Source organism: Nilaparvata lugens, chromosome 6 (genome assembly GCF_014356525.2).
Source record: "Nilaparvata lugens isolate BPH chromosome 6, ASM1435652v1, whole genome shotgun sequence".
In the NCBI taxonomy this organism is placed as follows: domain Eukaryota; kingdom Metazoa; phylum Arthropoda; class Insecta; order Hemiptera; family Delphacidae; genus Nilaparvata; species Nilaparvata lugens.
In genome coordinates, this window is record NC_052509.1 from 20,188,532 (window position 1) to 20,319,407 (window position 130,876).

General features: G+C 34.5%; 7 protein-coding genes across 9 annotated transcripts; 4 read left to right on the top strand and 3 right to left on the bottom strand.

Annotated features, from left to right (window-relative positions):
* Positions 1 to 20,009: 20,009 nt before the first annotated feature.
* LOC111061060 (forkhead box protein F2-like) lies at positions 20,010 to 37,721 on the top strand. The gene is made up of 4 exons (XM_039430362.1): positions 20,010 to 20,810; positions 25,992 to 26,333; positions 29,986 to 30,157; positions 37,146 to 37,721. The coding sequence occupies exons 1-4, from the start codon at positions 20,343 to 20,345 to the stop codon at positions 37,295 to 37,297; spliced, it is 1,134 nt and encodes a 377-aa protein (XP_039286296.1). The 5' UTR covers positions 20,010 to 20,342; the 3' UTR covers positions 37,298 to 37,721.
* Positions 37,722 to 47,064: 9,343 nt separating this feature from the next.
* LOC111062330 (E3 ubiquitin-protein ligase CCNB1IP1) lies at positions 47,065 to 53,669 on the bottom strand. 2 transcript variants are annotated; one of them, XM_039430363.1, is made up of 5 exons: positions 53,208 to 53,660; positions 51,049 to 51,259; positions 50,401 to 50,492; positions 49,064 to 49,334; positions 47,065 to 47,994 (listed from the first exon to the last, which is right to left on the bottom strand). In XM_039430363.1, exons 1-5 carry the CDS (start codon positions 53,415 to 53,417, stop codon positions 47,891 to 47,893), a joined length of 888 nt encoding a protein of 295 aa, XP_039286297.1. In that variant the 5' UTR covers positions 53,418 to 53,660; the 3' UTR covers positions 47,065 to 47,890. The 2 variants fall into 2 exon arrangements, with proteins under 2 accessions (XP_039286297.1, XP_022205717.2); XM_022350025.2 differs by having other exon boundaries at positions 47,067 to 47,994; positions 53,203 to 53,669.
* An 805-nt stretch (positions 53,670 to 54,474) lies between these two features.
* On the top strand, positions 54,475 to 69,260 carry LOC111062332 (armadillo repeat-containing protein 1-like). The gene is made up of 5 exons (XM_039430364.1): positions 54,475 to 54,783; positions 56,302 to 56,468; positions 57,055 to 57,223; positions 64,786 to 64,977; positions 66,158 to 69,260. The coding sequence occupies exons 1-5, from the start codon at positions 54,691 to 54,693 to the stop codon at positions 66,338 to 66,340; spliced, it is 804 nt and encodes a 267-aa protein (XP_039286298.1). The 5' UTR covers positions 54,475 to 54,690; the 3' UTR covers positions 66,341 to 69,260.
* A 1,091-nt stretch (positions 69,261 to 70,351) lies between these two features.
* LOC111059361 (ubiquitin-conjugating enzyme E2 G2) lies at positions 70,352 to 81,093 on the bottom strand. The gene is made up of 5 exons (XM_022347012.2): positions 80,755 to 81,093; positions 79,703 to 79,784; positions 72,545 to 72,663; positions 71,507 to 71,647; positions 70,352 to 70,607 (listed from the first exon to the last, which is right to left on the bottom strand). Exons 1-5 carry the CDS (start codon positions 80,795 to 80,797, stop codon positions 70,489 to 70,491), a joined length of 504 nt encoding a protein of 167 aa, XP_022202704.1. The 5' UTR covers positions 80,798 to 81,093; the 3' UTR covers positions 70,352 to 70,488.
* A 5,987-nt stretch (positions 81,094 to 87,080) lies between these two features.
* LOC120351830 (piggyBac transposable element-derived protein 3-like) lies at positions 87,081 to 89,586 on the bottom strand. 2 transcript variants are annotated; one of them, XM_039430366.1, is made up of 2 exons: positions 89,487 to 89,586; positions 87,081 to 89,008 (listed from the first exon to the last, which is right to left on the bottom strand). In XM_039430366.1, the coding sequence occupies exon 2, from the start codon at positions 88,362 to 88,364 to the stop codon at positions 87,213 to 87,215; it is 1,152 nt and encodes a 383-aa protein (XP_039286300.1). In that variant the 5' UTR covers positions 88,365 to 89,008; positions 89,487 to 89,586; the 3' UTR covers positions 87,081 to 87,212. The 2 variants fall into 2 exon arrangements, with proteins under 2 accessions (XP_039286300.1, XP_039286301.1); XM_039430367.1 differs by having other exon boundaries at positions 89,487 to 89,580.
* Positions 89,587 to 98,475: 8,889 nt separating this feature from the next.
* Positions 98,476 to 114,113, top strand: LOC111059362. The gene is made up of 6 exons (XM_039430368.1): positions 98,476 to 98,703; positions 101,569 to 101,734; positions 103,457 to 103,656; positions 104,157 to 104,191; positions 109,224 to 109,793; positions 112,964 to 114,113. The coding sequence occupies exons 2-6, from the start codon at positions 101,601 to 101,603 to the stop codon at positions 113,207 to 113,209; spliced, it is 1,185 nt and encodes a 394-aa protein (XP_039286302.1). The 5' UTR covers positions 98,476 to 98,703; positions 101,569 to 101,600; the 3' UTR covers positions 113,210 to 114,113.
* Positions 114,114 to 125,002: 10,889 nt separating this feature from the next.
* Positions 125,003 to 125,644, top strand: LOC120351994. Its single transcript, XM_039431384.1, has one exon. It carries the CDS (start codon positions 125,003 to 125,005, stop codon positions 125,642 to 125,644), a length of 642 nt encoding a protein of 213 aa, XP_039287318.1.
* Positions 125,645 to 130,876: the final 5,232 nt, after the last annotated feature.

Below are 130,876 nucleotides of genomic sequence, written 5' to 3' on the forward strand. Positions count from 1 at the left end.
TTTCTATTTTCAAAGTTCGGTGACTAGTCAGCCTCAAGAATCTATCGTTAGCAAGTAGCATGTTTCAATCAAAAAGCAGCTCTTGGTCGTAAAATCAGTGCCAGTTGAAGTAAACAAAGCGTTTGAGTTGATCCAGATTGCCTTCTTCGGCTAAATTTGGACGATTGCTTATAATCATTCCATGCCTAAAGGCTGTTTATGGATTCCAGTTGAACCCCATTCTGGGGAAATTCACAAAACCTATATTGCCATTTATTATGAGAAATATTTGAACAATAAATGGATACTTTTATTGAGAGTTTAAATATAAATGTTAGATAGCATTAAAATCCGATAAGTTAAGAAGGACTTCTATTTGATAAGGATTTGAATCTTCACATAATATTTGGACCCAAGATTAATACCGTAAACCGGGGTGAAGTCGGACACTTTTTCAGGTTTTTTAAATATTTAAGTGGTTTATATTAAAATGATCATTTTCATACTTGGAATATAAAATCTACTGTTCTTCCCGGTGCTTTCTATCCCATTTTCATATTTGTACACCAACCCGTTTTTTTTTTTTTAAATCCCAAATTGTGTCCGGATTCACCCCATGGGTTGGGGTGAAGTCGGACACAGGTTGTTTTGCATTTATTTCCGAATTCTGATGACACTAGGGGCTATTTCGGACACATATTTTCGTTTTAAAAAAAAACAGAAAACCCTTTAAAAATAATTAGAAGCATTTATCCATAAAATTCACTATTGAAATTTACTATAATGCAAAATCAATAATGCAAAAAATCAAAAATACAATCAGATAATATGAAGGAATGAATTGAACACAATCAGATAATATTAGTATACATTCTTAATATTTACAAAGTCTTCTAGTCCAGGGAACATGAACTTTTCTCTACGCAGTTTTTTGGGTTTCAGTTTTGTTATGATTGATCCCAGTGACACAGTTTCAATGTCTGGGATATCAGGAAAACTGAAAGTAATCTCCTTTTTTCCATCCTTCTTTCTTAAAAATCGAATTTCATATTCGGTGTTCTCTGTATCAAGGATGTTTTCGATTCTTCCAACATAAACTTTGTCCCGGTTATCTTCTTGTGTCACGAATTTAACAAGGACGAAGTCACCTTCAGCCTTGTGCTCATCAGGGATGTCGACCAGCTCTTCATGGGAGGTGCCAGCATCACTTTCTTCAGACTCAGATGCAAAGATTCCTTCCTCTTCAGCCATAACAGTTTGCAGGACGTTATTGTCGGTGTCATTATTCAAACATGTTGTTGTGATGCTCTGCCCTGGATGGACAGTCACGCGTTTCCCACGACTTTTAGGAGTGTCACCTTTTCGTGTCTCCTCCAACTTTTCTCTTAGAGCATCGCACCAATTTGGTGAAGTATCATCTGCTTGCTTAGGTAGCTTCTTGAGCACCTCCTCTTTGTCTAATGGGATTAGACCAGTAGCCCTAAATCCAGCAATGATGTTCGCTCGAAGTTTGTCCCCCATGGATTCTATAGCTTCACGCAAAAGTCTGGGGAACACAGATTTTTGCACAGCACCTCTGTTCCTCTTCTTCCACTCTCCTAATGTGCTACGCCAGGCAGCTTTCATGCTTCTGAAAACTGCAACATCCAACGGCTGGAATAAGTGGGTAGAATTTGGCGGAAAGAAAACAAAATCAATGCCATTCAGCTTACACAGTCTTATAACCTCAGCTGAGAAGTGACTGGCTAGGTTGTCACCAATCAACAACTTTCTCCCCACTTTGTCACGAAAATAGACGAGGGCCACCGTGATGAACCATTCCTCGAACAGGCGCATGTCAAACCACCCACTCTTGCTACATCCATATCTCATTCCTGGGAGACCACCCTCTATCCAGGTGGGGTACAAAAATTGAGATTTGTACACAGTGAATGGTGGCAGTAGATCACCCCTCCCATTTACTGCCATCATAACACTAGTGGAGCTTTTAGAGTGGTCCATTATTCTTTCTGGACGGCGGCAGCCTCGACGCACAATTACTTTTTTGGATCCGGGGTCATCGGAAAAATTTGTTTCATCGAAGTTCACCCAATTTTCAGGTGGAATTGCAGCACTTCCTTCAGGCTCAAGAGTTTTGTCTAAGTGTTCAAAATAGCTTTTTACTGCCTCAGCATCAACTGCTGCTCTGCACCTCTTGATGTTCTCCGCGAACCTATTGGTCAGTTGGGGGTGTCTTTTTAAAAAATTCCAAGTCCAATCCTCTCCAGGCCTATTGTCTTTGAAACGCTTCACTACCCTACCCTCCCGGTTCAGAAAAGACTGCACAACATCTTTCACGTCTGCAGCGTGTAGTGGGTAACCCCACTCTGCACATACAAGGAGTCCATCCATCAAACATTGTTCATCATTGTTTGACAAAACAGGTTGTCCCCCCGGTTTACGATGCATTTGTCCTGAACGGCTTCTTTTCAGATAATCTGATAGCGTAGACCTTGGGACCCCATGTTTCTCTGCAGCTTTACGTATCGTTAGTAATCCAGTCTTCACCTCTCTTACAGCTTTTAGAAGTGATTCTTCACTATATTTCTTGTGGCCAGTTGGCCCAAGGACTGGCTTATATTTCCTTGTCATGTTGAAAACCCTTAAAAAAAAAGAATTTTGTCAATGCCTGAACTACACAATATTGACATGTTGTACTCCACAAAAAATATTTTTGCCCCCCCCCCATTTTAAAAAAGTAGGTCACGGTACGCCTCCGTACTACTAAGCTAATAATAATGAAACATTACACTGTAACTCATTTTATCTAAACATAAAATAATGAAAAAGTTCACAATATTGGCATGTTGTACCCCCTTCAAGAAAAAGTTATTCTACTCCCCCCCTCCCAACAATAAAAGTTGATCACAGTACACCTCTGTACCGACATGCATAGAATAGGTAATAAAAATGTAGGTACACAATAATGCATTAGCTAAACATAAAATAATGAAAAACTACACAATATTGGCATGTTGTACACCCCTTCACTCATAAAACATTTTGCCCCCCCCCCAAAAAAAGTTTGTCACGATACCGTATCTGTACGGTACCGCAATGCATAGAATAATGAAAAATTACGTTTGTTTTGACATTTAAACTTTAAACACCATTTTACAACCATTTTTGGCATGTCCGAATTCGCCCCTGAAAAGTGTGCCTTTCAGTATTTATTATATAAAAAATACTAAAAAGTCGAAAACATAGAATGTGAAAGTTTGGTTATGTAGCTGAGAATATGTATTATCGAAGAAAAATAAGTGCAAGCTTCAACTTACTTTGATATCGATGATTTGTGGAGGTTTTGATCAATATAAATGTAAATCAATATTTTTGGCACTTCAAATTTCTATTTATTCACTCGAAATATCACGTGTGTTGGTTCTTGAAACATGTAAACAACATTCAACAGCTTACTGCCTTCTCGAGTCACCACTTTTTGAGGTTATATCGAGTGTCTAATGCCTCCAAATTCAAAATCAGTAGACGCGGGTAGCTCTGTCCGACTTCGCCACAGTAGTCCGAATTCACCCCGGTTTACGGTATATACCGTATCACTTCATGAAGTATAATATATGACATATATTTTTCAATGTTGGTATTTGGTGGAAGATTGAAAAAACTATTTCATGCATTGTTTCTGCTATACCAACACTGAGCACTAAAATATTGAAGAATTGATTGGAGGAATCAATAAATCTGGTTGGTTTGAATTGGTAGAATCCTTATTTCTTATACCGGGTGTCTATAAATGAATATCGGGGTTTTAACGCTTTATAAGATTTATTACATTATACTTACAGTTATAAATGATATGTCAAATGAAAGAGCAACTCAAACAGTTTTTGTTCGTTGGTGAGCAAGATGGTGCGCCACCTCACTGGCATAACGAAGTACGCGATTGGTTGAACGTAACTGTACCCGACTGCTGGATTGGCCGCAAGGGGCCCAATGACAGAGCTTGCTATGCGTGGCCTACACGGCCACCCGACCTAACGCCATGCGATTTTCACCTTTGGGGTTTCATCAAGGATCGTGTGTATGTGTCTCCGTTACCAGCTGACCTCCTTGAATTACGAAAGAGGATTGAAGCAGCTGTTGCAACAATTAGAAGACAGAAGACACACTACTCAACGTTTGGGAAGAACTCGGCTATAGAATTGATGTGTGCCGTGTGTCAAATGGTCCTCACATAGAACACTTGTAAGCTTGTATATAAAACTGATTGAGTTGCTCTTTCATTTGACATATCATTAATAACTGTAAATATAATGTAATAAATCTTATAAAGCGTTAAAACCCCTATATTCATTTATAGACACCCAGTATTATAGAGAAAGATTTATAAACTTCGAAATATGTTAATTTATTCAATGTTGGCTAATATTATTATACTATTATGAAAAGGCACAACAAAATAGTCCCTTTTCATATCTTAATGTTCAGGGTTTTATAAAAGTTTTCTTCAAACATAGAAATAAATGTGAAGATAATGTATTGTTGGTTGAACAAACAGTATTTTTGGTGATATCTTTGGGTACGCGACTAGGTGCCACCTCGACTACTTGTACCCTTTTAAAACCGGTTTTTAGGGGACAAGTAGACGTGAGCCATACCCGTCTAGTTGTATCCTTTCTGAGGAGGTGACAACTAGTCGGGGGGACACCCTTTCGTGAGGGTGCGAGGTATCAAGTTGTTTACGGTCGGGACTAGTTGACACCTCCGGTCCAGTAGGTGTCAAGTAGTCGGGGGACAACTTGACGGCAATGGCATATTCTACGGTCACGACAACCTATCCCCTCGACTCCACTCCACAAGAAATCACCATTCCGGCTGGTTCTTCATTTGGAAGTTGGAAAATGCAACTATCAAGTTCTATATGAAAAGGCATTGAGATTCCTAATTTTGTATTTTCAACATCATGTCTTTGTGAGTGAGCCTTTTCAACCATGGTTCAATCAAGAATAATTATAGAAACAAACTGGATGTTGAAAGAGCCTCAAAATATTTCTTTCTTAATTCCAGAAATAATTTTTTTCTTTCAATATTTGCAGTGATAGATATGGCAACAAGCTACTCTTCTTAATAATCATACTCATAAAATTTGTTTGAACAGTGTCTGTGAGTGTAGAAGACACAGATACAACTTGAAAATTCTCATTGGCATTCTTATGGTCTGATTGCAATCTGAGCGCAAGTGTGTATAAATAATTATTTATCCTCATATTAATTACCAGACTTCATGTAATACCTCAGTTGATAACCAGACTGATAGCTTCATCTGCCATATCATTGATGAATGAAAATTTGACTGTCCTAGCATTAGGCTCAATTTACTCGTAAAAGGTGCGTCTGACGGGAAAATATAACTGAACAAAATGTGTTTAGAATTGTGTTCTACATCTGGTTCAGTTATCAAAAGGGCTTATTATTCATTTTTTTCTGTTTTCAATCAACTCGAAAAAAATTGTTCTAAAAATAGCAAAGACGGCGAATATCTCCCGAACCTTGCGTTTGACGGGAAAATGTTACTAAACCAAAAGTGCTAAGAATTCAATTCTACATCATAACCAGTGATAAAAATTACTTGATCCCTCCTCCCTACGCCGCGGGGTTGTAAGTCGTGCCAACTGGTGCTCTGTAGGTGACAAGTAGTCGGGGTGACAACTTGACGCCAGCGTGCAAGGTGTCATGTAGACGTGAACCATCCCCGTCTACTTGTCTCCTTTCTAAGGAGGTGTCAACTAGTCGAGGGGACACCCTGACGCGAAGGTGCGAGGTGTCAAGTTGTCGGTTACGGTCATGACTAGTTGGCACCTTTGGTCCAGTAGGTGTCAAGTAGTCGGGGTGACAACTAGACGGCTACCCATATCTTTCAATAATAATTGATCTTGCTCATTGCAACCCTGCATTTAAATTCAGACTTTTACAACCAATTTGAAATGTCATGAGAGGCACTTCTTCTTACCATTTGGTTCTTGCACGGAAATAGTCCGATGGAAATTAGACCGGGTGAGTACCTCCTTACACCCCCCCCCCTCCCGCCTACAACCATTGGGGGGTGGTGAGGAGGTACTCAGCCGTTCCAATTTCCATCGGACTATTTTCTGTGCGGTTGTCTTTCTTATAGTGGGTGAGAATCGGTTTCTTTCGATTACCTTGCATTTGAATTCTAAATTATTGGGGAAATTTGCTAGGAGGGAAAAGGGAAAAATCTCAAGTCAAGAAAGATTGGTGACTTCCTGCCAGTTGGATGTTGGGAAATTATTGGAAATTGTAAAATATCATTAATTGAATGAAAAAGACTAAGAAATTGTCAAAAAACCACTGATTTAATAATAATTAGAAAGACCGGTTTCGGTTATTACACCATTGTCAATGACCGAAACCGGTCTTTCTAATTATTATTAAATCAGTGGTTTTTTGACAATTTCTTAGTCTTTTTCATTCAATATGAATAATTACCACAATATCAACTTCTCAACTACACAAAAAGTGAAAATATCATTAATTGTTTCAAAGAGTCTAGCCAGAAGTTTGACAACTTTAAAAAAAAATGTTTTGTCCACTATCAGTAATCGTGGCGTACATATTTATATGGTAGCCTACAGATCTTCGGCTGTTTATATGTGATTTTTAAAGCACAATAAAATTCCAATATCAACGTATTATTCTTTCAATTAAATTCACAATTAGTAAGTTTACAATATTTTCAATCAGATACTGCTTTTTAGATTCTCATTTCTTGTTTTTTATGGAAAAGGTAACATTAGCTATCCATGATGCATTACAATACTAGTTTGTTAGTAACTTCAATCTGAAATTCTAATGAATGATGAGGTTTTGATGAAAGTCAAATATTATTACTAGAAGTTCTGTGAACAGTCACTACCTCCGTAAACAAAGCCATAGTGCATTCGTGTGACGTCAGCACAGGTAGGGCTCCTACACCAATAAAAACACTAGCTGATATAGATCAGCTGGAATCAACGAGTTTTTATTGGTGTGGGAGCCCTGCCTGTGCTGACGTCACACGAATGCACTACGGCTTTGTTTACGGAGGTAGTGAAACAGTAGACCTCACGCAGTTTCCTCATCCACAAGTATGTCACCGGCTTCTCCAGACAACTGCTTGTGTAATGCATGCAATAAATAATCCACTTGACAGCTGATTGATTATGAATAATTCCATAGTCTGATTAATCCTATCTTCAGAGTAGATGATCATATAGTGATATCAGAGTATGGAGAAAATTCCTTCTCCTTTCATATTATCCTTAAAATGCAAAATTTTAAAAAACATTGTGTATATATCGACGCGCAGTTAAAAAAGGAATATTACTGCCAAATCTCATAGAATTCTATCAACGTGTTTGGCCGTAAATGCGTTACATACAGACAGACAGAAGAAAATCAGAGTTAAAACATAGACCTCACTGCGTTCGGTCATTTATTCATTGTACAATTGCTTATCAGGAAATATTAATCCTTTCTTCTTCTTCCTGTAGAGCGCTATCCGTTTCGGACGTTGGCAACCAACAGGGTAAGTCTGACTCTGTTGACAGCAATTCGGAAAAGTTCAACAGGCCCATTCCCTGAGGTTGTGTAACCAGGATATCCTTGGTCTTTCTGGTCCTCTCCTTCCATCTATCTTCCCCTGCATGATGAGCCGCAGCTGAGAGTATTTGGACTCATTTCTCATTAAGTATCCTAAGTATTGAAGCTCACGGATCTTGATATCTTGATGGTGTTCAGAATTTCTTCATCCGTCTTAGAACTTCTTCATTTGTGACATGCTCTGTCCATGATATTTTTTAAATTGTAATTTGCTATGTTTTTGTGGAAAGGAATAATTTCATTCCATTTTGAGCATTCTCCGGTACAACCATAATTCAAAAGCTTCAATTTTCTTGATTATTTTATTGTTCAATGTCCATACAGGGCGGAGAATAGAGAAGATGTAACACCTCAGAAGTCTAATTTTTGTTGCTATGGTAACATCATAGCTCTTGAAAACTTTGTTCATTTTATTGAAGGCAGCTGTTGCTCTGGATATGCATGACTTAATCTCTTGTGTCATGTCCCACTTTTCATTTATTGTTGTTCCCAAGTAAATTGTATGTTCCACTCGCTCCAATTCCTCCTGATTGATGAATATCTGGGAGTTATTTTTTCTGTGTTTGGAGATCAACATGAATTTTGTCTTTTTACTGTTGATATCAAGACCATACTTCATACTTACTGCTACTATTTTATTAACTAGACGCTGCAGACCTTCTTCACTATCAGCAAGACTTCTTCAGTATAAGCTATGGTGTCATCTGCATACCTTATATTGTTAAGTCTCTGACCTTGTATTGGTATGCCATCCTCGTCCTCACCATGCAATGCCTCTCTAAAGATCTGTTCAGAATAACAGTTGAACAACACCGGTGACAATACACATCCCTGTCGGACTCCTCTTCTTACCTTTATCTCTTTTGTTGTTTCTCCATCTACCCTCATTGTTGAAGATTGACCCCAGTACAGGTTTATGATTATCCTTAAGTCATTTCAATCAATGCATTTTTTCTCATTATTTCAACCATTTTCTCATGTTTTATCCGGTCAAAAGCCTTCTGGAATTCAATTAGGCAGCAAAAAACATCACAATTCACATCCCTGGACTAAAATGGTGTGGTAATCCTCACATCTCTTTGCCACCGGCTTATTAGGAAGAGCAATAATTATTATGAGACCAATCAGTCATGCGGTATATTGTCAGATGAGTATATCTTATTGAAAAGATTTGTACTCCATCAACTGGAATGAGTCTCTTCCCTGGGAGACAAGCAGGAGTTCCACACAATCCTTTAAAATATGAACATGCTCCCGCATGGTGGGGCATAGGCAACCCGCAACACAAAGCTCGTTATAATATACCGGTACCAAAATAATGATATTATATTATGAGATAATGATGTTGAATGCATTCAACAATTTTTATTAATCACTGCTGTTTCAAAACGCATGATTCAGCAAAGAAATATGTGAGAGTACCATATCATTTTTTTTTTTTGCTGAGGGTGATGCCCACATGAGCTCTGGGAGTCTTGTGCGTGGGTAATGAGGCGGATGATAATGATTTATGAATGGATCTACAATTTTAGGTGGGTTCCAAACAACCCGGAAGCGATTTTACAACTCATGAATCATATTCAGAGGAGTTTTCTCAAGCGGTCACCCGTCCAACGGAGTACCAGGCGCATTTTTTTCAACTTATCTAAGCGATAGCTTATCAGCGCGACCACCGAGTCAAAAAGCTTCTTTATTATTCTCTTATTATTTTATTATTATGAATCGCTTCTTTATCATTATTATTCTTAACTATGAGGAGCAGAAAACTTCTTAATGAAAGCACGAGATGAAATACAAATATCATAGAACATATAGAACGGAAAATCTAGGGAGACAAAACTGGCGATAATGAATTCACCCTTATAATTGAAGGCTAAGTTCCGGGGGTGGACAGATATAATATTTGTTACTTATCCTCTATAATTTTTAATACTTGAAAATTGATTGTTGACGAAACATGTGTCTTAAAAAAATTAAAAGGTTACAAGTTCATCAATTAAACATCTATTGAGTAGCCCTGAAAAAAAAAACATGAAACAACTATACAATTTTATTATCATTATTAGCGTCTAGATTCCATAATGGAAGTCGCTAAGTACGTCTGTAAACCACATTTCTGGGTACTCTCCGTTTTTTCTCCTCCCAGTATGCCTTTATTCTCTCTGAGAATGTCTTCTTTCCAATCCATCTAGTCCCACTCCTTCTACAAGCTTCCACTGGCCTGACATCCCAGTTTTCAACGCATTTCCGATATATTGTCAGTAATACTTTCCTCATAATTCTGTTATATATCACAATATTTTTTTAGTTTGTATTTAGAACCTTGGAAGTGGAGCAAGATAATATTAAAAAAAACAAGCTAAAAGCCATAAGAGAGCAGCAATTCATTGTCATGATAACTGCCAAGGGGGACTCAAACTATAATCACAAGCCAACTAAAGAGAGATTTGTCATGACTTGACTTCAATAAAATAAATTCAACCAATCACAAGCTATAAGAAATCATGTCCGGTTTCACCAAGGTCACTCAAGACATACGAATATGGTCAAGCCGTGTACGCTACACAAGTTTGCACTCGAATTATCAATAGTAACTACCGACACAGAAATCATATTATGTTCCAGTGCACTCATTGTAAACCGTACCTGATTTAGCCATGTTCAAATGTCTTAACCAAGCTTGGTGAAACCAGCAATCATCATGAAGGCAATGTTATTTCAGCAGGAGAAGTTCAACGAATCACAAGCCAACCAGTGAGAGAGAAATAATAATCACATTGTCTTGTCACCAGCCAATGAGATTTCATTAAAAGAAAATGTGTAACCGCAAGCAATCACTTGTAATCAGAGTAACGATTTCGTTGTCATGGCGATAGCCAATGGGAGTCGAGTTGAATAATTAAAAAAATCATGTTGACCAATGGGAGAGTGAGAATTTCTGGTGACAGTGATCGTGATAGATCATCAAAATTGGCCATCGTCTAAGCATGATAGAGATTTCCTCTAATTTATCTCTTTTCTGTATAGGGCTACTTGTACGTTTTTTTAATATCACTTGAAAATGGCATCAATGTCCGAAACATGTTGTGATAAAATATTTCTAAAAGGTGTAACATATTAAATCTGGGCAGATAAAAAGCCCTAACAGAAACAGTAATAGGTCTGAAAATAAAGTAACCGGCTAATATCGCCAAATAGATAATAACTAAGATTAGATAGCACCAGCTTGTTCTGGCTAAATGGTACAAGAACCTAAAAAGGATTTGAAGGAAGTTTATTGCTCATAAATAGATTATTATATAAAATATTTGAAGATTGAGGTTATGTATATGTATTCACGGATCGGTGACCTAGAGATCGATCAAACCGAGGGACGTAGAATCTGACCAAAACCCCTTGGCAGAGCTTTATTGCAATCAGATGGTGTGCAATGTGAAAAAACACCTGTCCACGTGGCTAATTATTAGGTAGCATGGAATTAATATTAATGTATAGAATATTAACTAGCATGTAAAGAGCATAAATAAAAAACCAAATAAAAATAATTTAATGTATTCAGGAAATAAGAATTACCAGGCGCATGAATACCGAATAAAATTTGCATGCACCAATAGTAAAACGGCAGTTAATAGGCGGCAACTGTAGGCCAATTCAAAAATATTTCTATATATTTATATAAATGTACTAGATTTTGTGTTAAAACTTTGTATAGTCTATGTTATCGATATGGCTCGAATGCAAAGAAATTATTAATCATACAATCTAAGCAATATTTTGGCATTTTTTGTAAGATCTATTTGAACCTAATGGCGGAGGACTAAGATATTTAAATTTTATGCTAATTTGAAAGTCGGAAAGAGGATCTGTAAAACCGGAGAAAGAAGAACGAGACTCGCCAGCCAAATGCCACCATAAGAGGACCCCAAATATTTTAGAGCGTAGTACCTTACTAATGATTTTGTAAAAGTTAAAGTTAAAGTAAATTATTAAATTTCTTAAAAGACTTCGTGATGCTATTGTGAAGCAGAAGTCATTTTCATTTTTTAATTAAATTTATAACCCCTTGGAAGAGACGATTCCGGCTACCATATTCCCGGACCACATGGAGTTGGATAGACATCGGCGGCTTACAAGAAGATTTTCGGCACGTGAGTGATTAAATTTGAATTAGTGATGGGCGCCCTAGTGCTTCGAATTAATCTGATGATCAAAGCTAGCTCGCCGAAAGGGTTTTATTATAAATTGAGAAATTAATAAGAGTAATACTTGCGCAAGAAAAATTAGTATTAAAGGTATTTATTTGACAGAAAAATATAGATCAATATTTCAGAAATTTCTATTAAATCAAAGAAGTACAAAATCTAGGCTATCAAAACATATATGTATGATATTTAATTTTTTGCAATACAATTTGCGATAATTTATTATAGTTCTAATTCACTAGATGAATGGCTCTACCTATTCCGTCAGGTGCCGAATCTTGCACCCTGAGATAAAAATATATATATTCAATACAAAGAAATCTACTAAGTACTAGAGATTTTAATATATATATATTTGGATTATTAGTGGCTAATTTATCAAGCTGATATTAAAGCACATATTTTAATTGAATTGTCCAAGTCGACAAGTATTAGCAAGTGTATATCGCAGCTACATGCAAAAGAATGCATATGATTTTAAGATAAAGGCACATGGTAATGATTCGTGCCATAAATCTAGAATATAAAGTTAGCCTGTGATATTTTAATTGATTTCAATTATTGTTCTATTTTTTTATTATATTTTTTATCGCTCTTTATATATTTTTTACCTCGATTTATTTTTTTTTGCATTATTTGTGTAATATATGTATGAAACGTTCATGGTGTGCAATTTATTTTTTATTCCTCAACACTATAGTATAAGTATCATTTATATATATATTTATTATTTATTGAATTACAAGAGTTATAGGAGAAGCCCATATCTAGGCCTATCAAAGGGTACTGAGATTTTTACTTTTCTTTATATTTATAAAGATTTCCTGACTAGAGTTTTTGTGTTATGGAAGTATTCCATTTATTTGCAAATGACAGATAACACAGCCAAATATTAATTCATCACATTAATAGGAGAAGTTTCACAACGTATTTCTATTCTCATAAAAGATTTTATGTCTTTTTTTATACGATGATGAAGTTCGTCGTAATTGATTCAATGTCTGTCATTGTTTACAAACGGAAAGGAAGGGATCAAGGGATGCAAGGTTGACCACCCATGACGAGTAAAGAAAACTTTTATTGACACTGGAGGGCGATGTTGTTAATATGATTCACTGGAACGGGGTGAAAAGGGCTTCTGGTTTTTGGAGCAAAAATAATCTTAATTGTAGAGTAAATGAAAGTTTCTTTTTGTAAATGTTTGCTTCAAAACATACTTGTATATTCAATTTCATTTATATGGGTACTAAATCTATTTGAATGAAATTAAAGAAGTACAGTTCTCGTTCGCCTACCATTTTTCCTGTGCCACGAACAGACCTTATATGTGTAGGAGGTAATTCGATCATATAATATGCAATAAATTAATCAATTTTATTCCGGAAAATTTCTTCATAAACAGGATCTCAAGGATAACATTGCAAGTAATAGAAGATTGGAGAAAATTGCAGGGTGAATTCAATAATATCTCGTAGTAATTTGAAACTGCTGTATACATACCATTCCAAAATTTTCTTTTTTCTCGTTCTCCTTTCATACTTCTTCCTCTTTATCTCTTCTTCTCTCGCTCACAAACATTTTTCCTTTTGTGATCATAAAAGTGTTTTTCCCTTTTCCTTACAAACTCTATCAGTGTATTACTACGTATGCCAGCACACAAACCTAGGTTTTGCTGGCATTATCAGATTAAACACGTGTTATTCTTGATCAAGAGTTTATGTGTTGATTGGAATCTCAGTGTGTATTTTTTAATGATCTATTTTCCATATATCATACATTGTATTCATCTATTCTACTGTTCTCAATTTGATAAATTAAATTTGAATTTGAATTTTCGATTAGAAATGAAAATTATTAAGTACTCTTATATTTTCTATCAATATAACTCATGTTATTGATTTTTACTTGTATCACAGAAGAAGGAAAAGGTTCTTTCCTTTGAGCAAAGGAACTTTCCTAAGAACAGAAGGTTCTTCGATCTTTCTTTTGTGTTTGTTTCCTGTGATGAATCTGCTGAAATTAATGTATTTTCTCTGATTATAAGGCAAATTTTCTCTCCAAAGTAACGTACACTGCAACTGTACAGACGGACGTATGCAGAGAGGAAAAATCCTTCCCGAAGTGTTCTAATGCTACAACGCACACGGACGTCTGTCTTCTCTTCTTCGTCTTTCTACATACGTCGCTGTCTCTTGGGAAGTGCGTTGGCCTTCATGGGCGAAGGTTGTCTACCGTCATAAGGCTGACCTTTCAAAAACCATTAGTTTTTGTTTTTAGTATTACATTTTCCCCAAGATAATATTTGTGGGGTTTTGTAATTGTAAGTATAAGTTGATTGCCTTTCAAGTTTTTAGTAACAAAAAATTGAGTTAAAAAATATATTGAAAACTGATAACATCCACTGATTTGTGAGATAACATCTGTCCTGAAAACAAAGAGCAATCAAAGGCCTTCACATGATATGCCGCCGTCCGTTCTACTGCAAGAGATGTACCACCACCACCATCACCGCCAACACAGCTAAGCTAAGGCTGTAGCTGGGATCACCCACATCACAACACTCGCCGCTCTACTGTTTATTTTCTTTATATTTTTTCTAAATTCTCTCTAAGCGAATCGCCGTAAACAAATAAACAGAGTCCCGCGTAGAACCAGAAGCATGGCGCCTACATGTCTTATGTTTTCCTCACATTCATCGCTCATCTGGTTCCCTTTGACGAAGATTAAAGGGTTGTTTGAGTGACGTTACGAACGCAATTCCTAGCTCCCTGTTGGGTCTCTTGCGTCGACCATTTCAGCTGTTTTACTATCTCCCTAGTGCATTCGACTGGCTTTTCAACATTCAATGAACAGTGTTTGGAAGAAATCGTCAAACACGTCAAGGTGTTGCGATTGATGTTCTACTGGCCTCGACTTCAGCCCACTCCTGAATCACAATGAATCGATTGATGAATGTCAAGGACGAAGGTTTTAAAGAAATAATACACTGTAGATGATCTTGTTTTGAGAAATATAGAAAACGAATATCTGATAGTATCAATTTCTTATGAACCACACTAATCTCTTGGAATTTAGGAACGCTGAAGATCACCTATATTTATATGATCGGTGATCACGATAGTCAGAACGTGTCTTGTGGTCACAAAGCAAAGTTTGACCCTATGTTGAATCTCTCAGTCTATAAAATTGATCAACTGTTCAAGAAGAATGAAACATCGATATAAGAGTGTTAAATGATTTGCTTATCTATGATGTATCTGATTTTTTATTAATACTGTATTGATAATATTCTATTGAGGATTGTTTTCTTATTGAAAATATTACATGAATGAATAACTCGGTACCTCGACAATTATCTTGTTGTAGAGCTGGATTTAATTGAACTAAGGATGAAATGAGTTTAAATAATTGTTTAAAAGCTGCAGGCTATTTTGTAATCGATGTTTAGTTTATTAACGAATTTGTTTTCTCATCTGCACTCGAACGTTATACGGCGGCTTTTGAAATTGAGAAACTGAACTTATCCCTTTTCAAGATTTTTTGTGTTCTTCATTGAGGTCTGTCGACGTTTTTTTTATAGCTTGAGATGTAAGTCGATAAGCTTGTCACGTCCGGTTGCATGAATCGCCTGGTTCTCTAAACGCCCATAAAAATTACGATTCTCTTCTTCCTTTTTTCAAACTTCAACATAATATTCGCTAAGGTTCTTAAAAACACTATATCCACCACTAGTCTATTTGATTTTTCTCCCATTTATATTAGTATTAGATCATTCATGGAATTATAGTAGTATTGTTTTAACATTCTTCCAGCAATATGCTACCAGAACATGTTGTTGTAGTTCAATATTCAATGGAAACGTGATACTGGCAAACCACTGTTCTATTAAAACAATTTGAGATACTAGTTTCGGTTGTGACGCCATTATAAATCTCTGGTGTACTCAGTTTCACCAGTTAGTGAAGGTGGAAGTAAAACTCAATAAAACTGAGTTTACTAGAGATTGATTATGGTGTAACGATCAAAACTGGTACCTCAAGTGGTTTTAATTAATCAGTGATTCATTTTAGTGAACTCTAGTGAACCCAGTTCCTCTAGATTCATAATGGTGTAACAGAAAAGAGTATCATAAATTGTTTTTAAAAATCATGGTATGATATACTATCAATTCGTTTTCATTCAGAATGTATAGTCAATTGACTCTTCACATCTATTGTTTTTTGGTACCTAGAATTCAGAAAGTAGCCTATACTTAGGAAATACAGAAATCAGAAATCGAGTGGGTATGATACAAACAAAAATACAGAAGCTGAACTGTATTCCAATCACCTTCCACATATAGAATAGTAGGTTTGACCGCTTATTTGAATCAATCTCAGCTTTGGTTTGATTTTGTGACGTTTGTAACGTTATCTGATCTGAATCGAAATAATATTTCTTAATCTACACTGTCTACTCTGTTTACAGAAAAATATAGAATTAACAGGAATTAGATAATTTAAGAATAAGAAATAAGAAGTTGAATAAAGAAGGTAAATAAAGGTGCGTACAGATTTACGCGCCTCGAACAAGAGCAATTCACTTTTAATCAGCTGACTATATCTGTATTTTTACAGAAACGGTAAGATACAGATATAAAAAGCTTGGCACCAGCTGATTAAAAGTGAATTGCTCATGTTCGCGGCACGTAAATCTGTACGCACCTTTAGATATTACAGGAAGTGTTGCTTCCCATTATATTTATGTTCAACTTCAAACAGCATGCAACTTCAACAACCCCACCAAAAGCGAGACAAATTTATATTTGTAACAAATTAGCCTGAAGCTATTTTGGATCAAAACAATGATTCAGATTTATATCCATACTTGAACAATCAATGAAATGAGTTTTGTTATAATTCTTGGCAGGATTTCCATTTTTATTTTTGAGCCTTGAGTCTTGATGAATGATCGGTCAAAGTGAACTTCATGATCATGGTGAAGATTAGCCAAAAGAGAGGATGTGCAGAGGAGTTTCAATTTGAGTGAGAAGAAAAGAAAGGAAGAGAAGAATGAGAAGGAGAAGAGGAGAAGGATTAAAGAAGCAAAAAAAAAAACGTTTGTGTAAAAGTGTCGGGCTATTTAGGCGATTGTTCCCAGCTGTCATCATCTGGACCGTCTCTATAGTACGATCCACTTTAAAAGGTCAGCATTTGTTGAATGTGAAGCATTTTTTGTGTGTTATTTACAAAGTTCCAAGAGAATCTCACTATGGAGCTGCTGGCTGCCAGTTCTCCGACTCAAACTAGTGTTTACAATGTTTGTAACACATTCACAGGAAACACACAACCCCGAACTGTCTGTTAACCCTATTAAATGTAAACTAGCCCTGATGTCTTCCGTTTTGTGGACCGATTTTGAAACAATACGAAGATAGCCAGAGAGTTTCTAAGAGGAGCTCCACTGATTCCTTGTTCTACATCCGAACCAAATCATTGAAGAGTGATCTGCTTTTGAAGATTTCCAACTCAAATGCAAAACTAGATATTACCGGGTGCCTGGATAAAGATGAATGACAGGCATTGATAAATTCAAAAACGAGATTCTCTAATGCACTATGGTAATGACAATCGTAATAAAATGAAGTCAAACAAAAAACAAGGACAGGCATTGATATATTTGACAATGAGGTAGAATATAACTACAATCACAATAACATTCAGAAAACTTGTACATTAAAATAGCAGAATATTATAATGCTACAATCTTCTAACACTCATATTTATCACATTTATTATCCTCCTATAAATATTCTACAAGCCTCATCAGTTGAGGGACTTTTTTGCAGCTGGTGTTTTGTGGTAGGGCTGGTGCATAATTAACCATGTGATCAAGTAACAACGCTTCGACACATTATATGATATATGTGATAAGACTGTATCAGCTAAGTTTCTAAACCTATAAGGATCCCATTACACATTAATATATATGATCATATTATATCTGGTCCAATCTTTGTTCAACGATCTTTGATGGTGTGATACAGTAGATCATATCTCCTATAAAATATTTGATAGTCTTAACGGATCCAATAAAGAATCGAATCTTCGATGAAAGTTGGTAAAATAATATAAGACAATATTGATAACATAATGTATGTTTAATGAAACATACTAAAATAAGGACACTTGAATATGCTTATCAGTACAGTTTGTTAAACAAGTGTAGTGAACTCGTACTTTTGACTAGAGGCTTGAGTCGTTAGTGACGTTTGCTGCGTTTGTGACGTTTGAGGCTTGATTCGTGCTTGACGTTTGTGGGTTTCAACGATAACGTTTTGAACGAGCTTAGCGAGCTCCTTCTTTTGACTTGAGGCTCGAGCATCCGTCCATTCATCCATTCTTGGCTTTATGCTCGACGAATGCTTTGATCAATCAACAACTTGAAAAGTTTCAACACATACTCTTTGAACCCATTAAACAGATCGAGTTCGTTGAGCTATAAGATTGACTAGCCCCTGTATCCTTTATAGGGCAAGAAAGGATAGTAGCCAATATATCACGATATATTATCATTTATATGATATAGGTAGGATTAATTACGAGAGGAAAAAATCATGTGAAAGTCATATGGAATATGGTACCAGTAATTTGATTTCAACTGGAGATTTCAATAGAATAGCTCACAGAATATTAGCGGCATTTTGAGCGAGTTCTCTATCCCAGGGAGAGTTCACTAGTACGTCTACATGTTAATCACTTCACTTTGTGGATGATATTGGTGTATGACTAACCTACAAGCAAGATATAATTTGGTAAGATGGAGTAGGTTGATCATCCAATATTCAACTAAACCTAATGATTAAATCATTCGTGGAGCTCCGAGGAGCTCATTGTAAGTATAGGATATAGGATTAAGCTACTGTCATAGTTTTATAATATACTGACAATACTACTTAACTTCTATCTCTATCACTCAACTCCCACTTATATAACTACAATTACTAACGAAATTTTTAAAATTATTTGTACATGTTTTAGAAAAGAATATTATGGTCACCCCAACACATATCATTATAGTGGATTAGTATAATATTATTTATATAGGACTATATTTAGGACTATAACAAATAAAACAAAATAAAACTTGTAGCACCCTTTATTTATTAAAAAACTTAAAATAGTTGAACAACTAGTTTCGGTTCTAAAACCATCTTCAGGTTCTAAAATCAGAACCTAAAGTTATCAGAACCTAAATCTAAAATTTTAGAACCTGAAGATGGTTTTAGAACCGAAACTAGTTGTTCAACTATTTTAAGTTTTTTAATAAATAAAGGGTGCTACAAGTTTTATTTTGTTTTATTAATTTAAAAGCAGCCCATTTCAATAAGTGTTTTATTTAGGACTATTTATTATTAGTATCATATTTAGGTCTACATTTATTATTAGTAACTTCTTTTGTATGTAAATGTTTTGTACTCCTCTGGAATCAAATTGTAAAATATCTCCATTTCATTTGTTAAAAGTTGTTCAATAATGAAGAGGATACAACCGATGAAGAGGTGAGTGAGAAGTTTGTTTGTTAGCTCAATTGAGTTATGAGATTCTTGATTATGGTTTATGGTTACACACTTCACAAAGGTACAATAATGAGTGTAAGTAATATGATAGTATGATACAATACAATAAAATTGCAGCAATAATTTTTGTTTAATTTCAACCTGACTTTCTTAGGTTGGTTACTGTTCAGTTTAGCTTTTCTCATGGAGAAAAATCTACTCATTAGGAGAATTATCCATACCCTTATTGAAAAAGTTTTACATTTTGAGAATAAGATATACTATAAGAAATTCCCAATTTTTGCCAATTATTTTTCCATCCTTATTGTTAACTGCAGAGATCTTTAATGTGAGTATTCATTCCACTTCCAGTTGATATTCAAGACTCATTTCATCAGCAGTTTGTTTACAATGATCAAGTGTGAATGAAGAGGCCGCTAAGATTGCCGTATCTGTATAGCTCTTAAAAATAACGATGACAGAGACAGTCAACAGACTCGGGCCATCTGCTCTGCTATTGGTGGATTGTTGTGGGGTGGTCGACTGCGATTGGCTTAGGGCGTTGGCATCGTCGCCATTTTGTTCAAGTTTTTTTCGTCTCGAGAGATCGTCTCCTTGCCGGGAAGAGATTTTGTATACAGACCGCTTCTTTCGGTACCCGGAGAACGTAGCTTATCAGGACGGTAAACTAACATTGCAGGCCCGCTCAAGAGTCTTCACTAGACTATCTGAGTGTTGTGTATAGAAAAGAGCGAGCATAGAAACATTCGTTGTTTGTATAATCCGTCCAAACATCTAGAGAAATTGTTTGTGTATCATAGACGCCGCACTTCAATACACTTTTACTTTACTTCTTTTTAACAGTATTCGGAGTTTATCTAAATGTTTATGAATTTGCTTGTCGCATTACAGTTTAGATTTGCTTTCTCGTGTTGTTGATACTCGCGCGTTGATAAATAAAAACGAAAATGGTAAAAATACAGGAACTGTACAACAGTCCAGTACCGACACGGGACCCCTCGCAGTACCATGGAGTGCTCCATCAAAGCATCAACATCCAGCAACACCTCACTCATCTACACCTTCACGCGTCTTTACCTTCCCTGCAGGGATCCACAGGATCCAACCCAGGCCTACCATCCACCAACTACGAGCGACCTCAGCCAGACTCGATCATTGTCGAACCCACGTCAGCATCCTCTCAGCTCACCAAGAATGGCTCTCCCCGGAAACCAGCAACCCGAAGACCCGAAAAGCCGCGATACTCGTACATTGCTCTCATCACAATGGCCATTCAAAGCTCCGACACCAAACAGATGAGACTCAGTGAGATCTATGATTACCTGCAGCAGCGATTCGAGTTCTTCCGCGGAGCCTACACTGGCTGGAAGAATTCCGTGCGACATAACCTCAGTCTCAACGACTGTTTTATCAAGGTAAGTAGTCAGTGTATAATCAAAATGCTATGGAGAGCTGATATTGACCAATAGTACCTAGACCCAGTGTTACAGATTACTTGAATTTGACATCTAATCAAAACTTGTAAATTCTAGTTGCCAAATTCTCTTGTTGAGAACAGACAAAGAAGAAATAGATAACAGATGAAGCATTTATTCTGTGTCATTTCTCAACTGTGTAATTTTTTCAAAATTGTGACCCTATAGTTTACCGGTATTGGGTGATGCTGTTTCACAATATCACTGTGATTCATATCGATTGATGAGTATTGAGTGATGATAACTTTGTGTATTTTTTCCAAGTTCAATATTGTTGAAATAGGCTCACTTATGTGCAAAGTCGAATACGAAGAACAACTCGTTACTTTAGAGATTTCCTAATGTAAGTAACGAATAATTCATAAATTGGAAGTCACAAGTGACATGACTCATAGTATATTTACAGAATAGTAACTTAATAATTGGATACCAGATATCGAGTCACTTTCATGAATAATTTCGAGCTCCTTTTATAATTTTTTGTTTTCAGATTTGAACTTCGAATATGATTTTATAAAGATAAATTTCTGTTTCTAAAAACTGAATATTTGCATTCTAGAAAATGAATGCAATCGAAATTCCACCTTTCTAATGACAGCCGCGTACAAAGGGAAAGGATAAGAGTATTAAACAGAGATTATCAATGTGAGCGTTTCCAGCACTCAAGTTTATTAATATATTTCATTGAATTCATCTTATTGCAATTCTTCCCCATGAGAAAGTTCAAATATTTGAGCAATTGCAGCAATGTATGGTAAATTAACTTGGATTAAGTTTATAGCCAATTAATTTACCGAAGTATGCTAAACTATGTATAGCCTACATCGTATTGTGGATGACCATAGCCTACTACAAGAATTCCGTGCGACATAACCTCAGTCTCAACGACTGTTTTATCAAGGTAAGTAGTCAGTGTATAATCAAAATGCTATGGAGAGCTGATATTGACCAATAGTACCTAGACCCAGTGTTACAGATTACTTGAATTTGACATCTAATCAAAACTTGTAAATTCTAGTTGCCAAATTCTCTTGTTGAGAACAGACAAAGAAGAAATAGATAACAGATGAAGCATTTATTCTGTGTCATTTCTCAACTGTGTAATTTTTTCAAAATTGTGACCCTATAGTTTACCGGTATTGGGTGATGCTGTTTCACAATATCACTGTGATTCATATCGATTGATGAGTATTGAGTGATGATAACTTTGTGTATTTTTTCCAAGTTCAATATTGTTGAAATAGGCTCACTTATGTGCAAAGTCGAATACGAAGAACAACTCGTTACTTTAGAGATTTCCTAATGTAAGTAACGAATAATTCATAAATTGGAAGTCACAAGTGACATGACTCATAGTATATTTACAGAATAGTAACTTAATTAACTAAATAATTGGATACCAGATATCGAGTCACTTTCATGAATAATTTCGAGCTCCTTTTATAATTTCGTGTTTCCAGATTTGAACTTCGAATATGATTTTATAAAGATAAATTTCTGTTTCTAAAAACTGAATATTTGCATTCTAGAAAATGAATGCAATCGAAATTCCACCTTTCTAATGACAGCCGCGTACAAAGGGAAAGGATAAGAGTATTAAACAGAGATTATCAATGTGAGCGTTTCCACTTCCAGCACTCAAGTTTATTAATATATTTCATTGAATTCATCTTATTGCAATTCTTCCCCATGAGAAAGTTCAAATATTTGAGCAATTGCAGCAATGTATGGTAAATTAAGTTGGATTAAGTTTATAGCCAATTAATTTACCGAAGTATGCTAAACTATGTATAGCCTACATCGTATTGTGGATGACGATAGCCTACTACAATAATTCTGTTGAAATGAAAGTGAAGTTTTACTTAAATCATCAAAGTGGAAAAAAGATGTTCATATGGATATAAATCTTCATTTTCCTTAGAAATAGATATTTCGATATCTTGGTTACATCAACTTTTTGGATATTCAGAAATGCTTTTAGTTGCATGTATAGACAGACGAGACCCAGAATCTTATCCTAAAAAAGTTATTTGATTTTTATATGTTTTTTCATTCCAACTTTACTGACGTTCCTCACAGTACAGGTAACTAATAATCTATAAATAAGGAATTGGAAGTGATAATACTCGATGTACGAGTATTGTGTATTGTATTGCATTCGAATTATTGTAACTCATGAATGTACATAATAGACGGCTTATTTGAAATTTGTTTCATGCTGTAAATAAGGTTGATACTCAAATGTTAGCTTCTTATCACATCTATATAAGCAGACGAATATTTCTATGAATGTCAATTCATCCAATAATAAGTAGTCAATCATACTTCGGAGCGATGTCTGTTCAGGATATCATCATGTTTACTCGGATAATACAGAGTTGGGCAATGAAGTATGTTACATCAAATAATTTTTACCAGTATGTACCTTGAGTATTGTCATTTCAATAATTAGAGAGGGGTAAAAATTGATACATTTATTACGAAACCAACACCTGAAAAATGGTGTCCGTTTTAGACCAAACACTCAAGTAGACGTTGTGATGACAGAGTGCCGTGCAATAGATGTCTTTGCCTTATCTGCTGTTAAAGGAAACTTTGGTGCATAAAAAAATCAATAGTTTACAGTTCTAACATGCCATACATCGAGAGAAACTATGAAATTTCAAAGGCAGAGGGGCAGAACTTCCCTGTCCGCCTCTTTACGTTGCGTGGAGATGTGTCACATTCCAAATCTTCAGTACTTCATTGCCTAACTTTGTATGAATAATGGATTCGTTAAATATCGAAAGCCGATAAAAAGTTTTTAGAATCTATATTAGTTGTCTATAGAGTCTCATAGCCTACAAAAGGTCACAATAGTGAATGAATTCAATTCGGGTAACGGTTTCTGGTGCAACAGATTTATCTATACTTCAGACAGTCAAGCAGGGGTAGAATAGGCAACCCTTCACAGTTGCGTTGCATCACGCGTATAATTCTCAAACATCAGGCAACATTCTTCATCTACGATTATTTCTGTCTATTTTGATGCAAGTTTTAAGTGTGAAATGTGAATTCGATGTTAAAACCAAGTTTAAAAACAAGCTGTTTCTAGGTATTTTGTCACAAACAAATTATTATTCCAGTTTCAAAACAATCATCATTTTATCATCGATGGACAGCAGTAGGGCAGCGACCACATAATACAAACTATGTGGTCGCTGGAGTAGGGTAAGTTGTAATTTGTCGACATTTGAATACTACTCGTACTTGGAGATGCTTTTTGGAATCTATATTATTATACTACTAATTCCATGAAAGCACTGGTCAAATTGATGGAAGTCAATTGCTTATGGTACAATAAATTGAATAAGCTGAGCGAATTCCTACAATCAAGGTTCACTTCTCGCAGCATTTGAATGTTTGGCGATCATCAATATCGAACATCTAATTAATACTTTTCAAATCGCAACTTTGAAACATATTCTTGGACCTTGTATACAAATAATATTCGTTTCAATACTATTGCGACTTTCTCCCTATTGATTCAGCTCACCGTTTGTCTTTCTTGGCAGGATATCATATCAGATCTGGTATTTATATTCTACATACGAGACTTGTTTCACCAAGCTCGATCAAGACATTCGAGCATGGTCAAGCTGGGTATAATTTACAAGTGTGCATTGGAAATATCGATAGTAAATATAGTCAACAAAATCAATTTTAATTTATCAATTAATTATAATCACCTTCAATAAACTCACCTCTTCTGCTTCTGTAACGCTGCATGCGAATTTTGCATTGTTCAAAATCTTAGTAGAAGGTTCCTTCTAGGACGTTTTCCGCTTCTTCTTTCACAGCCTCAACGGGCTGAAATTTTGTTAAATTACTGCAGATCTTGCGAAACAGATGAACTCGACTAGTTGACGCATTGGTAGACAGTGCAAAATGTGCCGACGCATGTATTCATGTCTTGAAGACTTAAAACTTTCAGAAATTTGAAAAATGAGAAATTTGTTCAACATTCTCACCTGGAGGTTCTTGCTTAACTCCGTGGAATCAAAGAGAAAAGATAGCATGAGCCGTATTTTCTTTATGATTTTACGTAGATGGGCAAGAACCTCTAGATAGTGATGCTGATCGATAGTTTGATTTTTGGAATCTAGTAAAGACTGACAAGCCCTTTAATATTTAAAGAAACTAATCAGAAACGAATCATCATTCTTAAACATTGAATCATTAAACAATAATCTTTGAATCTTGATTTGTACATTGATTCATACTTTTTAGCTCTCGCTGAATTCCCATCACAAGAACAGTATTCAGCCAGTTATAACTTTCTATTTATTAGGATGATGGAAAAATATGACGGATTAGAGAGTTGAAAACCAGAACTAGGAATAATTTGCATGAAAAAAATTATCAGTTCACCATCGAGTCTTCCAGCTAGGGGGGTTTCCCGTAGTTAAAATTGGAATAGGATTTAACATTAGTTATAATATCAATGAAACCAGTAATCAATTCCAATTCATGGTAACATGATTACCATGATAGCTTCATGATAAAAAGTTTCTTTGAGAAGTTTTGTTGTAAGAAGCATTGACAAAAAAAAAATACTTATAAAACTTTTAAAAATATGGCGGAATCAATATTGATGAATCTTACTCAATGATTAAGCATGGAAATGTGGAGAATTCTTCACTTTTGATACACCGTAACTGAATAAGTTTACTCTCTGTTCTTTGTTCGACGTTATCACTTGGAGGTTTGAAGATGAGTGGTACTGTATTGTCCTCAAATGAAGAGTATTCACTTTTCATTTTCACTGTTCAACTGACATGAAGAGTCCTACGTAGTCTGGCGTAATCCAACATGCCGAATTCAGAATGGGGGTTTGGGACTCATTACTTCTGGAGGAAAATTCTGACTTCGAGGTGAACCAACTTATTATTTTGAAAGGCTATATTCTTGAAATTATTCATGTTCTATTTCCATCTGATCCACAAATCGTCACCACTACTCTCATTAAATACATTCCAACTATCAATAATAATTGATGCATCCCCACCTATGATATTTATGGAATACTTGGCTATTATTTAGCCTTAGCGTATAGCTATCTTTGACAAGTTGGTATTGCAGGTGGATAAGTCGGTATCACGGCCGTCGAAAGGCCACTACTGGAGACTGCGCCACGACTGCAACATCCTGGAAAACGGCTCGTTCCAGCGCAGACGTCGCGGCACCGGTCGCAAAAAGCCCCCTGCGGGCCCCCCGGGGGGCGTCCAGAAGGGGGTGCTGCCAATGCAGCTCTTCCCCTGCAGCGTGGACCCCGCTGATCGCATCAGCTCCTCGCCCTCCACCGCCATCTTGGACTATCAACACCCGCACCCGCATTCACATCACCATCACCATCATCATCAGCAGCAGCAGGCGCTCTATCAGCACCTACCGACCGCCAGTGGCGGCTATCAAGTATTTCAGGTAAGTTAGATCCATAGTGAAATTCATTTCAAATTGAATGAAGAGAATAAATTGATGAATGAAAATAAATAATGTAATTCAATCAAATCAAATTTATTTGCCAAAAGTTTCAATACGAATAGACAGAATGCAACAATGCACAATTTATGAATAAAACAGTAATACCTTATTATAATGTTTATTTATTTATTCATTCATTTTCATACAAAAAATATGTGGAGGCAAACAGGTAAAACCCAAAACTTGCCTCCTTAACACAACTTACATAATGCAAATGTTATAAAGATATATAAACTTAGAATAAAAACTTATACATTAAAAAAATCAAAATCATAATGATAAACCAATCTTTATAAACATATACAGTATAAATCTTTAAATGAAATGAATGAAAATAATAATTCTTTGGAAAAAAAAGACGATGAAATTAATAATAAATTGATAATCAGTACAGGGAAAAAAATAATAAACTAATTATTATAAACATATACAGTGTAAATCTTTGAATAAAAATAATACAATGAAAATAGTCTAATAATTCATTGGAAAAAATATTATTGAAGGTGAAATTATTAATATATTAATAATTGATAGTTGATATGTTAGCATAATTAATTTATTTACAACGATATGAGAGCATACGGGAAAATCCCAAAAATTTACTTTAATTATTTAAAAATTAATAATCGAAATATACAATAATCACTTTACAAAGAAATTGAAAATTGAGAGAAAGAAACAAGGAAAAACTATCTTATATTAGTGAAGGAAAAAAATGTTATGAGAAACTAAATATACTGAATACTGGAGACTATACTATATACTAGAAACCATATACATTATGAGAAAATAATAAGAGATGAATCAAGAAATTACAAATAACATTCCAAGAATGATGTGAATTATATGCTGAGAATTACAAATAATAAGGTGAATGATAACAGAGCTGAGAATAAAAATAAGTCAATTACTCAATATGCTACTCTATGTAAGTTGATGAGGTCTAGCGTTGGAAAAATAGGTGTTTAAATTGGGTGAAGCTGCTTACATGCCTTCTTGAACTGACTGGGATTCATAAAAAATGTTCTAGGTGAAAGCTATGGTAATAATTATAAAGATTCATCATGCGGTTGATTGGAGAATTGAAGTGACTATTGGAGTTGCATTGGGGAGGAAGAAATCTGAAGCCGGAACGCCGTTAAAAAGAGGACACATATATATTCAGCAATGGAAGGAGGTAGTTTGATTGAACACGGTTGTTCAATATATTATATAGGAACAAAATCAATTTACAGCTCCTAGATGCTTCCAGGGATTGAATATCAAATATGGTTCTTAGGTTAGTTGTGGGAAAATTGAAAGGACTGAAAATGTTGAAAAGCTTGAACTATACAAACCTTACAAATTTACTTTGAATTCTTTCTAATTCCAGCTTATGAGAGGCGAGATATAGATGCCATACTTCAGAGCAGTAGTTTAATAAACTTCTGATAAGTCTCTTATATAATAGGATGAGAATATTGTGATTATCAAATTGAGAAAGGTTCTCCGAATGAATCCAATCTGTTGACATGCTCTGGAACATAAACTTCTCACATGATGATTGAAATTGAGCTCAGAATCAAAAATTACACCAAGGTCTTTAAAATGATCGACTCTCTCAATTATTTGGTTATTGATTCTATAGATGGGAATTTGCGGATCTCTTTGTCTTGTGAAAGACAATGTAGCACATTTACCAATATTAACTCCGAGCTGATTTCTCAAGCACCAATCAAACAAACTATCCACATCACTCTGAAGCAGCTGACTATCAATTTCAGACCTAATCACCCTGAATATCATCACATCATCTGCATACAGCAGACAAGACGAATGCTTTATGACAGCCGGCAAATCATTGATAAATAATATTATGAAGAGCAAAGGCCCCAATTTGAACCCTGTGGAACACCTGATGAGCTACTGAAAGATCTGGAATGAAGACCACCAAAAGAAACAAAGAAAAAGAATAATTCCAATTAGACAGATAGGAGAGAATAAATCTAGCACTTGACAGTGAAAAACCAAAGGATGACAATTTCCGGAACAAAATTGTGTGGTTTAAAGTATCAAAATCTGTATACACAGTGTCAACACGAGTACCTGAATCAAGACAAGTTGTAGAACTGTCACTGTAGACCACTGTAGACCTGCCTGGCAAATTTCATGCTGGCTATCAGCAATACATAGTTCTATATGATTGAATATTTTTCTATAAATAATACATTTTTCAAAAATCTTTGCAAAACAATCAATTGATAATAGAAATTGGACGGTAGTTTTCAACAGATTGTCTGCTTCCAGCTTTAAAAATGGGAATTACTTTGGCTTGCTTCCACAGATCAGGAAACGTGGATGTTTTCAGTGCTAGATTGAAAATGAACTCAAGCGGTTCAATAAACAAATCAGAGCAGCCCTTGATTAAATACGGTGGAACCATGTTTAGACCAACAGATCCATTACCTTTCAAGCTCCTTATAGAATTAACCACATCAGTAATTGAGAAACAATTCAAGTGAAAAGGGGAGTGACCAATAGTTGTGTTATCAAAAACTCCAGCATGATTGTCGCTTCTGTTGAAAACAGATGAGAAATAATATGCAAACGCCTCTGGAATCTCAGTACCTGTGACAAAAGTATTATTCCATCTCATAAAATTCTCTGAACGCTTACCCTTCCGATTATTATTTATATAATTTAGATTGGAATGATTGTATATAATATTATTCGCATTGTTTGCAAAAGTGAAATATAATTTTTCATTTTGTGGTTCGACTTGTGCGCTAGCCGAAGTTTATGAGGAGAGCTGGTAATTTGAAGTGAATCTCACTTCAGTGACACATATTCACAAGTAATTGATAGATTATTGCAGGAGTTTTCAATCATCATTGCCATAATGTAAAGCACAAAATTCCAATTCTACCAAGTTGAATTTAACTAATGTCATTTTGTTGACTCTCCTATTTACTACTTCAATCTCTAACCTATTAATCCACAAGAAGTTTGGAAAGTATTATCTGAAAGTCTATTGAATAAAAACCAACGTTTTTAAAAGAAGTTCATAAACGACTCTAAGGAACGCCTTTAACAAGCACGCGTTGGGAACTAATCAGAACAGTTGAAACAGCTATAACACTTTTAAAATGTCAAGCCTCGCAGATCCCTCAGAGCTTAAGATTCCCCCTTGAGCTAGAGATTGATTTTCTCAGAAGGCCTCGAATTATAAAAAAACTAATGAATAGAATAAATATAAGGACCTGGGAGCTCCGGGGGTAGTAGTTTAGCAGTTTGGATGAAGCTACTATCTCTGTCCACATTAAACATTGTATCAATCACTTTTTTGTACTACTTAAAGTGATTTAAAATCTTTCAATAAGATTTATTGGATAAGCATCGTGTTCAAGCGGAAGCAGTTCAAATTTTTTCTTTTCTTAAGAAGTTTTACTTCTTCACCACGTGTATGTGAAAAGAAAATCTTGTCATTCATATGTAAACAATCAAACATTGTCTTAATCTGAACAAGTTTGTGGATTTCTGGAAAGAGAATTCTTCATAATCTATGAAATGATTTGAATGGTTTTGTGAGTTTGATAAATGTGTGTATTTGCAGAGCCCTTACGAGCAACTGCACCAATACTCTACTGCAGGCTACCCAGATCCCACAGCACAGCTGTCTTTGCAATGGTCCGCCGCCGAAAACAATTTCGACTGCCTGGCAGCCTACAATAACGCGGCCTACAACAATTCCAACAGCACCTCACCACCTGACACCATGGACAATGGTCAGAGTTGTATTACTATCATCACACCAGAACTAAAAATGGAATTAGTAGAAGATTAAAAAAAATATTTCAGTGGAAATATTTAACTCTGTGTTATAACTGATAATTTAATCAAATTGTTAACACATTCAAGTAGAATTAACATTGCATGCTTGACTTGTAGAAAAATTCTGAGATTCTTTCATGATTATTCTACTTCTTTTCGAATAGCTCGTTTGAGAGATTTAGCACGTGCATCTAATCAATATTTTGTGCCACTATTATAATATTATGTTCCGCTGCTCCATTCGCCGCCGTGCTCATATATATCAATTTCATTCTTTTCGATCTATCCTTTCTCAGCTGTTCGATGTTGTAGATTTAACGTTATTCTACTTTATTGTATTTTTGTTAATTCATTTATCATTTACAATCAACTTGAGGATAAAGAAACTTAATACAGTTCAAGACTTCTTTTCATCACAATTTCATAAAATAAATTGTCCAAATAAAGGTTATGTGCGACTTTCAATTCTTCACTAATTTCCACATTGAAACAAAACACAAACACTTGAAACAATTATTAATTTTGAATTTAGAATGATTAAGATCCGAATTTATAACAAAATTCTTTCTACTTAGTACTCAAAACTGTAAAATAAATATTAATTTGAAATATTTTGCTCCGAAAATTAAAACAATCTTCTCCACCAGAAGTTTACATCGATCACAGGCATTACTCACTTCAATTTAATCACTATTAATTTAAGGAAATATATTTATCAAGATGAGTATACAGTAACATTACAACCTATGCAAACTCATTTCTATTAGAAACTTTATAAGTGAATTTCGAAATCAAAGAAAAATAAAATTTCAATAATGAGTTTTTTCAATAACTTTCTAATGGGCTCAATCTCATAAAAACTCATTCGAAAAATGATCGTGTAAAATGATGGTGTATTTCAGAGTATACAAACCATGTGCTTGAAAATCCATCATAATTATTATTTACATATGCCTATTCATGATGATCTTAACAGGCATAATCCAAGTAATATCGGGGGACCGAGCTTCGCTCTGGAGTACAAAATCATAGAAAATTTATTACGAAAAAGGAGATAATATTTTTGTAGTTCATACAGAAGGGTTCTATCTAATCACAGTGGATTGAGATTGAGATTCCCAGTGGAATGCACAAAATCTTTCTCACAAAGGCCCGGTTGCACAAAAGCGGGTTAAATTTTAATTCTGATTAATTTCACGTGAACCAAATCAGAGAAAACCATTTTAAGAAGACGGCTTCTCTTATTGGTTTTCCTGGAATAGAGCAGGATTAAAATTTAACCGGCTTTTGGTGCAACCGCCACTAAGTACCTGATTGAATGACTGCAATAGTTCAACAGCTGAGTCGTAATTTTGTCTCAGTCCTCAGTCCCACACACATGCACTCGCTCACTCACTTCCATTATCGACAGATGACGAAATTATCAGATGTTTTTCCAATGATGAATAATTATTATCCTTTTTTTGTCCTTCAGCAAGTATTCCAATTGATGAGACCTAGTGAAATTGAATTTTTATATCATAAACATACTATGTTCCGAATTTCGTAAAAATCGTTAGTGCCGTTTAGAGATCCGTTGTACATACATAAATAAATACATTCAGCAATTGCTCGCTTAATATAATAGGATTGAATAATAAATCCAACACACCATTTGTATTTAATTGATATTCTATTTCAGGTCCATCATTAAACTTGTTGGCTGTATATGATTAGTGATTACTGTCATTACTGATACAGTTTAGTGAATTCAAAACAGTAGATCAGTGTTAGGTGATAAACCTTCAGCTATGAATCTAGATTATATCCATTAATTCTCTTTCAAACTAAAACAACTGCTACAAAAAATAGATTATTGAATGAAGGTGAAATACACTTGAAAGGTGCAATACAGTACAATTTCTAGCAGAGATATTTCGATCAAGGTAGGCCTCCTTCTTGTCTCCTACAATTATCTTAAAAATGAAAATGAAGCTTATTATGATTCATGTAATGAAGCACTGACAAATCTAGCTGACTAAGGATCTGTGAAATATGCGAAATTAATAATTTCTTGCCTCTTCCAAGGACGTCAAAATTTGACAGTCTCCCTAATCTAGTTTCATACTCTATAAAAAATCGACTTATGTCAAAAACTAAAACTACTTCAGTGGACCAACAAGGTCGAGGTGGGATTTTTTTGTTGTCAAAATTTTACAATTGGAGTGATGAAGGGGAGAGGGCCACCCACTTTCGGGACATCTTCACTCGGGCTCATCCCGACAAAAAGTCTCACTCTCTCTTTGTCAATTCAGATGGCATTTCGAAATCTATCTTGCTCACACCTCTGGCTTTCGTCTGCTGCCTGTGAGGGCGACCCACAGACTGACACAGCAATGACATCACATTTTCAAGCAGAGACCGTCTACATAGTGAGATTCACTTTAAACTGTCTGCGTTCCTAATAAATATCACCAACGCTTCTTATTCAACCCATACTGACAGTTGTTTCAGTCTCTAAATGGCTGCAATAACAAACCACTGCCAAAGTGGGTGTCGCAAAAAATGATCACGTGACGTTCTATTTGGTTAGTATCACTCACAGAGCTCTTCTCCGTCTGTCTGTCTGTCTGACAGTCTTCAGGTCATCTGTCCACGTCGCACCATTCCCAATAATTACTAAAGACATCTTTGATCTTTCTAATCGTTGGTCAAAACTAACGGTTGGTCAACATTGAAGGGTCTTGCAAAAGTTTTCTATGCTATAAAAAATTGGAATAAGAATTAGTTTTCTGTACTATGAAAATAGTTTTTTTTGCTGGGTGATACCAAGCTGATTATGCTTTACTGGAGTATAATAAGTACATAAAGGAATGATCTAAATCCATAAGCTTGCCGGGACTCAAACCCACTACTGATTTTGAAGTAACTGTAGGTCACAAAAACGAACTACACGTTGAAGATGTACGACACTTACTACGAAATACTATACATGATGTATAGGATCATTATTTCTCGCTGATATTCTGCTGAACATAACATTATTAGTTGACGTCATCTCAGTGACTTTTTTACACAAACATTTTATTGCATTTTTTTGGCATTGAGTCATTTGTAAAACATGATGTTAACAGATCTGCCCTCACTATTCACAAAAAAGTGAGCGAGTAAGAGTAAAAAGAGTAGACTAACTGAGGAGTGAGTGAGTGAGTGAGTGAGTGAGTGAGTGAGTGAGTGAGTGAGTGAGTGAGTGAGTGAGTGAGTGTCAGCGCCGGCGCCAATGACTGAATGTCTGAGATAATGGGCCTGCTAGGAGAAATCATTCTTTCTTTTTAACACATTGCACTATTTTTGGAATAAGGGAAGAATATGGAAGTGGTGGTGAGAAAGATATTGAACTAGGAAGAGAGGGTGTGAGAGAGAGTGACTGGGAAGGAATGGTAACCGTCCTTCTCATTGAACTGTTTACATTATTTCTTGGATTTATAATTTCTCTGCTAGAGCCTGCAGCTTGGTTGTAAAACCATTAGAGTTTCAGAGGCCAGCTGTCCCCTTAACCATAATCCTATGAGTACTTTTATCTGTAAGGTCCACGGACGTATTTGGAATTTCTTTAGTAAATAGGAGGAGCGGAAAATATCCAAAGCAGAATAGAGAGCAAGACAAGACATACAATAAGAGGTAAAAAATCCAAATTTCAAAGAGGATTAAGAAATTCTCTATAATAATATATAATTCAAACAAATGATAATAAAGAATAGACGAATTGGAAGTGGAGAGTTTAGAATTTTGATTGATCGATGAGATAAAATAGCCTATTAACTATGAAAGTTGTGTTGAGACTACGTTAAGTTAAGAAAAAGTATTTTTATTAGTCAATACATCTCGTGGAATAACATATGATTTCTATGTTTCTATTGATCACATCTAAGATCAATAGTAACTAACAATATTAGGTAACATAGGAATCATATAATATGTTGCTGTGTATTCGTTGTAAAGCCTACATGATTTGACCTGATCATGTCCGAATGTCTACCGAGTTTGGTGAAACCGGACATTAATCTTTCGACAAAACATTATAATAATAATTTACATTCACAGTACATTGTATAGTAAAGTCTAAATCAAGCCCCAAGGTAATCCTGTGTGGGGCCCTTCTTCATACCCTTACTCACAATAAAAATAATATAAAAGGAAAATAAAAAAGAATCAAATAAAAATATAGTATTTCACAGATATTATACATTAATTGGAAAACTAAAATTTCGAAAAAGAATTACTATAGAGAAAATCTGGTGTGGTACACTCACACAACTTTCCTTGCTCATATTTGAAACTACGATCAGACTTTTGTATATGTGTATATATAATTGTTTTCAGAGTACTTTTTACTTTGTGTAAAGTGTGAAATTCGATGATTTTTTAGTCGACATTTTTTTTAAGTCGTCAAAACAGCTGTTCTACATATGAAATATCTCGACTATGTGTCCTTTTTATGAACTGCGCTACCTACCTATTTCATGCACGAGAAGGAGGTTACAAAGTCCATTTCTCAAGGATGGGGTGGACCCCCCATTAGTTTCCCAGTAAGGAGACTCATGCCAGTTGATAGAGCTGATAAATAACTATACAGAGTATGAATTTGAAAAAAATCGGTCAAGTTAATTTCAGAAAATCGTGAAAAACTTGGTTATTTTAGTAATTATCCGCCATTTTTCTGAAGAATATTACGGAGCTCATGCAATTTTCCCAGAAATGAGACTCATGTCAGTTGATAGGGCTTATAAATAGCTATCCATGGTATAAATTTGAAGAAAATCGTTAGAGCCGTTTTTGAGAAAACCGTGAAAAACATGGTTTTTTAGTGATTATCCGTCATTTTTCACAATGATATTACGGAGCTCCTGCAATTTTCCCAGAAATGAGACTCATGTCAGTTGATAGAGCTTATAAGTAGCTATCCATGGTATAAATTTGAAGAAAATCGTTAGAGCCGTTTTTGAGAAAACCGTGAAAAACATGGTTTTTTAGTGATTATCCGTCATTTTTCACAATGATATTACGGAGCTCCTGCAATTTTCCCAGAAATGAGACTCATGTCAGTTGATAGGGCTTATAAATAGCTATCCATGGTATAAATTTGAAGAAAATCGTTAGAGCCGTTTTTGAGAAAACCGTGATGATCGATAGTAACTAAAAATATTAGGTAACATAGGAATCATTTATAATATGTTGCTGTGTATTCGTTGTAAAGCCTACATGATTTGACCTGATCATGTCCGAATGTCTACCGAGTTTGGTGAAACCGGACATTAATCTTTCGACAAAACATTATAATAATAATTTACATTCACAGTACATTGTATAGTAAAGTCTAAATCAAGCCCCAAGGTAATCCTGTGTGGGGCCCTTCTTCATACCCTTACTCACAATAAAAATAATATAAAAGGAAAATAAAAAAGAATCAAATAAAAATATAGTATTTCACAGATATTATACATTAATTGGAAAACTAAAATTTCGAAAAAGAATTACTATAGAGAAAATCTGGTGTGGTACACTCACACAACTTTCCTTGCTCATATTTGAAACTACGATCAGACTTTTGTATATGTGTATATATAATTGTTTTCAGAGTACTTTTTACTTTGTGTAAAGTGTGAAATTCGATGATTTTTTTAGTCGACATTTTTTTTAAGTCGTCAAAACAGCTGTTCTACATATGAAATATCTCGACTATGTGTTCTTTTTATGAACTGCGCTACCTACCTATTTCATGCACGAGAAGGAGGTTACAAAGTCCATTTCTCAAGGATGGGGTGGACCCCCCATTAGTTTCCCAGTAAGGAGACTCATGCCAGTTGATAGAGCTGATAAATAACTATACAGAGTATGAATTTGAAAAAAATCGGTCAAGTTAATTTCAGAAAATCGTGAAAAACTTGGTTATTTTAGTAATTATCCGCCATTTTTCTGAAGAATATTACGGAGCTCTTGCAATTTTCCCAGAAATGAGACTCATGTCAGTTGATAGAGCTTATAAGTAGCTATCCATGGTATAAATTTGAAGAAAATCGTTAGAGCCGTTTTCGAGAAAACCGTGAATAACATGGTTTTTTAGTGATTATCCGTCATTTTTCACAATGATATTACGGAGCTCCTGCAATTTTCCCAGAAATGAGACTCATGTCAGTTGATAGGGCTTATAAATAGCTATCCATGGTATAAATTTGAAGAAAATCGTTAGAGCCGTTTTTGAGAAAACCGTGAAAAACATGGTTTTTTAGTAATTATCCGCCATTTTTCCGCCATTTTGAATTCAATTTTATTGGATTTCTTATTGTCAGATCCTCATGGCATAAGGACCTTAAGTTTAAAATTTCAAGTCAATCGTTTGATTAGGAATGGAGTTATCGTGTTCACAGACATACACACATACACACACACACACACACACACACACACACACACACACACACACACACACAACACACACACACACACACACACACACACACAGACCAACACCCAAAAATCATGTTTTTGGACTCAGGGGACCTTGAAACGTATAGAAAACTTGAAATTAGGGTACCTTAATTTTTTTTGGAAAGCAATACTTTCCTTACCTATGGTAATAGGGCAAGGAAAGTAAAAAGTATTGAACATTTTCTGCTTTTTTGTTTTTAAAATCTAATAGAATGCAAAAAAACGTTGGAAAAGCCGAGAGTTTCTTTTGAAAATGTTTAAATCGTTCCTTATTGAGTCTCTAGAAGCTCAACAAAACATTACGTACCTTCAAATTATAAGGTTTTCGGTTCGGTAGATTTAAAGTTGTGGTTGATGAGTGAGTGATTGAGTGACATTTCGCGTTCGTGTAATATATATATACCATGAATACATTATGATCTAAATTCACTATGAATGAATGCAGTAAATTATAGATTAAACTTCTTATTTCAGGTTTCAGGGAGAGAAAGCCGTTTGCACCCCTCACGCCTTCTCCCCCTCCCTTAACGCCCGCTTTTGCAGTTGCTGCCACTTATGGCAGAGGTCAAATGAATCCAAGCATTCAACAGTACGAGATGATCAAGGATTACAAGGATTACCATTGATCAAGCAGAAAAAACTGTCTTCAAATGTGAAACTTTTTAGAGTAAGATTTAAGTAACGTTCAAATAGAAACTATTAAGATATAAGAATTAAACTAAAATTTAGGAACATTTTTATATGAAAGTGCAGGATTCAATGCTGTTCAACAAATACAAAACAAACGGTTTAGTGGTGTAGGAATGATTTTTGGAAATTTGTATCTTCTACAAAAAATTGTGATTTACTGTAGTTAGTATGTTACATACAGAATATCTATATCAAACGACGTTAAATTTCAAATTAATGTATACCTACATAAATGATGACTACATATAAATTAATATAGTGGAAAAATTTTTTTCAACGGTTACCGCAACTACAATCAATATATAATTTGAAAGTCGAAATCTGAATTTGACTGAATCCAATCGCCTTCCACTCAATTTAAGGAACTTAATAAGGAACTATATCAAACGACGTTAAATTTCTACAAAAAATTGTGATTTACTGTAGTTAGTATGTTACATACAGAATATCTATATCAAACGACGTTAAATTTCAAATTAATGTATACCTACATAAATGATGACTACATATAAATTAATATAGTGGAAAAATTTTTTTCAACGGTTACCGCAACTACAATCAATATATAATTTGAAAGTCGAAATCTGAATTTGACTGAATCCAATCGCCTTCCACTCAATTTAAGGAACTTAATAAGGAACTATATCAAACGACGTTAAATTTCTACAAAAAATTGTGATTCACTGTAGTTAGTATGTTACATACAGAATATCTATATCAAACGACGTTAAATTTCAAATTAATGTATACCTACATAAATGATGACTACATATAAATTAATATAGTGGAACAATTTTTTTCAACGGTTACCGCAACTACAATCAATATATAATTTGAAAGTCGAAATCTGAATTTGACTGAATCCAATCGCCTTCCACTCAATTAAAGGAACTCAATTGAACAATCGCTATAGATATCGGTGAAGCATTTTAAGCATAGCTATTGCATTTCGAATTCTTCTGTAATTATGTATCTATGAATCAGATAAGTCAAATACCTAATGAATTGTTGGATATTAGTTGAGTATTTTGAAGGATAATTATTATTATTATTTTGTCCTCTAGATGAATACTACATTTGTCAATTAAGATATTTTTCATTCAAATGACTTTCCATGATCATTCAGAATCCTCAATCCCAACTACAATATTATTTAAAAGAATTAGCGTCAATGAAGCTGAAAATTAGCTATGAGAGTAATGGAAAATTATCCGATCGAAAATTCTCAGTTTTGTATAACACTCCAGAAATGATTTGCCGTAGAGAATTCGCAGGAACTTCCGTAGCTGAGGACTTTTCGTGCTTGAATTTATTGAAGTTAGTAAGGAAAGTAAGTTTGGCAGATTTTTATATTATAAAGACAGCGGCTTCTTCAATTAATTTTTATTAATATCAAATGAAAAAAAACCAAGAAATTGTCGAATTAATTTTTATTTGAAGGATGCACGATAAGTTTTTGATGATAGAACTATAAAAATATTACAGAAGATAAATTATGAAAAGGTTTCAGGAAGGAAGGAATGTGTGGATTCCAAAGAGCTGAATTGAACATACTACACGGTTGTTTCAAATTTATAGATAGATTTATGTTTTTCCAAAACTCAAGTGGTTTGAATCTTCTTTTTCAAGGCTCGTGTCTTCTACTTCAATTTCCACTATTACTTTTCCGTACTATTTCTCTTCGCTTACTTCCATGGTTACCACCCACTTCCACTGCCTGTCAAAGTCGTCACAAACGAAATATTTCTTCTACCATTTTTGTCATCTTTCCAACGCGTCTAAATGTTTATAAGTCTGTAGAAAAAATGAAAAGTGGTTGACTACTTCAATAATTCAACACCTACCACCAAGAGGATTCTAACTTTCTTAGCAATTTTCACACATCAAATTATCTCTACTTCTTCAACTCCTTTCTTCTTCTACTTCTTCTTCTTCTTCTTCTTCTTCATCCTCCTCCCCCTCCTCCTCCTCCTCCTCCTCCTCCTCCTCCTCATCCCACTCTATCCCTCTCAAGCCTCGTCCCCTTACACCACTCAAAAAGCTCTAAGCGATAATTGCCTCTCGCTTCCTTCTTCCTCTTCTTTCTTTTCTAATCCATTCTTGAAAGCGTTGACTGACAAAAAGCCAGTTGAAGCCGGGACGACACGTGACTAATACGCTCAAGTGCTCACCAATTATTGGCCTCTTGCCAAATAAATTTTAGAAAAGATTATCTTAAAAGAGTTGAAAAACTTCACACAATTATTTTTGTTGATCTATTGATAATCTGTCACTGAGAATCGTGACTTGATTTCCACTTTATCTCAAAGTGGATCAATCTTCATGGATTCTCTAACCTATTTGAAAGCCTGATATTGATTTGACGTTATTCTGTTGCTTGACTGACTTTCTTTGAGCCAAATTTTATATAAATCAATAGTTTGGCATAACCATATCAAATAACATATCAATTAACATATAGAATACAATTTATAGTTATCTATCCATTCAATATCACTTACGAGTTTCACACCAAAAAAGGTCTTTATTTTCAATTTAACTTGATAAGCTTTGTTGTTATTCTGTACATTAATTGAAACTCTAAATAAGAAAATAAAAGAATCTGAAAAGCTAGTGTTGGGGTTGAAGGTTTCATAAAGCTCGGTCAAGAGATTACTACGCAACCCTATTTTGGGAAACATATAGTGGAGAGAAATATAGTTTACTGGAGGCGGCAATGCTCGTCTCAACAATATATCATAATATGTATGATCGTAATGTGAGAAGCTTATAATGAGATAATTGCAGCTTAATTATGAAGTGATAATCCCCCTTTTTTGAAGTTTCAAGAACTTTGGAGCTTCAAGAGCCTTAAGAGAAAACGTTTGATGACTGCCAATTCATAGTTTTAGCGTTTTGTTCGCAATAGTGTTTGGGAGATTTATCATCTTTACTACTGTGATACCCAAAAGATGAATGATACCTAAAACTCAAAAGATGGAGTCAATCAATCTAGGCATATTTCCATGTTATGGTTTTTTGAATGGATTATGTAAGCAGCCCTAAAGATCAGATCAACACTCACTCAATCGACTAACAGAAACACAACTTCCTAAAAGAAAATTCCCGCATCAGGGTGGTATATCAGGATGGTGACAACTAACTTGAACCGTGTCCTGCAGCAGAAGGGGGACATTTCCAGCATTAATTGTAAGAAAAATAAGTGTATCCTATTGTTCGCAACTTACATGAGGGAACTTTTTTAGAAAATAAAATTTTAATATATTATTATTTCTGAAAATCATTATCATTGAGCTGAGTAGTAATTGGATCACTCGATTTGTAAGGTATTTTGTATTTTCTGAAAGGCCTAATATTATATTTTTATAGTTAAATTCATTTAACATATGCATTTTTAAAATATTTAACATATTAATGCAATATTGTCAAATGAATAGCATCAATTATTCCATTTCTATAGTTGAAAAAGAATTCATCATTCTACAATAACACCAGCAAAGCAATTTAGAGCGAAGTTTTATTATAGGCTATAGCTTTGATGCCTGCAGTTGCACTGCATGCTGTGTATTATCTTTAATTATTTATTATTATTGTGATTCTATTTGTAAGTTTATTGTAATGACATGGCCTAGTGTACTATGTATATATTTTCTGGCTGTAATAAAATCATTGAAAACATGCTAATAAGTTATCGTTTAGGTGTAGTATTTGCACAACTCACATTTAGAGGTCTTGCTTTCTATTATATTTGTTTTTTGTGTTTAAGCTTTACTCGAAGTTATTGTTATTGCTAGACTAAAAGGCGTTCATGTATGAAAAGAAGCATTGGAGTTTATGTCTCTAGAGATTTGAAAAACCAATCTAGGCTTCAAGCACTCGTCATATTTTACGATAATTTTTTCGCTCTTTCAACATTCATTCTATCAGATCTCGCATCTCGTGTCTGAAAGATCATCTCTCTCATAAAGCACAAATCGCCAATCTATTCAAGCATTGTCTATCAATCCTCTTTCTCTTTCTTTACAACCTACATTATCTCTATCTGTGTCTTATGTTCTCACTTACTCTGTGAGAGATCATAACTGAGCTACGAGATCTATGATCCAATTCAGTAAACATTTTTATAATATTGACGACAGTATAGATATCAAGGCCATTTTGAGCATAACATCTGTATGTCGGCTTAAAGTTGAGCTTCATCTAATAGATATTTGAATCCAATTTATATTGTTTCCTTTTTTCAAATATAATGAACTGAATTTTGTGAATATACGAGATTACGAGTACTCTGTAAATGTATACAAATTCGAATAATGTGTTGTAGCCTTACTATCTTCCTGCCTTGATCTGAAGGTATGACAGATATCAATTATTAGATAGAACGACTTTTACTTCTCATGAAGAAGTGGAATGGTTGTATAAAATGTACATACAACATTGTATGCAACTTTCTTAAGATTGCAGTATGAAGATACGGTAGGTAATCTATTTTATTGGTTTGTAGTTCTCAACCATTTTTGGTCCATCGCACCCCTGAGAAGACATGAGAAACTTAAATCACCAACTTTATTTCCCAAAGCCACGTCATCAAATAAAAAAAGTAATTCTATTCCTATTCCTTTTCATTGTTATTCCAATTTATACAGAGTGGGTGAAAAGTCCGAGAACGGCTTAATATCTCATATACAAAGGTAATTTGACGGTGGGTGTGATTGAGGATCCTACTTATATTGAAAATACTACTTTACTATGACTTCAAAAATCTGGTTCGCCATATTGAATGCAACTTTGTTTTTTTTTAAATAGAAAAGGTGGTCATGCGATACATGATTTCGATACGGAATTTCAAGACAACATGAATGACGAAAACTGCACGTCGATAACTCAAACTGTTTTGAAGATATTCACATTATTAATCAACACTACTTATCTATTTCATTTCTTATTTGCATGGTATTGATTTATAATATGAATATCTTCGAAACGGTTTTAGATATCGATATGAGATATGGATTAAGCCGTTCTCGGACTTTTCAACCATTCTGTATAGTTATTTCCATTAGAAATACAATGTTATTTCTCTTCCTTATTAAAATTTTTCTTGTCTTATGTAAGATGTAATTTAATTAATCAATTTTGAGTGACTTGAAATATGAAATTTTTATTTAATTTACAATAATCGAATATAAGTGAAACGTTGATTGGAATATTTTGTCTTGAATCAAGTTGTAGTTCTGACACTGTGTTACTTGTAAATATTTGAAAAAACACTTACTTTTGTTGGAGTATTGAGGAATGCATTTCACTCCTGACGAGGAGCTTCATCAGCCTGACACCAGGGGCGCTTGTTCTTATGGGTTGGACTGTGTGGCCAAAATGTGGAAAAATATTGCATTCGATTTGAAGTTTATTTGATCATTTATTAAATTGGATTTATCATTTTTGAGGTGTTTGAAAATTTCGTATTGTTCTGGTGTGTTGAGTCTCTGGCTTTTTTGAAGAATGTGTACGATTTCAATGTCTGTCTTTATGTTTTTGTGAGTGTGTCCTGTGGCTATTATAAATGTTCTGCATATGTGGATTTTGAATTTGAATTTAATGCTTTTATGTGCTCATTGTAACTTATTACATTCCTCCTTATTACACTCCTCTTTAGGAGTGGAATGCATTCCTCATTACTCCAACAAAAGTAAGTGTTTTTTCAAATATGTATAAGTAACACAGTGTCTGAACTACAACAAAGAATAAGTTACTACCTACGACCGACTATTGACTCTATCAATCCTTGTTGTTTCTTTTTGATTTCAAAAGAATTATTTTTCATTCAACTCAAGAGAATTATTCTCAAGTAGACAGAGAATCAGTGGCGGTTCTAGACATAAAAAACTGGGTAGGCAAAACTTATCATACTGTAGGTCTATTCATAGACCTAGGTCTATTCATAGGGTAGGGCTACTTAAGTAATTCATGTAAAAAAGACGTCAAAGCATATAGGTATTAAATGAAGATGTATTAATAAATATAAAAATTGTTAATACTCATATTTAATTGTTCAATTCGACACTATTTTGCTAATAGGCCAACCATAATTTTGCTGTTTTAATCATTCTTTCAAATAATATTTCAATTTGATAGGCTATTTATTTGGAATATCGAAGGAAATTTCTGAAATAAATACACATTTTAGTATTCATGAAATTAACGGTTTATTACACTTTAACATTATTTAGAAAATAGAGTAATACATTTTATATTTACAACTGTAGTCTTCTTTGCCCAACATTGCTGAACGCCTCTAAGATTTTTTCAGGGTTCTTAATCAGCCTTTCACTTTCCTCTCGTTCAATAGGTAAAATTGAAAGATTAGTTAGACGTTGTGTTGTCATTGTAGACCTGAGGTATGTTTTCCCCGTTCTAAGCATAGAAAGCCCTGCGTTCACGCACTGCAAATGTGGCATAGTAATAGAATAGAATAAAAACAATTTTCTGTTGAATCATCTAAAATATAACTCATGACTATAAACATTTAAATGTACTTCCAAAATTTATTTTTCTATTTAACATTTTTAGGTTTACATGAAATTTTTTTAAAAAATCTCATAAAAACTGGGTAGGCGGCCGCCTACCCAGCCTAGGCCTAGAACCGCCACTGCAGAGAATTGATGATTGAAAGAACGTTCGTTTTTTGCGGTTGAAATGCATAATCAGGCTCAATTGAAACTCTGATTCAATAATGCTTGATTTCGATGGGTCATCACTTCAATCCTTTATTTTCAATTTCTTCTTCTACTTGGAAGTTATTCTTGTTCATTCAAAACTCAAATTTAAACTTATGTATTTAGTTATTCATTTAAGTTATTCGTTATTCTTGTTATTATCTCGTGAAATATGGAGGGACAGCAGTAAATGGTGGATTTACTGCTGGTTTTATGTTTAACCCAGTCTCAAAAAGTCCTCAGGCTCAGGCAACTCTCATGTTATGGAGGTTCCTGGGCTGCCTATAGTGAAGTCCACGTTATAATGGCAGCATTTGGTTAACATTATTGTTGCTATCCTTATCTATCAATCAACGAAGCAGATACCGCTATCCTTATTTATAGTTCCGCAATGTTGCAAGATCTTTATTGGCAATATAGGAATATATAGGAGTAAAATTAATTGACAAAATATTTAATCTCAATCATGGAAATGTATTATTATATCATTGAAGAATATATTTTCCTGACAAAAAATGACTGATTATTTTCAACGAAGTAGAACAGTCAATATCAATCAGATATACCGGAATCAGCCATCTTTTATAAAAGGCAGTGGCATCTTTCACAGAAGACTGAAAATCGGCAACGCTGTTCTACTATCTCTTCTCCACTGTCATTAAAACGTTGGCCTCACTTGAGTTTAAATTTTCTTCCCACATCAACACCCTCATCATTACTAATGCGCAAGCCGTATAGGCTCATGTGTGAAAGAAATGTAGCCTACTATTATGCCCCGGTTGCACAAAAGCCTGTTAAGTTTTAATCATGATTCAATGTTACGAGAGCCAATCATAGAAGACTTCTTAACGGAAAAGCCTTCTCTGATTGGTTCTCGGTGCATTTAATCATGCTTAAAATTACGTGGTGTGGAGTTTTTTGTGATATATCTTCAATAGTTTTTCAGTATACTTAGTGGAGAAAGACGTATATGGACACATCAAAACTAGAAACGATCGCATATAAGTTTTGAATTAATGATCGGATCCTTCTTATTATTCTTCTTTCGATCAAAGCGGGTTGTATTCATGTATTATAAATATTGGATTCGTTTAAAAATGGAGCATTCATTCTTTAGTGTGTTATAAATAGGTTTAAAAAATGACAAATTTCTATATTCAAAGCTACGTATCAGCTCACAGATACCGTTAATAAATTTAGTCTATAACTCTGCTCGTGAATGTTTTCTCTATGTTCTACTCGGAATGTTTTCTCACAAATATTTTGTAGCCTAGTTGATCATTGACACTCACTTCACAGCATTCTAGACGCAAAAACGGCAGACAAGGCACGAGTCATCAAGTGCATCGCAACACATGTGGCCATCATCACATCACAGATCACAGACAGGCCCTCTGCTCTGCTCTGTCCCTGTTATGGAATGTGTTCATCGCACCTCATTCCCTCAGATACTCACCTATCAAACGGTCAGCATTGGTTGAGTGGCTAGCGTTGTTGTCACTTATGAGGAATGCTGACATTTCAATCTGAATCTCACTAGTTGCTCCCCAAATTAAAGTCACCTACAAGTGTCAGCATTGGTTGAATGGGAAAACTTATGTTTTTATCTATGATAAATACTGACAGTTTAAAGTGAATCCCACAATAAGAGCAGCCAAGTAAGATCAGGGTAAACGGTCAGCATTCCTTATATGATAACATCAACGCTTTGCCGTTCAACCAATTCTGACAGTTCGAATTGTTGCGCCCAAAGCGGAAGACGGTTCTCAAGTGTTTTGGCTGAAATCGAGGATGGTCACCAACGCCAATCGTAAAAAACAGCAAACTATTCACACCAACTTGGAAGTGGGCCTATATTATAGACCTAACGGCAGGAGAAGTCACCACACATCCAGATGGGTAGAAAAATGATTGTCACTGGGTCAAAAATCCCCAGCAGACCTAGGCCTATCAGCTGATTCTATTGCTCGGCTCTTGGGTTTATCAAGCTATATCAATGATCTAAATCCAGGATCTGCGCATTGCTGATGAGCTGATTAATGATAGATAGTTTGATACAGTTTTGTGCAACTAATAATGTACACAATAAACTATCGAACCTGAATAAAGTGCCTTAAACCCAAGGTTTATTAATTTGAAGTACCATATATTGCAATGAGATTTTCTAAGTAGTCCTAAGGACTACAGTTATGGAGTAGGCTCAATAATTTAATCAATAATTTTACTCAACACCAAGTTTACATAATTCAACACATTAAATCAAACCTGATCTTGTTTTGAGAGCAAGCTATAAAATACTCTATCAACTAAATTCCACTGTTAGCTCAAGCCGATTGTCCTAGTACCGGTATTTCTTTTTCGTGAAGCTATGTGACGCTGGTAGTCTGTCATACTGTGCCGTTATTACACTATCACCCGGCCGAAACAGTAATAATAGACAGTAGGAAGACAACAGTAATCGGCTTGAGTTAACAAAAATCGGCTTGAAATTTTGGACCTATACTATGGGATATCTACTTATTTCTTCTATGCTGGTGTATGAAATAAATAATATTATTGAGATATGATTTTTTTGGCATTGGGCATACGATCAATCATAATATTTATGGTAGGTTCATGAGCTGAAGGATTGAGTGAGAACGTATTTTTTCAGGCGTATGTATTTATGCTATCTTTTGTCTATGGTAGGCTACAGTTTACCTACCAATGATTTTTCCGTGTTTAATTTCGTAGATTTTACAAATTAGGTCTGTGGTACATTTTAAATTAGATGAAGGTGTTGCTCGATATTATTGGCTATTAATTCCGATAAATGTTTGGAATGATCCATCAAAAACTCCAAAGGAAACCACACGTGAATTTATTTTTTATCACAATGTTTGAAATGTAAATTTAGATTGAAAAATTGAGTAGGTAGCCTGTAATACACTTGGATATTTGGCAATCAGGTAACATTCAAACATAATCTAATATAATGAGAGTTGGAATACGTTTTTCTAAATGAATTATTTATTTACTAATTTATTATTGAGATACATATACATGATATCCATTATAACAAAATATTACTGATTGAAAAACTGAATTGTATCACTAATCGACAACAGTTTTGACAAGACACTCCCTAATCCAGTCAAAAAATGCAATATTTGATTGATAGAAGTCGCGCCAGCCTTATAAATAGAAAAAGAAAAACAGTACCGGTATGTCTATACCAATTAAACTATTCATTGAATATTTTATGAATAATGGCTACTATGTTGTTGCCAGTTGGGATAAATCATACATACTTGCAAACATTAACTTTCAACTAAACCTCATACTCCAACAGAAATATCGATTGATATAGCCGAATTAATTTTTCTTTATGACATTAAAGGAACGCAAATAATAAACATTGATAAATCATAATAAAAGTAATTTTGAAACAACACTGTGAAATTCTTTCGATAAGTGAAAAATATTGTTAGCTTATAATAATTATATAAACTAGAATCTATCATTTCTATTCCAAACAGAAAACAACCGACTATAAATCTGAATATGAAAAAGGTTACTGATAAATAAAAGTAGAGGCTAGTATTAATTTGGTATTTCTCTTCAGCAGAATCTCTAGAGTCTTCTTTTATCGGAGCATATTATACTAATACTGTTATTTTGATAAAATTTGTTAACATTTACAAAAAAAAGATTCGTTGATAAACGTAATATGAATAGAAATAACCAAGGGCCTTTCCCATCAAGTTAGATATTGATCATGTCCACACATTCTCAGATTAATTACTGCTTATATCGTGTATAACAAAATTGAAATTAATCAAACTGAAAAGTATTATTATTATGGATGTTTCCTGTATTGCAAGCAGGACTTCTGGCTTTCTTTTCCTGATTACTAGGGTTGAATTCGAATGGTTTATCTGCAACAGCAAAATATAATTAATAACATAAAATAAGCATGATATAGTAGGATCACATTAACTAAAATGTTTAAATTAGCATCAACCTTGGAAAGAAAAATCCAAGTTCACGATTCTTGGTTCCAAAACGTTTTCGTGAGATTTGTTTAACTATAATTTATTTTGAAACTCTCAGTACTTTTTCAAAAAATGTGTAAATATATGCATAAAAATGCATACATAGATCCGTTCATTGTCTCAATAACAAGTTCATTTGTCAGATTTATCATTATAATAATTATAGCCTACAATAAAGTAGCTTAACAAAAGTTTTGATTTACCCATAAAAAAATCTATGCGAAAATGAAGCTATACACGTCCTTGTTTTCAAGAAAACCGTCATCTTTTGTACTCAAATTGATGGGAAATATTAGTAATTTGAAGGTAGAGAGGAGGTATTTACAGTCAGAAGCTCGTCCAAGGGTCAAAACATAGTGGAGCTGCGAAGGTGAAGGGTAGCAGAGAAAAGGTAGCTAGAAGAATTTAGAATAATGCACTCATCTATACACTGAATAAAACAAGTTGATACTTTACAACATATCCATGTTGCCAAATTGTGCGTAATTTCAATATTCTAATGCAAGCCCATATATGACTGCTTGAGTGAAAATATTCAAATTGACAACTCTGCATTGACTGATGTGTTTGTAAGATTGAACATTGCCAGTCTTGAGCTAGCACGAAAAGATTGAAATTTCGCAAAATTCAGCAAAACGGATATTTTTCCAAGTTTCGCTTGTTTTATTGAGCTCTCCACTATGTTTCAACACATTATTTGAATAAATGCATTACTTCTCAACTTCTCCCATCACGGTACATCCACTTAAATTAAATGCACTCTCCGTAAATTTATACTATTCCTCTTTTAAAATATTGCACAAATTAATGCTAGTGGGAAGAGTAAATATCAAGACGAATTCTGATGAATTTCATTGATAACATTCATGACAATATTTTTTGTTAATCACAGAATATTGTTCTAAAAGTTGATTATGTGAGAAGTATATTAATTTATGTAAGTGAAGGGTACCTGCAAATGCCATTTTTGAAGTGGACTCCCCGCAAAAATTTGAGGCGCAAACCCGCTGATGATGTCCTGCTCGATGACAATGGTGCATGACGCCTTGATGGGTGTTTGGAGAAGCATGGCAGTGATTGCTTGGAACCTGCAGCATTCCCTGCTGACTCAGAAACTTCGGAGATTTGATTCTATCTATCAAGTAGCTGTGACAGGTGGGTGATTTATGCTCTTGAGCAATAGTTGCCGTTAGAGTCTCCCTCCTTGCTGATTCGTATTTCACCTTCAAAATAGAATTCCAAAAACGTTCAATTAAAGTCCTTCAAACTAGAATTCCATAAACGTTTAATTGAAGTACTAGCACATAATAGGAGTGAAATTTTGTAAAGATGGGAAATTACAGATATGCTTATTGTTATAACTACATTGATAATAATTTATTAAATGAATTAACTCATCTCCTATACTAGGATGAAGAATATGGTCTTTATTAGCCGTGAGCGACTGGGTCGCCACCAGCATCCGAGGCCCAAAAAGCATTGAGTTGGATGAAACCTTATTAGCCGTCAGAAACAGTTCTCGGCGATAGGAAAAGTCTACCAGTCTACTTCCCGAGCAGAATACCAAAACATAGTTGAATAGTTTCATAGGGAAATATCGTAACATTATGCGATGAATTCTTCAGTGTCAAGAAATTCTGAAATACGTATAAAAAACTAGATTTGTATAATATATAGCTGTTAATGCGTTGTACGGAGAAATAAATGAGAAAGAGATACTCGGGTGGGAGCGAGAACAATGGCAGCGACTGAGCGTCCGTCCTTATTATAGCCGTGGGAGACTTTGTCTTCGACACTATGTCACTCACGGCTGATAGGGACCCATGAGAAGATGGAAGTAGGATATAAGATATAGGACAGTTATGGTGGTGTTCATGTTCCATAACTAACTCATTACCGCTATATAAATCGGTATGTGGAGATATTTTCACAAACTGAAGATGGCGACCTAGCCGAAAGTTCTCGTTGTCAACGTGAGTAACTTTTAGATCTAAGAGTTTAAAATAATAGACTGCAAGTCGTTAATTTATCAAATAATATTAAGTGAATTGGTAATCGTAGTTCTGATGGAATCCAGACCAAAATGGATTACGATATTTTATTTAACGTACCGTAATGAAATATTAATTTCATAATTTCTGTATTTTTCTGCATGAAGAAGATGGATTAGAAATTGATTTAAGGTAGTTAATGGTTCAGAGTGCGAATCATTATATGGAATATTGAAAAAAATCGAAATATTTGTAAAAACAAATATTTCAAGACACAGCATTTTTGTTTTATAATTACCTGCATCGATTGTAATTGTCTATCTTTGTTGTTCAAATAGTTTTCCAGCTCTTGGATTCTTTTAGTTTGGTCAGCGAATTGGACTTTGAGAGCTGAAAAACAATAAATTATTCAGGTAGGTAAATTGACTAAATGATAAAATGATAGCTAAAATGATAAATGCTAGAGGTACTATTTATTTTAAAAATGGGGAAAAATGAAAATATCATACTTACACAAATCTGCATTAACCTAATGAAGCATTTTTCATTTTTAAAACAGAATATTTCAATTTATTCCCCGCGTCATCAGTTCATACTTTAAACTTTCTTCTTCATCCATCACCCACACTTGTAGGATCGATGGCGATCCTACTTTTCATATTTTAATGATTCTCGATTCTTCATAATACATTAACTTATAATAGTTTATAGGGCCTTCTAAATAATCATTTTACTAGCTAGAAACTTCCTCCAATTCATTCAATCAATCAATTTTAGCTCCAAAGAAGTCTAATGGTTGAATCCTATTTAGAACTATTTTCCAGTCAAAATATTTCATAAGTATATATATCAACTAAAAGTAAAATTATGTAATTTATAATAGTTTTTATAAAAAAGTTACATTTAAAATAATATTAGTAATATTGAGAGGAAGTAGTATGCATACTTTCAAAGTTCTTATTCTTAGCTTCCATGTCATTCTTCATTTTCACAATCAATGTTTCATATGAGGACTCAACATGGTTTAACTGCGCTTCTACATTGTTTGCTCGAGTATAATGAATCAGCTTTTCTTTGTACATTTGATGGCTCCAGAATGAAATAGCTCTTGTAGCAATGTCCAGTACAATTTCAGGCCGCAGTCCCGCTAGAATCATCTAGGTAAAGATAGATTAAAGCATTTTCAAAACTATTACCGGTATAACACAAGCATTTATTTATGTAAAATATAAATGATTTATTATTATAATTTGTTTTCAATTTGTGCACGAGTGTTAGTGAATTATTTACTTTTTGAAATGAAATTTTGGCATCATTTATGGAATTTTTTAAAATATTATTCCCAGTTAACCTCCTCAACCCCCCCCCTTTCTGACGTTTCATCAACGCTCCTTCCATTTCAGTCCAGCTCCTTCCTTTCTTTGATAATCTCCTCCTTCTTGAACATCATAATGTAGCCTATGACACTATGGATGAGCTCGCCATTAAAGAGACCTGATTGCAAAAAATGAGACAATTCTTTTCAATTTGACTGTTAATCAACGGCCTTCAAATGGAAAATGATGCAAGATTGAGACTATTTTTTTTCAATTCTAGACAAATATTTCTACTACAAGCTTAGCTGACTTGGTTTCATGACCCTCATGTTTTTTTAACATTTGGCACCGTACTTTTAAACAAAGGCCTAAATCAAATTCATTTTATTTCAAGTTTACTAAGAAAGGAATTTTTTATTTGAATAAGTTCACTGAGATAGGAATTTTTTATTTGGAAAGATACTTTGTCGTAAATTTGAGTGAACCAAAATTATCATAAAAATAGCAAAATTAGCTACAAAAATCTGGAGGTTTCTGAAGTACTTTGTGACTGAGTTACCAGTTACCAGTCAACTTGAAAATGTGACCAGTGTGGTCACGAAACCATGGTCGTGTACCGAATAAAACTGTGTAGAATTTGACAACATATTTGTGTTTTTATTCAATTATGGAACGGTTCTACAATATTGAGTGTGATATTTTTGTTTTTTATTTTGTTTTTAACCATCAAAATTTAAAATTCTTAGTTTTTGTTGTTTTTTAGTGAAAGTGGACTAAATTTTAGAAAATTGAAACCATAACCCTATTTCGGACTTTTAAAACGTTATCTAAATTTGGGAGAGAAATAGTACAAGGAGTATCCTTAGTTTTTCTCTCCCAATCAGTGCTTCTTTGTAAAAATTATAAATAAATTATAATTATAATTATAATTGATAATGACTCGTCAGTCGAATGTCTCAAAGTTGTTCAATACCCATGTATCATTGCTCAAAAATTTCACTCACTTCACCGGATAAAGGAAAATTAATGTAACGATACGACTGATATTGTAGAAACAAAATTAATTCTGGCTTCACAAAAAATATTTTATGAAATTGATTTTCTGATACCGTATTTAATAATGTATAATGAATGATTTATTTGTTCAGATATTTAATATTGAATAATGCTCGCATGCTAGCATAAATCCATTTTGATAGAATCAAGTCTGAAAAAAATCTGACCTCTCGGTTGGGGGGGGGGGATGCATAATCTCCATTGCTCCCTCCGCCATCCTGGTTCCACCACTACATGTCCACGTTATAATGACAGTGGAGAAAGATAGCAGAACAACGTTGTCGATCCTTTGTCTTGTCAATGCCTCCTATAGACGGTAGCTGATACAGGTTTATTGATGTAATATTAACTGTTAATTCTTGTTTAAAATAATCAATTATATTTTATCAAGGAAGAAATTATATTTTTCAATAATTTCATAATTGAGATTATTTTGTTAATTAATTATTAATTCTACATTGTTGAATTACGATCTGGCAACAGAGCAAAGCGAGATAGAGATAGCGCTATCCGATTTGTTGAATGATAGACAAGCATAGCAATACACGGTACCGTACCATTGCTAATCAAACACTGTCATTATATAACGTGGACCTCACTTTAACTACTGTACATTAGGTCAGACAATAATTATTTATATAGGTAATAAATTTGTTATTGGGGAAGTTACATATGGAAAATTACTAACAATAGTAGGCTAATGTTATTTGGAAAAGGAAATACTATACCGTACAGATTTAAATTCTTCAGATGGGTTCAAGTCAGCTTTAACAATGTCATATCTTCCATTAAATGGAGAGTCGCATGCATTGCACTTCTTTCCCCATTCTTGTTCATGTGAATGATTGTCACAAAATGCATGAGAACAGCTTGTAACCCATGCGTATGAATTGATTGGATTTCTGCATTTCTTATAATTGCATACCAAAGCGTATTCTGACATGATTTGCTAGCTGTCACTATCAATAACTTGAACGTACTGCAGTCTCACCGTCTAAATACAGTAAAAGTGCACTCGAAAGCACTCTTATTTCCTCTCTAGAATAATATCGTTAACTCATGAATATTCTTGATAACTTTCTACTATTGTTATGTAAAACAAATTAAAAATTTAATCCAGAATTGTCTTTATGGGTTGTAGACACGTTATTGCATGTTGCAATGCAAAGACAACTTGAATTGAAAGGCCGCGGCTGTGGAATGGCCATCTATAGTGTAACACTATCTAGAAAACCATGGCTGTGGCCATGAACTCCCGGCGAATTAAATCAAATTCTGCTTTGTATCTTAACACTAGAAAATCAAATTTCATTCAGGAGAGTATCATAATTCTTATCAATAGATAATTGAATGAGGGAGAAGTAAAGAAAATGGGCATATTTTATTTTAATTCAGACTACTTCTCAAAGAATCATTTATTGACACAACAAAAATAGTTGAATAAGAAATTGCTTGAAGTAACGGAAGACTCTTATTAGTTGTTCGAAAATTAAGCTCCAAGTGGTGGTGTGAATTATCAATATTATTCATGCTAGATTACTTATTTATGGAGTCAAAACTATTTAAAAATCTTCACTCAAAGAAAATATGAAGCTCAAATGAATTGTGACTTTGTGGGCCATTTTGATAGTGAATAAAGAGAGCTGGCAGGTTTCAAGTGGCCTACATACTGAGCTCAATAAAACTGAAGGTAATAGTGATTGAAACAGCAGTCTTTTGTCTATATAGTTTCACTTGAAGGAATAAGAAAAACAGTATATTTTTGCTGCTTTTCAACTGTGATTAATTTTACCACAACCAATTAGAAAAGGCTTTTTTCAAAAGACGGCTTCTCTGAATGGTTGTTGTGAAATCAATCACGGTTAAAATTTAATCGGCTGTTGTGCAACCGGGCCAAAGACGGTCAAATTCAGACAGAGAATTAAATGACATTGATCAACTTCGGGCGCTTTGACCTCCAGAAGAGGAGAAACCACAGTTTTGATTTTTATCCGTACAGTTGCAAACCTGCAAGCAAGCTGGAAACTGGAAAGAAAAATGCAGAATGCATTAGTGTTTATGGGTTATGTTTGATGTTCTGAATTTTGTATATTTATTTTTGTTATTGTGAAATGCTTGAAAGTGGATAAGATAACATTCTTTGTGATATTTTCCATTCAACATATTTATCGAAATCATTTCTAAAATCGCAGACGGCCAGCTTATAACGATCAAGAATGGTAGATGATAATGCTAACACTGTACTGCAAACAGTTTCTCGTTATAAAACTCTTTCACAAAACGTAGAAAACCATCCTGCTCTTATAAAGGTATTTTTAGGGTACTGTTTCATTACAAATCTATATTATCAATGTTAGGCACACCAGTGTTTAATGTTAAGTCGGGCCTAGGCCACAAACTCAGTCAAGTTCTGTCGTGAATCTGTCAAACTCTTTAAATAAGGATGATATAATTTATATACATTTCAAAATAAAACCTTTTTATAGTTGAATCCTATTTTTGAAAGTTATTTTGCTAAGGTATCCTGTTTTGTAATTTACCAGTTTGAATAAATAAACCTACTGTATTGAACAAATGACATTGTTTTGCTCAAATATTACAATATCCATTGAATCTAATCTGTTTGAATGTTTTTGTAAAAAAGGTGTTGAATAGTTTTTTAAAAACGTACGGTACCTAACTGGAAACTTAATTCAACCTAAATAACCTAAATTCTTTTGGTAACGTGGGGGGCACTTTAGTATATGGGCCGCGAAATTTAGCATTGAAACCTACATAGATCGATAGAGGAGGTTAAGACGAGATCAAACATTTATAAAATTGTTGTCGATTTCTAAGGATTAGACTAAATGAAAAAACATGGCAGAAAGTTCAAAATTTCTATATCAATTTTTATTTTTTAAGGCTACAATAAGTTTTAAAATGGTGATATAAAAATTTTGAACATTCCACCATGTTTTTTCATCTAATCCTTGCAAATCGACAACAATGTTATACATGGTTGATCTCATTTTGACCTCCTCTATCGATCTTAATAAGTCTCAATGCTAGATTCCGCGGCCCATATATTAAAGTGCAGCCGGTACCGTTGTACAGTGGTTTCGATCTTACTTCTTTTTACTTTAATTTTTCAATTACAATGTCTCAACCACGGTATAGGGATTGGGGAATTGTCATGTTTTTTGTCGATCTCCGTATCAGGGTAATCAATAGTTGAGTGGACAGGTAGGCAGTGGGTGCTGCAACTTGCATCACTATCCTCTAAGATGGTTTTATTTGTGGTTTTCAATAAATTCCGTTACTGAAAACTATGGTCTCTTTGAGATAGTGAGATACTTCTTCAGTTCCTTGTGAAATGCTGATTGTGAGTTCTTAAAGTTTTTTAGGCTATCATTTTCAGGCAGAATATTGAAGAAATATGAGCATGCATAAATTGTTGTGATTCAAATATGTTGAGCCTCTGCTGCAGAAGATATTTCAAATATCCAATTAAAGCTATATAAATAGAACTAAGGACTTCTGTTACTGCAAATATCAACCGAAGAACTAAATATCAGGAGGAAATTTGAATAATGAATCTGTCCAAGAATTGCGCCCAGACCGGGAATCAAACACGGTCCCCCCAGACACTCTCTGAACAGCATCATTTAATTATGATTTTAGCCACTACGGTCAGGGTTTGACAAATCATATTTAATAGATCACATTGTTTTATTATTTTTGAATTCATGTATTATAAAATAATCAATTCGTTTGCTGTGGTTGATGCCGGCCATATAGAACCGCTAAGGCTATATGCTTTTATAAACATTATTTATCTTTTGCAGGATGATACAATGATCCAATTTCTGGCATATAGTTTATCAAGTCCTGATCTCCAAGTTATCTCAGAAACCCTTGAGACGTTCTATAATCTGATGAACCACGGCAGAAACCAGCAGACTTTGCGTTCAGTATTTGGTGTTGCAGAAGCAATTAAAGCAGTCTCTGAAAGGTGAGTTCATTTCTTGTTAATTCTGTTTCACGTTTCATTGCCATGGTATCATAACGCTTGGTTGCCATGGTACCAAGGTTTCATATGACTCGGTGCGCACTGGTCTGTGTAGATCGCACGTACAGACAAAAGTCTACGTTTTATACTAAGCGTTTCTCCGTTGGTCACCGCGCCCTATTGAAGAAATGAGTTAATAGTTAGGCTATTATAGTTAGCCTCAAGGCTTTCCTCTGGATACGCTGGTGTCACATCTGCTGCCAACCCAAAGAGTAAGACTTTATAAAATCGCATTCTGGAAGATATCGAAATAACATACTTCTGATAATGAATTTTAAGCACCTTGCTCAACCTGCAACATATGTCCTCAATGAGCTCGTCCCAATATCTCCACTAACCTCAATATCTCCACTGGGGATCCCCATTTCAGTCCAGTCACTAACGGTGTCTCCGTGCGACGTCATCACATGTTGAACTGCACCTGGCCAGAAGCTGTTTGGTCCTCTGTCTAATTAACATTATTTAAGAAGATTCCAATAAAACTCCCAATCAGGCCTACTAATTTTAAAATGTTTTATAACTGTTGCAGGGACGATTTAAGTGATGAACTGAAGGGAAATGCCAACAATCTCCATGAAATGATAACGTCTAACACGTATACTCCCATGCGAGGCACATTGGAAACATCCAAATCCACACCCATGAGGAGGAAAATATCTACAAAAGTGACCACCTTCCAAGTACAAGGATTGTCTGTGGTAATTGAAGCCAAGCATTCAATTTATCTAAAGGGAGGGATCTGGGATAAGACGCTAGGGAGTATGCACAGTACTAAATTTAACGCTATAGTGAGGTACACATTATAATGGCTGTGGAGAAGGATAGGAGAAAAGCGTTGCCGGTTCTCTGCCTTGCCACTGCCTTTTATAGAGGATAACTGATATCCGGTATATCTGATGTAATTTTAAGTGTTCATTCTTTTTAATTTTTTATTTTATTAAATACTGCCGTTATAACTTGGATCTCACTATGATATGAACTGTGGAGGATCAAGGCCCGCCGCAAAGTAGACCCGCGCTAATCCACGAAAAGCAACCCACGCCGTGGGATGTTTTGTAAACCATTGCTATAGAATTATTCATAATAAATCAGCTGACAATTGGATTATTCATTGCATGTATTACACAAATGTCTAGAGAAGCCTAGCAATGGTTTTACAAAACATCCCACGGCGTGGGTTGCTTTTCGTGGATTAGCGTGGGTCTACTTTGCGGCGGGCCTGAATCAAGCTAAAGTCGCATTCGACTAATGGATCAGAGTTCGAGTTCGAGTTGGATTAGTCAGAGACTAATGGATTCGAGTTCAGTTCAAGATTCAATCTAATTATTGTTATACAACCCTCAGAACACAATCACTTCTCATTTTACAATTGCCAATATGGCATGGAATGCCGGTTCAGAACGAGTTTTCTTATGTTGTTGCCTTTCCCATTTTTATCAAGGATCTATGTTGAATTTCATACTGAACTTCAAAGTCACAGTAACTCGATTCAATCATTAGTGAATGGCTCACATTTTGGTAACTTTTGATTGAATGTTTTGTGCATTGTTGATAAGACAGCCTCATACCTTAATTTCTAAATTGTGACTGTAATTTTAAATTAAGGGGTTTCCCTCCCATCAATTTTGTAATGGGTTTTCCAGTTTCCAAGCATCAAATTATTTTCACTTTATCACTTTCACTTATTTGATGAATGGATACAATATTTATTTGAATTAAACTTTAGTAGCACGACTCTCGAGTATAACACTAGGATAGATTGGGCACTCTTAGAGAGCTGTTGTTGAGTGATAATGAGGTAAAGTCACGATAACTTGGAATTACTCTTGGGTGGGTACCATCCAACAATAATCTATATTTATCTGATTTTTAATATGTTCATCTAAAATCGCAACTTCAACCATCTCTTATCCTAACCCCTTTTATTACCCACGCACAAGCCTAGGGCATCATCCTCATCGAAAAATCTTGGAATGATGTATCGATGTATTTGGATGTAAAGTGATTCATTGATTGTAGTGTGACAACTCTTTGCTCTTTCTCAGAGAAATTTAATTTTTACTTTATAGTAATTGAACGAGCGTTAGTGAGTTCTCACTTTTGATTTACTGAAGACTTTGTCCGTCTGTATGTTCTACAAAAACTTGAGAAATAATTGATCAATCAGCTTCAAATTTTGAACACGTTTCTTCAAACCTATTTACAGGTCAAGTTCGTTGGAAAACAAAATTGACTCACTTCTTCGACCTCTTTCAGGATATAAAAATAACATTGAAAGTGCATTAGAAAAAATTGTGATTCATCATTTAGTCAGCTGAAGAATTAATTCCATGCAATTAAAAGTTTTCCCATTCATTTATTCATAACATCAGCTGAGTTTATTTGGAAGCTATCACAAAGACATGATTTCAGCTGGTATATACAACACAATTTACAACTTTTACATCATCAAACTGATACGGGTTGAGATGTCAATGTGTGGTTTCCGCCATTCATTTTCTCTTGGAACTCTGTATCGAAATCATGTATTTGGATTCATATGAGGGACAAACATGTTGATGCGACAGAGTAATTTTCATTTCAAATAGGAACCCCAATGAAACCTACTTTCAATATTATTCTTGTAGAAGAAATATTTTGCTGTTTCCATAATTTTCACCAACAAGGTCACACTTATATAAGCTGTAAATTCCATTGCATCGAACAGCAATTTTCAATCATTCTTTTGTGGTTTCGGCCACAAGAGAATGGAATGAGTTGCCTGAAAATATTGTCCTATCCGGCTCATTGGCTACTTTCAAAAAAAAAAAGGTTTTACCAACTTCTCAGCATCTACCAAGCATAGAATGTAGGATTCGGCATTGATATTTTGTATGTTTGTTCTTCATTTCCATTTTTGTGATTTTCATATAGTGTTTAAGGATGGAATTACAGCATTGTAGGCGGGTTTAGTGTGGTTATTATAATCCCATTTGGGATTATCCCAGTTGGGAAGGAATTTAATCTTACAGATTGTTGCGATATATAGGTCACCAAATAGTAACACAGATAACTTTATCAGTAACTTGTATGACTATCTAAATTCTCTCCCAAAAGATAGAAATATTGTTCTCGTTGGAGATATATATAGATATTTTGAGAACTGACCGACATACACTAAGTTACTTGAATTTAATGAGTGGTAACGGCTTTAAGTCGTTTATTAATGGACCAACTAGGAGTATTGATGATAGTCACTCGTGCATTTATCATATATTTTTTTAAAATACATCAAATAATTCAATTAAAACAGAAACTGCTAGTATTCTTGAAGTTAATGTTGGTGATCATTTTGCAACTGCGCTGCATTTAAGTTCCAACCACATAACGAAAGAAAAATCTCTTGCTCAAAGAAATATAATTACTAAAATAGATTTAACTAAACTGGAAACTCACAAAATGAAAAATGGTTGTTTCTGTATGATCAAAATAAAAATAATAATGAAAGTAACAATGATAATCACAACGAGGTGGACACGTCGGTTGAAAACCTTACTCATAAAATAAAATATTATTTAGAGCTTTCTTCTATAGATGTTAAGCTTAATCACAAAAAGAAACCACTTAAGCCTTGGATCACTCAGGGGCTAATCAACTCGATTAATAAGAGGGATAAAATGGCTAAAAAAGTAAAACAAGAACCTTTCAATACAAGTTTAAAAAATGAATTCAAATCCTAAAGAAACTTATTGGATAATCTTATTACCAGCACTGAAGATAATTATTATAGAAATAAAATTGATAAATGTGGCAAAGATGCAAAAAAATATGGACTTACATTAACGAGCTGCTAAATAAGGGAGGAAATGAGTGTAGTAAAATAAAACTGAATGCACAAGAATTAAATGAATATTTTGTAAATGTGGGTAAGACTTATGCGGATAAAATAACGAATTATGAAAACCAAACTGATTATAAATGTAATTATAAAAAAGATAATTCAAGTCTAGGAAACTCGTTTTTTAAAACCTGTCATAGAAGATGAAGTAAAAAATGTAATATATAGTCTAAAAAGCAATACTAGTCCAGGCATAGATGGCATTAATAGTAAGATTTTAAAAAAATAGCTCCTTTTATAGCTTGGCCGTTAACTTTTATAATAAATAAATGCTTTGAAAGAGGATTTTTTCCAACATCATTCAAGATTGCTAAGATTAAACCACTTTTCAAATCAGGGGATAGGAAACTTGCTGAAAGTTATAGACCAATAGTTTAATAATATTATAGACCAATAGTTTATCAAGTTCATTGACTAAAATAATGGAGAAATTGATAAAAAACAGATTATTAAGTTTTTAAACAAACACAAAATAATAGAAGAGAATCAGTTTCAGAGTAAAAAGAGTACAAAAGATGCCCTGATCAAATTCTCAAACGCGGTTTCGGATCGTTTGAACAAAGGAAAGAAAACCCTAGCTATCTTCCTGGACCTAGCAAAAGCTTATGACACTGTGTCTCACGATAAGTTATTGGACAAATTAGAGTGGGTTGGCATAAGAGGATTACCTTTGAAATTGTTCAAGAGCTACTTGTCAAATAGAGCACAGATTTTATCACTTAATGACTCAGTAAGTGAAATACCTTTTCATGCTATGGTCTCCCTCAAGGCACTGTCTTATCACCTATCCTCTTCCTGTTATATGTGAATGAAGTACTAAGATTAGAGTTGAATGGAGGGGAAGTATATACATTCGCAGATGACACAGTGTTGTTGTATGGGGGTGAAACATGGAATGAAACCTATGAGACGGCCTCTAAAGGCGTCTCTACACTAAAAAGATGGCTGGATTTCAACTCCCTTAGTTTAAATAATAAAAATCTGGTGTGATACACTCACACAACTTTCCTTGCTCAATGAACTGTAAGCCCCATTCTTAAACGAGAATAATTCAGGGGAATAACATAATGACGATTGGCGGCAACATATTTGAAACTACGATCAGACATCTGTATATGTGTATATAGAATTGTTTTCAGAGTAGGCTACTTTTTCCTTTGTGTAAATTGTGAAATTCGATGATTTTTTTAAAAGTCTTCAAAACAGCTGTTCTACAGATGAAATATCTAGACTATGTGTTCTTTTTATGAACTGCTCTACATACCTACCTCAGCACGAGAAGGAGGCTACAAGGTCCATTTCTCAAGGATGGGGTGGACCCCCATTAGTTTCCCGGAAAAGAGACTCATGCCAGTTGATAGAGCTGATATATAACTATACAGGGTATGAATTTGAAAAAAATCGGTCGTCATTTTTGAGAAAATCGTGAAAAACATGTTTTTTAGTAATTATCCGCCATTTTTCTCAAGAATATTAGGGAGCTCCTGCAATTTTCCCAGAAATGAGACTCATGTCAGTTGATAGGGCTTATAAATAGCTATCCATGGTATAAATTTTAAGAAAATTGTTAAAGCTGTTTTTGAGAAAACCGTGAAAAACATGTTTTTTTTAGTGATTATCCGGCATTTTTCTCAAAAATATTACGAAGCTCCTGCAATTTTCCCAGAAATGAGACTCATGTCAGTTGATAGGGCTCATAAATAGCTATCCATGGTATAAATTTAAAGAAAATCGTTAGAGCCGTTTTCGAGAAAACCGTGAAAAACATGGTTTTTAGTAATTATCCGCCATTTTGAACTCAATTTTATTGAATTTCTTATTGTCGAATCCTCATGGTATAAGGACCTTAAGTTTAAAATCGTGTTCACACACACACACACACACACCCAAAAATCATGTTTTTGGACTCAGGGGGCCTTGAAACGTATAGAAAACTTGCAATTAGGGTACCTTAATTTTTTTTGGAAAGCAATACTTTCCTCCCTAGGTAATAGTGCAAGGAAAGTAAAAAAACAAAGTATATTGCTTTTTCAAGGAGTATTGCTGGAAGAGAAGAAACGAACTGTATACTTAAACTGCACATTAATTGTGAGAATTTTAACAATAATTCAGCTGCATGTAACTGCCCTGAAATAGAAAAAACCAGCCACATCAAATACCTAGGTATAATTATTAATGGAGGTTTTAAAAGGAAAAGACACATTGATTATTTGTGTGAGCGATTAAAGTTTGTATCCTATAACTTCTATAAATTGCGGTCCATACTCCAGATACCAATGTTAAAAATGGTTTACTTTGCAATTGTACAGTCCTTACTGCAATATAGATTAGCTGTTTGTGGGGGGAGCATTCAACTCTCATCTATTAGCTCTATTTGTAATACAAAATAAGATTATAAAAACAATACTAAACAGACCCATGATATACCATTCTATTCAAGCCTTTAATGAAATATTAAAGTGATGACAATCCGCCAGCTGTATGTATTGAACGTCTTTAAATACTTTCAGAGTAACAAAAATATAAATAAATATAAATGTTATGACTCAGATCTGACAATCATCCGTAAGCAGCTTATTTATATAGCACCAAAAATAATTAATAAATTACCTTCAGATCTCATTGACTTTCCATGTATCAAAACTGTCCCTAATAACATAAGAGATTGGATTTGCCATAATTTTTTTTCGTATAGGAATTGCGATTTGCCAAGATTTTTATTTCAATTTGAATATTTTGTGATTTTTTTTCCAATAAGTATTACGATTTGCCAGAACTTTTATTCCAATTTGAATATTTTGTGATTTTTTTCGTATGGGAATTACGATTTGCCAGAATTTTTTATTTTTTGCAATTTAAATATTATGTGATTTTTTTGTTTATAAGAGAATATTATGATTTTTCCCTCCTCCCATTTGCCATGTAATGCGTTCTATATACCCTGTTTACACTGTATTTATGAATCACTAGATCTATGAATAAGAGAGTATTTTTAAAATTTTTTTGTTGTGAATTTTGTTTCGATTCTTCGTTTCATAATTTACTATTCTGTATAAATATTTGCTTCTGTGCTAAAAAATCAATTTAAATCAGGTTAAGCGTATTATAATTTCATCTCCTACTCCCACTGGCGAACAAGAGTCATCTTATGCGAGTGGTTTTTTTCACTTACCTTTTATTATTATTACATTTTGGTTGGATTGTGTTGTTATGTTGAGCTTTGTTTGATTTATGTATATGTATTTATGAGTGTGGAATAAATAAATTTGAAAAATTTGAATTTATTAGACCAATAATAGTTTGATTATAAGAACTTATCAATCTTATGCAATTATCTTTCTTAATTCTAGTACTCTTCTTCATCATCTGTTCCTTCCTTCATCATAACTTTCTTTCACTTTTTTATTATTATTCTTCATTAATTTGTTACAATAATGTTCCTCCTTCTTCATCATATCTTAATATTTTTCAATTATAATGAGGTTTTACTTTTGTTTGTCTTACTTTTATATTTTTCAATTACTTTTAACTGAGTTTACTTATTATTTCTTCTTTTGTATATTTAGAATAATATTTTTAATTATTATTTTGTAATTTCGCAATGTATAATCGTAATGTTATAAATGCAATAGGGTTTTCAAGACCTTGCTTGTGATATGTAAATAGATCAATCAATCAATCAATCTGTATAATTAAAAGTATGGTATAAGTTTCAAAGTATGGTATTACAATACAACAGTTTTCGAGTGAGTTCTCCAACCCAGGGTTTCACAAGTTATTTCAAATATCCAATGAAAGTTATATAAATAGAACTAAGGACTAATATTGACTAAATAGTATTAGAAATTTGAAGAATGAAACTGTCCAAGATTTGCGCCCAGACTAGAATTTGCCCAGAAAGTCAATTTCTATTTTTTGGGTCTTCTCTTACCAATCTTTTCAACAACTTACTGTTGTCCCTCCTATTAATATTTCAAGTACAAAAACAGCATTTCAAATTATGAAAACCGTCATGACACCAGCTAGTCAAATGATAATTAATTTCTATTCCTAGGGAAATCACTTAATTTGATAATTTTACTGTCGTCAAATCCTTATCAATAATTATGTTTCTTAGGGAAATCATTCCATATATAATTTTTTCCCATGTAAATCGAATTAGCGCTATTTATTATTTATTCAGCTTTAATTAATAAAGAAATAATTTCATAGTTCCCTTTTTCCAAAACTTTTTATATAAAACACAACTAGTTTCGACTTTCAAGCCATTTTCAAGTTTTTTCCAAAAACTTTTACTATGAAATTATTTATTTATAAATTAACAATTCAAGTGGCCCTATTGAAAAACTTAATCATTGAGGTTTGTTTGTGTGATAATTTCAGGACACGAGACAAGATCTAGAGTGTGCTGTTGTAAAAGTGAAAGGAGTAGTGTCAGTTGTTGTTGACGTGGAGTCTCAGAGGTGCGTGGTGAGAGCCCTGTCGTCGGTCACGCCGCAGTTGGTCGCCGAGACCATAGCTGATAGGACCGACATGGTCCCAAGGCTGGTTCTTCGCAATAAGAACAATCAGGAAGTGAGTGTAATACGGCTGAGTTTTAGTAGCATTTGAATAAAATTATTATTTATAGAAATCATTCAGACTGGCTCATCAACTATCTAAATTCGGGAGAGAAATAGTTTTAAATTAATTCTGTTGCTTCTCTTCAATCATTGTTTTGATTCTGTGCATGTGTAGATGAGATGAATAAATCATTATTATGGCGATGATTTCTTTAGTGAAAAGGGTGAGATTGAGTGCTGAAAAGCTCACTAATTGCTTATCGTATTAACAGGGCTGAATTTGGGAGGAGGGGTCATACTTTTTTAAATATAATAGATCAAAATAAATAATATTCATAAATTCAAATATTACTAAATAGTGATAATTATAATATTAATTTAGTACTTGAAATTTCAATACTTTTCCATTAGTTATTAATGTATGATCTTATGATCTTGATACTGCATAATGGCTAAATCTTCATGATAATGTATTCCATTTGTCAATTTTTCACTTTCTTGTTCAGGGCTACTAATATTGAAATAAAAATTAGAAACCACAGTACTCTTTCAAAATTATTCTTATTATAAAAACAAATGTTAAATAGTGTAGTGTAATTTAGTTTTTATGTGCATTCTATTCTATTTGTCAAGAGTTATATGAACTCAACGGATTTAAAAACGAACAAGTTTATACTTCTTTTCTCCATATTGACACTTCTATATTATGTAAATTTACTGAAAAAGTTCAGAATATTGCAAATAACATACATTGTGCATATTATGCACAATAACAAATATCAGAAATTAAATTAACCCAACACATTAGAAACTCGACTTGTAACTTCAACGGTATAGTATCAATGATGAACACATCTGGACGGGGGTTCAATTTGAAACTTTTTGTTGTTTGGAGTGACTAAACGACCAATACGTACTAAACGTTGGATTCAATTACAATGTATTAGGTGCATAGAAGGGATGAAGGTATTGAGGTGTGTTGTTGTAGGGGAGTTTTGATTCGCCTGTAAAAAGCATGATATGCTCAAACATTCAAGTATATTCTTTGCTACAGTGAGATTCACTACATACTGTCAGCATTGTTTGTGAATAAGATTAATGATTCCAATTCAATCAATCAATGCTGAGTTTCAAGTGAATTTCTAGTAAATCTATTTTTATTGAAATGATAATCAATTTTCAATTTTTTTCAGTACCTACAAAATATTCTAGACGAAGATGATGAAACAGACAGTTTGCCTCCTTACTTGGAAGAAGAATACGAACCACCGATAATCGAGAAGAATGCCGTGTCGACATTCGACGCCATACGAACCAACGCATCAGGCTGGCTCAATGCTGCCACCACCTTTCTCCAGAGCTCTTTCTATTGGTGAAATAGAAATACATACTGCCGACCATCAGTATTCATTAAAATATTTCTCTAAATCAAATTCATATTTTTTCTAAACAAATATATCTCATGTTGAATGTTTTTTATTGACAGAGGAGAATATTCTACATGTTATATTACTTGCAATGAAAATAATGCTAACAGGCGCAAACAGAATATTATTTTTCAGTTTCCTGAAAAATTGCCTTAGAACGTTAGATTATTAATGTTATAGATGTGATTGTGATAGTACCTACTTGTTTCTCAAGTAATGTGTTTTTTAAACCAAATTCTGTGTTCCTATTATTGTTGATTGGATTAATGGAATGAAATGAAAATGTCGGAGCCCTCATCTGGTCTGATACTCAATTGAAACAGAAGCTTGCTATTCAGAAGTACACTAATAGAAAAGATTAACCTATTAGTTTATAACAAAACAATAATTTTTCAAAATCATTAACAGAACGGTATCAGATTCTTTGGATGGATTGATGAATATGAAGTGTGTTGAATGATATTATTTTTTATTAAATGTTTGATTTCGTCTCTCAAATCTAATATATTCTACAAATTGTTCTAAGAAGTTCTTCCTTTTTTGCTGTAGAGAGTTTCACAGTAGAGAATTAAAGAATGTATTGTTACCATTAGGAACGTAACATTTTAAATTGCACTCCATTGTTGTTATGTAAGGCTGGTAGCACTGTTTAGTGGCCAGTTCCATCTGCGGTTAGTCGACATGGAGCGTTACACAAAGGAGCAACCCACTATTATTCTCAAAATGTATTATAAGTGCGGGGAATATTATGCTGAATCGAAAAATTTATGGAATTTTTGGTCAACAATTACGAGACTCATTGAAAATTTCGAGAAAACAGGTTTGCTTTTGTGGATATTAAACAAGACGCCCTTGCATTGGCCGGTCTATCGAGTGAAACAAAGTGTCACTCTGAGTCCAGGAAGACACAAATTTCGTTGGAGAAAGGAAAGTGTGTCACTAAAGTAGTGGATGATATTTTCATTTGATATCGTGTTCCACAATTAACCGCAGGAGTTGCATTTCCCACTGAGTGTCATTGGAATTTTACAACTTTAAATTGGTATACTCTGCAGGTTCAGATGTACCGGTAGTTCTTGCAAAATTTCAACTAGAGACTAAGGCCCGCCGCAAAGTAGACCCACGCTAATCCACGAAAATCAACCCACGCCGTGGGATGTTTTGTAAACCATTGCTATAGAATTATTCATAATCATTCAGCTGACAAGTGGATTATACATTGCATGCATTACATAGATGTCTGGAGAAGCTTAGCAATGGTTTACAAAACATCACACGGCGTGGGTTTTTCTGTAAACCATTGCTAATATCGGGGCACCGAGCTCCGCTCTGGAGTACAAAAGCATATAAAATTTATTACGAAGGAAGAAATTATAATATATTTATAGTTAATACAGAAAGGTTCTATCTAATCACAGTGGATTGAGATTAATTCCCAGAGGAATGCAAAAAATTTCTCTCACAAATGCATGTTAAATTTTGATCCTGATTAATTTCACGTGAACCAAAAAAGAGAATACCATTTCAAAAAAGATAGTTTATCTGATTGGTTCTACTTGAATTAATCAGGATTAAAATTTAACCGGCACTAAATGATTACCTGAAACGGTACCTGATTAAATGATTACAAAAGTTCAGCTGAGTCATAGTTTTGTCTCAGTCCCACACACATGCACTCGCTCACTCACTTCTATCATCAACAGACGACGAAGTTGTCAGCTGTTTTTCCAAGGATGAATAAATCCTTTCAATGTCCTTCAGCGAGTTTTCCCAGGGATGAGACCTAGTGAAATTGAATTTTTATATCACAAAAGACGGCTTCTCTTATTGGTTTTCCTGGAATAGAGCAGGATTAAAATTTAACCGGCTTTTGGTGCAACCGGCACTAAGTACCTGATTGAATGACTGCAATAGTTCAACAGCTGAGTCGTAATTTTGTCTCAGTCCCACACTCATGCACTCGCTCACTCACTTCCATTATCGACAGATGACGAAATTATCAGCTGTTTTTCCAATGATGGATAATTATTATCCTTTTTTGCCCTTCAGCAAGTATTCCCATTGATGAGACCTAGTGAAATTGAATTTTTATATCATAAACATACTATGTTCCGAATTTCGTAAAAATCGTTAGTGCCGTTTAGAGATCCGTTGTACATACATAAATAAATACATTCAGCAATTGCTCGCTTAATATAATAGGATTGAATAATAAATCTAACATACCATTTGTATTTAATCGAATTTTTATATTATAAACCTACTATGTTCTGAATTTTGTGAGAACCGTTAGAGCCGTTTTCGAGATCCGGTGAAATATAAACATATAAACAGAAATTGCTCGTTTAATAGTATAGGATAGAATTATTCATAATAAATCAGCTGACAAGTGGAGTATTCATTCCATGTATTATTATCATTACACAGATGTCTGGAGAAGCCTAGCAATGGTTTACAAAACATCCCACGGCATGGTTTGCTTTTCGTGGATTAGCGTGAGTCTACTTTGCGGCGGGCCTAAGTGTCAACTAATGGAACTTAGCATGCTTGCTAATAATTTTATTCAGCAATTACGTGAAATTAGATTTCTATTAGAATAGCTTAATAATTGCATTAAGTGTCATTATGAACATAATGAAGACATCACTTTAATTACAAATTAGAGAAACCCTTTTGTATTTGCTCTACTCATAAGGTGTAATAATTATTAGTGGCTGTGTAGAAAGTTGTGTTTATTTCTAGTTGAATATATTTTGAAAGAATTTCAAATTGTGTAAAAAATTTGAAAGTAAACTGTACCGTGATATTAATGATTTCCATGTTTTCCAATCAATTATGTCGCCTGCAGAAGGATTGTTCACTATTTTTATATTATCTGAGAAATGCTTGTTTTTCAACTGGTTTTAGAAATTGTTATTTTGTAACAGTATTTTCTAATATCAATTTCATTTTAAAGGTCAGCAATGATTATAAAGCATGCTGTTCAAGTTTTATATGAATGTTGAAGTTTGGATTCTATGCTTGTTACAAAATGATTTTAGCTTATTATAATTCATAAATGTTGAATTTATACAAGTTGAAATCTGCTTAGATGAAGAGAAAAATTAAGTTTTATACATTTATAAGAATTCAAATTTGAGATTACTAAAATACGGTTGTTCAAATGTACTTAATCATTGAATATCAATTTTCATAACTCAACAACTATGTTTTTCATTAGTTCCATCATAAATAATAATTTCATATTTTCCATATATTGTAATAATTAATCATGAAGAGATATGTGCCATATTCTTTTACAGAGATCCCAATTTAGTAATTTGATAGTAGAATCAGTCATTATAGTCAGTAAGAAGTATTCAATCATATTATTTATTTTAGATTTCATACCTACTTTCCATAGCTTTTATAGTGATAATCTTCGCTTCGCTGTATTTTATAGTTTGGTAGTAGATTCAATCCAAGGACAAGAATTTATTGTAATAGTGATTCATTACAAATTTATAAGCTCTGGTTAATAAAGCTCTGGATTTTATCCAGATGTGTATAGTTTCAATGCTGTAGCTTCATTGAATAACTGCTCAACCCCATTTCCAAATCCTTCTTTCTCAGCTATCTAATAACTATTTCCTCACTTCTTATTCTCGAAAGTAATCGTTATCACCCTTCAGTATTGTAATGGTAAAAGAAGGACGAGAAGATGCACAAAAATCCACCGTAAAATAGTCATCTAAAGCTTCAGTTCGATGACTGGCGACAATGTTATTATAACTCCAGTGATTGAATATAATTGACTTTTCGTGCAACTGAATCGAGACTTGCGAGTCACAGATAAGCGATTTCCCACAAACTATAGCAATACAATAAACACCTATTATTCACGGAAGTTCATGAGATAGATCACTATCCTATAGAAAAACAAGGCTATATTTGTTGAGGATAGGTTTCATAAAATAATGATTTCAAATATATCAAGACTATAATAACGTTTACATAAAAATTATAATATAATACAGTCTCCTAGAATGTTTTAAAATAACACACCAATTTTCTTCGAAAACTCCCAAATAACATTAAAATATGGACTTTGATACAAACTAGGTTGGTATTCCTAGGGTCTTTCTCACGATTCTCTGCGCTATCCTATTAAATTCTTCTCGGTCTTCTCTCCACATTTTTGCAGCATCTACATTCGCCCCACTTTCGTCATTTGGTTCTGCAAGATGAATAAAACATCATGATATAGAAGATATTTTGGAATTGACTTGAATAAAAATTAAGGTAAATTTATTATTACATCTATATTGAAGTGGTCATCACAGTTTCTTGGTTAACACATCCAGTCTTGCCAATTGAGCTTTTATTTAATTCTAAAAATTATAATTCATTGTAATTCATTCATAAGATTATTCATCAAATTGAAAATTGATGAGTTTTCCTAGGAGTACTCATGTCAGATTACAACTTCCACGTTAGTACAGGCGCGGATCCAGTACTCTGAACTGGGAGGGGGGCGATTTGGGAGGTAGTCTGGGAGACCTCCCCATTCGACTCCCTCCACCGGGAGTTGTCTACCTGCCTGTCTGAATCGCCCCCCTCCCAGTTCAGATTCCTGGATCCGCGCCTGCATTAGGATCCTTACAGCGATCATGTTTTACTTTTTATGTAAGTCATGAAGAATTATATGCAGAGGATGATGGATGGATGGATCTCTGCGTTTATTGTCCGTATCAAAGACACTCCGACATGTTCAAGGTGCCCATTACATTATCAAATATTTTATAAATTATCTTTGACAAGGATCTTTGTGAAAGGTAATTTTAAAAAATATATATATTTATAACAGCCTAATACGGGTACAATAGGGAATTAAATGTTCGATGAAAGTTGGTCAGATATTTAATAAAATATTCGAGGCCTTCAGAAACAGAAGACATCTGGAAGCTGGAAACAGTGCATAGGAGCACTTATTCGTTCAAAGGTATTTTAAAGCGATCGTTTTTAAATCATCAGGGAATCTTACATGCAAAAAATAACTATTCATGAAAGGACTAGAGTGAATCGATTGTGAATGGATTGGACAACCTGAAAAGAGGATTTCTATAAATCGCTTACCGGCCAACATGCTGACAACAGATAGTAGTATCTTTTCGACACTTTGCACAGGACTCCACCTCTCCGCACTGGACTCGTAGCCCATGGGGTCATCACCCGGCGCGTGCAGGATCGAAATGCAAACCCTGCCGTCCGCATATACTAGGCAACAAAAAACACGACAATTATTAACAAATTGTCAAAGCAGATAATTATAGTAATAATCGTCCGAAATACAGTAGAGTTAAATCTACTTTGAACTATCGGAATTGGTTGAATGAGAAGAATTGATGTAATTTATAAGGAATACTGGCAGCTTGAAATGAATTTCACAATTCAAACAACGACATAGCATACACGTTGTTATTATGATCGCGATAGCTGAGAGCTCAGCCTGTTGTTCTTCCGAATTTTGATAAAAACTATGTGATCCAAAAGTTAACATCAAATTTTAATAATTATTCTCAACGTCTTGTTCTATTAGTGTCATTGTTCTTGATGAATTGAATAGTAAAATGTCCTCATTTGAAAATGACTAGCGTTCAATGAAGGTTTGAATTCAACTCTCCGGTGAACTTCTGACTTATTTGATGAAAAAGCATTATGATATTTTCCATAATCCAATACAGCAACAGAGAAGTGGTATCAATATTATAAAAATTATACAATATCGGAATATTAAAAATATTGATTCAGCTAGGATTTACTTTGTTAGGTTGATAAGGAAAATAATATGTACTGAATTGGATTGTATGTTAGAATAATCAATATTATGAATGAATATGATAATGATTAATAAATATTGTGGATGAGGGCAGATAGCAAATATATTTTACCCATTTAGAAACTAAAACAAGATGAAAAGTGGAATACAAATATTTAAATTATAATTAAAAAAAATCCAAATTACATGCTGTCATCCAGCCTTGAGACTTCTGATATTATTGCAGATATTGACAACAGTATCATCATGCATAACATGCCTATAAAAAACAAAATACAAAGAGCACAAAAAACATATCTACTGTATTATATTTATATTAAAAACAGTAAACTTACTGTTGGGGTGGAACATTTCACATGTGAACTGCATTTTTGGTGGACTTAGGGGATAGTCTGGAGGAAAAACCAGTTTGGCTGGAAAAACACCGCCTTCAAAACAGGTTCCATCCGGACCTCTGAAACATAATTATAAACTTAGATGAAAACAAAAAAAGTAATTTTATGAATCACTTTGAACACTTTTATAACGACATTTATGGTTATTATAAACAGTATGTAGATATTATGCACAATATACCTTAGTGATAGTTCAGGCATTAAGAATCTCGGAGGCTACGAGCCAACACACCTTTGATCAATATGACAAGTAACACTAGATTTGTTATAGCAAAGAGATGTATTTATTTATTTTTCAAGGGCATCCCTTCACGAGTATTTAAAGCCCAGGTGATAATGATGAGGGGATGAATGACAATGCCACACAAACGCTTCCGTATGTGAAGATGAATGAAGGAGAGATGATGAAATGAAATCTGAGAACGAGCACCCAGCCGACACAAAATGAGAGTGGAGTAATACAACCCTAATCACCTGACAAATCCACAGTAAGAACCACTTGCTACTCACTACTATCTGGTAAGAACTAATACAATTCATACCCTCTACATTCATGCCCCATTAACAGATTGAGGCAAATTTCAGTTCACTTATATCTGAATCGATAAATTCCTTAATTGTGTAGAAAGCTTTCCTTTTTAGCCATGTCTATAAAGCTGTTTTGAATTTATTTAGAGGGGCATTTGGGAGTTTCTATTTTGAACAGTTTCTATAGATTTGTCTGCATTGATGATTGTTGTGTCGTCAGCATAGAGAATTTATTTTATTTACAAGGGAGAAAATTTGGGAAATCGTATATGTTAATTGTGAATGGTAGTGGTCCCAGTATTGAACCTTGAGGACACCTTTTTTTATAGGCATGACATCAGAAGCTTCATTGTTCACTAATACAATCTGGGTCCTGTTTTGTAGATAAAATTCAAGCAGGTTTAGTAACTTTTTGTACACCATAGTGTCTTAATTTCCATAGTGTCTTAAAAAAATTAGAATATCATGTGAGATGGTGTCAAAAGCTTTGCTTAGGTCTAACAGGGTTGCACAGGTGTGTTGTTTATTCTGAAAGCCTCTATGAATATCTGAGACAACTCTTTCTACTGCTTTCACTGTTGATCTTTTGGGCCTAAAGCCACACTGCGCGTCACTGAATAAATCATTACTCTCAAAAAGTACATAGAGTTGGGCATGCATACAGTATTCTATTATTTTTGATATTATTGGGATTAGCGAAATTGGTCGGTAGTTACTTGGGTCTGTCTTGCTGTCTTGCTAATTGTTTTTTTTTTTAGGCCGGTTACAGAGCTCGACCGACCGTCAGTGCGTACGTCAGTCGCGCTTGTCTTCTCCATAATATTCCATGTATCCGTACAGAGCAGGACTGACGGCACGCATGCGCACGGTCAGGACCATGCGTTTTATACAGCGTACGAGGACCATCGGTCGAGCTCGTGCGTATCCGTTCCATCGGTCGACTGACCCGCTATTGAAACAAATAGAAGCTTTCAGAGCTGTACTGATCAGTAGCCCGATCGCAACATAACCAATGTGCTGACACCAGCACCAATGTGCCCGACAATCAGCTGATATTGAATTGAATAGCATAATAAGTGAATTCAATTAACATTGTCATATTTGAATTCAGAGTTTTTCTATACATTTCTTCAATCATTTCTAAATTTTTTATTGGAAAAATCATATATTATTAATATTATCTACATTTGTTTGATCCGTAGCTTAAAGTGACTGCAAGTATTCCAAATAGTGATACAAGCTCGAATTAACTCATCAAAATTTCTGATGGACATTCTGAGGTAGTTGAAAAATGTATCTTCACCCCAAGCAATGATGTATATAATGGTACTAAATTCCCTTTGAAATGCTCTTTGGGCGACCATCGGGTGAACTTGATATCTACGTCTTTTAATCTTTCGTTTACGAAGATAATAAGCTGCAATAACAATCTGTAAAGGCGTACATTTTGTGAGTCAGAGAAACTGATGTATGGTCAGGATGATGCATACGCACTGACGGTCGGTCGAGCTCTGAATGTGTAAAACTGATTCATCGATGCGTACGGTCAGGATGGTACATACGCACTGACGGTCGGTCGAGCTCTGTAACCGGCCTTAGGCATTCTGGGTATGTTCCCTGCTTTAATATTTTGTTGATTAGTATAAGTAGGGGATGTAGTATTTCTTGTGAGATGGATTCAATAACAAAGTTTGAGAGACCATAGTAATCATCTGACTTTGAGTTTTTCAGTTTACTAATATTGCTTTTTGTAGTTTTTTTATCTATTGTTTGCCAAGTAAAGCTTTTATTTTCATTGGAAACTGTCATTAATTCTAGGGGGTCAGAGTTGTTCTGTATTAATGCTGTTGGGGAGATTTGTTTACTCATGTTTGAATTGGTGAAATAAGCATTCAATGTATTGGGGGATATTGGAATATTGTTTTGAGCCACCTTTTTGGTGTTGATCTCTTCTTTTATTACTGTCCATGTCACTTTGCATTTGTTTTTAAAGTTGAGAATGAAGTTATCATTTGCTGTTCTTTTAGCTGAACTGGTCTCATCTTTATATTATTTGTTTATTCTATTGTATGGCTCTCTGTATGACTTATTTTCTTTGGATTTGTCGTAGTATAATTTGCACTTTAACCTAATTCTATTGAGGTGAGGGGTGTACCAGTTCTTGAGAGCTTGTGGTTTATAGATGAGCTGATACGCGGTGATTCATGTCTGATGCGACATGCTTCGAAGATACTCTTACTCGTGTCGCACGTAGTGTGGGAGCGCTAGTGATGTAAAATTCCCGGGAATTTAAGATCGAGGAAATATTCCCAGGGAATTTAAGAGAAATATCCCCAAAAATCATAAATTCCCGGGAATTTATGGGAACTTAAGGAAATTTATTATTTCTTTCATAAAAAATGACCGAAAAATACGTTTTTGTTACACAAGGTCTCAATCACCTGTTATACAGCTGATTTATGTGAGAAATATAAGGATGAATAACTTATAAATTGTAATAAGTTAAAAGAAAACATTAATTTGAAGTTCATAGACTGAAAGGAGAAATGAGCATTCAATTGCACCACTATTATAATGCTACTTTCATGTCTTACAAGTTGAATAAGATTTTTTTACTTACTAATAAATGCCTGTAGATCAGGTCAACAAAGTATTGAGTGTAATTTAACTTTCATTGCATGATTTTATTCGATTTCTCCGCACAAAAATAATTCAACCCTAAATAAAGATTCGAATAGGATATAAATCCAAAAATTAGAAATTATAAAATACAGCAAAATAGGCTAAACTAAAACAAGGAGCATACTCGAGTTTAATTCACTATTAAAAAGAAAATAATTCCACACCTCACAACCTTTCAAGAGTCATTGAGGCTTGTAATAAGATAGGCCTACTAGTCCGGGCAACGAATGCTCAAAAAGATATAGAGGGAAAAGTTTGGTACCAAACTTTTGTCCTCGAAGTTATTTTAAGGGTAGTGAGGGGGGTAAGCATATAAGAAGTCCTCACTCCTACCACACACAACTCTAAAATTGCTATAAAAATTGATAGAAAGCTAAAAATGATGAAAAAATACATTAAATTGAAGAGAATTGAATGCTCTACAACTCACTGTCTTTTAAATAGTCCTATAGTCCAGTCAATGAAATATTATAGAGGGAAAATTTTGGAACACAATTTTTGACCCCGTAGCTCTTCTTTTAAGGATAGTAAGGGAGTAATCATATTAAAAGTCCTCACTCCTACCCCCTGTATAAAAAATTACATTTTTTCGATGCTTGTTGTTGAGTAATAAGCCCTGAAAGTGCAAAAAGTTGGAAGAATAACTGTATTTTCAAAGATTTTACACTTTTAAAAGTGAATATCTCAAAAACTATAGAAGATATCACAAAACTCTACTGTACAAAACTTGTAGGAAATTTATCTAGCTTCATTTTTACTCACTTAGCTATGTCGCTAAATGCATTGTTTCCCAGTTACATTCGTGTCAGCCAGAAATGAAAAAATGCAACTTTTAAACTGCCCTCTTCCCTTAAGCTCAAGGAGTAGGGATGAGGACTTTTGATATGTTCACCTTCTAACTAGTTCAAACAAAGCTGCAAAGTCAAATATTGTGTTCCAAACATTCCCTCCAAATTTCCCTGACAATTGATATATTGTTGTTAAACTGAAGATTTCACACTCAACACTATAACGGCTGCAACAATCGTTGTGAGATGCGTAAAATAATGAGACCATAGATGAACTTGACGAGAATATGATGCTCTATGAGCCCATGATTAGCACGGATTTTTTCAATGAATCGTTAAAAAGTTATAAGGCCAAAAAGATTAAAAAATCGGAACCGAAATGGTTTTTCTTCAAAATGTAATACCTTAGAGAGCTCATACCTAGAAAACTATGAGTGATATGGAAAAATGTTGGAATTGAAACTTGTAGGATAATTTGTGAGCTTTAATATTATGATTGTGTTCGACAAAAATTTCCGAAATGTGCATATTGTTCGAGATATTTGAAAAAAAAACAAAATATGGCACTTTCAAACCACCCCCACCACCTTAGCACAGAGGATAGGAGTGAGGACTTTTGTTATGTTTACCCCCTTACTAACCTTAAAAGAGCTACGGGGTCAATAATTGTGTTCTAAAATTTTCCCTCTATAATCTTTCATTGACTGGACTATACGAGTATTTAAAAGACAGTGAGTGAGTGAGAAAAAGAGGCTCAAAGAATGATGATTTATTGATTATATCAATGTAAAATGTTGTTGAGCTTGATCAATATCAAATAGAATGATGGTTTATTGTTTATATTGATGTAAAATATGAGTGGGATTGATCAATTTCATCACTTTTAGATCAATAGGTCAGTATGTTGTAAGGCACCGCGACACATGTCTTCAGAATGTCGCAAGGCACCATGACAAATATTTGTAGTCAGAATGTCGTAAGGCACTAATTGTAAAGGACCCCATCCATGGTCACTAAAGCTGCTTACATCGCACGACGCCAGTCGCGTCATGAATGGGTTCCATTTACTTGGATACGGAGCAGTTTGAATTATAGTCGCGCGGTTACAGCCGAGCGGCTACAGTTGTTCCAATCGTCGCTTAGAAATTCTACTTCTACAATCAACTAATACTACGACAGTAGTGATTTCATGATTGAAGATATACAATGGGTATAAAAATACTCCACATAGTTAATTATACTATAACCTATGCTATTATTAACGAAAAAATTAGACTGATTCAGAATCCAGTAGTCTCTATCTATGACCAGCACTTGCTAGATTGCGTCAAAATAATAACTAATTTACAAATAAACTCATCAAGATGGGAGGTCAGTCACGGCAGCTCAGAAAAGACTTATTGCTTCTTCATCCAGGGAGGGGAGAGTCAGACTCACAAGATACTCACGAAGTGCACACTCAAAGATTTTTTCCTCCTGTTCACGGAAATACACCTACATCCGGAGTCATGTTGTAGATCTTGACCACAGGGAATTTACTACGTGATCGAGTCAGTCTGGGATGAAGCAAATCGATGGCATTCCTCCTCCTTGTGCTGTGACTCTGTACATGTCCTCTTGTCATGTCTGCTGAGAGGTATCATGTTGGACTCTTTTCAACAGTAATAGCGAAGTAAACAGATACTGACTATGGATTGTCATAATCTTCAGTCTCCTAAGGATTCCAGATGATGAGTCAAGGTGATGGATGATCCGGAGAACCTTCTTTTTATCCAATGTAGTGATCAAGGCCAGGTTTTACTGGATAGATCAGGTCAAGTAATTGAAAACATGTTACATAAACTGTAGGCAGTGTCACAGTCCAGCAAAGCTTTCATTAAAAAAAATTCTCTAGCTGAAGAGGCTCCCAATAAGCCTCTGTGACAAAGAGTTCTTGAATAATTTCCTCGGCGCGCCCTTACTGAATCTGACAAGCAGTGGAACATTCGCACAGCCAACACTGGAAAACTTTCCTTCACTCTTGACAGGCGACAGCGTAGCACATCCAAGTTGACCCTCCCTCGAGTTCCATGTGAATGCAATTTCTCTCTTCTGGTGAATGTACAGATGTTCTTCCTGGCGTATAGGAGCAATGAAAATATGTACAGCAGGTCAAGAACTGTATGTATGCCTAAGCAGGATATTTCTACAGCCGCCAGCGTGACCTCAAATCACAATACCATACTTGATTACCGTATATAAAATATAATACTTGCTTACTATAGCAATTTAATTTAGATTATTTTATTTTCATTTTATAGTCTTTTCTCTGCACAATATTTGTTTGATTTTTTTATGATTCTGCTGTAATAAAATTTTGTAATTGATAGTTTAACTTTAACTTAAATTTAACTTTAACTTTCTGCATTATTTCGAAATATTATGTTTTTCTTTTACTGTTTTGCAACTCTCACCAGCGGGCAAAGATTTTTTTTGCTGGTGATGCCTAGATTTTATAGCCTATTTTATTTTAATTTTATTCAAATATATGTATGAGTAATTATGCTTATTTATATTTTTTAATGATATGTCATATTATAAAGATTTTGTAATATGTTTTGAATATTCTAATTGGAAATAAATGAAATTGAAATTATTGATATGGCTGTGGAAGAGGCTGTAACTAGGGCATGGTATGCTGTAACCACGTAGGTCTACTACAGGGTAACATGAATTCTCAGCGTCCGCTTCTGCATCAGATATATTTGACAGTCTATGGCAGATCATGTTAACATGCTATTGCCATGTCAATGTGACTCATCATAAATCCTAGCAGGAAACAGCTTCACACTGCTATCTTCAATTTTGGTGGAATCTATCTTTTAGTGTAGAGTAGATTTGTTATAAGTTTTCAACATGGTTCTTTAATAACTAGCAGCTCGACAGAGGAATTGAAGAATGAATTTTCTGTATAATTTTAATGATTATTTTAGTAACTAGGTCAAAACCAATCGCTTTTTAATAAAATCAGGTCAGTTGCTTTTAGTTGAAATTTTGTTCAAAAAATCTTCTAAGAGGTTCCATTTATTCATGTAAAACTTTTTTAATAGATTCTACTTACGTGATTAGAGCTTCCCATTCAAAGAAATTTTCCTCATTAATAGGACCAGCAATAATTCCATCCGGAGGGTTCAGGGTCAATTCTGGAAAAAATATGGAACACCAAGAAAATATGTATTTACCCTATTCATTGCTACTAAAATAAATATTGTTCGTCAAATAGAGGATAGGACTACCAGTATTCAACAAATAAGCTATTGTGACCACCAATAATAATAGTATTTTTAATCTAGACAGGTAACTTATCGTACAGTTGGCTTCCTATTGCCATTTTTTTATTTCGTTCTTGTTCAGATAACCTTTGCACTTGTTGTAAAAATAGCTACCGTACCGTAAGTTATTAATAAGATTACAAAAGTTGTATAAAACCCTTGAGGTATGCACAATAATTTATTACGTACACAGTACTACATAACTTGACCTATTGATTACTAGCTTAATTTCATAAGTGATTGAATTAATTCATGATTATCCTAGTCAGAATCAAGTTTTAAAAATAGGTACCTACAAAGATGTAGGTAGTCTACTCGCCCATTAATAGGCTACACAAATTAAGACAAACTAGAAACTTATAGGCTTAATGACTACCAAGTGACGACCCACCCCTAGGCCTAATAGGATTCCCAAATTTTAAGAAAGAGAGTGGGATCTGTTTTGGTTTTTTCAATTTAGTGGTGGTGCGTTTATAAAATATCTGGATTAACCTAGCCTAGGCTACCAGTTTTGTATGTGAGAGAAATATCCGTACGGTACGGTACCAACTTTCATAGTCTAAAAATCTTTGAAACTGAGACTTAAATATGAATAAACTTCAAAGAAAAACCTGACACGCAATTTCTTGCATTCTACTAATAACTTATAATATAATTTGATATAAACATTTTTTGAAGGCAATAACTAAACAAATTGAATTGACCTAAGCTTAAAGAGAAAAACTTTTATACATAATGTGAGGTTAGCACATCTTGGTGCCAAGAACTAATAAAACATAAATAAACAACCAGCCATATGTGAAGGGATATGACAAATATTTAATGGATAATTTATAATTACGTTTGTATTCTGCCATTAATCTTCGTAAAGCTGATCCAGCCATATTCCATTTTCTGAAGACCACTTTCTATGTTCAAAATGTAGACTCCTCCAGTTTCAAACACTAATAACTAAATTGAAAGCTGACAAAACAATTACTTTCAAATTTTTACAAAAAACACAGTTAATAAATAAATGATTTTAAGGAATACAAATATACAGTAAAATCTAAATAAGTGACATCATAGTGACAGATCGCGATATCGCATTGGAATCAGATATTATCGGGGAACCACCATAGCATCGACAAACCACAGGATCGACACGACATAGCCACAGACACAGAATAAGTAACATAGCGTCGACAAACCATAGCATCGACAAATCATAGCATCGACATAGCATCGACAAGTAAAATTGGTAGGTAACCGATATTATCAATTCAATAGTTATTTAATAATCCTCTATCGACAATATAACAATCGACTATTTATATCGATATTCAGTGAACAGTTGACAGCAAAATACTTCGATTCAAGCATTTGGCGCGCTCTTTTGAAGTTGATTTCCACCAAAGTGTGTCATTTACTAACTGCGTAAATGAACAAAGGCTGCTTTACAAACTCGCCATTTAGAAAAGTGTGCAATTCTTCCACTTCATCAATCTCAAATATTCTATGAAGAAGGAATCATTTTTTTGACGAATGGTTATCAAGCATCAATTTTATATCATAATTATATTAATATTTGCAAATGAGTTGCGTTCCATTCAAATTTTCAGAGTATAAACTTGGATAAGGTAGGGGAGAGTGGGGAGACTTGATTCCATTTAAAAAAAATATTTTGAGTGCAATTCTATGAGTCCTATTAATATCATTTCAATTTTTTCCTACATTCAGAATACATTTCTCGATTTCTGCATCCTGACCTCCTGGTAAAATTGTATAATATTATTTGTTATATGATGAGAAAATTTTTTTTTATTTTATTTTTACAAAAGGATCATGTCTCCCCTAGTTATGGAGATTTGATCCAACACATGTTGAAAAAAATCTAATCCCCCAGGGGATCAGATCTCCCAACTACAAATAAAACCACTGGAATGCTCATCATAATGATTTAATGTGAATAATAAAAAACCTATTATAATTATGAAATAGGATACATAGAATATGCAATGATAAAATTGTGATGAAAAACTTGATTAAAAAATTCTCAATTCATTCTTCTTCTTCTTTGGCTTTACAACCCAGTGCGGGTCACAGCCTCTCTCAACTTCTGCCTCCAAGCATCCCTGTCCAACGCTGCACTACTCCATCTCCGCACACCTATCACTGAGGCGTCATTATTCACCACATCCATCCATCTAGTTTTTGGACGTTCTCTCTTTCTCCGACCGTACAGTCTTCCTTCCATAACCATCTTTGGCGGGTATGCGTCGTCAGCTCTCATCAGGTGCCCTGCCCATCTTAGCCTGCGTACTCGCATCAAGGTTACCACATCTGCGTGCTGGTACAACCTGTACAACTCTTCATTGTGTCGCCGGCGCCAGGCTCCCGATTCCTGTACACCCCCAAAGATCCTCCTCAGGATTTTCCTCTCAAACACGCCAAGCATTTTTTCGTCTGCTAGTGTGGTCACCCATGTCTCGCTACCGTATAACAGAACAGGCGAAATGATAGTCCGGTAGAGCATCAGCTTGGTCTTTCTACTCAGAGTTTGGCTCTTCAAAATATTGGACATGGCAAAATAACATCTATTTGCTAGCAATACTCTTCTCCTCACCTCTCTGCTTGTATCATTTTTGGCATTTATAGAAGATCCTAGATATATAAACTCTTCCACAATCTCAAAATGCTTTCCATTAATTTCAATGAGTGCTTCCCGTTCATGCGTGCCTAATGCCCCCGAGCCACCAGCCACCATCACTTTGGATTTCTTCTCATCAATGACAAGACCTATTCTTTTTGCAGCCTCCTCAAGCCTTCCATAAGCGTCCTTCATAGATGCTGTAGACCTGCTAACAATGTCTACATCGTCTGCATAAGCTAGAATCTGGGTGAGTCGGTTGTAGATAGTACCTCTAGTGCTAATTTGGGAGTCTCTGATCACTCTTTTTAGGGCCAAATTGAAAAGCAGGCATGATAGGGCATCTCCCTGTCTTACTCCATTGTGCACTTCAAAATTCTCTGAAGAGTTGTTCTGTATTCTGACGCAGGAAACAACCTTCTTCATGGTCATCTGGACTAGTCTCGCAAGCTTACTTGAAATATTCATCTCCTCAATTCATTAAAAAATTTAATTTTAAAGTCAAAATGACCTCTTTTTACAAAAGGAGCAGGCAATATTTTTTCAAAGAGGTTTGAGGTACAAGCGCTTCATCTTTAATCACTGGGATTTGGAATTGCATATATCTTTTTCTAAGGAAATTGATCATAAATTCGTTCCTTCTAATTTTGTTATTCTCCCAACAAAATATGTTGGTCTGTTACTTTTTCCCCTGCGAACTCAACTAACACAAAATCATCCAACTTAGGGTTGCAGGTCTCAAAAAAGTTTTTAAGATCGGTTTCAGAATCTGAACTGGTGTACAGATCAATGTCCTCATCACTAGAAGAATCATCATTTGCCCAAATTCCTCCTTCAGAACTTGAACTATCCTCGAATATTCTCTTACCTTTCACACTCTTTTCCTTACCCTGCACAACTTTCCTATCAGACAGTTTTGCCAAACATTTCCCCTTGATTTATGAACCTTCCCTAGCATGCTTTTTACGCTCATTTTCTATCTCAATTTTCTCTGGTGTGTCTGTTAGAAGCCTGCAATAACGTCCTCTTTTGCGCCCTGTGTTTGATTGATTTCCAGTTCGAGTAGGCCTAGGTGCTTGAGGCAGAGGTAGCCCATTTTATGGAGAGAAATGGAGAGTTACAGGAGTCCCAGGTTGTTTTTGTGGTGTGATGGAGGAGGTTTTAACATTTTTTGGGGAATCAGATGAAGTAGAAGGTACAGGCTCCCTATGATCAAATGATGAAGAAGCCTCCATGGTCTTTTCATGAGAGGTAATAGGGTTTATTCAATTTGTGCTTAATATTGGTGTGATGTGGAAGGCTGTGGATAGCTAGTTTTAGCTATTTGTTTCACCGCCTTTTCACTAATAAACTTGGGTGGCTTATGCACAGTAGTTAGCCCCGTTTCATCAATCTTCCAAATGTTCTGTGGTGGAAATCTGTGTTTATCTACCACTTCTTTCAATTTATTAAAAATCGTGGTCACAGTGTGTCTGTTGAAGGCTGAACGTCTGGCCAAGCTTGTGGGCTCCGGTGTTCTCAGAGAAAGTGGGGAGGGATGCCTTTCCATGAAGCCTTGTGCCCAATCGCTCGACCAGCCATTTTTTTTCACTCCAAGAGGTTGGGATCTTCTTGTTATTCTTTGACCCATAATTGTAAGCCAGCTCTCGAAGTTTCATGATTGTCAATCCATGATTCATACAACTAACTGTAATCAAGTAGTTCAAAAGTTCTTTTTCTTCATTACAAGAGAATACTTGTGCGCTTTCTGGAACCCTGGTTAAGTATTTTCTCTATGCCTGATGATAAAAGTCATGACATTTATATCAAATTTTTAGCTGCTCCCTTCAATGACATCCCACCTTCTTTTACTGCTGCAACAGCTGATGCAACAGCAGATGGGTCAGGGTTTTTTCTCCTTGTTGTTCCTTCTTTAGGCTTGTATTTCCTTGGCATTTTTGAAGCTCTGGAACAGATAAGATCAAAATTCTCAAGAAAACTGAAGCAGCAAGACTCAGAGTCAATCTACAAGTGATTCTAAGTGAATCAAGTGGAAATAATAGATTTATTGACGGAGCGAAGTGAGGTCCAAGATTCAAGTTGACGGTTTTGCATTTTGTCTCTATTTATGTTCACCATTTACAGCGAAACGCAGCAATGGCTTTTTATTTAATTTGACAGGTATATGTTCCTTTTTGAATTTCACATCAAGTTTACATATAGCCTAAGGTTTTTTTTGAAATTTTGCATTTCAAGGATAATACAAAAGGAAAATGAGTCTCCTTTGAACGCCAATATTACCGTAATTCATCATAAATCATAATCATCTGTCGAGTTGATTATAAATTGCATGCAATTTATATCTCAATGTAACTTGGTAAAAAATCAGCTGTCGTGTGGACTATTAATTGCAAGCGATGAGGCATGCGGTTGATAACTCGAAGTAGCATAATTATTATTTTCTCCCGACATTTCTCTGCTTTCAACTCGGTAAGATTTTCATGATAGTAGCATAGTGTTGTTTACAACAAATTATTGTCGATACAACAACCCAAACAGCCATTAGTTGTTTACACACCGATATGCCGCCAAGCACTGCTATTACTGTAATGGTTTGGAGATTATTCAAAATAAGTCATTGAGATATCTTTATTTCAAAAAGTATGCTACATTTTGTCCAATAGCTTTTTCTCCATTCCAGATTTCATTGATTCGTGAAATTTCCATGTTCCATGCAATAGACCAAGCAGACTATGCAATTGACTAATATTTATATGCAGACTAATATGCTATTTCAAATACCGTTCGTCAGAACCGCTCACCATTTCAATTCCTACCTAAATAGAACAATGCGCTTGTACAATAGACTAAACCCATTCCTTGACCCCTTCAATACACTTGAACAATACATTCAAAAATTCTTGTGGAAAATTATGCTGCTCAATTGATGATTAAATTATTATTTTTTAACTCTACTAACTCTTTATTTTTTTCAATTGTTTCTTCTTTCTTTGTATATACTGTCACCTGGTCGTATGGGACATAAAAATATAATAATATATTTCCAATATATGTCCTATCAAGCATACAATACATATTTTTCATACCCCTTCACTAACTTTCCTGAATCTAACTCGAATATCGGTCTCTTCTAATCTTATTAGTTATACTGAATCATTGTGAATATTTAATGAGGTGCGATATTATTTCCTTTTGTTTACCTTTTTAATTGTTAAGTTATATATAACTTGACACTGACACTTCAGGACAGGACATAATTCACTCCGATGGACAGTATTAGAGGAGGCTGTTGTTTTTAACTGCGCGAGGTCTACTGTTCATAGAACTACTAGCTATTATAGGCTCACTATTGGATTGAACCATTAGAACCAGCAGTTGACTTAATCACTGAAAATGATTTAAACACCAACATAGGAAGAAATAACTCAATAGAAAATAGCATTTTGGCCATTAAAATAAATGAATATCTCATCATTCATCATATTTTCAAATGTAAAATTTGTGGGGGAGACATCCCATCTGGTTGATATCTCTAATATTATTAATAAAACTATGGAGCAATACCTAGTATTTATTAATTCCTTCCACTTTTTAATAATTACAATCATTCATTTATCAATTGTATAGAAATAAATGATCAACCTTGGTTAGAGACTGATTTTTCATTATTTAGTCCAGTTCAGGATGATGACAAATTATCGATTGCAGGATCAATTTTTATTATTAGATTTATTTATTTCTCAAACATAGTATAATTTTTAGAATTAATTCCATACCGACAAGACACGATAAAAAAATGAAGTGTAAACTATGATGAGGGATCAAGTCTCCCACAATCAGTGGAGATCATAATTTCTTTTTTTTTAAATTCTTAACATAACCTCAATATCCTGTTTATCTTATTTATCTCTTTTCTGTATAGTGCTATTTGTAATAAAAATAGAAAGAAAAATAAAAATCCCAATACTCTGAGACTTTCCAGTCCCAGTAACCAATTAAATTGATTAATTAATTCAAAAAGGGTACTGAGATTTTTCTTTCTATCCTGTTTATCTTCCATGGTGAGAACTTGAGAAATACAGTAATATCGCACTGAACAAGAACAATTGAGCTGGTTCTAACATAAATATAAATGATATATAAAACTTGCATAAAATATAAAACTTAATAATTATAAATGAGTCACAATTTAAATATGCTAATAGCACGGAGTGAAGAGCACATATTGTTATGTATTCTGTGCTAATAGTAACTAGTAGTACTTCATTGAAAAATGGAGTGTAAAATATGATGAGGGATCAAGTCTCCCACAATCAGTGGGGATCATAATTTCATTTTTTTCAAATTCTTAACCCTTGAACGCCCGAGCTTTTTTCAATTTTTTTTCACTTTTTCCTATGTTAGACGATAAAACTACTCTTAAAAACAACCAGAAAATTAAAAAAATTTTTTCCACTTATTTCATAAAATATTTGAAAAAATGTCACGTTACCATATGGTAACACGGGGCGAATACCATATCAAATGATAAAAATTAGTAATAGTTAATTATGCTCTTTATTTCTATCAATGTACATCAAAATATGTTTGTAAATGATATTATATGTTTATTGATATGTATAAATATGTGAAAAATTCATTTTTTTTATATGAATACTGTAGAAGAAATGTCATTTTTTTGTGTGATATTCCATAAAACATGGAATGCAAAGTCCTACATTGCACTTCTGACATCCAGTACGAACACTTCCAGTGCAATTGGGTCCCGCACATCTTCTTCTTTTATTACCCTCATTCTGGATGATGAAATGATCCAGTCTATCATACCAAAGATCCTCGAATGCAGGTGCTGCTTGTGGACGCATGCTTCTTCTTCCACCAACTTGAGGTTGAATTCCAAGTGTTTTCAAATAAAACACTGCCACATTTCTTTTGAATTCCAGCTGAGACATTTTTTGCAGATGGGACATATTATAGAGATGCCAAGCATTCTGATAGCATACATCAAAACACCAGGAAAATATTGACCACCACCATTTCTTACTGCGGACACTGACCCTGTAGCAATTGATATTTTCATCCATCAGATCAGTGCCACCCATAAACTTATTATACTCACTTATTAGATATGGGCGCTTGACTAAAACGGTTTTCTTTTCTCTTTTTGAATACCTGTTCACATTGACAATAGGATTGATTCCATGTATAGTAGATGCAACAGTTACTGGTGCATTATCCTGCCAGCGAGCAATGAGTATATTATCATTACTAACAAATCCTCTCTCCTTTGACTTGATGTCTTTCATGGAAATTATGCTGCAATCTTTGGGTACACGGTTCATTCGAATTGTACCAGTTCCTTGATAATGATTTTCTCTCAAATGAACCAATAGGTCAACATCAGTAAATAAATTATCGAAGTATAAATGGTAAGGAAGGTCTTTTTTAGGACCCAACTCATTTAGCATCCTCACCATCGGCGCAGCAGCTTTTCCAAAGTCCTTATCATATGAATGAACAGACTTGTCTTGATAAACTTCAACGACCACTAGATAGCCATTAAAAGTATTCAAGCAGCACACTTTGTATCCAAACCGTATCGGTTTTCCTCTAATAAATTGTTTGCAGGAATGCCGGCCAAAATATGCTATCATAGATTCATCATAAGCTAGTTGTTGCACAGGAACAAAATTGTCTCTAAAGACTCTAGGCAGCTTTTCAATGAAGGGTCTCAGCTTCCATAGTTTGTCAGATGGGTTGATGTTATTGTTATCTGCAAAATGGAGGAGATTCAATATTTGAATAAATCGGTTTTGTCTCATAGAATTGTAAATAAGCTGGTTCCTTGTATCCTCTGCTGACTCCCAATAATATCTCACACCTGGTAAGGAGTTGTAACCCGAAATTGTGAGTATCCCTAGAAAACACTTCAGTTCATCAATGGTGATATTTGGTCTGCAATATTCTTGAATGCAGCATATTTTTTATTTCATCTAACATAATATGAAAAAGTTCTGCATCAAAAAAAAGTTCAAAAATCTCTACAGAAGAAAAATCAGAGTATTTTGAAAAATCACTTTCCGGAAAAGTTTGATCGAAAGGAACAGAGAAAACAGAGTTTTTAGTCCACACCCGAGATGGAAGAGAATTCGGTTCTCTTCTACTATGTGTTTTCTTTCGTTTACTAGTAGATGATGATGCTGAGTCATCCTTGGCTGGATCGGAGGTCATGTGAGATGAGTCCACATCATATCCATACCTCTCATCATTTGTGAATACAATCTCAGCATTAGCTGCCAGCTGTCTGCTGCTAAGATTGTCGATAAGCCCGCCTTCATCCTCATTTGCAGAGTCCTCATCTGATAATCCAGCAGCATCTGGTGGCTCAATGAAGATGCTGCTGACTGCGTCTCCTTGATATTCATCTGACTCTAGCTCATTGATGATTTCTGCCAGTATCAGTGGCCTGAAACATAACCAGAAAAACAAAGATCACTTCTCATGGTATTAGTAACCATTTATAAAATAAAAAGAAATTCAACAATTTTCAATTTGGAATTCATTCATTGAGGTACTCAGCTATAATAGGAAATGCCTACTTATTACCCATATATGGGATATATTTTGTAAGAACCATTACATAAAAGGTCCATGATAATATACAACTTGAAACACAAAGCATATATTTTGATTACGTAATCCAAAATTTGTGATACAAATAATATTGTAACAGTTGTAAGTGATTTTGCTTTGTTATTGAATTGATATGGTAAACGCCCCGTGTTACCATATGGTAACATCCAAATATAGATGCTTATAATATTGATAGAATTGGAGCAATCAAGCCAGGCATTTTTTTCCACCTTCTTTGATCCTTTATTTGCAATAATCAATCACATAAGAACAATAATATTGATCACAATGAAGGATATAAATGAACTTACCTGTGCATGTCAGACATAACCTGAATGAAGATTTTCAAACGTCCATAGATCAACACTGAACAAAGAAAATGGCCGCCTAGTGACTGGAACTCGTTTCTACAATCTCCCCCTTCCATTACGAATTATCACAGTGTTACCACAGCAATTCTACAAAATAAGAAAAATATCCCATGAGAAAAATATATGTATGTTGCCTGTTACCATATGGTAACAAGGGGCGTTTAAGGGTACATAACCTCAATATCCTGTTTATCTTCCATGGTGAGAACTTGAGAAATACAATAATATTGCACTGAACAAGGACAATTGAGCTGGTTCTAAACATAAATATAAATTATATATAAAACTTGTATAAAATATGAAACTTAATTATAAATGAGTCACAATTTGAATATGCTAATAGAAAGTGGAAGTAATTAATAAATACTAGCTATGACTACATAGTTTTATCAATATATAGATTGATTTGTTGTTGGAGAAACAACAACAACTAGTAGTTCTGTGAACAGTAGACCTCACGCAGTTTGGACATGGAAAAAATTATCGAATTATAAAAAATATAGATTTTCAACATGTGATATATGAAATAAGACCACCTTGGACGCTGAAGAATGAAGGTCATTTACACTTTTGAGCTCGGAAGCATGATTGAAAAGATAAAAAAACTGGTGTGGCGCACTCACACAACTTTCCTTGCCCTTATGAAAATTGATCACCTGATGCTAGTGTTCACGCGCATCTCAAGTCTACTAATTCTAAGATCTGAGCCAGCTGGTGACAGGACAATAGCGCTGCAGACACGAATGATTTAATAGAAACAACAGTTGCCAACAGTTTGTAATTGAATAATCTTATTTTCTCAAATTTCGAGTTTATTTTCAATTTTAGGTGAAAATGTTACTGGACATTAATTGTAGAGATTTTTATGCTTAATCTTTAGTTTTCCAGAAACTATTTGTCTATGAAACAGGGAAATTTCGTGTTGGAAAGGGAAAAAATTGTGCAGTCAAGTGAGACGTTTTCACCAACTAATAAATACAGCACATTTTAGAGCAGCACAAATTCTACTATAAAAAATGAGAGCTACTTTTTTACTTATCTTTTGGGCAAGATTTACTCTTAACATAATATTGTAAAATCAATGATCTTTCATTTTTAAAAGAATAATAATTGCTGTATCTTACAAAATAACACAGATATATATGAAAAAATAACTTTCTGGAAGGGGGTTGGTCTGCGGTTTTTCAAATTACAAAAAAAAAAACGGAGGTCTTATCAAAAATCGTTACACACACATGTTTCAAAGAGCTTGTATACCAAATTGGACAATAACTATGTCTGTAACTTCGGTACAAACAAACAAACAGACAAAAGTTGATTGAGTCAAAACTAAGACCTCAGCTTTGCTTCGGTCAAATATTGTCTACAACTAAAATAGTTGTTGATCTATTTGTTGATGAGTTATTATGATGATGAATATTGTCCACAACTGAAATAGTTGTTGATTTAATACAGTAGTGTAGCCAGAAAAAAATTTCGCGGGGGGGGATCATAGCATTGAATAGAAAACACGATCATAAACTTTGAGGGAGACACCGGGGGCACTCTCCCAGAAAATTTTGAAAATATACCTTCAATTAGGTGCGGTTTTACACAATTTTCTCTTGAAAACAAACAATCAATTCAAATTTTTTTGGTGATCAGTAGGTCAGTTATATCTTGAAAATTCCATAGACCTATTGGTTTTTGAAATAACAAATAGAATGGAATGGAGTAGAATCTTATTTGTCATTCAATTGTTTTAAAAAAAAGTGATTTTGTGAAAGGCATACTCATTATTCTGATAACAAGCTAGAATGCTTGAATTTTGGCTCCAATAAAGCACGCTATTCCAACCAACTTTAAAGGTTTAGTTTTAACTTGATTACATTTTTTTTAACTCGATTAACATTTTTTTTCAAATTTAATTGATTTTCACTTGAGTATTCAAACTTACATTGTTCGGGGAGGGGGATAAAACTTTTTTTCAAATATTAGAGGGAGGTGTCCCTCCTGTCCACGGTAGAAACTGCTGGAGCTTTGTTTAAGGATATGCATGGAACTGAATAAACTATAATCAACTATTGCAATGTGAGCTATATTGAATTTTATTATAATAAAATATGGTAAAAAGTGATCTAACTTTGAAGTGCTATCTGTAGTTTCGCTATTAACTGCTATCTAGTCTCTACACACCAGATCACTCATCACTGTCTATAAAGGATAGCTCATAAATTATTATCATTGCTATTGCAATGATATTCTCTCATCCCTTACCCTATATATATATATATATATATATATATATATATATATATATATATATATCGACTTACATAGTACAATATAACGAAAATATGGTATTATAATTAAAATATGGTATTTGGCTGATCCAGCCACAAAAAAATTTAGGTTTGATTTCGGTTGTGGGGGGGGGGGGGGGTAAAACCCATTTCCCCCCTCCTGGATATGTCACTGATTGAGTTACCGGTACCTATAACATGGACATTTTTTTGAAATTTGGATGCCAACAGGAAGAACACTAAGGACCAGTTGAATTTTAATTATTGTTAATTTCACAAAAACCAATCCGAAATAGTTATTTGTATATCTAGATTGAAATTGCTGTTTTTTCTCCATGAGGGAAAAGTTTGAAGCAACAATTTTCCTGAGGGAGAAAAAACATTTTTCGCCACACTGCACAGAAAGCAGCTGTTTTCCAGTCTCTACTTAGAAGTTTTAAACCGTTATGTTGGTAGTGAGGTCACGTGAGGTAGTCATTGGTCTATTTGCGTCTTCTCTTTCGTTAAGATCATTCATCTGAAAGACATTGTTTGCAGATGACTCTTGTCTGACGTCAGAACAGGTTTCTTTCCTGCCTAGGCCGGAAAGAGTACCCTTTCCAATGATATTAGGAAGATGATATTATTAGAAATGTTTTAATTATTGAATAATGAACTCAAATAATGAAAAGTTTTTTGATAACCTTTCTTAGTTCCATGTTATAGGCCAGAAAGAGTACCCTTTCCAGCCGCTAACATGTAACTAAGAAAGGTGATCAAAAAACTTTTCATTACCAATGATATTAGGAAGATGATATTATTAGAAATGTTTTAATTATTGAATAATGAACACAAATAATGAAAAGTTTTTTGATCACCTTTCTTAGTTCCATGTTATAGGCCAGAAAGAGTACCCTTTCCAGCCGCTAACATGTAACTAAGAAAGGTGATCAAAAAACTTTTCATTACCGTTATTTGTGTTCATTATTCAATAATTAAAACATATTTAATAATATCATCTTATTGTCATTTGAAAGAATAAAAAAGTATAAACTCAACCTCCCACATAATTGGACATAATCTTTTAGGTTATTTGGACAAATCAGAATGAAAATTAAAAATACTTGGACAATTTCCTGATATTCAGATTACCACAGATTTGCTAGAGCTATGACCCTCCACTTCTGCTTTCAGAAGTGCTTAGTAAACAATTATTATTATATAATACTTACTTACTTACTTTAGTAAGTAAGTATTATATAATATATATGTATATATTGTTTATTTTTCTGTGTGGCGAAAAATAGTGTTCACACCAGGGGCAAAAATGTTTTTCTGGCTCTCAATCTTTTCTAGTCCTCGGCCTACGGCCTCGGACTTGAAAACCAATTTCGAGCCGGAAAAGTCTAATTTTCGACCCTAGGTGTGAAATATACTATTTCACTCGTGATGTACACATTTTTCCTCCACCTACATTTTTATAAAAACTGCAAATAGAATGATTTTTAAAAACGTACGTGACCAAACAATGTGTTACAACATAATATAAAATGTGAATAGCAGTGTTACCAGTCCAAAATTTCCCAAATACCCCCGCCAGAGCAAAAAATTACCCGCATTTCGTCAAAATCCTAGATCAGTTATAGAATAGACACGTCCTTTTGTACTATTCATACTCAAAGTCGATGAAGCCAACATCTACTGCCATATCTTCAAATCGTGACGTCAGCATCAGATGGAAAATTTTTGTGTAGAGTTTGTTTACTTTTTTTTCCATAGTAGATTGTGTCTATTGTATATTCATACTCAAAGTCGATGAAGCCATCTACTGCCATATCTCCAAATCATGACGTCAGCATCAGATAGAAAACTTTTCTGTAGAGTTTGTTATTCCAGAATTATTTCCATTGAAATTACTTATTTTAAAGAGGGTTTCTATTTTTCTATCATTTTTAAAAGAAATTGGAACAGAATACCTACCAAATAACTCAATTTCTGATGTTTTGAAATTCAGATTGGTGTATCACAGCTTTTTAAATGTGCCACCATTTCCGGTTTGTATAAAAATAAAAATCTGATCTTAGTTATGGAAGAAAATTTTCGAATCAGATTCTGGAATAATATATTTTCTTGATTGATTTGACATTAAATTGATTATTCCATCAAGGAAATGATAATTATTATTAGATCAATTTAATGGGATGAATTGAGTAACAGCTGTGTACAATCAGTGGCAAAATTGAGAGACTTGGCAACGTTTTCTCCTATCTTTCTTCATTGCCATAATAACGTGGACCTCACTATAGGAGAAACACGTTGCCAAGTCTCTCCATTTTGCCACTGAGTGTACACAGCTGTTACTCAATTCATCTCATTGAATTTGATCTAATAATAATTATCATTTCATTGATAAAATAATCAATTTAATGTCAAATTGATCAAGAAAATATATTTTTCCATAATTTGATTTGAAAATTTGCTTTTATAATTGAGATCAGATTTTTATTTCTATACAAACCTGAAATGGTGGCTGCTTTGAAAAGCTGTGATACAACAATATGGATTTCAAAACAACAGAAATCAAATTATTTGGTAGGTATTCTATTCCAATTTCTCTTAAACATGATGACAAAATAGAAATCCTATTCAAAATAAGTAATTTCAACGAAAATAATTCTGAAATAACCTTTCAATATCATTTATACCGGTAAGAGTAGGTCTATAGTGAGGTCCACATTATAATGGCAGTGTACGATTGACAATACTGTTGCTGTCCTTTTCTATCATACAACAAAACATATAGCACTATCTCTCCCTCGCTTTGCAATGTTGTCTTTTTGCCAGAATATTTTATTTTTACTCTTGACAGTGACTGTACAAAAGTGAACAAACAATTCTCAGCCATCATTTTGTTTCTTCATTCTATCAAAATACTTGAGTAGACAAGTCTAATTGATTTAAAATGTATTTTTGGAACAATGAAATAATTTTTAAACATTACCGTATAAGAAACACAAATTAAAATACCTGAAATGACATTTAAAAAGCTGATAACCAACCATCCCACACTTCATCCATGCTTCAGTTAGCCTACACGTTTAGGTTAGACCTACTCATACCGGTATAAATAATATTGAAAAGTTATTTCAGAATTAATCCATTGAAATTACTAATTTTTGAATGGGATTTCTATTTTTATATTATTTCTAAAAAAATTGCAATAGAATACCTACAAAATAACTTAATCTCTGTTGTTTTGAAATTCAGATTGGTGTATCACAGCTTTTTAAATTAGCCGCCATTTCAGGTTTGTATAAGAATGAAAATCTGATCTCAGTTATGAAAGCAAATATTTTTGAGTCAAATTATGGAAAAATATATTTACTGATTAGTTTGACATCAAATTGATTATTTTATCAAGGAAATGATAATTATTATTAGATTAAATTTAATGAGATGAATTGAGTAACAGCTGTGTACAGGGGTGCATACCAACTGACCCAATTCCCATTTGACCCAACCTACCACTTGACCCAATTTTTTAAATCGAGAAAAGCCGCGAAACCACTTGACCCAATAGACATCTGACCCAATATACCATTTGCCCCAATATTATAAACATCACAAAACCATCTGACCCAATTGACATCTGACCCAACCTACCACTAGACCCAACTACTGTGCTGCGCTCTCATGGCATAGTTTATGGTGCGCAAAACATCAATGCCTTCTTGATGAGTGGTACTCCTTCGACAACTTCAATAAATAACTCAACTGAGAAATGCAGTCTCATAAGTACAGGTAACCGAGAATTGTAGGGTACTATATCATGGAGATTATTTGATTTTTTTACAAATTTCGTTGTGCAAATTGTTTATTTCTCAGTAAATAAATAGTACAATCAGAAACATAGCTTCTGAAATATTCATTAAACTATGTAGGTAGGCTACTCTAAATCGATGTATTCTAGAAACACTTATCCAAATTTACTGAGGGAAGAAACTTGTGAGGAAATTTTTTAAGGCAGATTCCATCAAAGTCATTCTCTACAATTATTTATGTTGTAGGTTTTAACCTAGGTTATAAGGAATGTCCATAAATATTCATTTCCAATTTCTATTTCTAATACAGTAACTCAATTCCATTGTCTTACAGAACTTATATCATAGGCTGTAGGATACCTGTCAACAGCTTTTTTCTGACTTAATAAAAACTATGATAGCAACAATAGACTACAATACTTGGAGTAAGGTAAAATCTAGTTGTGAAAAGTTACCTATATCAAATTGAATAATCATCAATCATTTACTGATTGATAAGATGCTTTTATGATGGTTTTACCAAATCTAATAACCTCATCCAAATTTAATAATACATATCTAACCTCAAAATCACAAAATAACACAAATCTAACCTCAAAGATAGCAAGAACTGTCAAAACAATTGTGCTTGGTTTCAAGGCCTTCTAGACTTTTACCTGAAGAGTAGACCGTAGGTAGAGAGTAACCAAGCCTGGAACATTGCAGACGTTTTGCCAGAGTGCAGCACAGTAGTTGGGTCAAGTGGTAGGTTGGGTCAGTTGTCAATTGGGTCAGTTGATTTTTTGATATTCATAGAGTTGGGACAAATGGTATATTGGGTCAGATGTCTATTGGGTCAAATGGTTTCGCGGTTTCTCTCTATTTTAAAAAATTGGGTCTAGTGGTAGGTTGGGTCAAATGGGAGTTGGGTCAGTTGGTTGAGCCCCGTGTACAGTCAGTGGCAAAATGGAGGGACTTGGCAACGTTTTTCTCCTATCTTTCTCCACTGCCATTATAACGTGGACTTCACTATAATATCTTCATTCACTGCCATTATAACCTGCCATTATTACATGGACCTCAATATAGCCTCTATGTGTAGGCTTACTAATTAACGAAACGGACGTCGCCACATCAAATAATGTGAGTGCTTTTTCACTTTAAAGTTTTATGAAATTTAATAGTATTTTAATATTATTGAATGTAAGAAGACAATCATAATATTACTCAAATAAATTAAAACAGTTGGAGTGGTTAAAAATATGAAGCAAATTCAACAATTTTAATAAACTACTGCCTAATGAATTAAGTAACAAACTTATAACTAAATCGAAACAATATCAAAATAATCAACTGACTATTGAACAACATTTGAAATGACAATACATGAGTGTGTGATCTAAACATTCAGCTCTTCACGATTGCAGTAGGCTACACGAAAATGCAAAAGTAGTGCAATATAAAACAGCTTATAGGTTATAATCGCCCGTTTTCAAAGGCTGACCGACCAAACTTGGCCGGTAAGTTTGAACTGGAGTTTTTGGAGTCACGTGACCCTAAACGAGTGTGGTGAAATTCGATTCTGTCGTTTACGGCCAAACAGCAGTTTTCATTTCATTAAACTGTTGGTTTGGTGTTTGGTGAAATCGGGCCTAAAGCATGGATGAAGTCTAGGATTGTTAGTACTTTTAAAATGTCATTTCAGGTATTTTAATTCGTGTTTCTCATACGGTAATGTCTGAGAACTATTCCATTGTCTCAAAAATACATTTTTAATCATTACAAAAAATGGCAGCTGAGAATTGTTTGTTTACTTTTGTACAGTCACTGTCAAAAGTAAAAATAAAATATTCTGGCAAACAGACAACAATGCAAAGCGAGAGAGAGATAGCGCTATCTGTTTTGTTGTATGATAGAAAATGGAAGCAACAGTATTGTCAATCATACACTGCCATTATAACGTAGACCTCACTATAGTATTTGTGCGATGTAAAAAGCATTAGTTTTTTAGGCGTTTGATTGCTAGTTTCCATTCTGTATCTATTCTGTGGTCAAGTCTTGCTTGTTAAGTGAGGTCCACGTATAATGGCAGTGGATAGAGATAGATAGAAGAATAGCGATGACGATTCTCTGCATTAATTAATAATATTTCTACAGTGTCAAAAACATAATTGACATCATTGTGAACCTGGAAATGATAGTACCACCGGCTTTGTCAAATGATAGACAAGGATAGCAAAACCATAGTTGATCAAATGCTGTCATTATAACGTGGACCTCACCATAGTCACAGTATACATACAGTCAGAGGAAACTCTGTGATACAGTATGGAAACTTGGCTATAGTGCGGTCCACGTTATAATGACAGTATTTGATCAACTTTGGTTTTGCTATCCTTGTCTATCATTCGACATACCCGGTGGTACTATCCTTTTCTAGGTCCACAACGATGCCAATTATGTTTTTGACAGTGTAGAAATATAATTAATTAATGCATAAAATCGGTATCGCTATTCTTCTATCTTTATCTACTGCCATTATAACGTGGACCGCACTATAGTAACCTGACGCCAAAATCCGCCATCTTGTTAGGAAACGCCGCATTGTAATATAATATATTATAATATATTATATTATATTTATATTGTTTCATAGTATTGATGGTAGGTTCGGATCACTTTGATGATCCGTATCAATTGATCTCATTCACTGCCACGAGCCAATCAGAAGACCAGGATTGGAACTTCTCAAGGTCACGTGACTTGTCTAGTATTTGCGTCATGTAAAAAGGGTTGGTTTGATAGGCGTTTGATTACAAGTTTCCATTCTGTACCTATTCTGTGGTTTAGTTGTTTGTGTTTGTGATTGTGTTCGGTCTTAGCGTCTTCGGTGGGAAGTTTTACTCCCATTGTCCAGTTTGAGGTTATTAGAAATTAACGGAATTTAAAAGGTTTTTGAGAAAATAATTATTTTCTTAACTGTTTTTTGCTTATAACTGCTCACAGAAATTGATTATCAATTATGCTCTGATTGGAAATAGACATATTTTCATCAACCGTAATCGTAAACTAGTATCCGTTGGTGGGCCTTGTCTGGTAATAACCTATTGATTTTAATTTGTTGTCAATTTCTTTTTATCTGTTAATATTATATACTGCTAAATATAAATCAAATTAACTGAACATTGAACTTTGAGTGGATATAATTTGTCAATGAACTGAATAGCCTAGTAAACATAATTTGTTATTTAAGTTTGCTAATGTGCAAATAGTAACAGTAGGTTGAGTGAGTATTCTAGTAACTTGTTTTATACCTATTGACAGCCGCTTTCAGAATTATTTCTGAAAGATTTATTTTTCAATCTTTAGTAAAAAAAATATTATTGAACGAGCGGTAGCGAGTTCTCATTTTTGACTTTCAGGAGGCAAAAGTCGTTTTTTGTCTGTATGTTCTACAGTAACTTTAGAAAGAATTGATCAATCAACTTTAAATTTTGAACACGTATTCTTCAAACTTCTCCAAAGTTTGTTGGAAAACAAAATTGATTCACTCCTTCATCCTTTTTCAGAATTTAAAATTAACATTAAAAGTGCATAAGATAAAAACCAATTGGGCTATAGTGTAGGTCCAGTGCAAAAATACCTATCATCAAATTTTTGGTTGGGATCAATTTAGTATCACATGCATTTAACCTATAGTTAGTAGCCATAAGTAGCTAAGGTTAGGAAAAGCTTTAGGTTACTTTACTTTTCTTGTTCGTCACATTAGGTTAGAAAAGTTTTGGTTAGGAAAGCTCAGGTTAGGTAGGAAAGCTTAGGTTAGGAAAACTTAGATTAGGAATATCTTAATTTGATGATTTCAATAATCAAAATGGCTGCTACTTATAGGTTAAATACATACGTAAAATTGTGCTACTTTGAACTTCATTCAAAGTTCAATTTAAAAACAATAGTGACCGCCGTTTAATTTTAGTGATTTTGTGCTCAAAACAACATACTAAATCGATCCCAACCAAAAATTTCATGAAAGGTATTTTGGCACTGGACGTACACTACCGAAAATTGTTTTTGATTTATCATATAGACAGCTGTAATTAATTACATGCTATTTCTGTAATTTTTTAATAAAGATGATGCATTCATTTAAAAAAGTTGATGCTATTTGGGAGTTATCACACAGACTGACAGACTTTATGCTCCGACTTTAGCTGAATAATACACAAAATTTAATTTAAGTTCTCGCTTCCGTTAATGTCTGTCTGAATTTCTATTGTCTGTATGTAACATACGCGTAATTAATAATAGGCTACTACTCGTGATAGCAGTTGCTATGACGTTGACAAATTTGCTATGAAAAACTGTTTTTTTAAAGTGTTAAATATTTGACTAGAAGCTAATATTAGTGTTCAATAACACTTGATTATCCAATGTACGTCCTCATTTATTTCATTTTTGTATCAGTTAGTATTCGAATGTTGAGATCATTGAAACGTTTTGAGTTTTCATGTGCGGGTTTGCCATTAATTTTCTTTTAAAATTTCTTATCGAAATCATGTATCATATGACCACGTTCCAATTGAAAAATGAACTTGGGCTCTAAATGAAGCTGTCTTCGAAATGAAGTTGGAACCATATGACGAATTCAAATGTTTCCATAATAATTCTCACCAACTCTGTATGATTACAAGTTGCGGATCTCAGAGATTAATACAACAGTTCATGAGCGAGTTCTTCAACACAGGGGGTCGCTAGTTACTATAATTTTGACCTTGCTTTTCATCTGGACACCTCTGTTTTTTTTAATGACTAGGTCTATTCTACTAATCCCAACTCTACCATACATACTTCACTGCTTAATAACAGTGATTTGCTTTACTTATAATCAAGATGAATTAAATATTTTATATTAAAATATAAGGCAGATATAATAAGAAAAATATTTCAAAAAGATTGAGAATATTTCAAAACACAAATTACGGTAATAAATATCTCATATTCAAAAAGGATCTAGTTTTTTAGGATGTTAGTATTAATATTTGTTCAAAATATAGAAATAAGGTAAATAACTTTCATAAGTTAGGGACACTAATTTAGGCCTACTTTGAATGCACCATTAGGCTACTATTAATATAATCGAATTCCAGTTTATACCCCATAGTAAATGAAACTAATTGATATACAGGGAATTAAACTAAAAAACTTGAACTGAAATTGTCGGTTCCTAGCGTTTATGTGCATACGCAATTATATTTAAATAGTCCTTATATTTAAATAGTCGGTTTACTAAATTAATGGAGAGTGCGCCGCATTAAACTATGCGTTCATGGGCAGCTTTACATTATACCTTCATATTTATTCAATATTCAATATCGATTCAAAAAGTGTGTACGTGTATTACCCATACTCTGAAATTACCACTGTTTTTACTCCCACTTTTGGGATAAGTAGAGAAGACCTAGTCATAAAAAAAGCAAAGAGATCAAGTTGGCAGTAATTTTCCATTCAACCCTTTATTTAATTCACACTTATAATGCCGTTTTCACACTCTTGCCAAGTGCGTTCAAATTAAGAGGATGCAAGAGTGTGGATGGTTGCTTTGCCAGCGTTCGCCTTCACTCGCCTACATAGTGTTACAGTGTGGAGTCGGTATTACATGGAAGGCCTTGCTCTTCAACACAATGGTAATCCAGCCATTTAATACAAATCGCCTCCTACATCGCTAGGATGAGGGGCATGTCATAAATAAGTTATGATTTTTGAACAGGCTTCACTGGACATTCACTTAATGAATACAGCGGACTGTACAGGAGATAGTCTTTCAAAGCCTTTTAGAATGGTTCTGGTTTTTATTTTCGCTTGGTATTTTGTGGAATGAAATTATAAACTTTACATCTCCTGGTGCGTGGCTCTCCTTGGATGTTTTGTAGTCTATTAAAAGAAATGTAACTATTTGAATTGCAGAAAAGGTGTGACTCGAGAAGAGAGGAATAAGGATGGGTACTGAAGGGCTGAATTGCTTTGTTTGCGATGCGGCTGCAGTTGGTCGCTACTTCACACTGGCAACTTGCCGCACGCAATCATCAAAAATCAGGATAATTGAAAAACTTGGTCAACTTGTAGGCGATAAGTGAGTCATATTAATTATGTTTTTATTTATCTTGAAGAAGTTCTTTGGTGTGAACCCAAATACTAAAATTTCCTTGTTTTAGGCTATTTTCATTTATCAGCTATATTAAAAAAAAATCATTAGTGCTATTGAGTAATTGATTGCAATAGTAGTATTGTTACCTACTTGCACACGCACACCTTAAAAATATTGAGTTACATTTTTCTGTCATTTTTGCTATCATTGCAGTTGGGTGGGAGTATGTGAATCATGAGTGTTGAGGTATTTTCACACCTAGCTATGTGTAGTTAGCAATACGTCTTCGGTAGACGTAGCCGTCCGTCCCGTCCTATCTCTCAATGTTAATCAGTCTGTTAATTTCACCCCAGCATAGCGTAGTTTTAACATGGACTTCCAATCTGACCATGATAAATTTACAAAATATTCTCCTCTGAATAGAAATTTTTCAGTCTTTTCAAAATATAATAATTCCAACCAATCTTAACCACTGATTCTGCATGTTTGCCCCACCTCATTTCATCATCTATAATCAATCCTTGAAACTTTGTGGTGCTTCATGAGGGAACCTTCACCTGGTTGGAGGAAACTGTTGGAGAGCTCGACTTCTAAAACTAAAAAAGACAAGACTTGACAATACATACTGTTTTTATGTTGCTTTTATTGTCTGGCTTTTATGTTCTTATTTATTAAACATTATTCTTATTTATTACATTTCTTTTTTCAATTCTCATAAAGGCTAGTGGTAGTACATTACAGACACATTTTTCCTCTTGTCTATATACTAGTAATGATTATAGTTTACTAAGGTATGTGTGCATTTTCATATTGAATTCAGTTACTGTATTGTTTTTATTATTCTATATACGACTGTATATTTCTTCTATTTTTCATGTTATTTCATTTTCATAATTTTATAATTAGCTATTTTTATAATTTTTTATCTTATTTCATTTTCATAATTTTATAATTGGCTATTTTTATAATTTATTATTTTCTAATATTTTCTATCGTCTTTTTATTGAAAATTGTATTATGTTGAAAATTATTGTATAGTGTGGAGGCAAAATGGGGTTTTCACCTGTTGTCTCCATGAATAAATGAATAAATAAATTATGCATTGTTTTCTAGCTGCTGGGCCTGATGATGCAAACGCATATATAATTTATACGCATATATAATTTTAAATAAAACAAAAATTTATTAGCATAATTTTTTATTAAGTCAAGTAAGAAAAGTTCCCCTAAAAATGAACTTGAAATAAAACTTATTAAAATTACTATTTCATTTGGACAGTAATCAATATAATATGATCTAAATCTATTTCAATAGAAAAACTATTTCTTACTCTTTGAGGAACGGAACGATTTCCTCTAAAGTTTGAATTTTAAATTATTTGCAGTTCATTGCATCTCTTTTTATTTTTCTTAAAGTTTTACATGTTCCTATGTTCGTAATTGTCAAACTTGAAACATGAATATGTTCACTTAACAACTCTTATGATCATTATTATCACTCTATAACATGTTTAACTCAATACAGTTAATAATTATTCTTAACTCTATTCTGTTAGGCCTATCACATTCTTGTGAGCGTTTAAGAAGTCAAGTGTGGTGACTTTCAGGTATCGAATACCATCAATTTTGTTCTAGAAGCGATACTGTTTATGAAATTAACTTATATAATTTTATTGTGCTGATAGTAAACGGTTTTATACTTCTTCAGGTACATGGTTGTCATATCGAATGATGATATTATATGCCGAGGATGTGCTTCAATGATGAATACTCTGGATCGGCTGGAAAAGGAAATGAATTCACTTCGGTCTGTTGTTTTGCGCTACCTAGAGAAAAAGTATGAACTCGAAGAGGACGAACTCAGCAAGCAAGTCACGCCGCAAACCAACAATAACACACGACTCACTGGTTAGTTGATGATTTCTTATTCGGAAATTACTTCATCTTCACATTTATTTTACAAAAATTGTTGGATAAGAAGTATAATAGAATAGTGTAAATAATTGAATTAGCTGGACGTATACACTAATTTTTTCACTGTCATCTATCTCTGTCAAGAATGAAGGATTGCTTTCCAGTGCCGAGATTGTCTCACAATAAAATAGTGATACGCATTCATAAAATGCGTGAGAAAAAGATCCAAATAAATCTCACCAATGATCAGTTCCATCATGTGAATTTTATAGAATATGTTTTGATACTGTAATAAGATATGCGGAATAATATGATTTGAATAAACATATTTCAAGATTTTATTTTTCAGCTTTTATTATTTATTTGAACAAACTCTTTCTGAATTTAAAGCATGTACTGGTGATATTTTGTAAAATATGCTCAAAAACAACATTATCGACCAGATTATATGATTTGAAAAATGAATTTTAGTTTAAATTTGTGATTTTTTTCAGGATCGAAAAAATCGCTTGGAACAAATGAGCTGGCGGTGAGTGACTGTTTTTCTGTATTCGATTTCATAATTTGTACCAAGCTGTGAATCATATAACTTTTCCACAAAAACAAGATCTTTGAATCGTTTTCTGATTATTACTCATTTTTGTTCAATCACATGATCGAAGCCATTGGCTTGCTGCTGATAATAGTCCGGGCGCAAATGTCATGAATAAGGCACTCCGTGGTCATTTTTGAGTAACAGTCGTGGAAGATGTCTCAATTTCTACGTTAGGTCTAGCATAATAAGGATCGTGATGATAAGTCGAAATCACAGGAAAACACCTCGGAAACAAGATGGCCGCCAAAATTTTCAGGGTTTTGCTATATCATTTGTATTTCAATAACCGTTCAAGATTCAACCGGTTTTTTCCAAATTTGTTCAAATTTTATTCCATTATAACTTTTTTTGTACAAGAGATACAGATGAATTTTCAATCTATGAAATTTAGAGCGTTTTTCAACTTTAGAATGATATATCCTCATGCGCTGTACGTCGAAAAATGAGTTCTCCAGCGCCCTCCAAAGAAAACTCTGCATGATTTCTAGTGCGTTTTTCCATACGCATGAGGTAACAAGCTAGAACTATAACATCGATTTTTTCATGACTACTTCAAGGTAGAGACTTGCAAATGGTCTCAATCTTTTCGTTACAACAAGCCGAATAAGAATATTAATGATGAAAACAACGAAAATATTCGACATCATTGACAAATACAAGATGGCGGTCATTATTGACAGAAATTTTTATATCGCTTGTTATTCAGTTATTGTGAGAGCTATCAGATTGGTTTTACCACCAAAGTGTTTAAAACTAGCCAAACAATGATGTTCGAGAAAATCATCTCCTTTCGACCACTATCGTTCCAAAGTTGAAAAACGCTCTAAATTTCATTGATTTAAAATTTCTCTGTATCTCTTGTACAAATAAAGTGATAATGGAATGAAATTTGAACAAATGTAGAAAAAAGTATTTTGGGCTTTTGAAGGTTATAACTGAAAAAGTATGCGTTTTAGAGGAAAGTTTTATAGATCAAAAATTGTAGAGGAAGTTTTTAAAAATATTTTTGTCTAAAAAGACGGTTGAATATCTTGAACGGTTATTGAAATACAATTGATATAGCTAAACCATGAAAATTTTGGCGGTCATCTTGTTTCCGAGGTGTTTTCCTGTGATTTCGACTTATCATCACGATCCTTATGCTAGACCTAACGTAGAAATTGAGACATCTTCCACGGCTGTTTTGTCAAAAATGACCACGGAATGACATTTGCGCCCGGACTATAAATAATTCATTGTTTTTCAACTCATTTGTTGATGATTCAGTTATTACATTTCCAGAGAATAATTGGAATGATACTTTCATAGTTGCTGAGCATGATATGAATATTGTGAGGAACTGGATGTACTGTAATGTTTTGAGCTGAAAAATGTATGAAAAAATTAGTACCTGACTACCAATATAAGCTGAAGATAGATAAAAAATATACTATAATGTGAACATTATGCAACGACTTTAACATTATAACACGGTATTTGATGCTGGCAGCCGGGTTCAGTTTGTCAACTTTTACAAAGCCAAGTATTCAGTTTGACAAGATTTCAATTGGTCAAGTTTGCAGTATGTCAAGTTTTCAATTCGCCAAGTTTACAGTTTATGAAGTTTTCAGTAAGTCAAGTCATCTATTCGTCAAGATCTCAGTTTGTTCTCATTTTGTAAAATTTTCAGTTTGTCAAATTTTCAATTTATCAAGATTTTAGTTTTCAGTTAATCAAGTTTCCAGTTTATCAAGTTTTCAGTACTTCATGTTTTCTGTTTGTCTAGTTTTCAGTTTGTCTTGTTTCTAACATTTTAAGTTTAGTGTTCACTCTTTCTGAGTAGCTTTTCACCTATTGTTATTTTAATACTAGCTGGCCCGGCGAACTTCGTACCGCCAAATAGTTAATGCATCTCATGACAAACTTTAGCTGGATGCACACCTGAGGAGGCGCGATGCGGTATTTTGCATCCAGGTGCTTCTTGTTTATTGGTTTGAATGGAAGAACTCACACACACTGAATCGCGCATGGCGTGGAACGATGTGATAAGGCAATCTCCATAAGATCAACACTTGATCACCAAGCCGCGCCTCCTCAGGTGTGCTTAGCCATAACTTAATCTGATGCACTATATTTTTATGAAAATTATCCAACAATCAGTATTTACATTTATATCTCAATATGGACTTCCTATGTGCTTAGTTGTGCAGCAGTTTGTATTTTTAGTTATAGTTGAATGAAGCTTGTTGGGAATTGAATGGTATATCTCCTTGCTGCTGATTTTCCCGTGCATATTCCAAATTTACAGCATTTCGAGTTCTACGACTCAAGTTTGGACGTCGTTCGAACTGCGGCATTATTAAGAAATAAAATTTTGTCAATCATTAGAAAGAAAATTTGAAAACAGATCTACCGACGGCTGTTGGATGACGCAATGATTATAACAACTGATTTTTATTTCTGTGTATGGCCAGCTCACAAATATTCTCCCATAAGGATTACATGCAAACTTTGAAGGACCGTAGGAAAGAGTCCTGAAGTCGGATTATAAATTTGATAGGCCATAACCTGGCCCTGAACATAACGAACAAAACAAAAAATTATCAAATTTGGTGAACACAAAAAAGTTATTGAATGTCAAAATTTGAGGCTCGATTCTTATTTATATAGATTTTTACCATGTAGGCTAGTTGTTTGATTTCTAACCTCACAACAAGTAAGAAATGGGATACTTTGCTTAAGTGTTCGTAGATGAAATAGTGTATACAACAGTTTTATAAGGTCTTTAAAGCACTCGTGAGATGTTTAAGACATCTCACTATGCTCGCTCACTTGTGTCTTAACTCTACATGTAACTCGTGCTTTAAAGACCAGCATTATAAACTACTATGGGTATATGGGTAGATCTAGATGAGTGACTTAAATGGGACATTCATGTAAACTCCTCATCTAAGAGACTAAAATACTTATGAAATTTATGAATTGAAAAATTTGCTATGTTTCTCGGAACGTATAAGTATATACGGTACTAGTAGAGTTCCTAATGCGAAATTGCGTAGTTGTTTGGGGTGGGACTGTCGATACCCACATTAATGAATTTTTTAAATACAGAAAATTATCATTAAGACAACTTTGAAGAAACCTAGAACGTATGACAGTAAGATTTTGTTCAGTGAATTTGTTCAAACTATACGACAGATAAAAATTCTAAGTTTCAAATAAGAGTACAATTTCCATCTAGCCGATGACAAATTATAATCATAAGGTGCAATTCCTTAGCAGCGTCTCAAGACTCGTGACTAGAGCCATAATTTAATCTATAAATTCATCAGACTCGATTATTCACGAGATATGAATTATAAAAGCACTTGCCAGAAGTAGCCAACACTCCTAATTCATCTGCCGCCATAACATTCTTATAACATAACCAATGTGTCATCGAATTTGATGAATGTATAGGTTATGTGCTCTAATCGCGGCGGCGGCTCTAACCACGCGTGTCGATAAGTCGCTAAGCAATTGAACTTTAACATCTAATACAATATATAAATATCAAATATTATGTTACCAACTCAACTCTTCTTGGAAGGCTACTTCACTACATTGGCAGTAAGTTTTAAAATATAGCCTACTAGAAAGTGAATTTCCACCAAATACTTTCAGAAGCAATAAACACAGGAAAAGAGCCATAGAGGCATGGCTGAACTTGGTTTTTTTCACTGACTTTCTTATGATTAATATTATCAAATATTAATTTCATGCTAAGCACTGTATAGGCTGAATCTCAGTTATCGTTTTACTCAGTTCAATTTCAACCTGATTTTACGACTCACACTGGCGCACAAGGAATCTTCCTTTGGCCAGTGTCTTGCCTCACCTACTGTACTACTGTAGGAGCAGAATTATAGATAATAGTTACTGTTAGAAGGATTATTAATTATTCATTATTTCATAATTATTTGTTATTTCTAATGTAGTAATAATAAACAGTTCTTGTATTTACTTTATTTATTTTAGTTCAGTGCAGTAGCATGATCTTATCTTTTGTAAAGCTTTCTTATATTTTGTTTTTGGCAAATTAAATGAACTCATCCATTCATTGGGTGTTATATTATTTGCTTTGTCAATTTACATAATTAATTGAGTTGGAGGAGATTAGTCTCTAGGAAACTGTTGAAGAGTTCGTTGAATTTCTTTACTGATATAATTTTCAATGTAAAATTCTGATACCTGCATCAATTAAATTTTATGTGAGTTTACCATTTTGTAATTTTTTTTCGAGTTGATGAACATTTTCAAATGTATTCAATTTACCATTGAATTGCTGTGCATCTAATACTCATAATCTGTTTTAAATTATAACCCATTGATTGGTTCACCCGGTTTTATTCAAAGCAAGCACTTGGTGATCCACTGAACTGATTCAACTGATCCACTCCAGTGTTGATAGTAGAACAAAGTACTTACTTGTTGACTCTGAAAATTAATAACAATTTTCCCGACAACTTCTCGACAAAACTTAATACAACTGCAAAATTGATGCTTTATTATTTCCCTCCAACTCGCAACAAATCAGAGTTTTAATCAACTGTGTTTGGTGAAATCACTTACAATTGAAGATAGTTACCCTAAGTCCATATGAATATACCCGGGTACCTATGCATTTTGTGTATAGATAATTGATACAAATTTTTTCCCTTTCAGTCAGATATTTATGGGTTTTTAGTTAGCTTACTCAATCAAGCTCTAAAAGTAAAACGAATCTGTCAATTTTAAGCTATTTGAAAATCCAATAGGCCTAATGTCTCCTGTTTTGGGTTCAGTATTTATATGGTTGTGGGTAAATAAATAACTCATAAAAACCTACCCTGCTGTTAGACTCAGCGTAGGCCTACATCACTAATAACGTTTTTCGTTCTTAATTTCTGATAAATCACAATCCCAATCTCTGGTCAATCACTGATAAAGCTTTTATTTCTTATTGCAGGGGAAGAAACGAAAAGCAGCCAGCATGGATGGTGACGTAGAAGAATGGACGGGCTCTGAGAAGGACAAAAAAGAAGGAAAGGCAAATACATGGTTGCAGTGTGACAAATGTAAATACACGACCCTGTACAACTCGTTCATGATCCACCACGTACGCAAACACAACAGCAACGAGTCGGCCAAGAAAGCCGGTGACATGGTGGACAAGCCTGCCAACAATCAAGTCATCATATCAGATACGCAGAAACCCGGCAAAGATCAGACCGAGAACAGTGAAGCAATGGTCTCGTTGCATAACAAGATGATGGAGATTATCGAGAACCAGAAGATCGGAAACGTTGTCGTTGAGGCCAGCGAAGATGTCGTGACAGCGGTGACGCATAAAGACGACGCTCTGTCGGACACGTCGGAGACGGTCGAGATGATTGCCGCCGAAATCAACGACTTTGCCGCCGACGACGAACGAGCCATCATAGCCGCCAATGCCAATGCTGGCCACTCCACTCAGCAGGTCGACGATGCCGCCGCCGCCGCTAACTCTGCTCCCCCTGCTGAACATGTCACCTTGCAGGTCAGTCATATGCAGCAAATGCAACCACTAGTTACTTGACTCAAACAATCCATCTAGCTGTATTTGGAATGCAATTGAAAACATGTTGTATTTTTCACCCATGAGAGCTAACCCTTCAGGTACCATTCCAAACCTGAAACTGTGGCATATCGCATATGGTTGGTTATCTATTGCATAAGAATCCATTAATAGGCTAATCAGAATTTGGAAAACAAGGTTAAAAATCTGGTGTGGCGCACTCACACAACTTTCCTTGCCGTTATGAAAATTGATCACCTGAAGCTAGTGTTCCCGCGCACCTCAAGTCTACTATTCAAAGATATGAGACAGCTGGTGATAGGACAATAACGCTGGAGACACACGAGGTCTACTATCTCTTCGTAGTGAATGATTCAATAGAACCAACACTTGCCAACAGTTTGCAATTTTATAATCACATTCTCTCGAATTTCAAGTTTATTTCCAATTTTAGGTGAAAATATTACTGGACAATAATTGCAGAAATGTTCATGCTCTATTTTTTCCACTTAGAATTTTTTGTTTAAATTTATCTGAAGCCTGAAAATCAAACTTCGCATAGATGGGGTGGAGCTCCTGAAATTTTTACAGATATAGGACTTGTTGCAGTTGATAGAGCTTATCAATGAATATTTCAGGTATGAATTCGATCAAAATCGTTGGAGCCATTTTTGAGAAAATCGCGAAAAACCCTGTTTTTGACAACATTTTTGCCATTTTAGCCGCCATCTTGGATTGCATTTGATTGAAATTGTTCGTGTCGGATCCTTATAGTGTAAGGACCTTAAGTTCCAAATTTCAAGTCATTCCGTTGACTGGGAGATGAGATATCGTGTACACAGACGCACATACACTCATACACACACACACACACACAGACATACAGACCAATACCCAAAAAACACTTTTTCGGACTCAGGGGACCTTGAAAAGTCCACCTAAAGAAATTTAGAAATTGGGGTACCTTAATTTTTTTCGGAAAGCAATACTTTCCTTACCTATGATATAATAGGGCAAGGAAGGTAAAAGTCGTCGGCGTAATAACTGCATTTTATCTAAGTTCAAACGCGGTGTTGTATTAGCTTGTGGTTTAAACTAGAAATGTAACACATTGAACGCTCAATGAATGCAACCATGGCTTCATTAATCTAGTCCACGAGTTGATTGAATTAGACATTTGAACATGTTTAAACCCAAAAACATGCTCCACTAACACCAGTTGAGTTCAACTACGGTCAGATGGTGCTTATGGCCAGATTTGGTGGAGATGAAACTATTTGAATGGAGTCAAAGACTGCACTATAATAAACTTAATTACTCTTGTTTGTAAATTTTTTGTAGACTACCGCTACCTATAATGTCACTGCGATATTCATACCATAAGTTCCAATTTGTCAATTTAGGAGTAATTCATATTTTAGTAGTACGAGTATTAAAGTACTTGAGTATTTAATTAGGCAAGCTATGTTGTTATTAGTCCCAAGTGTGTAACAGTTTTCTATACATATCTTGGTTTTATCTTTCTATTATTTGGATCTATTAAATTCAGCATATATTTTCTTCGATTAAAGATTCCGAAAACATCAATTGAAAATGGCATCAATGTCCGAAACATGTTGTGATTAGATATTTCAAAAAGGGTACTAAGATTTTTATTTTTCTTTCTATTCCAAAGATTCACTGTTATAATGCAGCCTATAACCGTTCCATAATGGAATTAAAATCAATTCCAGTTGTACTTTTGAAACCATGTTTCTGTAAAAAATCTGGTGTGGCGCACTTACACAACTTTCCTTGCCGTTATTAAAATTGATCACCTGACGCTAGTGTACACGCGCATCTCAAGTCTACTATTCAAAGATCCAAGCCAGCTGGTGACAGGACAATAACGCTGGAGACACGAAGTCTGCTATCTCTTCATAGTGAATGATTTAATAGAATCAACAGTTGCCAACAGTTTGCATTGAAATAATAACATTTTCTCGAATTTCGAGCTTATTTCCATTTTTAGGTGAAAATGTTACTGAATATTAATTGTAGAGATTTTCATGCTCAATCTTTTCCACTTGGAATTTTTTGATTAAATTGTATTTGAAGTCTGATAATTGGGAATCTAAAATCAAACTTTGCATAGATAGGGCGGAGCTCCTATTGGGACTTGTGGCAGTAGATAGAGCTTATCAGTGACTATTTCAGGTATAAATTTGATCAAAATCGTTGGAGCCGTTGTAGAGAAAATAGCGAAAAACCCTGTTTTTGACAACATTTTTGCCATTTTATCCGCCATCTTGAATTGCATTAGATCGAAATTGTTCGTGTCGGATCCTTATATTGTAAGGACCTTAAGTTCCAAATTTCAAGTCATTCCATTAATTGGGAGATGAGATATCGTGTACACAGACGCACATACACACACACACACACACACACTCACATACAGATCAATACTCAAAAACCACTTTCTTGGACTCAGGGGACCTTGAAACATATAGAAATTGGGGTACCTTATTTTTTTCGGAATGCAATACTTTCCTTACCTACGTAATAGGGCAAGGAAAGTAAAAAAGTGGAATTCATAAAATCCATGTGATTTTTTCTCATTATTCTGTTTATACTGTGGTATTTGCAATAAATTGATATCAAGGCCTGTATATATCCTAGGGCTTGAAATTGTTTTCACGAAACTTTCACCTCGCTTCATTTTGTAAAACAATCACGTTTTCCATTAAAAATGTAAAATGAACATAGAAGTCAGAATCGGATGCAACCAATAGTCATTATGACTACAGACATAATTCACTTCCAGGAAAAATATCCACTTTTGTTCAAAATAACATTTTTTATACGTCAATATGAGCGAATTGCTGCTCACTATAAAGTGTGCGGCCACATCAATTTAAGATATGTATAAAATACATACAGTATTTAGATACAGATACAGAAAGCCATGGGATTGCAGATCGCTCTCTGTGTGGCCACAGCGCATAGCCTTATCTTGCCGTCAGAGAACAGTGCATCAGTTTATAGTGAGCTGCAATTAGTACTTCCATTATGGAGGATTAGGATGAGTACGGTGTCAGCGGCCTTTATTGGGTTTGCCAAAGTTTTATAGTGTTATTATTGACAGTACTTTAATGTTGTTGGTTGTGCAGGTGGCGCCAGGTGACGACTCAATAGACGCATCTAGCACGATCTGCATGGTGGACGAGAACGGCATGATAGTGCAGAAAATGGAGCAGGCCGAAGACGGCACTCTGTACGTGCAGGTGATGGACAACCCAGACAGCACCAAGCAGGTGCTCTCTGTCGCCGAGGACGGATCTGTGCAGATGGTCGAGGTCATGTGGGACGAAATGGTCAACCCTGAAGCTGTCGAGGACGACAACATGTCCTTCTAATTATCTCTGTGTCGTCAACTCATAACTCTGTACTACTCAATAGTCATCACTCCATCATTTTCTACCGTTGTGAGACCCCCGAAAAATTACAGCCATGAAAGTTTTTGAAGCTGTCTGTTGGTCTAGTTACACACACATCGATTTTTGGACGTACGATTTTTTCCGTCCTTAGAAATTCTATTAGATTAAACATAACTTGGCAAACATACGATGTGTTAATATGTTTGCCAAGTTCCGTTTAATCTGGTAGATTTCATAAGGACGGCAAAAGATCGAACATACAAAAATCTACGTGTGTGTAACTGGCTTTAGATTGAGCATGACAAGTTTACTTTAGATAGAAAAAATCAAAAATAGAAAAAGAATTGTCCGTATTTCTGGATATGGCTTTCCCAGAACTCTAAGGTAATTCTGAAGAAAATTCATATTTCACAAACTGCTTTTCTTGATAGTGAAACTATAAAATACGCTAGGTAGCGGTAAAAGTGTAATTGCGGTGGCGTTGGTCACATTGCTTAAGACCTCCTCGCTATGTGGGTCAAATGGAAGAGGGGGCTCTTATTGCCCCAACTTCGCCTACATCACTTTTAATGTCATAAAGTGCAAATAAAAATATTTTTATCATCTATCTTTCCACCTATCTATCTATGTGATATCTATCACAAGTTCACATCTTTGTAGAAGACGATTAGTGGCATCGATCAAAACTGAAAGCTGAATATATCGACCTGTCACATCTAGAGCAGTGTGCTGACTCATCGACCATTCAAGCTATTTCATAAAATTCATTTCAGTTTTTTGCTTTTTCTAATGCTCCTTGGTTCTGAGAGATGATGGATAGTTAGTTATTCTAAAATTTTACTTTCAATTTCGGGAAATGATAGTCTTAATAATAATAATAATACCTTTATTTGTACAAATAGACAAGTTAGAACACATCTAAATACACAGAATAATAGTAGGTTTTTAACGTGCAGAATGACAGCTCAAGGCCTTTGTGAGTTGCACAAGTCAAAAATGAAAAGAGAAAAAGTTCAGGTACATTGATATAAATGTCTTTGAGTTGCTCAAAATAACAAATAACTTTGTGTCGTGAAATTATGACATGCAAATGATCAATATAGCAATTTTGCCAGCATTAAAAAATATACTCTGTAAGAGACTTAAGCTTTGCTTTGAAAACCTTCACTGGCACGAAAAAGTCCATTCTTTCAGAAAGCTTATTTGCACTTCCAATGCTTCTTTCTACTGGCGATGTGTAGCTTCGTATAACGGGTTTGAACACATGAAACTGTCTAAAATGTCGAGTTGGTACAATCAAGTCGATCCCACGTTCACCAACGGTAATTTGACCATGAAGGCAAGAATGTATAAACATGGCATCGTTCTTCTTCCTCCGCCATTCCAAGTTTTCCAAGTCTATGGCCAAGCACAGCTCCCTGTACGATAAGTCTTCGGATCCTGGAATGAAGCGTCGCATCGAGTACTTAACGAATTTCCTCTGTATCCCCTCCAGCATGACAGATGTGCAGAGTCTATCCCGGTTCCAGATCACGGAGGCGTATTCAAGATGGCTTCTCACAAGTGCTGTGTAGAGACACATCAATGTATTGGCATTTTGGAAATCCCTCGAAATCCACCTCATGATACCAAGCTTCTTTCTAGCCTTGGCCACAACATTCTCCACATGTGAAGTGAACAGTAACTTGGGATCAAATTGAACTCCCAGATCCTGAACACTATTTACTCTTCTGACATCTTCCCCTTCAATATTGTATGTAGCTATAAGTGGGACAGTTTTCCTGGTGAATGTCATTGCCAATGTCTTTTTAGTATTCATGGACATTGAATTTTCCCTTGACCATTTGATCACCTGATCAATATCCTGCTGAAGACGTTGTTGATCTTCACTAGAGTTTATATTCCAGAAGACTTTCAGATCATCCGCATACAGGAGGGTTTCACATTTTAGATCATCCACTATATCATTTATGAAGAGATTGAAGAGCAGGGGTCCAAGATTAGAGCCTTGGGGAACACCAGATAAGGACTCAAACTCAGTAGACTTGCAACCGTTGTATCTTACATGAAATTTCCTGCAGTTGAGGTAAGATGAAATCCATGTTGTGAGAGCATGGTTAAATCCAAGACCAGCCAGTTTATTGATGAGACGATCATGTGGCATCTTATCAAATGCTTTTTCCATATCAAGATAGATCACGTCAACCTGCCCACGTTGTTCAACACAAGGGCCAGCACTTGAAAGAAAATTTGCCAAATTGGTCACTGTTGAACGGCCTGATACAAAACCATGCTGATGTGTACTTATGCGTCCCTCAACATTCCGATAAATGTGTCCATGAACTATCATTTCCATAATTTTGGCAAAAGGATCCAAAACTGAGATTGGCCTAAAATTTGAGACATCATTGGAATTTCCCTTCTTAGGTATAGGTGTCACAGCTGCCTTCTTCCAAACTTCAGGGAAAATTCCAGAAACCAGGCTTAAATTGAAGACATGGACAAGAACTGGAGACAACAAATGTCCAACACCCTTGACCACAAAATTAGGGATTCCACTGGGTCCAATAGCTGATCCACCCTTTAAGCCCTTAATAGCAGACAGAACATCAGCCTCGTCAACAATCGGAATTCCAAAGGACAGAGAGGCAAATTGGTCAGTAGTGATATTGCATGCTGAATTAGATGACCGTTGACAGAGTGAAGCAAAGTATTTTCCAAACTCGTTGCAAATGGTGCCTGGGTCAGCCACAATTGATCCATTGATTGAAATAGATGTTGCACAAGATCCAGTTCTATGCTCCTTGATATATTTCCAAAATCGTTTAGGCTGACTCTGAAGGTCATACTCCGCTTTCCTAATCTTTCTTTCTCTATCAATTCCCATCTGAATTTTAACATCTCTTCGCAGGACAGAGAATTTTTCATAATGTGAAATATGGCCACTTCTTTTGTAGGCTCTGTGAGCAGCTCTTTTTCTCTTCATGAGTTTTATCAGCCTAAAAGAGAACCAGGAAGGGTATTTGAGTTTCCTTGGTGTACGTTTAGGAATAGAAACATCCATTGCCCGAATCATTATGTCATTCAGCTTTTCTGCAGCTTCATTTGGATTGTCAACATTGGTGACCGCATCCCAGCAGGCATCTCTTATCTCACTGTAAAGCCTTTCATAGTTACCACCGCCAAACACATATTTGGCCTCCCGAGGAGCCTGAGGAGCAGCTCTAAACCCCCTCAGAAGGATCGAGAACGGGCAGTGATAGTCGTCAGGTGTCACAAATGGATCAACACTGTATGAGACCTGGACGTCTTTGATGTTACTCAATACAAGATCAAGTGCACGGTCTTCATTTGGAGAGTGATTAAACTGTTCCAAGCAGACATCCTCAACAAATTGTATTATTGCCTCCGCTCTTTTGAGAGGATAATAGTGTGCCCCTGACACGAAGGTTAGGTTGTTCCAATGTATAGCATCCGCATTGAAGTCCCCTAGAATAAGAATATCATGAGATATATCAATGAGTTTATTGCCAACACTCTCTAGGTATGATGAAAAAGCTGCTAAAGGTGAGTTTGGAGGAACATAGTGACATGCCAATAGTAAGTGACTCTGACGAAATTTAATTTGAACCCAGACAACTTCAGGAATCAGCTCCAAATCATGCCTTCTGATAGTTGGAAAGCATTTATTCACTGCAAGTAGTGCGCCACCACCTCTTGATTGTCCAACCTCATCATATTTCCTGTCAGCACGAAACACATTGTAATCTTCAGTGAAAAAGCTTGAGCTGGAATGGACATCCCCAAGCCAAGTTTCAGATAATGCCACTATGTCAAATCTGTTGCTCACCACTGAGGCAAAGAACTCAGAAGATTTCGTTCTTAGACCTCTGACATTCTGGTAATAGATATTAAGTTCATTCATTATCAGTATTAATGCAGTCTTTCCCCACTGCCAATTCATTCTGTTTCTTTTCAACAGTTTTATATTCAAGAGCAAACTCATTTGCTAGGTTAACCGGGTTTGAATAAATTATATTGCTCTTAAGAGGGCCATAAAATGGGGCAATAATAGCACCTTCTGGCCAGATGTCAGGATGGCATACCTCTTTGAAATTTCTTTCATACACCAGAACATGGAAGGAGCTGTACGAGGAGGGAAATTTTGACTTCAGCTTAGTACACGAGATGAAGTCAAGGGTGATTGAGTCCCTAATCAACTTGGATATCTCTTGTTCAGTAGTTTCCGGTGTGAAGCGACTAACAAATAGTGCTCTGGTTTTCAACTTCATGCTCACATTGGTTCCTTTCCTAGAGCCGAGAACAACAGGCCGTCTGCTAGGTTTTCTATCTTGAGGGTATGAATTATCCGGCTTTGGGCCACTCTTATCAAGTTGTTTCTCAGTCCGTTTCCCTCCGCCTTTGGATTTACGAACTATTAGGGACCAATCAGAGCTATTGGCCGATGTCCCCGGAGCATTAGATTTATGACCGTTGTTGTCAGTGCTGGTTGGCCCATTTAGAACAGGTTGTGGTTGTGGAGCGCTATGAGTGGGTGCATTTTTATTCTCTCCATCAGAACAGTTTTCTTAGTGGAACCAGAATTCTTATTGGAAGGCTTTAACTTATTTGAGGAAGAGAACTTGGAAACACTAGACGGGTTTTCAATGTCTTCATTCACCCCACATCTATTATTTTCTATTATAGCTTTCAACAATTTGTTTTCCTCTATCACAGCGGCAAGATCCAACTTTACAGCAGTCATCTCAGCTCTGATTGCAGATAGTAGATTTATATTAGATTTTTCCAAAATATCAAATTTGCTAGTAAAGAACTCTTTCAAACTAACGAGCATACTCATAGAATCATTATCAGGCGAGATATCACCGTCGTTTAGGCTTGATTCATTAGCAGGAAGATCATTCTTTGTCGAGTGGAGGCTTCTAGAAGATCTAATTGGTGTATTATCGTCAAATCGAATAGTTGATTTCGTCATACAGGGCTGACATTTATAGCCTGAGTCATGAATAAATTTCAATTCGTCCTCACTTACATCGAGACAGCTTACATGATGTCTTATTGAACATAGCTCGCAATGCAAATTCTCGTGACGTGCATTGATAATCTTGTTACAAATACCGCATTTATTTGGTGCCATTATAATCAGAATAATATGAAAGAATCCTCTTTCTAAATGAGATAAATGACAATACTTATATCACAGAATGGGTAGAACGACTAGAGAAAGTAACAGGAAAACTTTAGGACATTTGAATAGTTCCAATTTAAAATGAAATCAGAAAAGCAATAGCGCAGGTCAGTGAAAAAAGAGTTAAGTTGGAAAATTGAGAAATTATTACAGTTGTCAACAACGATAATTATTGATAAAAAGTCAAGAATCATTCATTTAATGTTGCTATTCAGTGATCAACAGATCAACAGGTGGAGCCGTGATACCATATCAACCTGTGATAGGAAACACGAGGAGAAAAAGCAACAATTCAGAGATGTATCTCTGCCGCAATACCGTTATCTGTTTCTTTTCAACAGTTTTATATTCAAGAGCAAACTCATTTGCTAGGTTAACCGGGTTTGAATAAATTATATTGCTCTTAAGAGGGCCATAAAATGGGGCAATAATAGCCCTTCTGGCCAGATGTCAGGATGGCATACCTCTTTGAAATTTCTTTCATACACCAGAACATGGAAGGAGCTGTACGAGGAGGGAAATTTTGACTTCAGCTTAGTACACGAGATGAAGTCAAGGGTGATTGAGTCCCTAATCAACTTGGATATCTCTTGTTCAGTAGTTTCCGGTGTGAAGCGACTAACAAATAGTGCTCTGGTTTTCAACTTCATGCTCACATTGGTTCCTTTCCTAGAGCCGAGAACAACAGGCCGTCTGCTAGGTTTTCTATCTTGAGGGTATGAATTATCCGGCTTTGGGCCACTCTTATCAAGTTGTTTCTCAGTCCGTTTCCCTCCGCCTTTGGATTTACGAACTATTAGGGACCAATCAGAGCTATTGGCCGATGTCCCCGGAGCATTAGATTCATGACCGTTGTTGTCAGTGCTGGTTGGCCCATTTAGAACAGGTTGTGGTTGTGGAGCGCTATGAGTGGGTGCATTTTTATTCTCTCCATCAAGAACAGTTTTCTTAGTGGAACCAGAATTCTTATTGGAAGGCTTCACCTTATTTGAGGAAGAGAACTTGGAAACACTAGACGGGTTTTCAATGTCTTCATTCACCCCACATCTATTATTTTCTATTATAGCTTTCAACAATTTGTTTTCCTCTATCACAGCGGCAAGATCCAACTTTACAGCAGTCATCTCAGCTCTGATTGCAGATAGTAGATTTATATTAGATTTCTCCAAAATATCAAATTTGCTAGTAAAGAACTCTTTCAAACTAACGAGCATACTCATAGAATCATTATCAGGCGAGATATCACCGTCGTTTAGGCTTGATTCATTAGCAGGAAGATCATTCTTTGTCGAGTGGAGGCTTCTAGAAGATCTAATTGGTGTATTATCGTCAAATCGAATAGTTGATTTCGTCATACAGGGCTGACATTTATAGCCTGAGTCATGAATAAATTTCAATTCGTCCTCACTTACATCGAGACAGCTTACATGATGTCTTATTGAACATAGCTCGCAATGCAAATTCTCGTGACGTGCATTGATAATCTTGTTACAAATACCGCATTTATTTGGTGCCATTATAATCAGAATAATATGAAAGAATCCTCTTTCTAAATGAGATAAATGACAATACTTATATCACAGAATGGGTAGAACGACTAGAGAAAGTAACAGGAAAACTTTAGGACATTTGAATAGTTCCAATTTAAAATGAAATCAGAAAAGCAATAGCGCAGGTCAGTGAAAAAAGAGTTAAGTTGGAAAATTGAGAAATTATTACAGTTGTCAACAACGATAATTATTGATAAAAAGTCAAGAATCATTCATTTAATGTTGCTATTCAGTGATCAACATATCAACAGGTGGAGCCGTGATACCATATCAACCTGTGATAGGAAACACGAGGAGAAAAAGCAACAATTCAGAGATGTATCTCTGCCGCAATACCGTTATCTATATCTTTATACACTATCAGTTATTGTTCAATTCACTGACAAACAATCAGTTCAGATTTAATAGAGATCTACTATGAGCCACGCCTGAGCCGTCAAGGATGCAATCTCCCTATTGCCAATTGGAAAGAAAAAACTGAGACAATTCCACTTGTCAAGTTCTTAGCAGGTGGGTCAAAGTTCAATCGTAGTCTTAGTTATTTTTACATTGAATTATAGTATTTATGCCCTCTTATGAACTTTCATAATCCATTTTCAAAATACATAAAAATAATTTGTTCGAAGATGATGGTCTATGAATTGAGTAGTATTTTCTTCTTAATAATTCCCCATGCAGGAATAAACGAAGAAAAGTGGAAAATTGGTGGAAAGAACAGATGAGCTCACCGTCGACCAGAGGAGGTTTAAATTGTCAGCATTGATGTTATTTATAAGGAATCTTGTCAGTTGAAAGTAAATCTTACTATAGCTCAGTTTAGTATATTGTATCATCCATTTTTTATCTCATTTCAATAATAAATAATGTTGTTTTTGTCCAATTATTTATTAATTATAAATAAATTACTAATTTTAACAAACTGCCAAATGACAGAATCATCAATTTCATTTTATGTTCTGTATTTCAATTTATTCCATCTTCTGTATCATTTTTATATTTTGTATCGCCATAAATTTCATTTTATGATAATAAATATTGTAAGTTGACCCCAAATGAAAAGGTGTAGTTTTTTGTTCATTGAGTCACCTTATACTTTCGAAATTTTTGTTGAGATGGTTTGTCGGTCCTTCAAAGGCGGAATCAAACGTTTTATCAAATATTATTTCCGGTGATACATACTCTATGGAGCAGACCAAAAAATAACTTCATAAGCCGTAATGTTAACATATCTACCTTTTTCTCAGAAACCCTTTGAGGTAGACTTCTAAAAGTTTGTAAAGTACTACTTAGCACTATTATGAACACTTGAGCAAGAGGTAATTTAAAAATTATTTGTAAATCCAATTCTATATGCCTTTTTGTAATCCAATGCTGTCTTTTCGAGCAGTCATTCAGAAAAAAAATATTAGAAAATCTGGTGTGGCGCACTCACACAACTTTCCTTGCCGTTATGAAAATTGATCAACTGACGCTAGTGTTCACGCGCATCTCAAGCCTTCTATTCAAAGATCAAAGCCAGCTGGTGATAGGATAATAACGCTGCAGACACACGAAGTCTGCTAATCTCTTCATGTGAATGATTTAATAGAATCAACAGTTGCCAACAGTTTGCAATTTAATAATCTTATTTTCTTGAACTTTGAGCTTATTTTCAATTTAAAGTGAAAATGTTACTGAACATTAGTTGTAGAGATTTTTATGTTCAATCTTTTCCACTTGAAATTTTCTGTTTAAATTGTATCTGAAGCCTGATAATTGGGAATCTAAAATCAAACTTTGCATAGATGGGGCGAAGCTCCTGGAATTTTTACAGATATGGGACTTGTGGCAGTTGATAGAGCTTATCAATGACTTTTTTAGGTATAAATTTGATCGAAATCAAATAGGAGCCGTTTCGAGAAAATCGCGAAAACCCTGTTTTTGACATTTTCGCAATTTTAGCCGCCATCTTGAATTGCATTTGATCGAAATTGTTCGTGTCGGATCCTTATAATGTAAGAACCTTGAGTTCCAAATTTCAAGTCATTCCGTTAATTGGGATATGAGATATCGTGTACACAGAAGCACATACATACACACACCCACACACACAAACACATACAGATCAATACCCAAAAACCACTTTTTTGGACTTAGGGGACCTTGAAACGTATAGAAATTTGAAAATTTGAGTACCTTAATTTTTTTTAGGAAAGCAATACTTTCCTTACCTATGGTACATAATAGGGCAAGGAATGTAAAAATGGTTGAAAAGTGAAAAGCTTGTGCTAAAGTATGTAAAAAGGCCATGTCATTCAAAATATCAGTTGGATAAATCTCTAGTAAAAGGTACATATGTTGAAATTACGGCTTATGGTGTTATTTTTGGTCTGCTCACCTTAAATGTAACCACGTTAAAGTGATTCTATTTAAGGAAACAATGTCAGTAATCAGATGACAATAAGATGCCATAATTTTACGGCAGTTCGTGAAATCGGGCCGGTGTTGATTAATAATTTCAAATTTGTAAAGGGTTAATGTTACAATATCGGGGCACCGAGTTTCGCTCGTTATTTATTTATTAATAAACAGAACACAATTCTTTAAAATGATTGGGGAAGGACTAACAGGCACAGCCCAAAACTGTTTCTTTCCTGAATTTTTATTTATACACTATAAATATTCCAAAAAGTAGGTCAAGTTCCATACACTTGAATTCAGGTCCAATTATCAATTCAAACATTTAAAAACAGATGTTATAATTTAGATTGTTTACAAACCAAATTGAATAACAAAATAACACTCACTAATCACTTAAAACTGTAAAATAATGATTAACTTCGAAAATTATGATATACTCTTATTTAGAATGATATACCATGTCATGTCAACAAATCAGATTAATATTTTTATCAAATCGATTAAAATTTCTAGATTAATATCTCTCGTGAATAAAGCTGATTTTGATTGCAATAGTTGATAGTTGAACAGCTGAACATAATTCTGTCTCTCTTCCACACAGTCACTCACATCTTCTGTTATCGACAGACGTCGAAATTATCATCTGTTTTTCCAAGGATGAATAATTATTATCCTTTTCATGTCCTTCTGTGAGTTTTCCCAGGGATGAGACCAATCGATTTTTTTATCATAAACCTACTGTACTATTTTCCAAATTTCGTGAACATCGTTTGAACCGTTTTTTAAATCCGTTGTACATACATAAACAGATATCCAGATAACCATATACAGAAATTGCTCGCTTAATATAATAGGATCATCCAAATAATATTTATAAACTCATAGTATAATGTCAATATATTTCAATTTATACATAAATATAAAAAACTAGGAGAAAAAATTACTCTAGTATATTGTTATACAACTTGCAGGTACTTGGAGGTTAACATATACATAAGAAAACTAAAAGTAGGTGATTATTTGTAGCGAATATCTATCTTCAGCTTTTACAGTCAAGTTTAAACCACAGAAATGATAAGAGATATCTAATCTCCGGATGCATTATAAGCTGTACGGTAATGCAAAATTGATTTTTTCATACTGAACTGATATCGTCTAATTCAAAATTGTGTGGAAGTTATACTCACGTGATAATATAGCTTTAGACACGTGAGTCGATTATTCCATTCACTCGAAAATCAGAAAACCAGAATATCTTGCGAAAGTTGTTCACTTTAGCACGTCTATCCTTTACCGTAAATAAAGATACAAACATGCACAGATCAACATAGATAAATAGAATTTATTTATCCTAAAAATCATTCGTACTCTCTCCATACTTTTTTATATAAAAAAGTACGGTATTGTGTTTTTATAAAAAAAATAAAGAGGGTACTAGTGATTTCTATAATTATAATTAAACAGTTCAAGAAGACTCATTAACCTTCCGGTAGTCGCGCTGTCGTAAAAAGTACAACAGTGTCAGTTTTTTTGCTGCATAAAACTATTGAATGGGGTGGTGTCAGTGAATGAGTCACCTATGCATTCCAAATCTTTCCCCCATCACTCCACTGAGTTGCAGTATCAACCGAGCAATGGTTCAGTCTTTTGATAAGTGTCATTTAGTCGCACTGTGCATAAGATAGGGAAAGACTGTATGCGGGGACTGTAAATGAACCAATAACACATAATTGATGGCTTTGCTTGATGTACCTTATTGGGCTATGAAATGGTAATCATCCAAATGCTCATAGGCGTAAAATAATCCAAGAAGATGGAAAATGTAATTATATAATTAATACGGTATGTTTTGACAGTAAACAGAGTACATAACACTTGAAAAATTGGATGTTGTACAAAATACAACACGCGACTGCTCGTGTGATTGAGTAGGGCGCGACTACCGGAAGGTTAAAATACTTTATCAATAAATATAATTATAAATTCATTGATGTCGATGAATTAATCATCGATCGGCATTACATTATCATCTATCTATCTATAATACAAGGTGGGGCAGAGCCGATTGACGAGTTTGGAGGGGGCACTGCTCAGCCTGTGGTGGGAGTGGGCAGGCTCGGTGGGCGTCATTGTACAGTCCCGGGAGAATAGTTTTTAGTGTGCATCATGAATTGGACGGGAGAGCATCGCGGTTATGTTGTTCGCGCTTTTTACGAAAATCAACATTCGATTATCGCAGTTCAACGGGCGTTTCGACGACATTTTAACATTCCTGTCCACAAACCCGTCCCATCTGTGAACTCTATCAGAGCGTGGGTTCGTCAACTCGAGAAAACTGGTAGTACACGACAAGAAAGAAGACATGGCGCACCAAGAACAGTGAGAACTCCCGAAAATATTGAAATTGTGAGAGCAGCAGTCGAGCAATCACCGAGGCGTTCTGCACGCAGGCATGCAATAGCTTTGGGGATGTCCAGCCGTTCAATTAGGAGGATTCTTCATGAACATTTGTTTTTTCATCCATATAAAATCATGATTGTGCAAAAATTAAATGCCGCCGATTTTTTGAACCGTAAAAATTGTTGCAATGAAATGCTTCAACGCATCCCGGCAATGGCGACTCTTTTCTGCAGTGACGAGGCTCATTTTCATCTGTGTGGAGCTGTCAACAAACAAAACTTCCGGTACTGGGCAGCAAATAACCCTCGACAACTTCATGAAAGACCACTTAATTCACCAAAAGTGACAGTTTGGTGTGCCGTTTCTCAATTTGGAGTGATAGGGCCATACTTCTTCGAAGATGACAACATCACCGTCACTGTCACCTCCGAGCGTTATGTCACAATGTTACAAACGTTTCTGCAACCCAAATTGGAAGAACTTGCTGAGGAACAAGACTTGGGGGAAATATGGTTTCAGCAGGATGGGGCTACAGCCCACACAGCGCGCATTTCAATGGATTTGTTGAGAGAAATGTTCCCAGGGCGACTTATCTCTCTGAGGGGGGACGTGAAGTGGCCGGCACGCTCACCCGATTTGAGTGTCTGTGACTTTTTCCTGTGGGGCTACCTCAAAGAAAAGGTTTTCAAACATCGCCCACACACTTTGGAAGAGCTTAAGGAGAAAATCAGGGAGGAGATTCAGGCCTTACCAGTGGCAATATGCCAAAATGCGTTTGAAAATTTCAAAAATAGGCTACATCAGTGTATAGCTGCTGATGGCCGCCATTTAATCGATATAATTTTCAAAAACTAACACTAAAAACTTTTTTTCGAGCTGAATTCAATAAACCAAACCATTTTTTCTAAGTTTCTCCGTTCATTATTTATAACCCTTTCAAACTCGTCAGTCGGCTCTGCCCCACTCTGTATTATATTTTAAAGGAAGGAATTGGCTCATACATATACGGGATAGGAAGTACCCGAATGCCGCATCATCAACTCTTAACTACTGAACTGATTAACTTGAAAACTTTGCATAAAGTTTCTTAACTTCTACCGAGGATTGTTATAGGCCGATTCTCATTCCTATTTATCTATTTATCTTCTATAATATTTAAAAGGAAGGGTTATACATGTACGTGATAGGAAATACACGTGTATAATATTTGTGATGAATCTTTTGAATAAATCTCATGAAAGGAGAGAATTAGCTAGGAAAATTGTAATTACCCTTATAGACTGAAAGATCTGCCAAACGAATAGTTAGCACCCGAGCGATAAGGCTTCCTTATCAACAGCTGAGTATCAGATAAGAGTACCGTTCTGTACTACGCATTTTTCCAGAGAATTATTTAATAAAATTATAATTATTTTGCAAATTAAGTACAAACCATTTATGAATTGCTCATTGAACTTTTGGAGGTTACACTTTTGTTTACTATTGATCAGATGTTTTGTAGCAGCTCAGACACAGCTGACTGACTCAATACACTAAAAATGTCATACCAAGTTTTCATGCAAGCTGTAATATTATTTCTAAAATAAAGAACTATTGATAAAGGACCAAGAATTTCAAATTGAAAAATAAAATGTATGTATTATTGCTAAAATTATTTATTATTCACGAAATTACATTATAATGTCGAATGTGAAACTAGGTCATAGCATGAATATTGTATTACTGATAAGAGCAGCAAAAATTTATTATAACAGTTTCGAATATAATAAGAATCGTGCAGAAATATTAAATTATAAATTATTGATTCAACTGAGTCACATGGTGAATGAATCTCTTTGGCAAGTCTAAGCCAATCATATATCATAGAAAAAGCACTAAAAGGGATGATCGTTTGAAAACATCATATATTCATATGTTAATCTGTTATCAGATAACAAACCTGCCTTATCATAAATATGCTAGTGCATGTACACTGTATAGAGGAACTATGTCTAGAGAATGATGGTCAATAGACAAGATGGCGAACGGTAATGAGAAATCTGATTGTAGCTCTTGTAAAAAAGTTGTGAAAGATAAGGATAATGGGCTTTTTTGTGAAGGAATGTGTGGTGAATGGTACCATATAGAGTGTGTGAATATTGCTACGAGTGATTATTACGGAATAATATCTATGGGTGAAAATATCACTTGGTATTGTGACATGTGCAAGCACAAGGTAAGAAGTCTTATTACTAAATATATTTCAAATTCTAAAGAAAATAATACCGATGCAAAGTCAAATGAAGCTGCTCAAATTAGTGTGATATTGAATGAACTTTCAAAAATGAATAAAAATTATATTCAGCTTAATAGTCGTGTTGAAAAAATTGAAAAATCAAATAGGTTGGAAAATACAGATTTGAACATGCCGGTTATTAGCTCTGATAGTGATGCTGCTGTCGTGATAGTGCCTGCTGATAATGACTCTGCAGCTACAATCTTATCTGCTCAACCAGTCAATCGTGGAATTTCTGTAGGAAATGATGATAATAATAAAAATCTAGTTGAAAATAAAAATGAATCTAATGAAGTAGGCGTAACATGGAGTATGGTTGCAAAAAGTAAACCTAAAAATAAAATAACTCAAAACAATACAGGAGGTAGGTTGAATGTTACGGAAAAGAAAAATAATTATGTAATACAAAAAAATAAACCGATAGTGGGTACAAATGACAAGGAAAATTGCATTAGTGGTGCAAAGAAAGCTTGGTATCACCTTGGTAAAGTAAAGCAGGGAACCACTTCTGATGATGTGAAAAAGTTTCTTAAAGATGAATTCCCAAGTGTTGATTTTATTGTTGAAAAATTGGACAGCAAAGGATACAACTGTAGCTTCAAATTGGGTGTAGAATTTACGTATAGAAACGTAGTGAATGATTCAAAATGTTGGCCAAAAAATGTAACACTAAAGCGTTTTTTATTCAGAAGACAAAACGTACAAATAGAAAAGTAGATTTTGTAAATAAAAATGACGTAATTACTGATTGTAATGAAATAAATTATTTGACTTCCTCGCATTGTGAGGAAAAAATTGTAAATAGAAATGTTTTACGTATATGTTTTTTGAATATTAGATCTATTTTTAACAAGGTTGAGGAATTGGAGGTTGAGTTGATTGAATTGAAACCGGATATTTTGGCGTTCGCTGAGACTTGGTTAAACCAGGATAAAGATAAAGTTTTTAAAATACATGGATATGATAAAGTAGCAGTAGCAAATAGAAAAAAATCAAATGGTGGTGGAGTTGCTATATATTTGAAACAGAGCTTGAGCATGAAATCATACCCATTGCTATATGAAGATATCATGACTGAAGGGGTGTTTGAGGGTAGTGCATGTATTTTCAAAAGTGCTGAATATAAATTCGTATTTCTTGTTGTGTACCGTCCACCGCATGATAATAATTTCTACAATTTCATTGAAATATTGGAGCAATTGTTGAACCAACTCGAAAGTTTGAATGTTCCTATTTTAATATGTGGAGATATGAATATCGATGGCAATATTGATTCTGTATATAGAAGATGTTTTTTTGATGTGTTGGAATCCCACAAATTGTTGAATGTTATAAAAATGAACACTAGAGTGACTCCAAATGTATCAACACAAATTGATTATGTACTGATAAGTGAGAACATAAAACAAGTACAAAGCGGCTGTATAGACACACCCTTGTCTGATCATAGATGGCTTTACATAGATATAGATGTGCATGTTAATACCAAGTTATGCATGAAAATAGAGAGAAATAGAATTACAAGACTGGGTATGGACGAATTCTTTGGAAGACTTGGCATGATTAAATGGATGGACATGGATGGTGAAAAGTCTTGTGACGAATTGTTCAATAAATTTTATAACGATTATAGATACTGTTTTGAAATATGTTTTCCAAAAAAGATCTATAAGATTAATAACTCATTTGATATGAGTTGGATTGACAATGACATATTATTGTCAAAAGAAAAATTAAAAGAAATGTATTGGAGGACTCGGCAAGTTGGTGATGAGAGAGCTAAGTTGGAGTATTGTAATGCAAAGAGACAGCACTCACAATTGGTTTCTGGTAATAGGAGGGCATTCTACCGAGATAAAATAATAAAGTCAAGAAATATCAGCAAAGAATCATGGAGAGTTGTTCACAGTCTGACAAAGGATACTTTCATCCATAATAATATGAGGTTGAAAATAGACGATGAGCCAGTTAATGATCCCATTAAGATTGCACAAGAGTTCAATAAATGTTTCTATGAGGAGGTAAAGAGCCTTGTTGGTGATGAATTACACAATCAAGATATTATAGAGGATGTTTGCGAGCAAATCGATGGTCGTCAATTTCAATTAAGATCAACTTGTGCCGATGAAGTGATTGAAATTATTGATAGAGTGTGCAATAAACCAAGTGCTGGAGTTGACAATATCCCATGTAGACTAGTTAAAGCCTCAGCGCATATTATAGCTGAACCTTTGTCGTTGATTATTAATAAGTCATTTGAAGAAGGGAAGTTTCCAGAAGCGATTAAAACATCTAAACTGGTCCCAATATATAAAAAGAATGAAAAAGATGTAGTAAGCAACTATAGACCTGTAGCTGTACAATCAGTCTATTCCAAAGTTTTTGAAGTTGCTTATCTGGACAGATTGATTCCATATTTGGAGCAACACCGATTGATAAGTGGTAGACAATTCGGATTCCGTAAGAAAAAAAGCACAGCAGATGCAATTTTTGCCTTATTAACTGCAGTGTACGATAAAGTAGATTGTACGGACGAGGTGTACACAATATTCTACGATATGACCAAGGCATTCGATTGTGTTAATCACAGAAGGTTGAAGCTAAAACTTGTCAAGTATGGAATCACAGGAAAACCCTTGGATTGGATAATGACTTACTTGGAAAACCGACAACAACTGGTCACTGTGAGTCACATGGGAAAGGATAATGTTATTCGACATATAAGATCACAAGTGCAACAGGATGTTAACATAGGAGTGCCGCAAGGCTCAAATATGGGTCCAGTTCTTTTCCTGCTTTTTGTGAATGATCTTCCAACTTCAGTACAAGCGGGGGAGATTTGGATGTTTGCAGATGATGTGTGTCACCTCTTAGTAGACAGGAATTCTTCTGAAGCAATTAAGAAAACGCAACAAGGTTTGAATGAGATGAGTATATGGTGCACAGAAAATAAGCTGGTACTAAACCAAAAGAAAACGTGTGTGATGCAGTTCCATAATGTTAAGAAAAGAGACTTTAGTCCACGTTTGCGCATTGGTGATCAACACTTGCAATTGAATGAAAATGCCAAATACTTGGGAGTACACATTGCTGACAATCTACGTTGGGAAGAACACATTAATAATGTTGCTAAGAGATTAAACGTAGTGTGTTGCCTTGCACGTCGCCTGCAGAAAGTAGTGGACACTGAAGTATTGATGAAAGTTTATTATGGCTGCTTCCACAGTGTTTTAACATATGGCATCATATTCTGGGGAAATTGCACAGAAGCAGAAAGAGTATTCTTACTGCAAAAAAGAATAGTCAGAATTATAAGTGGTGCACACTATATTGAACATTGCAAACCAATATTCAGGAAGTTACAAGTGTTAACATTAACGGATGTGTACATACTGGAGTCAGCGACAACAATCCTGAAATATCCTGATCATTTTGAAAGAAACTCCAGCATTCACCACCACAATACTAGGCAGAGAGGGAACGTCCACATAGATAGACAACGGACAACACTAGCCTTGAATAGTACGAGGAATGTAGCCAGCAGGGTGTTTAACAGGCTCCCCTTAGACATAAGGAGGTATAGTGATCCTGCAATCTTCAGAAAATCTTTGAAGACATATCTGCTGGAAAAGAACTACTATTCCATGAAAGAGTTCTGGGAGGACGTCTGACCTCAAGTTGAATCGGACAAACGACGACCACGGCTGCAAAGCTTCCAGTGGGATCATCACAAGTATGCAAGTAAGTAAGTATGTTTGTTCTAACCTGTTCGTATCGAACATTCCATGTGGTGATAGTAGTTATGAACAGAA

Coding starts and splice junctions, on each gene's coding strand:
- LOC120351830 (XM_039430366.1), bottom strand. CDS start 88,364: ATGAGACAAAACCGATTTATTCAAATATTGAATCTCCTCCATTTTGCA.
- LOC111059362 (XM_039430368.1), top strand. CDS start 101,601: ATGGGTACTGAAGGGCTGAATTGCTTTGTTTGCGATGCGGCTGCAGTT. Junction 101,735..103,456: donor GGTCAACTTGTAGGCGATAA/GTGAGTCATATT, acceptor ATACTTCTTCAG/GTACATGGTTGTCATATCGA. Junction 104,192..109,223: donor TTGGAACAAATGAGCTGGCG/GTGAGTGACTGT, acceptor TTCTTATTGCAG/GGGAAGAAACGAAAAGCAGC.
- LOC120351994 (XM_039431384.1), top strand. CDS start 125,003: ATGGCGACTCTTTTCTGCAGTGACGAGGCTCATTTTCATCTGTGTGGA.
- LOC111061060 (XM_039430362.1), top strand. CDS start 20,343: ATGGTAAAAATACAGGAACTGTACAACAGTCCAGTACCGACACGGGAC. Junction 26,334..29,985: donor GCGGCTATCAAGTATTTCAG/GTAAGTTAGATC, acceptor GTGTATTTGCAG/AGCCCTTACGAGCAACTGCA. Junction 30,158..37,145: donor ACCTGACACCATGGACAATG/GTCAGAGTTGTA, acceptor TTCTTATTTCAG/GTTTCAGGGAGAGAAAGCCG.
- LOC111062332 (XM_039430364.1), top strand. CDS start 54,691: ATGGTAGATGATAATGCTAACACTGTACTGCAAACAGTTTCTCGTTAT. Junction 54,784..56,301: donor ACCATCCTGCTCTTATAAAG/GTATTTTTAGGG, acceptor TATCTTTTGCAG/GATGATACAATGATCCAATT. Junction 56,469..57,054: donor ATTAAAGCAGTCTCTGAAAG/GTGAGTTCATTT, acceptor TAACTGTTGCAG/GGACGATTTAAGTGATGAAC.
- LOC111059361 (XM_022347012.2), bottom strand. CDS start 80,797: ATGGCTGGATCAGCTTTACGAAGATTAATGGCAGAATACAAAC. Junction 79,785..80,754: donor ATTAATGGCAGAATACAAAC/GTAATTATAAAT, acceptor TATTTTTTCCAG/AATTGACCCTGAACCCTCCG. Junction 70,608..71,506: donor TGTTGTCAGCATGTTGGCCG/GTAAGCGATTTA, acceptor TTCATCTTGCAG/AACCAAATGACGAAAGTGGG.
- LOC111062330 (XM_039430363.1), bottom strand. CDS start 53,417: ATGTCAGAATACGCTTTGGTATGCAATTATAAGAAATGCAGAAATCCA. Junction 50,493..51,048: donor TAAGAATAAGAACTTTGAAA/GTATGCATACTA, acceptor ATTGTTTTTCAG/CTCTCAAAGTCCAATTCGCT. Junction 47,995..49,063: donor TTCAAAAATGGCATTTGCAG/GTACCCTTCACT, acceptor TTGCTGTTGCAG/ATAAACCATTCGAATTCAAC.